At 38.5% G+C, this 144,179-nt stretch overlaps 2 protein-coding genes across 9 annotated transcripts; one reads left to right on the top strand and one right to left on the bottom strand.

Annotated features, from left to right (window-relative positions):
- The first annotated feature begins 37,241 nt into the window (after positions 1 to 37,241).
- Positions 37,242 to 70,950, top strand: TMEM243 (transmembrane protein 243). Of its 2 annotated transcripts, XM_072653242.1 has the most exons (5): positions 37,242 to 37,315; positions 41,939 to 42,000; positions 66,724 to 66,774; positions 68,630 to 68,734; positions 70,301 to 70,950. In XM_072653242.1, exons 2-5 carry the CDS (start codon positions 41,989 to 41,991, stop codon positions 70,421 to 70,423), a joined length of 291 nt encoding a protein of 96 aa, XP_072509343.1. In that variant the 5' UTR covers positions 37,242 to 37,315; positions 41,939 to 41,988; the 3' UTR covers positions 70,424 to 70,950. The 2 variants fall into 2 exon arrangements, with proteins under 2 accessions (XP_072509343.1, XP_072509342.1); XM_072653241.1 differs by lacking the exons at positions 37,242 to 37,315; positions 41,939 to 42,000 and adding an exon at positions 44,740 to 45,899.
- DMTF1 (cyclin D binding myb like transcription factor 1) lies at positions 70,759 to 128,880 on the bottom strand. Of its 7 annotated transcripts, none has more exons than XM_072653233.1 (18): positions 128,766 to 128,880; positions 115,059 to 115,181; positions 110,604 to 110,720; positions 109,612 to 109,734; positions 108,364 to 108,458; positions 104,719 to 104,833; positions 101,171 to 101,247; positions 98,058 to 98,215; positions 96,532 to 96,564; positions 95,068 to 95,177; positions 92,373 to 92,601; positions 90,956 to 91,107; positions 89,118 to 89,378; positions 81,469 to 81,554; positions 79,167 to 79,325; positions 76,680 to 77,063; positions 72,506 to 72,653; positions 70,759 to 72,103 (listed from the first exon to the last, which is right to left on the bottom strand). In XM_072653233.1, the coding sequence occupies exons 3-18, from the start codon at positions 110,710 to 110,712 to the stop codon at positions 71,994 to 71,996; spliced, it is 2,349 nt and encodes a 782-aa protein (XP_072509334.1). In that variant the 5' UTR covers positions 110,713 to 110,720; positions 115,059 to 115,181; positions 128,766 to 128,880; the 3' UTR covers positions 70,759 to 71,993. The 7 variants fall into 7 exon arrangements, with proteins under 7 accessions (XP_072509334.1, XP_072509335.1, XP_072509336.1 ...); XM_072653234.1 differs by having other exon boundaries at positions 79,182 to 79,325; XM_072653235.1 differs by having other exon boundaries at positions 89,118 to 89,327.
- Positions 128,881 to 144,179: the final 15,299 nt, after the last annotated feature.

The raw sequence follows: 144,179 nt of genomic DNA, 5'->3' as shown, positions 1-144,179 counted from the left end.
TAGGATTCAAAAACTACTGACTATAAATCTAGCAATTTTTTCCCATTCATCTGTCTCTCCACTTAGTACCTTTTTCTCCCTCGTCCCCTGTGGTCCTGTTCTCTCATGTTTCTCCTATCTCTCCAAATACTGTTCCATTTCTTTTGATGGCTCCTCATTCTCCTGCTTCTATGTGAGTATTCTCCTAGGTTCTGTTCTAAGCCTTTACTCTTCTCTCTCCGCTCCAGTCTATCCCTTAGCGATATCATCTATTCCCATGGCTTTCATTATCACATGGATGCAGATGACTTGCAAATTAATATCCTTCCTCTCAACTTCTTCTCAGAGCTCTAAGCACATATTTCCAATTATCTGCTACCTATCTTTGTCTAGAACATGAAGGAGTGAGGAAATAGTTTCAAAAAGAGTAAGTGATTCACTTGAAATCTCAATGATAAGAATGAGCAGAGCTGAGTGTGAATCTAGGTTCTCTGACCCCAGATCCTGGTCTCATTCTACCCTACAAGTGAGACATATACTGGTAAGAGATTTTAGAATAAACTTTGTTCTATAGAATCAAATGCTTTTTAAAAATAATTAAAGATGGAAGAATCTTTGAGGATATAGTCTGCTATATAGTCATCTGCAAAAACCTACCTATTTCCTTCTTTTGATTTTCCTTTGATTTTTATCAAAGATATATGTGTAAACTGTTCTTATGTTGTATAAATAAGGAAAGTAGTCATATGGGTCATTACTTGTTGATGCCTTCTTGGTCACTTTTTTGGTAATAATGTCATAAGTTATTTTTTCCCCTCCCTATTTGTTTATTGTCGTTTGCTCTTTGAAATATCTTAAAATCAATCGCTTATTTCCTTCAGTATTATGTGTTTTGTGTGTACTTAGTCTAGTTTAACCAGTATTTCTGACTTCCTCTTCTGGCACCAAGGTACCATTACCATGTCCTAGTCAATGCAACCTGGGCAGCTAGGCTCTTAGAGTGAGGAGGAGGAAGATAGAAACACTTTGGCAGAGTCCAAAGTATTTGATACTAAAAGGGATTCTATCAGCACCTGTGAGTGAATATCAGTATTGTATTTAAAATGTACTTGGAATGGAATAAAGCTTATCTTATTTTGTTTTGAACTTGATATTACAGCAAAGGACTTTGGGGAGGTTATTGCATGCTACCCATGAAGGATTCTGGGAAAATTTCTTTCCCATGGGATACTTTGATATTTGTAGGTAGAATAATGGCAAATACATGCTCAATACAATGAACTACACTAAATTATCCATTAATATTTTAGCCTTCTTAGAATATTAAAAAAAAACTTATTTGGTTGCCAAGGCTCACTAATTCTCCTAGCATTGTATTCCTCAATCAATATACCTCCTTTTCCCACCTAACTTTGCACTATCCTCATTGAATTTTTCTCTATTTTCAAAAGAGTATACATTGTTTATCCTAAGTTTAGAGGAAGACTTTTTCTGTGGTTCTGGACTAATTTTTCAGTTCTCTTTGGCCTTATTTCCTGGAACTACTGATTCTGCTGCTCATGCTTAGGAAACAAGGCCAGAAAGGACAGCTGAGGTTTTGGGTGAATGGCAAAGTGGATTAGCAAAAGTATCCCTTCATTCTTTATCTATGTGTATAACACCATGATCTATGGGTTGTCAATTTTGTATGGACTTGCACCATTGCTTTATATGTTATCAATAAACTTAAAAGTTAGTAATAGAGTTTGCAACCAAGTTTTAGTTCCTTTAGATCTAGAACCAGAATAACTTCCTCATCCATCACATCAAGTGGTAGAGAAAAAACTCTGAGGAAGTGGTAGTTGTATACCCAGGGGGAAGTCCTGAAACTGGCATAAGGTTCTGAATTGCCTCCTAGGATATAAGAAAGCATCAGGACCTTTTCCTGGTGCTAGTAATCAGAAGAGTCAATATGGTTGGAATCTGGCACCAGCATGTTTATGACAAAATATGTTGAAAATAGAGTATAAACTATAAAGAGAACACTGTACAGACAGTCTAGAGTGATTTGTGTTACAAATTAGAGAAGAAAGATTTAAGGTATTAATTGTCTGCAAACTAAGGGGATATATGTCACTATGTGTTCGGAGGTTATATTTATAGAATTTGTGGACTCAGATACAGATCCCTGGGTAATTTATGGTCCCTGGTTGTGTCTTCAAATATGACTCTCCAGAGTTTTCAGGGTATGACCTAAAAGCAAAATTCCACTTAGAGAACTGGGAAAAATTGAGAATTAAAGCAGTAGTAATTATGGGTGCCAGAGCCTATCAAGGACTGACTATATCTGAATGGGGTTGACTGACCCTTTTGTAACTTCATGTCATAAATAGTAGGTTCATATATAAATACCTATGAAAATCTTTTTTTTTAAATAAGGAAACCTTGTGCATACAACTTATTTGGCAACCTCTTTGTAAATTTCATGGCTAAGAACCCTGGTCTTGCTGAATTCATATGGGGGCTTCAATATTTTGTCTTGCCTCTTGATGACATTTCCAGTTTCACTTCCTAATCCTCAGTACACTGATTCTCGATCAGGCTTTGAGCTTGTCATTGTAGTTTTTGTTTGGATTTGTACTTGGAGCCCTTCCTTGACTTCTAGACTAAAAAATCTCTTTCAGCACTATGTTCTTGCTGTCAAACACTTGGGAATACACAGTTTTGAGCCCTAGTCCACCAAAGAAGCATAACTGTAATTCAATTTATATCTTATTTTTGTAACCTTCTAGAATATGCTACTTTAAGACAGGGATTCTTAACCTAGAGGGTCTATGAACATATTTTAAAAATATATTTTGGTAACTATATTCAATGATTGGTTTCCTTTGTAATCCTATGTATTTTATTTTTATGCACCTAAAAACATTATTTTAAGAAAAGGTACAGATAGGTGGAGCCAAGATGGTGGAGTAGAAAGACACACATACGCTAGCTCCGAACCCACAGCCCATAAAATATCTGTAAAAAAGAACTCCCAACAAATTCTGGAGCAGCAGAAGCCACAGAACAACAGAGTGGACAAGATTTCTGTTCCAGAGACCCTGAAAACGTCTTGCAAAAGGTCCATCGCCCTGTGGACCCAGAGCCGAGCCCAGCCCTGCCTTGGCCGCAGCACCGAGAGGAGCAGATCGAGCAGGCTTCAGGGACAGAATCTCCAGCAGCCGCACAGGTCCCTCCACCCACAGGTGACAAGGGTCAGTGAGAGGGTCTCTTTGGTGGGTCGAGAGGGGAGTGGGGTGCCCCTATAACTCAGGCCCCCTCGGGAGGTAGCAGCGGAGGTGGGAGCAGACCTGGGCTCCCCAGGCAGGCAGGAGCCCAGATCTCTTGTTGAAGGTCTCTGCATAAAGCCCCTGAGGGAACTGAGCCCCATGTGTTGGCCCTGCCCCCACTCAGGCAGCTGAACTTAATCTCACACTGAATAGCAGCCCTGCCCCCACCAAAGCCCTGAGGCTGGGGAGCTGCATTTGAATCTCAGACCCCAAGCACTGGCTGGGCAGATCTGGAGGCAAAGTGGGTGTGAAGAGAATACTCAGAAGTCAAGTCACTGGCTGGGAAAATGCCCAGAAAAGGGAAAAAAAATAAGACTATAGAAGGTTACTTTCTTGGTGAACAGGTATTTCCTCCCTTCCTTTCTGATGAGGAAGAACAATGCTTACCATCAGGGAAAGATACGGAAGTCAAGGCTTCTGTATCCCAGCCCACTTAATGGGCTCAGGCCATGGAAGAGCTCAAAAAGGATTTTGAAAATCAAGTTAGAGAGGTGGAGGAAAAACTGGGAAGAGAAATGAGAGAGATGAAAGAAAAGCATGAAAAGCAGATCCACACTCTGCTAAAGGAGACTCAAAAAAATGCTGAAGAAAATAACACCTTGAAAAATAGGCTAACTCAATTGGCAAAAAAGGTTCAAAAAGCCAATGAGGAGAAAAATGCTTTCAAAACCAGAATTAGCCAAATGGAAAAGGAGGTTCAAAAGCTCACTGAAGAAAATAGTTCTTTCAAAATTAGAATGGAACAGATGGAGGCTAATGACTTCATGAGAAACCAAGAAATCACAAAACAAAACCAAAAGAATGAAAAAATGGAAGATAATGTGAAATATCTCATTGGAAAAACAACTGACCTGGGAAATAGATCCAGGAGAGACAATTTAAAAATTATGGGCCTACCTGAAAGCCATGATCAGAAAAAGAGCCTAAACATCATCTTTCATGAAATTATCAAGGAAAACTGCCCTGAGATTCTAGAACCAGAGGGCAAAATAAGTATTCAAGGAATCCACAGAACACCACCTGAAAGAGATCCAAAAAGAGAAACTCTTAGGAACATTGTGGCCAAATTCCAGAGTTCCCAGGTCAAGGAGAAAATATTGCAAGCAGCTAGAAAGAAACAATTCAAGTATTATGGAAATACAATCAGGATAACACAAGATCTAGCAGCTTCTACATTAAGGGATCGAAGGGCATGGAATAGGATATTCCAGAAGTCAAAAGAACTAGGACTAAAACCAAGAATCACCAACCCAGCAAAACTGAGGGGGAAATACTTCAGGGGAAAATTTGGTCTTTCAATGAAATAGAGGACTTTTAAGCATTCTTGATGAAAAGACCAGAGCTGAAAAGAAAATTTGACTTTCAAACACAAGAATGAAGAGAAGCATGAAAAGGTAAACAGTAAAGAGAAGTCATAAGGGACTTATAAAAGTTGAACTGTTTACATTCCTACATGGAAAGACAATATTTGTTAACTCTTAAAACTATTCAGTATCTGGGTACTGGGTGGGATTACACACACACACATGCACACACACGTGCACACACACATAGAGACAGAGTGCACAGAGTGAATTGAAGAGGATGGGATCATATCTTTAAAAAATGAAATCAAGCAGTGAGAGAGAAATATATTGGCAGGAGAAAGGGAGAAATGGAATGGGGCAAATTATCTCTCATAAAAGAGGCAAGCAAAAGACTTATTAGTGGAGGGATAAAGAGGGGAGGTGAGAGAAAAACATGAAGTTTACTCTCATCACATTCCACTAAAGGAAGGAATAAAATGCACACTCATTTTGGTATGAAAACCTATCTTACAATACAGGAAGGAAAGTGGGGGATAAGGGGATAAGCAGGGTGGGGGAGATAATGGAAGGGAGGGCATGGGGAGGAGGGACAGGATCAAAAGACAGAATAGAAGTAATGGGGGGCAGGATAGGATGGAGGGAAATATAGTTAGTCCTATACAACACGACTATTATGGAAGTCATTTGTAAAACTACACAGATTTGGCCTATATTGAATTGCTTGCCTTCCAAAGGGAAGGGGTGGGAAGGGAGGGAGGAAAAGAAGTTGGAACTCAAAGTTTTAGGAACAACTGTCGAGTACTGTTCTTGCCACTAGGAAATAAGAAATACAGGTAAAAGGGTATAGAAAGTTATTTGGCCCTACAGGACAAAAGAGAAGATGGAGACAAGGGCAGAGAGGGATGATAGAAGAGAGGGCAGACTGGTGATAGGGGCAATTAGAATGCTCGGTGTTTTGGGGTGGGCGGAGGGGACAAAAGGGGAGAAAATTTGTAACCCAAAGTTTTGTGAAAATGAATGTCAAAAGTTAAAAAAAAAAAAAAAAAAAGGTCCATAGGTTTACCAGACAGCTCTCTTATAGGTTCATTGTCATAAAAAAAAGGTTAAAAACCTTTAAGTCATCTGAAAAAACAACTCTCTTCTGCAGAAAAGAGTAATTTTTTGGAGAATCTGAAGGACGATGTATTTTGGAAGATACTTAACATTTTCATAATTTTAAAAATTAAGCAACATACAGAGGTGAGCACCCCTAATCTGTGTTCAGTTAGCAATATTAGGATGTCCTGAGTTCTGTGTTGATTACCCATATTGGATGGAGCTGGGAATTTTGAGCCCTGGAAGATATATGATACATTTTTGGCACAATTATGATCCTCCACTAGTTTCCTCAAGGAACCCAGCATGCCTCTGTCTTGGAGAGAACATGAAGAAACTTGGAGCTTGCAAAATGATGTATATCACCAAGTACATTGAATTGAGAGAATGTCAAGTTTTGGATCAGGAAGGTCCAGAGATAGTGGTTCTACTTACCATTGATGAGAAGAATAGATCATTTTGAAATGTTTGTAAATCTGTTGCATTTATTTTGTTGTTGTAGTTTTGTCTCCAAACATTCTTGAGATGATCTAACTTACCTTTCATGCTAAACTTTCTGAAGTTTTATTTTCTTCTAAATTTTTTTCTACCCCATGAGATGATACTATTTATGTTTTCTGCTGTTTATGTTCTGATGTCTTGTGAATGAGCTTGTATTCTAATCCAGTGATGCATGTCTTATTGGTCATAATTATCAATAATATCAAAGAGAAACTGGGATCTCTAGTCCATATACAAGGATCTCAGTGGATGTATGGTAACTTAGAAAACTATGTATTATTGTTGTCTATGTTTTATTGTATTTTTATTTATTTTGTTAGCTATTTCCCAATTAGTGTTATAGCCACAATCTGAGGCATGTTTGATACCTTGTTTTGCATGACAAAGAGTTCACATCTGTTAACTAGGGTGGTCTCTAGGATCTTTTTGTCTCCTTATTGTGACAAATAGCAACTGCTCTCCTACCTATTCAGGGAATGAAGATAACAGTTAACTTCCTGGTACGTGAGATCGTATTTGACAAATTTATTGATAATGCAAAAAAAGAATTCTACAATCAGATGAATGGTTCTCTGATTGGTTCCTCCCACCAGATTTGTGCCATTGTGGTTCTCTGTGATTTGCCAGAACCGAAGAGAATATGCAGAAATTTCTGGCCTGAAGTAAGCACTAGTGCCTCCAGAGGCCCTAATGGAGGGTCTCCAGCTCAGGGACCTGCTCACCAGAATTGCCAGCCTAGAGGTAGAGAACCAGAGCTTTGAAGTGAGATTTAAGATCTTCTATTTACCATCTCCAAGCTATCAACAGCTATACATGCAGAAGAAATGTTCTTCCTCCTACTGGCCTCTGGCTTCTTGTTCTCAGCATGTCTCCCCTATGCAAAAATGGAACTGCTCACTTCATTACCTGCTGTGAAGATGGCCACACCACAAGAAGAAGATGATGATACTGACCTGTTTAAAAATGATAATGAGGAAAAATGTAAGAAAGTGGCAGGGTTTGGGGAATGGTTTTGATGATATGTACAGAAGCCCAAGAACCCAGGGCTTACTGCTAAGTCTTTCACTCTCAAGCATACCAAATCTTGGAATGATGAAACAGAGATGGCAAAAGTGAAGGAATGTTTCCACTCCATCTATCTGGATGCTCTTGTCTGGGGAAACTGGTGCTCATGGGATATGACAGTCAGAAGTTGTATGGTAGAGGATAATAAGATGGGCATAGGTATCCTGAAGTCTACCATATTTGAAGATTCTGTGTAGAGCATTGATTATCACTGATTTCAGCAAGGTTTAAGAGAACACTGAATATGTGTGAATCTATAACAAAAATAAAGGCTGAGTGCTGAAAAAAAATTCTCTGTCCTAAACTCTAGTCACACCTCTCCAACTGACTAATTCAATATTTCAAACTAATGCCTCATAAGCATCTCAAATTCAACATGTCCAAAATGAAACTCACCCTTAACCCACTGGCTTCTGAACTTCCTTTTTTTTCTCTAGAGAGCACAACCATCTTTCAGTTAATCAGGTTACAACCTTGACATTATCCCTGATTCCTCACTCTCTATCAGGCCACATACCTAGTCACTGTCCCCTTCTCTCTTCACGCATTGAATGGGCATTGTCTCAGGCAAACTGAGGCTTGGGAAAGACTTTAATTTAGAAAGGTCAAGTTATCCACTGTACCCTGGACCAAAATCACCAGTTGTCTTGACTTATGTCTTGCCACTGTACTTCAGTGACTGGAGGAGAGAGTGAGGCTGAGGACTTTGCTCCACTCTGCCTTACTTAAATCCAATTCATACCAAGTCAAGACTTCACTCTATAGACTGCACGCCATCTTGGGGAGTCGGGAAAAGAAGGAGGTGGAGAAAATTGAAAAACTTATGGAAGGGAATGTTGAAAACTAAAAATAAATAAATTTGTTTTTTAAAACAAAACTTCACTCTAGTAATGTCATTGGTCCTCGAACATACAACACTATCCCCTAATTCAGAACCTTCTCTCCTCTTGCCTCAGCTATTATAATAACAGTAACTTCCCATTTGCTCTCCCTGCCTCAATTCTCTCCCCTTTCCAATTTGTTCTTCATAGAACTGCTGGTGATTTGACTAAATCACTTATGTGATCACATCACTCCTCTGCTCAACAAACTCCAATGGACCCCTCTTACCTCTAGGATTAAACATTAACTCCCTTTTTCAGTTTTTAAAGTCCTTCACAACTTTGACCCAATGTACCTTTCCAAAATTAACATTCCCATTCCTACACAAGATCAGCCAAACTGCTCTGCTTGCTGTTGATCAGACATTATGCTCCATCTCCTGTCTCAGCACCTTTGCATTGGCTGTAATCTATGCCTAGGATACACTCCTATCTCACCTCTACATTTTAGAATTTCTTTTTTCCTTCAAAACTCTGCTTACCTTCTAGCTGAAGCCTTTCTTAATCCCTGCCCCCTCCACAGCTTCTAATATATTCCTCCCCAAATTTTTACCTTGTATTTACTTCAAATAGACTTTTTACTAATCTATGGATATGTTGTCTCCCCAGTAGAATATGAGATTTTAGAGCAGAGATGATTTTGTTTTTGTCCTGATAGCCCAGATCCTTCCATAATGCCTACCAGTTATTTAATAAATGCTTGCATGACTGATTGTAGTCACTTTCTAGAGTATCTAGCTTTTTGAATGTATATTTTTATGATATATACAGTTATCTACTCCTGTTTTCATTTTTAAGCTGTATACTTATAAATTATATATACATATATAGTGTGTGTATGTATACTCCTGAGCTAATGAATTATATGCATTATAAAACACAAAGTAATTTGTATTTTATTTATTAAGTTCATAAAATGTCTTTTTGCTCTCACTAAACAAGTGTCATCAATAACACTTTAGTGAGAGCAATGCAATGGAATGTTTCATTTAAAAATTTTTAATTCTCAAAATTTTTGGTTATGTTGAAGGTGATAAATATTAACATTGCTATATATAAACAAGAATAAAAAATATTTGAAACCACAAATCTCTATTATATACTTGCTTCCTTTCTAAAATCTTGACTGAACATTTTGTGACAGATTTGAAGGTCTCTTTCTAAGCTGTTTTTCATGTAGATTCTGGATTTTAGTAATAAACATTTATTAAATTCTTACTATGTGCCAGGCACTGTGCTAAGTGCTAGTGATAAAAAAGGGCAAAAGCACAATTCCTGGCATTGAGGAGTTGGGGATAGCGGAATAACATGCAAAACATTATAAGATTATAAAATTATATAATTATAAAAAATATAAGACGTACAAAACATTAAACAGGCTTCAGTCAAGCCTAGGCACTTTGTGTGTGTGTGTGTGTGTGTGTGTGTGTGTGTGTGTGTGTGTGTGTGTGTGTGTATGCATTAGGATGTGGAAGGAATCCTAAGCTTGACTAGGATGCTGAGTACCTGCAAAAGGGGTGGAGTTGGTTCCAAAGCTACTCTGGGGAGAGACACATGTGGTTCCAGAGATTTTATGAATTGTTAGATACCAGCTGTATTTGAACTATATTCTGAAATTTCCAGAGGCAACTGTGGGTGTGTGTTTTCATCCTTCATTGTCAAAGAAGACCATGCCATCAGAGAAATAACAATATGACTTGCACTTAACTTTGTTTTGAGTGAGGGAGGGCTGTGCAGGTCACCAGCTGCACTTCTCCTCCAGAGCCATCTGAATCCAATGACCAGATATTCATCAGGATGACTGGAGATGACCCAGGATGAGGCAATTTGGGGTTGTGACTTGTCACATAGCTAGTGAGTGTCAAGTGTCTGAGGTGAGATTTGAACTCAGGTCCTCCTGACTCCTGCACTGGTGCTCTATCCACTGCACCACCTAGCTGCCCTGGCAACTGTGGGTGGAAGCAATACAAAGAGATAAGATGCTTGGGGTAGACCCCATTATTGGACCAAGTCTATGTAAGCGCAGACTCTGGGTGTTGTGGACCACAGGTTATACATTCAATTGAGTTCAATTCATGATTGATCAAATTCCTTACTAGGTGAAAGACACTGGGCAAAAACAGAATAAACAAAAACAAGAGTCCCTGCCTTCAAGGAAACTTCCAGGCTATTGGGGGCAGAGGGCAGAGTGGTGAAAGGCAGAAGTGTCAATAGGTTGTAATAGCAGAAAACACTGCATATGTGGGGATCTGTTTGTACGAATGAAGAGAAGCAGGAGATGAGCTATTAATTTTGGCAGGAGTTCAGTTTGCTTGAAATGAAGTTAATGAAGGAGAATTGTGTGAAATGAGACTGAAAAGGTAGGTGGGACCCAAATCATGGAGTGTCTTAAATGACAGGCTGAGGAGTTTGTATTTTACAGGAGCCACTGAAGCTTGTTGAGAAAGACATGATCAGACTCACATATTAGGAAGATTATTTTAGCAGTTGTGGTAGGATGTATTGAGGAAGAGAAAGACTGGGGGAAGGAAGACCAGTTGGGAGGTTATTACTGTAGTCTAGGTGAGAAGTGATGAGAATCTGAATTAGAGTGATGTCTGTGTAAGTAGGAAGGAAGGGATGGATAGATAAATGGAAAGATAGGTAGACAGAAGATAGAGAAAGCACATAGCAAACCTTTTTTTCTTTGCCAAGCACTGTGCTAAGTGCTGGAGATACAAATATGTGTAAGCAAAACAACCCCTATCTTCAAGGAGCTTATATTCTAATGAAAGAAGAAAACACATAAAAGGGAACTTGAAGGAGAGTGTGTGCACATATAATCTGTATCAGATTGTTTGACATCTTAGGGGCGGAGAGAAGGGAGGGAGAAAAAAATTGGGACTCAAAATATTTTTAAAATGAATATTGAAAACTATCTTTACATGTAATTAGAAAAATTAAAATAATAAAATAATTTGTTAAAAAATTTCCCTGAGGTACTGAGGCATTAGAATCCAAATGTTCACTGTCATTCCTGATGAAAATAAATAGAGACACATTGGGAAAAAAAAAAGGGAAACAAAGAGTGTATGTATATTTTATGTTTACGGATATATGTCAACTTTAAAAAAAATTAAAATTTAAAAGTTGAAAAAATGGAACATATTTTGTCACATTGCTCTTATTAAATGTAGAGAAATTGCTATAAGGGCTATAGAAACCAGAATCAATAGAAACCAGATACAATAAGGCCAAAGGTGGCCTCTCAGAGTCTGTTGTGCTTCTAGGAGTGAATTACAAGATTCCAGTGGGGGAAAATGGCCAGAGTGGAAACCATATAGTGTAGACCTGACTAGGACATGTTTTGGAGGCCCAAAATCCAAAAACTAACCCATCAGAACCCAGGGTGGTTCAGTAGGGAAGATTTCAAGATTTTGATAGAAAGTAGAGATGATGATTCTGGTGGAGATATGACTATTGTACCTGCAGGGAGTTCACTAGGTGTGAGAGTAGTACTAAGAGAGAAGGAAGAATCTAGCATAACTCTGAGATTTTAAACTTGGGCAACTGGTATTTCCTTCAGTGGAAAAAAGAAAGTTTGGAGGAGAAGCAGGTTTAATGGGGAAGACAATGAATTTCACTTTAGACCTGTTGAGTATGAAATTCATAGAATACATCCAGTAGGAGAGAGACAGTCAGGCAGATGACAGTGAGTTGCTGCAGTTCAGAAGGGTGACTGGGGTTAGACATGTCAGTTTTGGAATCATAAGTAGAAATTATTCTTGAATCTATAAGAAGTGATGGATGAAATACACAAAAGAACTAAGCTAGAGAGTAAAGTGATAGGAGCCTAGGTCAGAGCTCTGGGAGATACCCACTAAAAGGAACCAGAAGGTGGAGGACAATCTAGCCAAGAAAACTAAGGAGTGGTAAAACAGAAGAGAGCAGGGCCATGGAAGCCAAGCGAAAAGAGTATCCAGGAAGACAGGGTGGTCAATAGTGTCCAAAATTTGTATATAAACCAAGGAAGACAAGGACTGAAAAAAAAGGCCATTGAATTTAATAGTTAAGTGATTATTGGTAACCTTGAAGAGGACAGTTGCAATAGAATACAAGACTGGAAGATAAGTTGCAAGAGACTGAGATGTGAGTGAATGGTGAGAAAGTGGAGATACTGAGGGTAGACAATTCAGTATAGGAGTGTGGTAGTAAAAGAAAGGAGATATAAGTGAGGGGATTTTGTTTGTTTTTAAGAGCATATTTGATGGGAAAGAACCAGTACAGAGAAATTGAAGATGAGAGCAAGAAATAATAGAAAATGTTGGAAGGAATGAAGTTTAGGGTACAGGTAGAAGGATTGGTGGTGGTGGGCAGAGGAGCAGCCTATTCCGTAGAGAAAGGAGGAAAGGAGAAGAAAACGAGTGAAAATATAGAAGGGCTTTGAGGTATGGAATCAGTAAGAAGAGGAAGTTAATGGGAGATATACTTTGTTTTTTCAGTGGAGTAGGAGGTGAGAACATCTGCTAAGAAACAGCAGAGAGGAGGAATTATTGGGGGCTTGAGGAAAGAAAATAACTTTGGGACAGCTGCCGAGTGGGAGTGAGAGTCAATTAAGGAAAAATAAGTTTTGCTGTGCAGCAGTGAGGACCCTATTGACTTTATTTAAATTTTTTGATTGATGCCCTTTGTCTTTATAGCACATTCAAATTAAAAAAGACTAACGAAAAAAAAGAAAAATCAACAGTTCAGCAAAAAACAACCAATGTCTCACACCACATATCCAACACTACCAGCAGTATTCTCCACCTGTCTGTCTCTACTTCTTCAATGAAAGAAGGTGTCTTTTCTCAACTCTTCTTTGGTAACCAATAAATTACAGCAAATTTGAATGCATAGTAGAGCCAGTTATATTGGCATTTAGCATCTCAGAAATTCATTTGACATCAGTAATCCAGTTTGAGGACTGGAAGGTCATAAATGGTCTTAGGGCAAGGTAGATAGGAAATCAGGGCAGAAAAATTATGGATAGTCAACCATGGGTCAAGACTGTGAAGAGAAAAGAGAGAGAGGTCAGAGCAAGGGGTAGTAGACTGGAGGAATAGGGAGAGATATAATAACAATGCTGTAGTGAGGATTAAAAAAATTAGGAGGAAGAGAAATAGGACAGATTGTGATCAGATCTGCTTTCAAAAATAATGAAACTGAAACAGCTTTGGGTGAATGTGAAATTTAAGGTATGACACTGGGTACTCATATCTCAGATTGAGCTCCAAAAAGAACAGGTCCTTAAACGTGGCCTAGGTGGAGGGAATTGAAGTAGGAGGCCAAGAAGTTTGAGGAAATATCCACACATATGCTGAAATGTGAAGGGTAAGAGTAAAAGTTGAAGAAGAACAAGGGTTGGATTAGAAAGGGGATTCTGTGACGTGGTTTTTAAAAAAATATTTTTTATATTCAATATATTTTTAGATAACCCCTATCTCAAAGCCCTTGGTATGGGACTGTCCTCATTGAGAATGCTCAATGCTGCCTGAAGGGCAGAGTTGTCCAGATTGAGAGAACTCCAGTCTTTTTCAGTCTTCTATCATCAAATCAGTTTGGGTGTGCTTCAAGGAGGAAGGTAACTACATTTCAGGTTCCTGAAGGAAAAAATTCTAGGAAGACATCAGAGAAGTTGGCAGTTTCCATCATCTCTCTCTCTCTCTCTCTTCCCCTCCCCTCAGTTACCTTGATCCCAATCAGAGATCTCCTTCATTCTGTATTGTCTTGTATATATTCTGCTATGTATACTTCTAATTCTGTTTAGCTATGATTTGAATAAATGAATTTCTTTACTATTCACTCTGTGTATTCATCATGGAACTGGCATTTGGTGAGAAAGGGGTCAAGCCTTGGATATAAAGCCTGAGGTCTATATTTTCCTTAAAGAGAAACAGCAATCAGAAGTTAGATTGAACCTGATCGCATTTCCTCTGGACAAACAATGACTACAGGAGTAGAAAGGTATAATTCTAGCCTGGTACCCCTCCTCTTTATTGAGAGTAGAGCAACCTCTGACCCCAACTTCCAGCTTTCCTTAGTGGAAGGAATGAAAGTCTTCCTTGGAGAAGGTTGGAGGGAGAGGAGACTAGAGATGTTATTCAGTCTCCCTTTGAGTCGCACAATGACAGCCCTTGCTACAAAATGGGCCCCATTACATTTTAACAATTTCCTTTATAATCCTATACATTTTACAAGGAATTTTAAAATATTATACTGAAGAGAGATCCATGGGCTTCACTAGGCTTTCAAAGGAACTCCTAGAGCAGTAAAGAAAGACTATGAACCAAGTACTGTTGTTTTTTTGTCTCTCAAAGAGGACCATGGCATCAGAAAGTCGATGAGAAGACTTGCAAGTGAATTGAATTTAAGTGAAGGGGGGCTTCATCAGCCTCACTTCCTCTTCCAGAACCATCTGGGTCCAGTGGCCAGATATTGAATCGGGATGATTGGAGATGGCTCCGGAACCAAGTACTAAAGTCTTTAAGAAGGGAAGGAGAGTAACATGGAGATGGGTAGGCAGAATTGTTCTAAGAGGGTGGAAGAGCTAGCGCTTTTGCCCAGGTGCTAACTTGGGGTGGGGGGCTCAGCTCTTCATGGAGGGGGAAATCTGCTTCCTCCTCGCTATAGTTGAGAAATCACAGTCCTGTCACCTTGCCTCCTATCAAGTTTCTGCTAGCTTATGCCCCCATGGAGGTTGAAGGGCAAGATGGAGAGTGTTTGGGGGAAGAAAAAGATAAAAGAGGGGGAGGGAAGTGTCTATTTCCTGTCTGACTGCTACTACATTCATTTTTGCCTGCTGAAAGAGTTGTGGCAAACATGAAGAGAGGTTGAGGGAATGAAGTCACTTGGTGACAAAAGTCTGTAGAGGAGACTGAGATGAGAGTACTTCAGAAAACCAAGAGAAGACAGACCTCTGGGAGTGTATAAATGTGGTCTAGAAATAAGTCTATCCCCTTTCCAAAAGAGAAAAGGAAAGGAAATAAGCGTTTATGTAGCACCTGCTATGTGCTGGGGACGGTGTTAAGCATTTTACAAATATTATCTCATTTGATCCTCACAATTCCACAAGGTAGGTGCTGTTATGAATATTCCCTATTTAACAGTTGAGGAAACAAAAGTTAGGTGATGTACCCAGTAATTGTCCAAGGCCAAATTTGAATTGTTAAGTCCGGAAAAAAAATCAAAGCCATCCTCCTCTTCCCTTCTCCCTTTCCAATTTCTTTTTTTGTGTTGTGTTTCTGTATTAGAATGAAAGTGCCTTGGGGGCAGGCAAGACACTGGCTTTCTTTCTGATTGTATTTGTATTGTACTTAGCACAGTGCCTGGCCCAGAGAAAGCATTTAATAAATCCTACTTGACTTGACAATGTCATTACATTTAAAATAAATATGTTGCTTCCAGAGGTGATAATTGTGATGAAATCAGTCATATGGATACATAAATTCTGATAAATTCACATTTTAAAAATCAGTCTGTTAGTTTCTAGGTACATTGAGAACTGGATAAGAAGTAGTTTTCCCACTCTGTACTCCATGGAATGGCACTTTTGCACATTCAGAGTTCTTTTTACAAAAAAAATGCTTTACGACTCATAAATTCCTGTATCATTTCTAACGAAATTAAAATTTTCTCCATAGAAATTATTAAAAGCTATAAAAGTTCATGGTAAAAATCACACATTCAGTTTTTCTGACTTCTATAGCCTGCTCAGAATAATACCATCATCTTATAAATTAGAAGAAATAAAGGTTATGTTCCTGGTAATATGTTCCAGTTTATTTTGAGGGGAAGTAGGAAAATTGGGAATGAGAAGAGAAGGGTGCCAATCACTGGTGTCTGTTGTAAATGAAATTCCCATTCCTGCTGGAATTGAGAGAGTTACTACCTTTAATCCTAAATTCTACAACTGATTTCTATTGTCATTACAGGAACTGTCAAGGAACCCAGCCAAGCAAGCATAATGCCAATATTTTCCACTGGAGAGAGAAGGAAAAAAAAAACCTACCTCTCTAGAAACAAACAAGCAAAAAAAACCATTGAAATCCATTTAGTTGACTTCAGCCAGACAGTGTAAAATGTAAAAAGTTACATAATTCATCTTGGTTTTTATTTCGATTTTTCTTCTCTGTTTGTAGTGCTTTACTTAAAAAAAACTCCCCAAAATGAATTAAAAAAACATTTGACCCAGTTAACTATAAAGGAGAAAATGACTATTTGAAGTTCCAGATTTGACCAAAATAATTATTTAATTTGGGGCAGGAGTTGGAGAGGCAGTATTTTTCTTCAGAACCTAGATTTTTCAATTGTATTACCATACAATCTTCCTTTTTTGTTATTAAAGTGTTTTTAGGCAAAGAAAGGAAGCATGATTACCCTGTAGTTATGCTTATTTAGAGCACAATTGAATGAAATACCACAAGGCTGTGGGCTTTTTCTTTTTCCAGTTGTGAAAGGAGTGAGGAGTATGCTTGAAACACTGGGAAAACAAAATTAAAATTGAACAAGTTCACTTGGTAAAACTGAGCAACATCAAAGAAACCCCAATTTAAAAAAATAATCTACATCATACCAGTATGAGAAGCTATTACAGTATTTTCCTTATTTTATTGTATTCCCCCTTATGTACACTAAGATCTTCCCAAATTGTACTAACTCACAGGCCCTAGAAAGCACATTACTTGCTCATCTTAGAGCTTCAAACTGTTCCCTACATCTAGAACAGCTTCCCCACTTTCTACCTTAGCTCTACTGATGCTTTAAGACTCAGCTCAAGTGTTAATGCTTCCATGAAGTCTTTCTTGAGCTAGAAATGGTTTCTCTTTCATTTCATTTATTTAATCAATGCAGCTACAGTGTAAGGGATAAAGAGCTGGTGTTGGACAGACTTCAGAAAAACCTGGAAAGATTTATATGAACTGATGCTGAGTGAGGTGAGGAGAACCAGGAAAACCTTGTACACAGTAGGAGCCATAGGCTTAGCCCTTCTCAGCAATGCAGGACCTAAAACAGTTCCAGAGGACTCATGATGGAGGGTGCCTTCCATACCCATTGAAAGAAGGATGGAATCAGAATGCAGAACGAAGCAGATTGTGGGAGGCAAGAAAGTTGTTGTCCACGCTCCTGGGTGATGAGGGTGGTGTCCTAGCATGGACAGGTTAGAGTTGGAAACTAATGCACAGGCCCAAGGAGCTGTGTGAGGAAGGGCCTGTCAGAGAGGAGAACATGGAGTCCCATGGGCAGGGGACATGTGGTGGGAGATCCAAAGTTCAGAAAACAGTAGAAGAAGCCCCATCTTTCTGCACGTGTTGTAGTCTTCCTGTAACCTCACTTGGGGAGGCTACCTGTCCACTCAGGGGGAATGGACACAAAGATTAATAAAAACTTTCCTGATTTCACAACAGGTGTTATTCTTTGTTTAAGGTGAGCATGTTTCTCATTGTTGGGGGCCTGCTAGATGGACTCACTTCTAACACAGACTATTTCTTTCTTGTTTTGTTTTGTTTGTCTTTCTCATGGTTTCTCCCATTCATTATAATTCTTCCATGCAACATGACTAATGTGAAAATGTGTTTAACAGGAATGTATGTGTAGAGCCTATATCAGATTGCATGCCATCTTGAAGGGAAAGGGAGGAGGGACAGAAAATTTAAACTTATGGAGGTGAATGTTGAAAACTAAAAATAAATTAAATAATAAAACAAAACAAAGCAAAACAAAAGATTTGGCCTTGGAGATACTTCCTGTCAAGGTGGCTGGCTGAATGAGGACAGACCTCATACCTCCAGGCTACTTCCACTAAAACCTAAAAGTTCGACCTAACAATGATCAAGAAATCCAATGAGAAACCGTAATAAGTGACTTCTTCCACTCTAGAACTGCACAAAAATTCAACCAGAAGCTTATGATAAATTGCAAAGGGGATCTGTAGCAAAACTAATGCCAGAAAGACAAAGTGATAGCCACTTGGCAAGGAGGAGAGATAATTCAGGGACCTTGGTACCTTAAAGCCCCTTGTGTCTAGAGGCATAAAGAGCACAGGATTTTCCTGAGGAAGTCCCAGGTTAATCAGAAATTCATGCCAAGGACTATGGAAGCCTTACAGAGTGGAAACCACCAGTGTGATACGGCAGCAATGAAACTCAGGACCTCCAAGGTCCCCAGGACTTTGTCCTGAGATACCATAAAACAGGAGTTCTTAACCTTTTTTTGTGTCAGTGTACCCTTTCAGAGACTAGTGAAGCCTATGGACTTCTTCTATGAATGTTTTTAAATGCATAATATAAGATGCATAGGATTACAGAGGAAACCAATTACAGTATATTGAAATACAGTTATCAAAATATTTTCTAAAAAAAGTTAATGGCCCCAGGTTATTAACTCCAACACAGAAGCCCTGAAAATCTAAGTGCTCTGAACCTTAAATCCCCTGAGGTACAGTTCAGCACCCAGGGGACTCAGGGCAAGACAAAGAGGGCCAACCACCCTATCAAGAACAGGGCAAGGGGAGGAGCCTGGACCTGGCATAAGACTCCAATTCAGTAACTGAAACTGGAGAGATGAGTACACCAAACCAACAACCAGTATAAAAAATTATTGTAGATCTAGATATCACCAAAAGAAGGAGAGGAGAGGAGAGGAGAGGGAGATGGAGGGGAGAAGAGAAAGGACTTTCCACTGAAAGGTGAAGAAGGAAGAGAGAGAGGGAGAGGGAGATGGAAAGAGAAACGAGAAGAACTGAGAGGAAGGAGAGAGGAGGGAAGGGAAAAGAAGGTTCCTGGGGAGTATGAACTGACAGTGTGAAGTGAACAGAACCAGGAGAATGATTGCTGTAACATTATAAAGGAAAACAACTTTTAAACTTTAAGAAATCCGATCAATGCAATGATCAAATGTCTAGGGGCCCTAGAGGGAAGCTACTCACCTCCAAACAGTCAGACTTAAGGTGCAGAAAGACATGCATGTTTTGATATGGCCAGTGTATGGGTTTGTTTTGTTTGACTATGCTTATTTATTTAAAAGACATTTTTTTCCTTTCTTTTGGTTTTATATAGGAGGAGGGTGGGAGGGAAGAAGAGGTGTTAGCAATAGTGATACACACAAAAAGTCATGGAAACATTTTCTTTTAATTCGCAGAAGAAAAGGACAGACAAGAAGGACAGTTTTGGAAATAGCATGCGAAATTTGTTATGTACTCTTTTTAAAAGAGGTATAAAATGACAATTTTATCTAATTAATCTATTTATTCAATGTCATCCCAATTCAATTACTAAAAAGTTATTTTACTCAGTTAGAAAAATAACAACAAAGGAAAGTTAGAAAAATAATAACAAAGTTCAAATAACAAAGGAACTTCAAAGAAACCAGGAAAAAAGAGGTAAAGGAAGCAGACTGAGCAGTATCAGACTTTAGACTACATTGTAAGGGAGAGGATTGTTGAAGTGTAAAAAGGATAATTTTGATTATTTTAAATTAAAATTTTCTTGTATAAATAAAACCTATGTAACCAAGAATAGGAGGAATGCAGAAAATTGTGGGAAACTTTCATACAGTCCCTTAGATAAGGTGTGATTGGGTTGAAATATTGCTGTGGTGCAGGAAATGATGAGCTAGTTGATTTAGAAAAACATGGAAAGACTTGGACTTGTGAAGGAAGAGGCTATCCACCTTCAGAGAAACAGATGACAGGTGGAAACTTGCATAGTATGTCTTACATCTATGTGTATGAGTGTATATGTGTACATATGTACATGTTTATATAATATACCTGTGTATATTATGTGTATGTAGATATTTTTGTATATATGTGTGTATCATATACATACATACACATCTATCTATCTATCTGTCTATCTATCTATCTATCTGTCTATCTATCTGTCTGTCTATCTATCTATTTATCCATCTGTGCTTAATTGCATCCTTCTTTATGGTGGGGGGAAAGAAAGGGGGAGAAAAAGTAAAAAATACACAGCAGAGAACAAAAGAAAACCAACAAGGAAGCAAAGAAAAGTTGGGTAGCTTTGAAAATGATGTGTAGTATTTATTATATTCTTGAAATGGAAATTTATTGTTTTATATTGAATCTTCTCTTATGGTCTGCTGTGGACATGGCAATTTTTTTCTTTTCCCATTTTGTATGTAAGTTCAAAATTTAAAGAAATTATAAAAAAATAAAAGCAAGAGGTATGAAATGGAGAGTCACAGTTTCATATCCAATCATATTTTTGTATTCTACTTTGTCTTTGGAAATCTTCTTTTGTATATTTAAATCTAGAATAATTTTTATAAGACCAAAACAGAACATACAAATTTTTAAAAGAGAAAAAGTACAATTGTTTTTACCACTCCTCCTCTCCCAAAACAAACAAAAACAAGCCTTAGAACCCTAACGAGTAAAGTTAACATTAAATCCCTCTTCTGACACATAGGCTGTATTGCCCTTGCTTAAGTCACTTCAAACTGCCCCAAACAACTCTCTCTATAAGGCTCAGTTGAAGCAAAGAGGATGACCTCTATTGAAAGGGAGTTCCCTATGTCAGTGAAATTATAGATCCGGTCCTTTATCCATAATGCTTTACCGTTCTTTTCTAATAGTCGAATTTGTACTGAATTTATTATTTGTATGTCTTATCATTCTGGAAACTGCCTTTTAAACAAATTTTCAGCTAGCCCCCTTCTTAGAGAAATGCCTTTTTAAAGATAGATTATAGGGAAAAAGGGTTAATTTCATTCAATCAGCAAGGATTTATTTTTATTTTTTCTTACAGTTGATCTCATTATTTAAAATTTTTAAAAATGATCTTATAATCTTGACAAACATCAATGAATTTGAACATGTTCCTTATGAAAAGAACAGAAAAAGGTGATTTGTATATGACAATATGAAGTCATTACACTCCACTTTTTAAAAAAAATATTAAATTTCTCATGATAGCTCCAGCACTGCCCTCCTTATCTGTGTCCCATTCTGAATTTTCTTCTAGCAAGCATTTATTAAACATCTACCCCGTGCCAGGCACTGTATACTGGGGCCACAAAGACAAACATGAAATAGTTTAATCCCTTGAGGTGCTTACAATCTAGGAAGAGGAGACAACATGTATATGCATAGATATGTGCATTATATATGTGTATGCATATATACATATGTACACACACATATTTTGCAAGGCTACATGCAATGTATATGTATATATCATATACATATACATAAATATGCATATATATGTGTATATGTATACACACAAATTATATATAATATAATTCAGAGGGGGAAAACACTAGCAACTTGAAGGGGAATGAAGAATCAGAAAAGATTTACGTAGAAAGCTTCAGTTTGAGCTGAGCTTTGGAACAAGCTAGGGATTCTCAGTGCTGGAGGTAAGGATGGAGTGCATCATGGAGATAGGAAATTGAGTATCAAATATGAGAAAAAGCAAGAAAGTCAGTTTGGTTAATTAAGTGTTCCAGCTCATTGGTTTCTATTTAACTGAGTCTGATCACAAACATAACCTCTTATCAAAAAGGTAATTAGTACTGAACCCATTTTATAGATGGGAACACCTTGATGATTAGTACTATGGCATGAAAGTACTATGGCATAACAGAGGGGTCAGACACACAACCTACAACATTCTAGAGTGTAGTTGAGCCTGATTAAAATGTAGTTGGGAAATATTTAACAAAATAAATAAAATACAAACAAAATTTAACAAATAAAAAAACCCACAATCTTACATTGTACAACTAAGATCCTTGTGGCTACAAGGATCTTATGTCCATATTTGGGTTTGACATCACTGCTGTATAGCATAATTAATATTAGTTTACTCTCTGATCTTTGCTATCTGAAGAAAATTTTTATCTCATTGAGAATGTTGTAAGAATATATTATTGTTTGTAAAGTATTTTTTACTGTAAAAACAAACTCTGAATGTGCTACTTTTTTCAACGTAAAACACACTCTAGAAATTAGGACCTAAGAACAGCATAGATATTAAAATCTATAGGTAATCCAAAAAACTCAATGGTCTATCAATATCTGTGTCCTTTCAGAACCTTATTATCTTTCCACCAAACCACTGACTGGATCTGATAATTAGAAACAAAAACAATGAACAATAAATTAAATTTAAGAATATCTCACTATTTTCTTCCAGAAGCTTTTAATCACTGTAAGGACTTTCTTAGAGAACTGATATAAAAAGTAAAAATATTATCTGGGGCAGGAAATTTTAACCTGGAATCTATCAATTTGATTTTTAAAATATTTCCATTAATTACTTCAATATAATTGGTTTTCTTTGTAATCCTATGTATTTTGCTTTATTCATTAAAAAAAATTATACTGAGAAGGGGTCCACAGTGATGGGGATAGGATCTGAACCCACCAAAGGAAAAGATCATGTCTTTGGGATCTAGACTCCATAAAGGAAAAACCCCTGGATCTTCCCACATGGCCCAGGTCCCTGGCATTTGCCTGGGGTACCTAGTCCTTCCTGGTCCTTCTCTGTTACCTCCCTGTCACTCTAGTCTGGGGTGACTACTTGGCCACTCCTAGGTCACCCCCAGATCTTCCCAGGCTTCTGTATAAAAGGTCCATCTTGCCTTAGATTCCTTGAGTCTAGCCAATGCTCAGATTCAATTTGGCCCACTTGTCAATACAAACATCACAAAAGCTCAGATTCCTTAAGAATCTGGCCCACTTGCATTATGTTCAAATTCTTAAAATCTGGCCAGTAGGGCAGATTCTTAAAATCTCACCAACCCAGACCACTGTTCTATTAAACTTCATTTTTGGTTGAAAGTCCTGGATTGAATTTATTAGAAGCAGGACCTGCATCATTTGCCCTTGAATTTTGGGGTCCTACCAGCCCAAGTCTTAACACATAGATTTTCCCCAATTGTCAAAGGAGTCTATGACTCAAAAAAACTTAACACACCTTGTTTTAGAAGGAGAGCTTTTCATCTTGAGTATACTAAAGTTGACTTCTTAAGAAGATAGCAAATATTTGTCATTAAATTTTGAAGTTTAGTGTTAAAAGTAAATATGCCATTTGAGACTGACTTGAAAGCTTTCAAACCCTTAATAAGTTAAAAATGACTGTACTACCAAGTGAAATACACGATTAGTTTCATTTCCTCTTAGCTATTTAGCAGTGGTATAGCTTTATGGGGCAGGGGGCAGGGCTCACAATCACTCTGCTTTGCCCCTATTTTTTTTGTGGGTCTGGCATTCCCCAGGATTGCCTCAGTTTTTTACTGTAAGAAGAATTTTGAATCTGCCATTTATTGCAATACAGACCACTCTAAAAATTAATACTAGGAATAGAATACTAAGATACTAGTTGAACACATACCACTTTCCACTTTCCATTTACACCTCTGCTTGATTTCCAGCAGAGATGACCCTTTCTTGGGGTCCTCTGGTGTCCTCCTCTCTTTTCAGCTCCACCCCTTTTACCTGCTACCTGTTTTTGTATTGTCTTTCCCCATTTAATTGTAAACTCTTTGAAGGCAGGGATTGTTTTCCTTATTTGCATCTCAAGTTAGCCAAGTGCCTAGTCTGAAGTAAATGCTTTCACTTTTTCTTGTGTGGATTGTTAGGCAGAACTGTTCTGAGCAGTAGTGGATCTCATTTAAGAATCTCAGGTATTTCAGGGCTTGATGCAATATCCCCTTGGAATCCAAGTACCTAGAGGGTCTCACTCTCCATCTTTCTACTGAAGAGACTCTTTGCTGATCATCCTCCATGCCGATAGCAGAAATCCTGATACCTTCCCCTGTTTTCTACCTTAATTGATGATGAAAATCAGGGATCACTTCCCAAAGTGATATTTATTGGCATGAGATAAACATAATCCTGAGAGATAGGCTCTTAATAATTTGGAGATGAGCCTTTGAGGCTCTATTTATTAAAATATTTTCTTAAAAATTAAATAATCAATAAATAGACAGCATGATATAGTGGATAGAGGTGGTCTCAGAATTAGGAAAAGTCCTGTCCCTGACAAACACTGGCTGTCTGACCCTGGGTAAGTTATTTAACTTCTCAGAGCCACAGTCAACTTTATAGAACTTTCATTTGAAGAGCAGGGGTTGACCTGCATTGGTAGTGGGAGAGTTTGCTCACTCAAAGGAATGGATCCAGTGGAATAAGATCCAAGAAATCAAGGGTATAGTCCAGAAAAAAAAATAATACATGTCCAAACAACAAATTACAAAAACCATGAGTTCTCTCTATACCCTTCAGTTAATTTGTGACTTGGAATATATGGTCTAACAGAGATTATAGTTTGCAAAAGCAGCTTGTTTTCTTTATTGTTATCAACTAGCCTTGGTGTGTGTAAGTTATTCTTATAAAGATTTTAAAGAGATGAGAAAGTAGGCTTATAGACTGGTAATAAATATATTTTCCCATTGAGGGCAGTTAAGTGGCACAGTAGATAGAGTACTGGACCTGGAGTGAGAAGACAGTGAGTTCAAATCTAGTCTCAGATACTTTGTAGCTGTGTGAGGAGAGGATAAAAAAACAAGATAAAAACTGGAACAACTCTGTCTGCATTTTTATAATAATCTCTTCATCAGTGACAGTGGAACTACCACAATTAAGGTTGAAGACAGTCCTCCAAGTGTTAAATGAGGAAGTGGAAATAGCATTAAAAAGAACAAAAACAGGAAAAGCATCTGGACCAGACCAAGCATACACAGAGGAAATGGGTACTTGAGGCCACGAAATTTTAAGATCATTGAGGGACTGGTTTTCATGCTAGTCAAAAGAAGGAACAACTTTTTTTTCCCCGTTTAATTGTGTCCAACTCTTCATGATTCCTTTTGGAGTTTTCTTGCAAAGATACTGGAGTAGTTTGTCATTTCCTTCTCCAGCTCATTTGGATGAGGGAATTGAGCCAAACAGGATTAAGAGACTTGCCCGGGGTCACACAGCTAGTAAGCGTCTGAGGCCTGATTTGAACTCATAAAGATAAGTTTTCCTAACTCTAGGCCTGGCACGCTATCCACTGTTCCACCCAGTTGCCCAGGGAGCCATCGAAGAGGGAATAATTCCTGCTAAATGAAACTTTCCTCTCCCCCCTTTACTGTTACAAATAAATGAATAAATACATGCTGTAGTAAAAAAAAAATTAATTGATTACAATCCTTAAATGTTTATTTGCCTTTCCTCATCCTTCTGATGTTTGGGTCTTTATTTTCTCTCTTAATAATATTCTTTTTAGAAAACATTTATCAGAGAACCTAAATAAATAATAAGCAAGAATAAAAATTGTTTATACAATTGTTTATACAACAAAAAGTGATTACAAATGATTACGTATGAAACTGTAATATGTTTAATTTGTGATCTATATTTTTAATTATGAATGTTAATTTTAAGAAGATAATAAAAATTGACAAGACTTGGCAACTGTTTTGATGTGAAAATGAGGGAGAATGAAGAAGTCAAGAATGAACCGGGATTGTGAACCAAGAACCATAATTATTTTAGCAACCTGAAACAACTGAATTTAGCATCTACTTAATAAAAGTACCACGTCTCTTCAGACCATAATACCCCAGGTGAGTTCTTTCCCTTTCAATTCTCTGTTGCCTATAAACTGGTCTCACTATATTCCAGGGTAGTGCTTCTCTTTCCTCTCAACTGAAAATACCTTAAAAATCTTCATTTGAGTTTTTCATGCTACTTGCCTGGAACTTCTGTGAAGTGGGAAAAAACAAAACAAAACACCTCCCACTTTAGTTATGACTTTGAAGTCATGTTCTCTATCCAAGTAGAGACCAACCTTATTTTAAAAAATGTTCTTTATCTTTCTTCATAAAATTGTAAATTTGACAGGGACTCATGAGTTTAACAGCTAATTTTTAAGTTAAGAATATTAAAGCCCAAAGGGTTGTTCCATTTCTTTTTTTAAAATAGTTTAAAAAATTTTTTTCCAATTACATGTAAAGACAAACTTTAACATTCATGTTTAAAAATTTTTTAAGTTCCAAATTTTCTCCCTTCCTTCCTCACCTCTCGCCTGCCTAAGATAGTAAGCAATTCAATTTGTTATATATGTGCAGTTAAGTAAAACACATTTCCATATTGAGTGTGTTCACCCTTCATTGCCAAAGATGACCATGCCATCAGAGAAATGATGACATGACTTGCACTTGACTTTGTTTTGAGTGAGGGAGGGTTGTGCAGGTCACCAGCCTCACTTCTCCTCCAGAGCCATCTGAATCCACTGACCAGATATTCATCAGGATGACTGGAGATGACCCAGGATGAGACAGTTGGGGTTAAGTGACTTGCCCAAGGTCACATAGCTAGTGAGTATCAAGTGTCTGAGGTGAGATTTGAACTCAGATCTTCCTGACTCCTGCACTAGTGCTCTATCCACTGCACCACCTAGCTACCCCACATTTCCATATTAGTCATGTTGTGAAAGAAGAGGTCGAAAGAAAAAAAAATAGTCAAAACAGTATACTTCAATCTTCACTCAGACTCCATCAGTTCTTTCTCTGGATGTGGATAGCATTTTTTTTATCAGTCTTTTGGAATTGTCTTAGATCATTGCATTCCTGAGAAAAGCCAAGTCATTCATAGTTGATCATCACACAATGTTGCTGTTACTGTGTACAATATTCTCCTGGTTCTGCTCACTTCACTTTGCATCAGTTCATATAAATCTTTCTAGGTTTTTCTGAAACCATCCTGTTCCTCCTTTCTTATAGCATAATAATACTCTACTATATTCTTGTTCAACCTGTACAACTTGTTCAGTCATTTCCCAATTGATGGGCATCTCTTCAGTTTCTAATTATTAGCCATCACAAAAAGAGCTGCTCTAAATATTTTTATAAAAGTAGGTCCTTCCCCTTCTTTTTTTTTTTCTTTATCTCTTTGGGATACAGATCTAGTAGTGGTATGACTGGGTCAAAGGGTATGAACATCTTGATTGCCCTTTGGGCACAGTTCCAAATTGTTCTCCAGGATGGTTGGATCAGTTCGGTTTGTCCATTTCTTTAAAAAAGAAACCAACACAAATAAAAACTAAAAAAAAAAAATCTCACAGTCATGTGATAAAAGCATTTTTCTCACAGCACTAAGATTCCATTATGTGATACTACCCATTTTGTAGTTGAGGAAATCAAGGTGTGCATGATGACTTGCTTAATTGTAGGTGGAAGAAATAGACCCCAGACTTCCCCTTAATTCCCAGTCTAGGGGCACTTTTCTACTCCTTCCACTATACTGTTCCACGTTATCTCTTACGTTTCCTTAAAAAGCATGAGACATTGCTTTGTTCCACATGGAGCTGTGCAATGGAGACAGCTCAGGCTAAAACAGAGATGTGCTTGTCTTACGTTTGTGGTCTCTGAATCTGGATAGCTCAGTTGCTATGGTAATTCCTTATATTTGTGTAGCTTTTTTAAAAAAACTTTTTAAAAACAACAAATGGCAGGTGCGTAGGGTGCCTTCTATATTAGAGTCAATAAATTATGTTTCCTTTGCAAAGAATATTACCGTACCTCTAAAACACAGCACTCAAGATTTACCCCAGGGAAATTCCTATTAAAAAGGCTGCCTTCTTTGTCTGCCTAAATATTGCTTTTGCTAAGTTTATTTACCGTGAGCAGAGCCTAGAACCTATTAGGCCTCAGGGTGCATGAAAACAATTCAGAGAACAGGCAACCCCCACTATCTGCTGCAATGCCTCAATAACAGAAATCATTTTTGTAAAGGTGATTGAAAATTATGTTTCCCTAGAGTAACAATGTCATAATGGGGTTTGGTGTTTCTGATCAAGGACTCAGCACGAAATTAATCACAGAGGAATGTAACTAGCAATGTACCATAAAGGCAAAGATACAACAATAAACCTCTATAATAATTTTAAATGCCCCAAGTCATTTGAAATGGGCATAAAGGTACTATGCTTATTGCTTATACAAGGGACTCAGTATACTTTAAAGGGATTTGAGTATCACAGATACTTGAGTTTCAACAGATACTTCAATACTTATTTCCATGGACTTGTGATCTCTATAATAAAAATAATAATAGCTGATATTTATATGGTCAAAGTTTGCATTTTACATACTTTGTCCCATCTCAACCTCACCTATCATGTAGGTGCTATATGTCTTACTATTCCCATTTTCCAGATGAAGAAACTTAGGCTGAAAGCAAGTACATTCATAATTCATTGATTGCAGGAAACTCAAAGACCATGTAATCCAACCCCTTTGTTTTGCTGATGAGAGACGGCATGCATAGTGGCTAGGACATTGGATGTAGACTTGGAAAGACCTGGGTTCAAATATTGCCTCAGATACTTACTAATTATGTCACTCCCTTAACCTCTTTGTGCCTCAGTTTCCTTATCTATAAAATGAAGCTTTATTCCAATTCTGAATTAGTGATTGTTGAATCCTAACCTGAGACCCAGGGTAGTTAAGTGATTTTTTTTTTTTTAATTGACTTGCCTGTGGCCTCATAAGTGTCAAAGATAGGATTTGAACATGGTTCTTTATGACTCTAAGTCTACCATGCTGCGATAAGCTATGGCAAATTAAGATGCTGACAGTCATTCCAACAAAATAAGAGGCAATCTAAATATTCCTTCTAAAGTTGTACAATTCTTGTCCATGTTGTCCATAAGTCTTCTACCTGGCTTCACCTAACATGCCAGGAACCTTCCCCTAGAGCTCTTGCCATTGTATGGATACTAATGGAGCACAAAGTCTATCCATGGTTACCTCCTACTCTCGCTTCATGACTGACTTACCTTGCACATCTTTCTAATAATGTCCTCCAAGCAACTCTCCATTTCTACTATGTTACAGCCTACTAATGCTCCTTGTGCATTTCTCTTCTACAGTTGGGGTCATGTACAAATTTAATTTTTTGGAGACTGTTCTGTTTAATGACTATTAGTCATATACCATCAAGAAAAGAACATTGAAGTTAGAAGTATGGGCCTTCGTTTCAGGGAGAGAGTAAGGGTTGTTGAAAGCATGGCACTATTTCTTCCCATCCCCCAAAATTTGATAATTTATTTGTTTTCAGTTTTCAACATTCACTTCCAGAAGTTTCAAATTTTTTCCCCCTCCCCAAGATGCAATCTTATATGAGTTCTACACATATATTCCTATTAAAAACATTTTCACACTAGTCATAACGCACAGAAGAATTATAATAAATGGGAGAAACCATAAGAAAAGCAAAATGAAACAAAACATAACAAAAGAGAAAACAGTCTGCTTCATTCTGCTTTCTGACTCCATAGTTCTTTCTCTGGATGTGGATGGTATTTTGCATCTTGAGTCCCTTGGAAATGTTTTAGGTCCTTGCATTGCTGAGAAGGGCTAAATCTATCAAAATCAGTCCTCACACCCTGTGGCTGTTACTGTGTATAACGTTCTCTTGATTCTGGTTCACTTCACTCAGCATCAGTTCATATAAGTCTTTCCAGGTTTTTCTGAAGTCTTCCTGTTCATCATTTCTGATAGTACAATAGTATTCCATTACATTCATATACCACAACTTGTTCAGCCATTCCCCAATAGATGATCCCTTTAATTTCCAGTTCCAGGCCACCACAAAAAGAGCTACTATAAATATTTTTGTACATGTGGGTCCTTTTCCCATTTTTATGATCTCTTTGGGATACAGCCCTAGAAGCTGTATTGATGGGTCAAAGGGTATGCACATTTTTATAGCCCTTTGGGCATAGTTCCAAATTGCTCTCCAGAATGGTTGGATCAGCTCACAGCTCCACCAACAATGAATTAGTCTTCCAACTCCCCCACATCTTCTCCAACATTTATCATCTTCCTGTTCTGTTATGTTAGCCAATCTGATAGGTGTGATATGGTATCAAAGAGTTGTTTTGATTTGCATCTCTCTAATCAATAGCGTTTTAGAGCATTTTTTCATATGACTGTAGATATATTTTTCTTCCTCTGAAAACTGCCTGTTCATATTCTTTGACCATTTATCAACTGGGGAATGACTTGTATTCTTGTAAATTTGACTCAGTTCTCTACCTATTTTAGAAATGAGGCCTTTATCATAGATACTAATTGTAAAAATTCTTTGCCAGTTTTCTGCTTCCTTCCTAATCTTGGTTACATTGGCTTTGTTTGTGCAAAAACCTTTCAATTTAATGTAATCAAAATTATCCATTTTGCACTTCATAATGTCCTCTATCTTGTTTGGTCATAAATTCCTGCATGCTCCATAAATCTGACAAATAAACTATTCCATGCTCCCCTATTTTGTTTATAGTGTCAGCTTTTATACCTAGATCGTGTACCAATTTGGACTTTATTCTGGTATAAGATGTCATATGTTGGAATGAAGAGAACCATGAAAAGGTGAACAGCAAGGAGAAGTCATAAGGGACTTACTAAAGTTGAACTGTTTACATTCCTACATGGAAAGACAATATTTGTAACTCTCGAAACATTTCAGTATCTGGGTACTGGGTGGGATTACACACACACACATGCACACACGCACACATACATAGAGACAGAGTGCAGAGTGAATTGAAGAGGATGGGATCATATCTTAAAAAAAAATGAAATCAAGCAGTGAGATATTGGGAGGAGAAAGGGAGAAATTGAATGGGGCAAATTATCTCTCATAAAAGAGGCAAGCAAAAGACTCATTAGTGGAGGGATAAAGAGGGGAGGTGAGAGAAAAACATGAAGTCTACTCTCATCACATTCCACTAAACGAAAGAATAAAATGCACACTCATTTTGGTATGAAAACCTATCTTACAATACAGGAAAGTGGGGGATAAGGGGATAAGCAGGGTGGGGGGGATGATAGAAGGGAGGGCATGGGGAGGAGAGTGCAATTTGAGGTCGACACTTATGGGGAGGGATAGGATCAAAAGAGAATAGAAGTAATGGGGGACAGGATAGGATGGAGGGAAATATAGTTAGTCCTATACAACACAACTATTATGGAAGTCATTTGCAAAACTACACAGATTTGGCCTATATTGAGTTGTTTGCCTTCCAAAGAGAATGGGTGGGGAGGGAGGGAGAAAGAGAAGTTGGAACTCAAAGTTTTAGGAACAACTGTCGAGTAATGTTCTTGCCACTAGGAAATAAGAAATACAGGTAAAGGGGTATAGAAAGCTATCTGGCCCTACAGGACAAAAGAGAAGATGGAGACAAGGGCAGAGAGGGATGATAGAAGAGAGAGCAGATTGGTCATAGGGGCAATTAGAATGCTTGGTGTTTGGGGGGGGAGGGGATAAAAGGGGAGAAAATTTGTAACCCAAAATTTTGTGAAAATGGATGTTAAAAGTTAAATAAAAAAAAGAAAAGAAATAAGAGGCATCAAAAAACATCAAATTAACTCATTTAAAAAAAAAAAGATGTCATATGTTGGTCTATGCCCAGTTTCCACCACACTATTTTCCAGTTTTCCCAGCAGTTTTTGTCAAACAGTGAATTCTTATTCCAGAAGCTGGGGTCCTTAGGTTTATCAAACAGTAGACTGCTATAATCATTGACAACTGTGTCTTGTGTACTTAACCTAGTCTACTGATCTACCCCTCTATTTCTTAGCCAGTACCAAGTGGTTTTGATGATTGCTGGTTTATAAGATCTGGTATGGCTAGGCCACCTTCCCTAGTATTTTTTTCATTAATTCCTTGATATTCTGGACCTTTTGCTCTTCCAGATGAATTTTGATATTATTTTTTCTAGCTCTAGAAAATAATTTTTGGTAGCTTGATTGGTATGGTACTGAATAAGTAAATTAATTAAGGTAGAATTATCATTTTTATTATATTAGATTGTCTACCCATGAGTAAGTGATGTTTTCCCACTTACTTTGATTTGATTTTATTTGTGTGAAAAGTATTTTGTAATTGTGTTCATATAGTCTCTGGGTTTGTTTTGACAGGTAGACTCCCAAAATATTTTATAGTGTCTACAGTAACTTTAAATGGGATTTCTCTTTTTATCTCTTGCTGTTGGACTTTAAATGTTAGTAATATTTAGAAATGCAGATGATTTATTTTACATCCTGCCACTTTGCTAAAGTTGTTTATTATTAAGTAGTTTTTTTACTTTATTCTCTAAGTATATCATTATATTGTCTGCAGAGTGATAACTTAGTTTCTTCTTTGCCTATTCTAATTCCTTCAATTTATTTTTCTTCTCTTATTGCTGAAGGTAACATTTCTAGTACCATATTGAATAAGTGGAGTGATAAAGGACATCCTTGTTTCACCCCTGGTCTTATTGGAAATGCATCTAGCTTGTCCATAACACCATTTCTTAAAGGCAATCAAGCAAACTCTCCTCTTTCTGCTCAATTCTGGGTCCATGTGTACAGTATTTGTCCAAGATTATGTACTAATGTAGCACTTCTTAAACTGTAGGTTGCAACCCCATATTGGGTCAAGAAAAATGTGGCAACAGTAAAAGGTTTCTGAATGTGCAGCAACCAAAAATTAATTAAAAATCAAACATGTAATGAATCTGAGGTGTTACTGGCAGTGCTTGCCTGTGTTGCCTCAAGCAGTTTCACTGCAGCCTTAATTCTGAACACAAAGCATGCAGGCTTTGTACTGTGCATGCCCTCAAGCCTGGCAATGCTGAAAAATGTTGCAGAAATGTGAAAAAGGATCCTGAGTGGAAAAAGTTTAAGAATTCTGCACTAATGGACTTTGAGTTGTTTGCAAAACTGCAGACTGAAATCTGGGCAATAGGCATTTCTCTTCAATGTGATTTTTTCCAGTGTGATAGTCTCAAATTCTTTTAAGTCATCATGAATTTCATTAAGGAGGCCTAGTGTTCCAACAATGGGAGAATCTGTAGGACTTCACCATCTTAGGGAATCCTTATCCATTTGGACTCTGCACTGTGCATTCTCCAGAAAACCACAGTCATACGTATGACCTAAAACTAACATGTTAGATGTGATATATTTGAATTAAACATATTAATAAAAATTTGCTTGCCTTCTAAAATTCAGATGAACTTCTTTGGTATAATTTGGATGACCAAGAAGTCTTCAAAATGCTATCCAAGGAAGTTTTTTAAATAATATTTTATTTTTCCCCCAATTATGCTGCGGCCAGCGCAGTCAAGCAGGTCCCGGGGCGGTTATGGGGCTCACAGAACAAGGATGAAAAGACAGGCGGGACACAACAGTCTGAACAAGTTGAGTTTATTCAAGACATATTGAGCCAACAAATCAGAGGGGTCGGAGTGCTTATGTAGTGAAAAACCATAGAGGTATCGATCAAGGCATGAGAGTTGAAAAGATCGTGATTAGTAGCAAGGGGGGCCTCAGGGCCTCTTTTCCTGGAATATTATCCTGTATAGCAGGGGCCCTGATTCCTGGAACTTCAACACCCAAATTCAAGGACGTGCACCTGAGAACAACGTCCCACTTCTCAAGTCAGCTATCATTCTCCCTTGGAGGAGGGAATCTCTTAATCAGGGACTCTTTCAAACCCCTCAAGGTTCTCTACACAATTACATGTAAAAACAATTTTCAACATTGATTTTTTAAAGTTTTGAGTTCCAATTTCTATTCCTCCCTCCCTTCTCTCCCCCATCTGTGATGGTAAGCAATCTTATATTGGTGATATACGTGCAATCGTGTAAAACATTTCCATATTAGTCATTTTGTGCAAGTAGACTCAAACAACAAAAATGAAAGAGAAAAATAGCATGCTTTAATCTATATTCAGATATCATTTTTTCCTCTGGATGTGAACAGTTTTTTTCTCATGAGCCCTTTGGAATTGTCTTGGATTATTTTGTTGCTGAGAATAGCTAGGTCATTCATAGTTCTTCATCGTACAATATTGCTGTTACTGTATACAGTGCTCTCCTGGTTCTGCTCACTTCATTTTGCATCAGTTCATGTAAGTCATTACAAGTTTTTCCTCAAGTCACCCTACTTTTCATTTCCTATAGCACAATAATATCCCATTACAACCACACTCCACAACTTATTCAGCCCTTCCCTAGTGGATGAGTATCCCCTCAGTTTCCAATTTTTTGCCACCACAAAAAGGGCTGCTATAAATATTTTTGTACAAATAGGTTTCCCCTTCCCCCCTTTCAATAATCTTTTTGGGATATACACCTAGAAGTTGTCCAAGGAAGTTTAAACTGATGCCTTTTCTTCCTAGCTATGAACATCCCTGGGGCAAGTAGAGGTGATCAAAACCTTCCAATGATCTTAGTTAACTTAAAGTAGTAGTTGTTCAGTATGTGTTTGCTGTTATTTCTTTCCTTTTGGTTCAGGCCTATGATTTTACTAGTGAGAAAACCCTCTCTACCAATGTCGATCCTTACCTGCAACTTAATAGTCCTCCTCCAGTTAGGTCTTCAGGTAGTGACAGGATGACTATTCATCTACTTCAGTGTAAAAGGGATTCATGGTTAGCAATTGGTTTTAAAATACATGACTTCTGAGGTCCCTTTAAAAATTGATCTGTCTGTGTCTTTTCTAGATACCTAAGCCCTCCTAGACATCTGATCCTTCTTTCTCTACCTCCTTCATATGACTCCCTACAAAATAAAGGTAAGTGGTGCAGAGAGTGTGTTCAAGTAAAAAGGTTACTGGACAGGGAATCAGGATAATTGATTCAGTCTTGAGACCCGCCATTCTTTCAGGTGAATGTTGACTCTATTTCATCGGAGACTTTCTAGCCCTCAGTTTCTTTACTTGGAAAATATAGAGATTCGATTTTCTTAAGTTATTAACAAACATCAAATCAAAGGGGCATTTAGAGGGAGAGGATTGTATGTGGTACTGTAGATCTCTTTTATGTACAACTCACTTTCCTTTTAACTATATTATTTAATTTAATTAAATACATGGTTGAATATACTTTGCAAACCTCACCTTTTCCCTGAACTTGCTATATTTCACTGATTTCTAGTAATGTGTCTTTGGCATAATGGAATCACTTCCTCATAAGAATAGACAGGCATACTTTGATACTGTAGACAGCTACTTTACTCAGAACATTGAACTGATAAAATAATATATAATACATTCCTCACCTGAATCTAGAGAGGTGATTGACTCAGAGTGCCAACTATGGCATGTTTCTTTTTTGGATACAGCCAATGTGGGGATTTGTTTTGCTTGACTATACATATTTGTAACAAGTTTCATTTTTTCTTTCTTTCTCAGTGGGGGTGGGGTGGGATTTAGGGAGGACTGAATTTGGATCTGAAAATAAAATTTAAAAGAATTTTCAAGAACAATACATAATAAAACATTCACATGAAACTATATGCTCATGGCTTCTCCCAGACCTAGGCAGTCTCAGAGGCTACCTAGGTCTGGAAGAGGCCATTAGAACATACAAAGACTATTGGAAAATGCACAGGGCATTTGGAACCTAGGTTTCTAAGAACTACACAATTCAGTTTGCTTAGCCCCCATGACTGATTCTTCTATAGTAGGTGAGAGAGTAGGCAACATAACACAATTCACAACTGATGTTGAACTCACACATCCTGAAGGGTCAATCATTAGACAGAGATTCAGAATGCTGGATCTAAAGTCACTTAAATATAGAGAGGGATCTGGTGCAGATTGAAACCATGCTCCCTTCCAATGCTTTTTGTTATGGTTAGCTCACCCTTACGGAGCAGGGGAGGGATGAGGAAGGGATTTGAAAATAGGCCCCAATCAGCAACTTATTGTTATTCTGTCCAGGTATCTTCCTCACTTTTGTCTTTGACACCTCTCGCTGTTTCTACATTAATCACACTTTTACACACTTCACAAATCATAGTATGTTAGAGCTAGATGGGACTCTGGAATTCTATTAGCTCATCTCTCATTTAGCAAAGGAGTGGCCTGAGGCTCCTAGATGGTAACCACAACGCCTAAAGTTGCATTCTCTAGTTCGTTATTGGCAGGGCCAAGATTAGAACCCTCCTGATTCTTAATCTAGTACTCTGTCTGTTATATCACACTGCTTCTCCATCTTTTTCTGAAGGAGCAATCTAATTTTTTTTTTAAAGCAGTCTAGTCTTTACATTTAGTTATAACTATATGGATGAATAAATCAAAGAAGCACTTATTAATGTGCTAAGTTCCTGGGATACATACAGAAAATCAAGAGAGTCTCTGCTCTCCTGTTGCTTAAATTCTGATTGGGAGAGAGAACCCATACATAAGAGTTCAGCTGCAGGGCAGATGTGTATAGCAGCAGAGCTGATGTCAGGTCCAGGAGTCTTTAGGTTTTTTCAGTAGGTCAGATGACAGACCCCAGGAATGTGGAAGGGAAAAATGCCGGTCAGATGGTAAGGCTTGGTGGCCCTCTATCTCACTGGAAGGGAGAGTTGCTCAGTCAATGTACATCTATTAAATGCCTACTTTGTGTCAGTTGCTGTCCTAAGCTCTTGGAATATAAAGATGTAAAAAGACAGTGCCTATTCTTAAGGAGTTAACAATTGAGGAAGATAACATGCAGCAATTATACGCAGGATAATTTGGAAATAATCTATAGAAGGATTAGAATTAAGGAGGACCAGGAATTAGTGATTCCTAGCTCATCCTAGTAGGTGGAGCAGTGTGGGTAGAGCACAGGGTTTGGAATCAAGAAGACTCATCTTCTGAGTTCAAATCTGACCTCAGACACTTACTAGCTGTGTGATCCTTAGCAAGTCACTTAACCCTTTTCCCCTCAGTTCCTCATTAGTAAAATGAGCTGGAGAAGGAAATAACAAACCAGTGCAGTATCTTTGCTAAGAAAACCCCAAAATGGGGTCAAGAAGAGTCTGAAATGACTGAACAACAACAAAATCTCATTCAAGCTGTATGAGTCATCATATAGCCCAGATGGGATCTGGTCAGTTGAGGCTGCCAGAGGGAGCAAAGGGAAACTAAGGGAGTAAGGCATCCTATATGTAATGGGAATGGGAAGCCAGATCACAAATTCTGAAACTGTCAACAGCCAGGGAAGTAGAATTAATGTGAATAGAATGATCAGGAAATTCTGTGGGAGGAGTGAAAATAGTTCTTGAGAGAATTTTGTTGCCTTGGTGACCAAAGGAGGCTAAAGAGTTGTTAAATGAAACAGACAACTCAACGTGGGCAGGCAGCAGTTTTTTGAGAGACTGGCAACACCCCTGAGTATGTAAGTGTAAATGCTATGTTCCCTTGATTAAAGATAGAAAGATGGCATCTATGGCAGTGGAACAGAATAAAGTCAGTTTTTGACTGTTGGCAGTTTCCTAGCAATATCTCAGATACCCATCTCTGTCCCTATATCTAAGTATCCCCTTGTTGGAATGCCCTTCCTTTCCCTTCTTCCCCACCCCAAGAAATATCCAAACTTTATGAACCTTTTTTGAAAAATCACATACTTCTCATAAAATATCCTACACAAATAATTTTCTTGGTCCATACTTTATTCAAATAAAATTAATAATGTATTACAATTTTAAATGCAACTAAATCTTAAAATTCAACAAAGGAATGTAATATGCAATATACACAGATATATTTATTGATTAAATATTTTACAATGCTCAGATTTATACATTATTAAACTAATAACCATGATAATGCTATTGTTAGTTGTTGATAGACTTGTTTGGGGAATAGAGTTTCTTAATATGTAGTATCATTGAAGATATTAAGGCTTATAATTCTTTTACAACCACCACTTAAGACAGGTATTTTGTCTTTATAACAGCCTCAGGAGAAAATGCACACAAATAAGTTCCTCCAAGTAGTAATAAAATTTGTATTCCTTTGTTGATAAACCAGAGATCTCTTAATTAACCTTTAGCCAAAACATATGATTTTTTTGGTTCATAAGCTTGTTTCTACAATCTCTTACAAGATGAAGCTATGAACTCTTCTCATTCAGCTGGTGTAAGATCAAATGTGTCATTTGCCCATGGCAAATAGATTTCATATTTAACCATGATTAAAATAACTAGATCTCTAAAATAAGATGAGAATTGCTTCCTTAAGTAAAATAAGTCCCTTGGGCCAACTGGGTGTATTGTAGCCATCTCAAATTTAACACATTCAAAATAACTAATTATCTTTCACTAGTACCTTTTCTTCTCTTCAATTAGCTTACATATACTTGAAAATGTACATATTGTTTGCCGCTACAGAAAACAAGCTTCCTTGAAGGAAGGGACTTCAATTTTTGTATTTTCATTCTCAGTGCTACCACATAGTAGGCTCTTAATAAATGCTTATTGATTGATTTCAGTAACATATCTTTTGCACCATTCACTTGTCCGAAAACAGGATGGTTTTAGTTTTGAACAGTGTCAGTCCCAGTCCTTGGCACATAGTGCTTAATAAATTAATTGCTGACTAATCATTACTAGTTTCACTAAGAAAAAAGTTCTCCTTTTAGCTCCAATATCCTAAGTACACTGACATAGGAAAACTGGTATGTTTCACAATAATATGGAAGTACCCTATGAGCTGCCCTGAAACTGGTGCACAATTTTATGAACTATTTCTTTTAATGGACTGTTTCTTAAAAGATAAAGTTGATTACTTTGGTAACAACTTAAAAAACTGTTACATGGTTCCTCACTCATATTTCTTCATACCAGTGATTGTGAAGCTTACAATGTGTCCAAATGTTGGAATCGCCACGTCATCAAGGAACATTGTGTGAGTGTGAGAGAGAGACTTTAAGAAAATTAAACTTTAGTTGTTCTAGAGTTATTTCAACTTTAAAGAGTTACAGTTTTTTGTACTTAAGTGATGATAAAAAATGGTTATTATGTTACTTTTAACGTTCACACCAAGGTTATTTAACACCCACTGTATTTCCATAAAAGCTTCATATTCGAATGAAGCAGTATGAAATTCATCTGTGTCATGAGCCCATCCTGACTAATGGTGACACCCTGTCTCAAATATGGTCTCATTTGTAATTTTCTGTTGTTCAGTTATTTCAGTTGTGTCCAACTTGTGACACCATTTGGGGTTTTCTTGGCAAAGATACTAGAATGATTTGCTATTTCCTTCTCCAGTTCATTTTCCAAATGAGAAACTGAGGCAAAGAGGGGTAAGTGACTTGTCCAGGGTCACTCAGCTAATAAGCATCTGAGGTCAGATTTTGAACTCCTGAAGATGAATCTTCCCGATTCCAGGCCCACCACTCCATCCACTGTGTCACTTAGCTGCCTCCATTTGTAATATAGTATTAAATAATTGCGTCATATGCAATGTCTGGAGTTAGTCAGTCAACAAACATCTATTAAGCATCTTCTATGTGCCTGGCACTAAACTTAAGAGCTGGAGATTTAACAAAGAAAGGCAAAAACAGTTTTGGCTCTTGAGGCACTCAACAGTTTAATGAGGGAGACAACATAAAAACAACTACGTACAAACAAGATATTGATAAGATAAATGAAAGGATAACGAACAGAGGGAAGGCACTAGCATTAAGGAGCATTAGAAAAAGTTTCTTGTAGAAGGCCAAGAGACAGAGGTGAAGAGGGAGGACAAGTCAGACATGGAGGATAGCCAGTGAAAATGCCCATAGGTGGGGCATGGAGTGTCTCGTGTGAGGAACTGCAAGGACACCAGCGTCACTGGGTGAAAGACTTTGTGTTGGGGGAGTAAGGTATAAGAAGCTTACAAAGGGGGCCAGGTGATGAAGAACTCTGAATGCCAAACAAAGGACTTTATATTTGATCCTGGACCTCTAGGAAGGAAGCCCCTGGAATTCATTGAGGCAGGATATGTGTGTGTATGCATAATCAAATTTGTGTTTTAGGAAGATTAATTTGCCAGCTCAGTAGAGAACAGACGGATGTGGAGAAAGAGTTGAGGAGAGGTGACCAACCAGCAGGCTGTTGCAATAGTCCATGCTGCAGCAGTCCCATAGACATGTTGGACTGAAGATGTCTTTAGGAGATTCAGTTTGAGAAATCCAGTAAACAGAAATACAAGTCTAGAGGTTAGGGGTGGATAAGTAGATATGAGAATTATCAGCATAGAGATGATCACTAAATCCTTGGGATTCTGGAAGAGATGATGGAAATACCAAGAGACATGATAACACAGAAAGAGAAGAAAGCCCAGTATGAGCTTTGGAGGATGTCCTAATGGGTATGACCTGGGTAAAGGTCCAGAAAAGGAGATAGAAGGTGGGGTCAGACAGGTAGGAAGAAAACCAGTTTCATGAAAACCTAGAGAGAAGAGAGTGAACCATGGAGAAGAGAGTGATAGAGAATATCAAAGGAGAAAAGTCAAGGATGAGGACTGAGAAAAGACTATCAGATTTGTCAACTAAGAGATCATTAGGAATTTTGGAGAAACCAGTTTCAGATTGAAAATCAGATTGTAGCTAACATAACAAAACAGGAAGATGATAAATGTTGGAGAAGATATGGGAGAGTTGGAACACTAATTTATTGTTGGTAGAGTTGTGAGCTGATCCAACCATTCTGGAGAGTAATTTAGAACTATGCCAAAAGGGCTACAAAAATGTTCATACCCTTTGACCCAGCAATATCATTCCTAGGACTGTATCCCCAAGAGATCATAAAAATGGGAAATGGTCCCACATGTACAAAATATTTATAGCAACTCTCTTTGTGGTAGCCAAGAACTGGAAATTGAGGGGATGCCCATTAATTGGGGAATGGTTGAACAAGTTGTGGTATATGAATGTAATGGAATACTATTGTGCTGTAAGAAATGGTGAACAGGAAGACTTCAGAGAGGCCTGGAAAGACTTATATGATCTGATGCTGAATGAAAGGAGCAGAACCAGGAGAACTTTGTACACAGCAACAACCACAGTGTGCAAGGAATTTTTCTGGTAGACTTTGTCCTTCACAGCAATGCAAAGATCTAAAAAATTCCCAATGGAGTCTAGAGACAAAATGCCTTTCACATCCAGAGAAAGAACTATGGAACTGGATCATAGAATGAAGCAGACCATTTTCTCTTGTGTTATGTTTTGTTTTGATGGTTTCTCCCATTCATTTTAATTCTTCCATGCAACATGACTGAGGTGAAAATGTATTTAATAAGAATATATGTGTAGAACCTATATAACAATGCACTTTGTCTCAGGGAAGGAGGGGAGAGGGAGAGGGAAGAATCTAAGATATATGGAAGAGATTGTAGAAAACTGAGAACAAATAAACTAATAAAAAAAAGAAAATCAGACTGTAGGGAGTTAAAAAGGGAACAAGAGGAAAAGAAGGAGAGGCACTCATGGCAGAGAGCTTTCCTCAAGGCCGTTAACCGTAGAAAGGAAGAGAAATAAATGAAGATAGCTATCAGTAATGGATGGGTCATATGAGGGTTTTCTAGAAGGTATGGGAGACATAGGTGTGGTTTGTAGGCAGAGGGAAGTAGCCTGTAAGACAGTAAGTGATTAAATTGAATCTCACGTTTGTTCATTTTTTGAACTTTGTTTTCATTTTTAAAAATGGATACATATGGGAATTCTCCTAAAAAAAAAACCACACCAATAATTTTCGCCACTGTTTCATGGCCCACCAAGAGAGGACAGAGAGCAGTTTCCTCCTATCTGCAAACTCCTTCCCGGAAACTGGTCAAAGACTAGTTGAAATATGTAAACTCCACCCTTTTCCTTAACTCCCATCCCCTAGGCTCAGGTCTTGGACATGATATTAAGTTAATTTATTATTTTAGCCTTATTGGAGGTGGAAGAAGAGGGAATGCAGTTCAAATTCCACCCCCTGATCTGGACACCTAGCCCATGTTTATTTCGCCTTCACTTTTTATTTTTTGTTAGCCTCGTTCTGACAAGACTAAGTTCCCTGCCAAAGAGAAGTTCTGAAGTTCATGAAAATGAAGGTAATTCTTTTCTTTTGATGAGAACAGAACTTTACTGTGTTGGACCAAAGGCAAAATGTAAAACTTACAGAACAGTGAACAGGTACAAGATGGTCTTGAAAACAAGCTATAAAAACAAGAACAGAACAAGAAGTACATTTTCGTGCATGGCAATATGTATTATTTTAGTCATGAGATAAGTAGATCATCTTATTGATTTGAACTCTGTTTTTCTCTTTGATTTTGTGTAGCAGTGTAGGGATTTTAACTAGATGTTTACACCTTTTTAAAAGGTGGTTGATATTTCTCAGTAGTCTACTCAAAGAACCCTTTCCTACAACAAAGTAATTAAGTAATAAACTGACACATTGATCCTGCTTGAGAGACATAATCTTTATCCTCTACCTGTGAAATTTTAACCTTTGTAGCTTGGGGTTTGAGATAACCTGTGACTTCATTGGCAGAGAGAACTCCTGAGTGAGGAAAATCCTTTTACCTATAATATAAATTAGCCCCTCTTCTGGAGCTTGAAGTGTTAAGAGCATTTCCTAGAATACAGAGAAGTGAGTGACCTGTCCGGCTTCATAAAGCCATATGCCAGAGGTTTTTATGGCTAAGAGGCCAGTTCTCTATTCTCTAGGTCACACTGTTTACATTTTCACAATACTGATTATAATTTTGAAATCTGGAAGGCATATCATATGCTCATCTCATGTTGTAACTTTAAGATTTTGGGACAGTTTTTCGTGTAGAAAATCTTACAACATATTTGACAGCTTAGAAACTTAACATGAAAAGCACCAAGATATGAAAGTACAATAACTAACTGTGGGGCAGGTCCCTAAAATGATCCGATCCTTTCCTTCAGTGAGACTGCTTTCTGCTCTGCAGAGGTTTGTAGTTGTGAAAAGCAGAGAGCAGCTTGGTCTGAATTTTAGCAAGACTTGTTAGTCAACTAACACTGAAGAACCAGTGTAGATACTCCTTAGAGATGCCCACAGGGAGAGATTGTGTTGCAATGCAGCAAAAGAGCTTCAGGGGTCATCTTATCCAACTCCCTTGCTTTATATCTGGGGAGGGGAGGGAGAGAGAGAGAGCGAGAGGAGAGAGGAGAGAGAGAGAGCGAGAGGAGAGAGGAGAGAGCGAGAGAGCGAGAGAGCGAGAGAGCGAGAGAGGGGGAGGGAGGGAGGGAGGGAGGGAGGGAGGGAGGGAGAGAGAGAGAGAGAGAGAGAGAGAGAGAGAGAGAGAGAGAGAGAGAGAGAGAGAGAGAGAGAGAGAGAGAGAGAGAGAGAGAGAGAGAGAAAAGGGGGAGGTGGGGAAAGAGGCAGAGAGAAGCGGGGGGAGGAAAGAGGGGAGGAGGGGAACAAAGGAAAGGAGAAAAGGGGAAGGGGAAGAGGGGAGGAGAGTGATTTGCTCAGGTCTCAGACTCTAAATCCATTTTGCAAGAGTACTCTGACACAGCACAACTAACCAATCTTCTAGGTAAGCTTAGTTAATTGCACAAGGCACCAGGGAATAGGGGTTAGGCAAAGAGAAATGCGCATGACACAGTGATCTGCAAATTATACTCATCCAATGAATCAACTTATTAAGCACCAGGCACTAGAATGCAGTATCTATCCCCGCTAACTTTGGTCTTTGTGCTCTAAAGCGCATTCCATCTACTGTGTGATCATTCATTCAGTTATTTATTGATCTTCTACATCGTGATGGCTACAAAGATGACCTAAGACGGGCCCTTTTTTTGGAGGTGCTTACAGTCTAATGGGAGATAAGGAATGCAGATAAATAAGGAATGCAGATAAATAAGACAGGCACGTGGTACTGCGTCCCGTTAAAGTATGAGCTAGGGACTGGTTGGTTGGTTCGTGTGGGGGCTGGGAAGGAGGCGGAGAACTTACCTTGGCCTACGGGGATCAGAAGACGAGGTTGCCAGCACCTGTTGGTCTTTTACACGTTTCAGTTTCCAGCTGCGCCCACCCCTCTGAAACCCGGGCCACACTCCTCCCCACGCCCACTCCGCAGAAAAGGAATTGCAGTAAAAATGGTTTTTCTGGCTCTGCCAAGCCTGGTCGGTCAGAATTCAAAAACTGACCGGGTCCGAGAAGTCCCTTTGCATAGCACCCCTCCAGGGAGCGGCCTCCCGGAAACTAGTACAAATGTGCAAACTTTTCTGCCCTCCTCCTCCCCTTCTCCCCTCCGCCTTGCCCTCTCCCCGCTCGGTTTCAGGCCCTCCGATCTGCGTGTTAACGTTAAGGCGTTACTTCAGCCCCAGTGGTGGTGGGGAAAGGGGAAAGACCGTGTTCGCAGTCTCAGCGGGTCTCAGGGTCCCGGGCTGCGGGGCTTTCGCGTTAGACACTCGCCGACCCTTTGGGAATAAAGCCGCAGTTCCAGAGCGAAGCTGTGCCCCCGCGCTCCTCCTCCGGCCGGCCACATTGGTGCGCCCGGGCCGTGACGCGCTGGCAGGCTGGAAGCCGCGGAGAGGGGAGGGCTGGTTTGCGACAGTGCTTGTGGGCTAGCCAGGAAAGCGCGGGGCCGGGGGCAGGGAGCTTGGCTCGCCGTGCCGCTGTCCTCCGAACGCGGGCTGGGCAGCCGAGAACCCCGCGGCGCCGATGGAATGCTAGCACCGCTGGAGCTCTGTCTGCGAACGTTTGCTGGCCTTTTCCTTGCGGACGCGGCGCACCGAGCAGACGGGGATCCGGCCACCCCGGGACTCTGCCTGGGGCGCTGGGGCTGGCGCGGGGGGAGGGGGCGCCTTCCTTCCCATCGTCCCTACTCTACTCTGTCAGGATGCTCCCCCAGAGGATTACCCTGGCCGCCGAGTGGAAGACCGTGATCAGCTCCGGGCTCTGGACTCCCGGGGCCGAGTCGTGTAGTAGCCCGGTCGTGTGCATAGCCCCTTAAAAGACAGATCAGTCTCCGCAGGGCTTAAGAAGGATCTGCCCCTCTCCCTTCCCCAGGCCGCTGGTCCCGCTGCAGACCGGGGTCTAAGAAGACCTGCTTCTGGCTCGGAAACACCCCCCTGGCTGAAGAAGCTGGGGGAGGGACGCCACCATGGAGGGAAGAAGGAAAGTTTACGGGGCGCGGCTACCGCTTTGATTTAGATTGGCCCCGGTGGAAAGCCCCGCAGACCTGGGGCTCCTGGGCTTGGTGGACGCCTGCTTTACTCCCGCACCGGTTTGGCAATAGAGTGGGGGGTGGGGGGTGGGGAGAAGGGCACCCTTTCGTAGTAATGCGGCCCAACTTGGCTCGTTTGTAGAAAGGGCCCCGGCACTGCTGCTTAGAAAGGCTCTAAGCGACGGGGTCCCTCTTTCTGCACCCCTTCATCCTTTTCGTCTGTCTCGACTCCTGAGCCTCAGAGACCTTTCCTGTGGGACTCTGGGGCAGCAGGAGAAAGTGGACTCGATAACTTATTGTTGGGGTTCCAGAAAGAAGCCCTTTTGAAGGGAGGGGAGCTACTTACTCCTTCCCACCGTGTAGGGGGTAGGGTTTGCGGCCGGAGGGCGGGGCAGGGTGATTGAAAAGGTGGTGCCTTTCAGTACAACTTTCTCCGGAGGACCTGTTGGCCGCCTGCTTGTGATCCCTTCCCACCCCCCTGCGGCAGCATCTCGCCTGAAGGACTCTGAAGTTGGAGGAAATGATCTCCGACCCCGGCATTGAGCGCCCACCTTAATAGCCATTCTCGTTTCCAATCGATAGTTTGCCCTCAATGAATACAATACCTTAAATAGCAGCACCCTGGATCGTGGGACTAAGGCCACTGGAGACGGAGATGACTTTGTTGTGAGAGCCTATCGGAGTGAACAAACAGCTGCTTTTTAAAGGGACAGAAAAGGGGGAATATGGAGGACTTTACCACTAGGACCTATGGCACCAGTGGCCTGGACAACAGACCTCTGTTCGGAGAAACTTCGGCAAGGGTGAGCCCCGGGTTTAGTTTTTCGTGTATTTGTATACCTTCGCTGACTGCCCTCACATCCATTTCTGCGGCCTGACTTGGTGCCAGTCGGTATGTGGGGCTGGAAGGAGTTTCCTCACCTGGGAGTTCCCCAAAGCAATGATATGCCAGGGCTACAGCATTTTTTCCTAGTGTGTGGCTAGAGGGCTTTGGGCTTCCAAAAAGAGTGCCCTATCATTATTCTGGAGAGTTTCATGTCCACTTCAGGTGTCTGCAAAGAGAACTACTTAGAGGAAACGGTTGGCCAAGATCTTTGAAGATGGGGGTGTAGTGGAGGTGGGGAGGAGTAGAGAAAGTTCTGTTCTCACCTGCACTTGAAAGGAGAGCAAGTCCATTTAGGGAGGCTGGGTAGATAGTTTTCACTTCCTCCTCTACTGCGCGTTTGGGTGAGGGTGGGGGGCATGGAGAGAATGGGGAGTAGGCAGGGGGCCCTTCCTTTCCGGAAAGTACATCAAGAGTTTCTAAACCCAGCTCTTCACCTGGTGTACTTTACACCGGGTGTGGGGGAGGGGGAAAGAAAGCCCCCAAGGAGATTTGTTCTTTGTTTCTGGTTCCTCTTTAGTTTGGAGGGTACTTTTGGTGGCCTCGGATCTTTTAAAGTATCCCCACTTGCCTAAGCCACCCCCTCCTCAAGTGTCCTTGGTAATCCACTACTTCTGGATGAAGTAATGGGGTGAAGTAGTTAGTAAAGGAGTATTTCCTTAATTTGAGGGTCAACATTGTGGGAGTAAAAGGAAAGCAGAATTTTGAGGTGACTCAGTTGAGGGAGCGATTAGAGAAAGAGGTCCCAGAAATAACGTATTGTAGTGGAAAGAGCTCCTTAGCAGACATATATTCTCTTGGGTGTCTTGGGGAGGCCATTCCTTCACCTGTGAAATGGCTATAATAGTCATCACTTACTTGAGAATGTTAGTTGTAAAGCAATTGCTTTATCAAATCTAAATAAATACATGGGCACAAGGGCAGATCATATGTGTATGTATGTATGTGTATATGTGTGTATGTATGCATTAATTTGATGGAATGATCTAACAACTTGAGGGAGAGAGGTGCTTCTTGCTACCTTCACTACTGAATTGCTGAGTAATGATGGGCCAGTTAACTGGCCTGTTTCATTTATATGCCTGTTTATCTATAAAGGGGCAAGGATAATCCTTGCCACTAGCAATTGGTTCTAAGGGCCTTGGCATTTTGCAGAAGGTAGGGGTTATATACGATTTATCACTAGTAAGTTATCTTTTTTTAATCTAAATCCTTCACTATCTTTAGGCTTTCAAGATACAACTGCATCATGATAAGTAAAATCTAGTCTTCTGACCTACTTTTTGTTTTATGCTTAAGTCACAAAATATATGTAGGAACATAGAGAGCTATCAGAAGCAGAACACTTTTGAAAACACTCAGTTGTCCTTACCCTTTCTCCTTGCCTTCCCCTTCCCCCCCATGTTGGATGGCTTGGAAATGGTCTTGGTGATTTTGGGTTAAACTTCTGGGGAAATTGATTATATTCTTAAATGCAAATCAGTTAGTGAACATAGAATGAGTACCTACTGTGGGCCAGGCGCTGTGCTAAGAACTGAGGGTACAAAGAAAGGTAAAAAAAAAAATCACTGCTCTCAAAGGCACTCCCAGTCTAGTGGGAGATCCAGCATACAAACAACTGTGTACAAACAAGATATATACAAGATAAACTGGATAATCAAAAGGAGGAAAGCACTAGCTAGCACTAAGGGGGATCAGGAAAGGCTTCTTGTGGAAAGTGGGATTGTAGCTGGGACTTGAAGGAAAACAGGGAGGCCAGGATCAGGAGGGGGGGAGAACATTCCTAGCTTTTAGGTTCAGTTGGTGAAAATGCTTGGAGGTGGGAGGTGGAATTTCTTTTGTTTTTTACTTCAGGTTTAAAAAAAATGTTGCCATTAATATGCCCTATTATTTTCCTAATATTGAATAAATCCTAAATTCCTGTTATAGATACGATGCAGTTGTTGTGTATAAGAGTTTGAAGATGTTATGTCCTATTTGCTTATATTTTATTTAATAGGAGATGGAATTTCTTGTTCAAGGTACAGCAAGGAGGCCAGTGTCAATGGATTTTGGAGTGTGGGAGGGAAAGGTAAGAAGACTGGAAAGGTAGGAGATAGGGGTGAGGGGTAATCAGGTTAGGAAGGACTTTGAGCAAGGAACTTTGGTCCTGGAGCTGGTTGGGATGCACTGGAGTTTATTGAGTGGGGGTGCTGGTGGTGAAATGGTCAGACATTCGATTTAAGATCACTTTGATAGCTCAGTGGAGGATGGACCAGAGTGGGGAAAAAGTTGTTGACAGATTGGATAGAGTATCTGTGAGAGAGTGAGTGTCAAGCAAGATGCCTAGGTTATGAGCCTGGGTGCTTGGGAGGTTTGTGGTGTCTGACAGTGACAGAAAAGTTCAAAGGAAATAAAGTTTGGAGCAGAGATGTTGAGTTCACTTTTGGACATGTTATGTTTAAGATATCCATAGGACTTTTAGTTCATGGTGTCCAGTAGGCAGTTGGAGATGTAAATCTGGAGCTTAGGAAGAAGTTAGGGCTGGATAAGAAGAACTGAGGATTGTCAGCATAGAGATAATTGAATCCATGGCAGCTGATGAGATCATTAAGTAAAATAGTATAGAAGGAGAAGAGAAAAGCGCCCAGGACATAATCTTGGGGAGACACCCATGGTTAGTGGGTATGACTTGGATGAGTATGACTTGGATGAAGATCTCAGCAAAGGAGTCTTCGATATTGCTCAGGCAGGTAGGAGGGCAAGCAAGAGACAGTAATGTCATAGAAACCTAGAGAAAGGAGAATATTAAGGAGAAGAGGATGCTTGAAGATGCTACAGAGAGGTGAAGGAGAATGAGGCTTGAGAAAAGGCCCTTTGAGTTTGTATTTAGGACATCATTTGTACCTTTGAAGAGAATGATTTCAGTTGAATGACAGGGGGACAGGAAGTTGAGGCTTAAGAAGAGAATGAGAGGAAAGAAAGTGGAGGCAACTAATGTAAGACAGCCTTCTCAAGGCATTTAGTCACAAAAGGGAGGAGAGTTATGGAATGATAGCTAATGAGGATGGGCGATCAAATTAGGGTTTTTTGAGAACAGGGAAGGTAAGAGCATGTTGTAAGTAGTAGGGAAGCAGTCAGCAGACAGAGATCTAAGGTAAGTAAGAGTGGGAATGAGAAGGGGCCATCTGCTGGAGGAGATGAGATGATAAGGGATGGGATCAGATAGCTTGCTCTGGTGGCAAGAGGTTTGTTTGCCTTGTCAAGGAGAAGGGCTACTTTCCCTTGTGAGACAGGAGTGAAGGAGGAGATATTGGGGAAAGTGATGTGAGATGAGGAGTGGGGGAAGGGGAAGATGCTTGGCAAATGGCTTGAAATTTCAGTGAAGTAGGAGACAAAGTTCTCACCTGAGAGGGTGGGACAGTGACTCAGGGAGGTGTAAAAGTATTGCCTTACCAAGGTAAGGGCCCATTTGAGATTACGTAACATATATTTGCAGTGGTTTTGTGATTTCCCTCAGCTTCATTCAGCAGCAGGTGGGAGTTAATCTTTGAAGAATGAGATCAAAGTTTGTTATCGACATCTCTAAGGGTGTTGCCATAGGTGGAGTCTTCTCAGGGCCTTAAGCAGTTCAGGTGAGAGGTCAAAGTGAGGAACTGAAGAGATGGTGTTTTTCCCCTTCCAGGAAGGCAGAAGACCTGATGGAATACCACCTATTTTCTTATGCCAAGGGCTAGAGATCGGTGTGAAATAGGATAAGCTTTCTCTACTTTCCAAGGAAGGCAGGCAGCATATCTTTAGGTGATGAAACAATACAGAAAATTCTAAAGGATTTGCCTTCACTGTTTCCAAAGCAATTGAACCCCAAGTTTATGGAAGGCAGCATAAACAGTACTGTGAGTCCTAATGGAATGGAAAGAGCACTGGCTTGGAGTTAGAAGAGCCAGGTACAGATCTTTTCTCTGATACTTGCCTTTATGACCTTGGACAAATAATTTTACTTCCCTGGATCTCTGTTTGTTTATAAAATGAAGAAGTTGGACTAAATAGCTTCTAATGTCTCTTTCTTAGGATCTAATTCCAAGGGCAAGAATCTCAGTGGCCCATGTCACTGCCACCCTCATCCCCAGCATGGAGGTAGAAGCAGAGAAAGGAATGAAGGGCAGGAGAATAAAGTACTGGGATAGATTTTAAAAGGCACATCCTGGCATGATGGAGAAAGGGCCGACTGCCTCTGATAGCACTTGGTATAGTGAGTCCTCAGGCAAGCTCAACCTCTTATGCCCCAGGCAACTCTTTCATGATTGTAAGTTACAGAAGAGTAGTAAATCCCAGTGATAGGAAAGTTTCACAGCACAAGATCTCTACCTGAATAATTTCACAGGTTTACAGCTCCATACCCATCCTCCCTCCCCAGAAACGTAGGCCAAGTGTCAATGGAGTGATCATTTTATTTGTCTTTCCATTCTAGGCAGAGAAATGAAAGCACAGGCATTTAAAAGACAGAGTTTCATCACCTAAAGATATGTTTTGTTATGACATATACATTGGGGTTCACTGGAGGAAGTGATCACTAAACACTGAAAATGAAGTTGGGATGGATGGGGAAGGCCTCCAGAGGATCTGACCTTTCTGTAGTCCTACCTACCTCACCTTTTCCAATCCTTGTTTCCAATGCTAAGAAATCATGCACACTGATCACTTTTCAGGTTGTCTGATCCTTGGCTAGCCACCTCAGAGGCGGAAGTGTAGGTAATAGAGGCACACAAACATACATGCATTTTCTTAATGCTCACAAAAGGAAGACTGCTGGTACGGAAGCTTTGGAACTCTCTTGGTCATCATTCTAAGTAGCTTCCCCAGCAGCCCTTTTATGAAGTGGGGAGGTAGTCAGTCAGTAAACATTTATTAAGCATTTATTACGTACCAGGCACTATGGTCAGTGCTGAGATAAAAAGAAAGGCAAAAATTACCCTTTGCTTTTAAAAGAGCTCTTATACTAATGGAAGGGATCACATGTAAACAATTGGGTACAAGGAAGATAGATACAGGATGATTTGGAGGTAGTATCTAGATAGGCTAAAAAGGGGCTCCTTCTCCCGAGAAGCTCTTTTAAAAAAATTAAAATTTGTTTATGTCTTTTGCTTTTCAGCATAGCAATTTCCACATGCTACCCTTATACCCCATGAGTCTTTCCTTGTAACAAAAACAAGGAAAACCAAACAACACGAGGATTCCATCTGACTTGTAGGCTCTATTCTCCATTCCTTTTCTGCCATCTCCAGAAAGGAAGGATTGCTTCCTCATCTGTTCTACAGGGCCATGACTTCACATAGCATTTTGCTTCATTTTAGTATTTTTTTTCATTTCATGATTATAGTCCTTTTACATATTGTTTCCTGATTCTGCTTCCTTTGATGTAACATGTTTTCTTATGTTTCTCTGAATTTTTCATTTGTTGCTTCTTGATGTTTTTGTAGTGCAATGATATTTCTTTACATTCATAAACCATAATTTATTTAGCCATTTCCAAAATGGACACCCATGTAATTTCTTTCTTTTTTGTAACAATAAGAAAAAATGCTTGGAGCTATTTATCTGTTAATAATGGAGCTATTTATCTGTTAATAATCAAGCTCATCAATCAACTTAATCCTTTGGAAGGATTATTTTTATTTTTTGCCTTGGGGGTACCCAAAACTTCTTTAATTGATTGCAAAATGCCCAAATCCCCATCATCCATAACATTTAGAATGGGCATCCTTCTATATTATTTTTTTAAGGGGAATGTAGGGTGTGGTGCCACCTGCTTTTTATTTGTAAAAATGTTTTATCTATGCTCCTTTTTGAAAATATCAGCGTCATTTCTTTTAGCTCCTTCCCTCTTTCCTACCAGCCCCTGTCCCCCAATATAGAATCCAGGACAACAAATCAACACGTACTCCATAACTGAAAATGTATGTCTCATTGTGAACCTTTTATCCACCAATTCTGGGAGGTGGAAGGCTTCCTTCATCAGTCTTCTGAAGCCGTGATTGGTCTCTGAATTGATTATAGTTGGAAAGTCTTTAAATGTTTTCCTTTACTTTTTTGTGATCATCATGTAAATTCTTCTCCTGATCTTGCATATTTTGTTCTGTATCAGTTTATCCTATTTCTCCCAAGTTGCTCTGAATTATTATTGGTTATTTTTTACATTGTCACAATCCATTGCATTCATGTACCAGCTTGTTAAAATAATAAACACATCCATTTTGTTTCCTGTTCTTTGCTAAGAAAAGTTCTTCCCCCAGTGTTTTTTCATATGAGCCTTCTATTTTTGACTTCCTCACCAGTTTATTGGTGAAAGTAGCAGTTGTTATTTAGTTGTTTTCCATTGTGTCTGATGTTTTATGTGGTCCCGTTTGGGATTTCCTTGGCAAAGATGCTGGAGTGATTTGTCAGTTCCCTTTTCCAGACCATTTTGCAGATGAGAAAATTAAGGCAAATAGGGTGAAGTGACTTGCCCAGGGTCACACAGCTAGTAGGTGTCTGAGGCCAAATTTGAACTCATACTCATGAGTCTTTCTGACTCTGCAGAAGCTCAGCACTCTATCCACTGAGCCACCTAGCTGCCCGGAGAAGGTAGTACAATCTATCAAAAGAACAGTGGAACTGGAGTTGGAAAATGCTGGATTTGAGGGAGTCCTGGATCTACCATTTACTAGCTGTGTGACTTTTGTCTTATCCCTTAATCCATCTGAGCCTCAGTTTTCCCAAATGTAAAATGGTCATAATACTTTTACTACATCTCTAGGTGACTAAGCTGAAATGTAAAATGCTTTATGTGGGTAAAGCTATTATTTTAATGTTATGTGAGACATTTATGTTAGATAACTTAAGACGGAAAACACTTGTAACTTCTCTAGTTCCTGATTAGAATCATTAGCCAAATTAGAATCATTAGCTAAAATAAAACTCCTCCTTTACTCATACTGATATCTTAATATAAATATTGTCTCATTTGATACAACTCTAGGAGGTAGGTGCTATTATTATCTCCATTTGACAGGTGGGGAAATTGGCATCCCTGGGGTCATATAGCTAGTAAGTATTCTAGACTGGACTTGAACTCGGCTCTTCCTGATTCTTAGTGTTCATTGTGCCACCTACTGTTTTTAGATGTATTTCTGTTTTAGCCAACAGAAGCTTTCTGAAATTTCAACCAAAGTATCTGAAGCTTTGCAAGCCATTTTTACTGTCCTCTCTATCCCTAAGTCTGACCTCTGAGATAGCTCTTGTTGTGCTTATAAATCTACCTCTTCCATAGAAAGCCTTTTTTCTTCTTCAGAAAAATGAGACAAAAAATAACCTTAGAAGTATTTCAGATTGTAGAATGAAAGATACCGTCAGTCTCTACCTTCTCCTTTCTTCTGATCTTGTGAATTTTGACTTGTAGGGTAATGCTCAGTTTCTCTGACTAAATGTGGGTTGTGTTGAACCTAATAATAGGGACTTCAGTGGGGGAGAAGTTAATGAATTTACCATGTAGAGTATATGGGGGAAGAATATGCATTCAGTGAGTGAGACGGTATTTGAGAGTCATGTTTTCCACTGTTTGGAGCATCTTGGGAATCCCTTTTCCAGGGTCTTCTCCAAAAAAAAAGAGGTTGGTGCTCCTTTCTTTCAAAAGGGGGAAAAGACATTTTGAGAATTGATCCTGAACTCTTCTCCCCTCCTGTTTTCATAGGTACTGTGGTGAGATTTTTTTTTTTTTTTGGTGGCTCATTGCCTAGTTCTTTCCCATTAATTTTCACTTGCACCATTTGGCAAATGATAGTGTACAGATAACAGTTTTATAATTAATGCTTAGGGTGTGTGTGTGTGTGTGTGTCTGTGTGTGTGTGTGTGTGTCTGTGTGTGTTAATCTCATGGTTTACTTGATGACACAGCTGTATTTAAGATGCTCTGCCTTTGGCAGGCCTTTCCCCTGCCTGCTTATAGAGACAGAATATTGTTCTTGGCAGGCCATTGTCTTCCCAGCTTCTCTTCAAACTAGACTTCCATCCAGGGCCTTCCATGTGAATGAGATTCCCTGATGCTGCACGAAGAGGGCAAGGACACATGGCAGGCATTCATAACATTTTTTTTTTGTGAAGCAGTCAGGGTCATGTGACTTTCTTGGGGTCACACAGCTTGCATCTGAGGCAGAATTTGAACTGAGCATGGCAATCAGGCCCTGTTTACAGCCATTTTCCCATTTATGTAGTCCACTTATATCCTGTGCTCATCCTAAGCAGAAGTATAATATGGTAGCCTAGGAGTCAAGTTCCAGATGTGCCTTTGTCATTGACTGCCTGTGTAGCCTTGGGAAAATTGTTTAATCTTTCTGGGCCTCAGTTACCTCATCATTAAATTGAGAAAATCTAACTAAAGGAGTTCTTCTTGGCTCCAAAATTCTGTGATACATGTATGTTTTGTTTTGTTGTTTCCCTGTCCCATTGTGGTGTTCTGACACAAGAAGGATCTTCTCAATTTTTTGACTTCCTAACTCTCTCTTCTCCCTACCCCTCTTAACTTTCTTATTAAGCCTATTAATTAATAATTAATTTATTAATGACATTAATATAATATGTAATTATGTAATTTAATACAATTCATATATTATAGAATAATAGTATAATATAATTAATTATCAATTAAGCCTAAATGCAACTATTCTAAACTGGGTTGGAGTAGGGCTGCCTTGTTACTTTCCTACTTCCAGGGTTTCCCAACAACATTAGGAAGGTGTTTACTGAATGCTAGATAAGTGACTGGGTCTTTTGAACTTCCTTTTATATGTTTCAGAGATGACATGGTCATGAGATCATTCAAACTCAAGCCTGGTATTTGAGGTGCTACAGCCTCTTTTCCCCTCTTTTAATTTCAACTGCTTTCCCTAATGGGACCCAACCAACCAAACTGGTCTACTCAAGGCACTAGAATGCCCTGTCCTCTGTCACTGATCAGCTGAATCTGAACTAGCTGAAGTCCTACTGGTAGGAAGCCTTATCCATCACCCTAGGCCATGGGGAGGTTTTCCTTCCCTGAAATCATGTAACACTTAATGTGTCTCTCATTCAGATGGTCCTTGTAACTTACATACACAACTGTTTTGCCAACTGTGTGTGTGTGTGTGTGTGTGTGTGTGTGTGTGTGTGTGTGTGTGTGTGAAGGCTTGTAAGGTACTTGAGGGCAAGGACATGGCAGGCATTCATAACATTTTTTCTTTTGTGAAGCAGTCAGGGTTTAGTGACTTTCTCGGGGTCACACAGCTTGTGTCTGAGGCAGGATATGAACTGAGGTCCTCCTGACTCTAGGTCTGGTGCTCTATCCACTGCACCACCTAACCCCATAACTGTTTCTTGATCAAATTTATCATGCCTTGCTACTTGATTTGTAATTCAACTGTGCAATCTCATGCTTGTGACTGTACAGACACACTTTTAGTTTCTAGTACTTAGTTTTTCAGTTTGCATCTTCAGAGCACAGCATGGCACTTGGTATATAATAAGCACTTAATAAATGCTTTTGAATTAATTTCCAGAACTGGATCTAGACAATATGCATTAGATGTTCTAGATCTTTACACAGTATTCTAATGATTTCTAAAGAGGAAACTGTGGATGGTGGTCCAAAAAATTGCTGTCAGGGGAATGTCCAGAGCAGACCTGTAACTATTATGAGCTGACTGAGGTTTTTCTTCAAGGTGCGGGTGTATGGATTTGCTTTCTTGTAGCAGACTTTTGGTTTGCCTTCTCTTGAGCCTGCTTTCTCCCACCACCATACCCTCTGGCTTTGGCTTCCCCTGTCTCTTGGAATTTTGGGGTAGACCTTCATTTCTCCTGGCACAAGTGTATCTGTCCCAGGTCCTGTTCCCACTGGATTGGGGAAACTCATGCCATGCATTTCACAAGGGATGCCCAGGATTAAGGTGATACCACAGCACACTGACCAGCGTGGATCCCATGGCATCTGGTGGTGCAACGGATAGAGTGCCAGACCTGGAAAGACTTGAGTTTGAGTTCACCCTCAGATACTTACTACCTGTGAAAACCTGGACAAATCACTTCATCTCCATCAAGTAGCCTCTCTTTGTTCAACTGTACACAACTTGAATACAATAATGCCTACCTCCCAAGGTTGTGAGGATCAACAGAATTCCTAAAAGTGTTTAGCATAGTGCCTAGCACATAGTAGGTGCTATATAAATCCTTATTCTCTTTCTTCCTTCCCATGGCCTTCCTGCATACCCGGTGAGCTCCTTTCCTCTTCAAACAATGGAATTTGACACAGTCACCAGAATTCTAAGTTATGGATTTGGACTTGGACTCGGTTACAAAGTGTTGAAAAAGGATTATAAAAGTCCATTTGCCTTTTTTAACAGAAGTCCCAGGTGATCTTATGGGGAGATGTTATTATGTAACATCAGGACCTCTTGGGAAGATGATAGTTTATTTCTGATACTCTGATATTAATTTCCACTTGTTTTGATGTGCTAGGGGGGATAGAGGAGACCTCTGTTTTGGCTGAATGAAAATGCTCCATTCCAGCAATGCTAGCTTAGATCTAGGAGTTAGTCTTCCCCACCCTACCCCCTTCTTTTCTCCCAAATCAAGGCTTTAGCATAGAGTTGTGTAATGGACAATCAATCAGTGAACATTCATTAAGCACCTACTGTGTGCCAGGTGCTGCCACCCATTGAGGATACAAAAAGAGACAAAAGACAGTCCCCGTTCTTAAAGAGCTTGTAATCTAACAGAGACAACATGCAAGCAAATATATACAGGATTACTGTGTTAGTGTAGGTGATTCCCCCTTGGAATAAAATGAGATATTGATAGGTATTAGCAAAAGGAGGTTTACTTAGTCACAGTATAGAAGGAACATTCAACAGGAACACTGCAACCACTTAGAGTAGAAGGGCTCTTCTTTCTTTTCTCTGTCTGGTTATCTGGGGAAGCTGTAGGGATGGAGTGGACCTTTTTATGCTCTTAGGGGACAGGAAGCCAGTTAGTTTGGCTAGAAGCCACCAAAGGAGATATCATTTGTAAAAAAAAAAAAAAAATGTGCCTAGCACATAGTAAGTGCTATATAAATGCTTATTCCTCCCTTTCCTTTCAATATTTATTTTGCCTTCTGGTTCTAGAATATCAGGGCAGTTTTCCTTGACAATTTCATGAAAGATGATGTCTAAGCTCTTTTTTTGATCATGTCTTTCAGATAGTTCTACAATTTTTAAATTGTCTCTCCTAGATCTATTTTCCAGGTCAGCTGTTTTTCCAATGAGATATTTCACATTATCTTCTATGTTTACATTCTTTTGGTTTTGTTTGGTAACTTCTTGGTTTCTCATAAAGTCATTAGCTTCCATCTGCTCCATTCTAATTTTTAAAGAACTCTTTTCTTCAGTGAGCTTTTGAACCTCCTTTTCCATCTGGCTAATTCTTCTTTTTAAAGCATTCTTCTCCTCATTGGCATTTTGGACCTCTTTTGCCAATTGAGTTAGCCTATTTTTCAAGGTGCTATTTTCTTCAGCATTTTTTTGGATCTCCTTTAGCAAGCTGTTGATTCACTTTTCATGATTTTCTTGCATCGCTGTCATTTCTCTTCCCAATTTTTCCTCCACCTCTCTTACTTCATTCCCAAAATCCTTTTTGAGCTCTTCCATGGCCTGAGACCATTTCATATTTATTTTGGAGGCCTCTGATGGTATGCATTGTTCTTCCTCATCTGAAAGGATGGAAGAAAATACCTGTTTGCCAAGAAAGTAACCTCCTATAGTCTTATTTTTTTCCCCCTTTTTTGGGGAAAATTTTCCCAGCCAGTTACTTGACTTTTGAGTCCTTTGTTAAGAGGATGGTATATTCTGGGGATCTGTAAGTTCTCAGTTCTTCCAAGGTGGCACAGTCAAGGGAGAGGAGTTTACTCCTCTCTTGGTCTGCTCACTTGTCTGGCAGCAACCAAAAACATTTCTGCCCAGAATTTTCGAGTAGAATTCCCTCACCACAATGGCCTCCAGTTCCACCAGGGCCAGGCTCAGGGCTGAGATTCAGATCAGATGCTTAATTTCCCCAGGGGCAGCTGGCAGTCCAGATCAACCTCCCCTCTCCTGGGTGAAGGAGCCCTCCCACTGACCTTTGAAGCTATCTGTGGCATTTGTGGATTGAGCAACCTGGGAACTGCTGCTGGTGGCTCCCCGAAGCCTGTTCCAAGTCCTGTCCCTGCAGCACCGTGTGGTCCATGCTAGACTGTTTTCCCCTCCGTGCCCAGTGTGATAGACCCCTCCTGTCGGCCTTCCAGGCTGTTCTGGGCTGGAAATCTCTCTCACTTTGTCGTTTTGTGGCTTCTGCTGCTCTAAAATTTGTCCAGAGTCATTTTTTCCAAGTATTTTATGGGCTATGTGGGGGAGCTTCTACAGGTCTGTCTTTCTACTCCACCATCTTGGCTTCCCCCCCTCCCCCCTTCCTCCTTTTCCTCAAGAAGCTACATCAACGGAGGTGTAGCAACTTGAGCCTTAGCCCATTCAAGCCTTGGTACTTCCTGGTCAGTTTCAGTAAAACAAACACTAGCCTGATCAAATGGCACAGGAATGGTTAATGGTCCTGTCAAAAGTGGAAATCAAAATATTCCATCACTCAATCCTATGCCCTTTGGGACAAGCCTGCCCTGGGATCTTAGGTTTAGTTTGGAAGGTGTATAAACCCAGTGGAAGCAAGGACTTGTAGGTCCTCCCTGTGGACTTCATCTTGGGAATCCTGAGATGTGGACGTGTTAAGCCTGGAGAAGACTTTGGGGAAACATGATAGCTGGTCTCAGATATTCAAATGGCCAGTTTAACATGAAGGAGGAACAAAGAGGAAAAGTTGCTCAGAGCAGAATTTAGACTTGGTGTCAGGAATAATTTCCTTAAAATTAGAACTGTCCAAAGGTAAAATAAATGACTTGCCTTGAGAGGTAGTGAGTTCCTCTCCTTTGAAGTCTTCAAGAAAATGATGGATGGTCACCACTTGTTTGTGTCGGAGCAAGGATTCTTTTCATATATTGATTGGGCTGGAAGGCTGCTAACATCCCTTCCTCCTCCAGTTTCTTTCCTCCTCTTCCTAAATAGGAGCTGTTCCAGGGCTGTTGGCTAGCTGAATGACGTGGGGTGAGGGAGGGATGTGACAAAGCTAGAGAGGCCCATTGTTGCAGGTGGTAGTTGTTGCCATGGACTGGAGGAGGGTTGCACGGCTACCCTGGCTTCCTTCACATCCCAAGTAAAATCTCATTTTCGACAGGAAGCCTTTCTCCACCCCTTGTAATTCTAGTGCCTTCCCTCCCTTATTTATGATTTATCCTTTAGATAATTTGTGCACATTTATTTTCTTGTTGTGTCTCCCATACTCAAGCTCCTTGTGGGCAGACTGTCTTTTGCTTCTTTTGTATCTTAAGCACTTAGCACAGTTCCTGGCACATGGTAGATATTTAATGTTTACTGACTGACTGACTTCAGGGACAATGAGGTGTTACATCTAAGGCTCTTTTAGGTGACCACTTCATCTTGTTTGGAGATGTTAGTGTTTATCAAGGACTGATTTTTCCAAAGAGACTTTGTACTTGGAAAGGAGATAGGAAAGGGCTGGCAGAAGAGATGAAGCAATGCCGGCTGGTGCTGGTATTTTCCTTGCAGCTCTGCTACTTGAGCAGACTCCTAGAGAGGTAATTCTAGGAGAAAATTTAGACTGTATGTACACATTGATGTCTTCATCCTGAATGTGACATTTCTGCCAGGAGAGAGCATATTTATAGAATCCAAAAAATTCTGCAGCTTCATACACATAGATTTAAAAATGTAAATCTTTTGGTGATGCATAATTTATTCAGATGCATCTTTTCCACTTGCCCCTCTCAATATGTACATGCATTCTAAATCTCTTATGAGAGGGTTATTTTTTAGGAGGGAGGGGGAAGGGGTGGGTGCATAACAGCCTTTTAAAAAACCTCAGATAACAAGGCAGGAAATAATTAAGTGTACTTAAATTGCCTTTCTAACCACAGAGTTGACTGGATTCTCAAAGGTTATGCCAATTAAATAACAGCTCCGGAGTATCCAAGCTGGAATGGCTTCAGGCCTGGGCCAGCTATGGACTAAAGCATGTGTCTGTCATCTGAGGATCAGCCCCAGCTCAGCTTGGACTGGCCGTTCTCAGAAACCAGATGATTTTTTTGTAAAATGTGATGGTAGGAAAAAAGAGAAAGTATATGAAGTGTGCTAACCATACAGTTTGTATCAACAGAGGGGGTTGCTCAGGGATGAAATCATAATTTTTTCTAGAGGGGGTGGGGAGAGCAGGGGCAGGAATAGGAAACCCCCAGTGAGGAAACACTGTCTACCAATCTTAGAGAGGCAGAGTCTTAGAGAGTCACCCAAGGGGACTGAGAAGGTAAGTGATAAGAGTTAATGTGTATATACAGCACTTCAAAGTTTACAGAATGCTTTGCATACATTATTTGACCCTCAAGGAGAGACTAGTTTCTTGTTAGTGTAGGTGGTTCCCCATTGGAATGAAATGAGATACTTATAGGTATTAGCAAAAGCAGGTTTCCTTAGCTTTAGTATAGAAGGAACATTCAAAACAATCCTGTGGTGGTAGGTGCTATTATTATCCCCATTTTACAGATGAGGAAACTGAAGCTGAGAAAGGTAAAGTGACCTGCCCAAATGCATCGAGGTAGTCAGGATCACAGGCAAGGTTCCCACTTTGGTGTTGTTGACTCTACTGGGCCTCTCAGCTGCCTACAGATGAAGTGTGGGTCATGTGGCCAGTATGTGTCAGTGGTGGGATTTGGATCTGGTCCTTTCTCATTCCAAGGCCATCTTTCTATCCGCTAATCCACACTATCTCTAGACATCACAGGTCTTTTACTGTAAGAAAGAGGCACTTTAAATACTTCCCTCAGTTTGGTATGATGTTCAGTTCAATTCAGTAAGCATTTATTATATAATGCCTACTATGTGCCAGGCACCGTGCTAAGCCCTGGGGACACACGAAGAGGCAAAAGGCAATCCCTGCCCCGAAGGAGCTCACAATCTGATGAGGGAAACCTCCGCTGCCCTGGAAGAGTAACCTTGTTACAGAGCAAACAAGTCCCTCAAGGCTTGGTGGAGGCTGAATTGACTATATGAGGGGCCTCTCCACTCCAGTGTGGCTCAGCTCATTGCTGGAGAAACCTAGGTCTCGGGAAACATAGAAAACTTTGCATTTAAGTTATTAGCTTCTAAAAAATGGGATTTAGTCTATGTAACGTGTTTTTCGGAGAGCGCATGGCATAAATATAAGTAGCTGGGTTCAGATCCTGCTTCTGAAAAATACTAGATCGGCCCTTGATCTCTCAGTACCCCAGGCAATACCGTGAAGACTAGATCGGCCCTTGATCTCTCAGTACCCCAGGCAATACCGTGAAGACTAGAAATTGGTGAGAAGGGGCTCGTCTGCCTTGGAAGAGGAAGTTCCTCACCCTTAGGACACTGGTGACATCATGGGTCCAGGCAAGAAAAAAAAGGCCCTCCACTCCCAGAAAAGCCCTCCCCTCCCTTTTTTATACTGTCAAAGCATAGATCAAGTTTCCACAGTGTTTGTAACTGGTCTTTCTGTAGAGACTTGGAGGGAAGAGAGGTAGGTGGGAACAGACTTTTCCTGGAGAGGTGAAGTACCTGCTTTTTCCAAATATGAAATGCACCGACTGAACAGCGGCATTTTCTCTCAGCACAACTCTTCATCCTTTGCTTTTCCTGATCTCTTTAGGACACTTGAAGGATCCTGGTTTCCTTATCTTTATTCTAATCAATCCTCATTTCTGATAAGAGGCATAGAGAAGATAAAGCTGGGAATGGGATTATTTGTCTTTTGGTTTCTCTTTCTCCTAACCTTAAGCCCCTTTCCCGTTGTGGAAGGGGATTTCTTTAGCCGGCGGACTCTGACCAGAGTGGGCTCTGACCGGGGTGGACTCTGGCCAGGGTGAACTCTGGCCAGGGTGGACTCTATCCAGGACTGCATTTCTGCTGCAAAGGAAGCTTTCTACTTGGCTTCTCCCTGCGGTTGCTGAGTTGCAGCATTGAAAGAAGGATTTCCTCATCTGGGATTGTTGCAGTCATTCACTCATAAAACTAGCTGTTGTCTCTCCTGAAACAGATCTCTGAAGTCTGGAGATTTTATAGGGGCTCCTAGTTGTGGACAGACCAATTGAATTCCAAGCCGCCAGGTCCCGCCCTCCCCAGTACTGCTGGTATTGCTTTAAAAGCAGCAGAACCTAAAAAATCCAGTGTCATCTGGCCAGAAGCTGGAGACGCCCCTTGTCAGCCTACAGGGCTGAGCTGGCCTGGGTGCTGTTAGGATAATGCAGCAATGTGCTGGACAGGGCTCTGATAGACTGGTTGTTCTGGGAAATTGAGATTCCTAGAGTTTCAGCTTCTGGGTTGAGTGCAGGAAAAAAAATCTAAAATCTAATTGTGAAAGGAAAACTGAGGAGAATTCTGCCAGATACAACCGTTGTCTAGACTGTCTTTCAGGGTAAATATTGGAGATTACATCCTCAGTCCTTCCCCTAAACCAGGGTGGGGAACCTATGACCTTGAGTCTGCATGTGACCTTCTAGGGCCTTGGGGTCCAAGTTTTACGGAACACATCCTTTTATTAATGGGATTTATGAAGTTTGGATTCAGTCAAAGGGCTGCACTTGAGGACCTAGAGGGACATGTAATAACATCCCTTAATGAGCATCCCTTAATGCTCTGATAATGACTTTTAAAAATGAAGAACATGAACATTTTGTTCAATAAGTATTTAAAAATCTCATTAGGAAAAATCTAGTATTAAAAATGATTTCTCCTTGTTTCTCCTGATCACCATCTATAATCCTAGGTTCCCTCTCTCTGTTCTTGGGAACAGGAAAATGCCCAACTCAAAGCACTAGACATGAGATACTGAAGGAGATGGGATGGGATGTTCTACTTGAGTTCTTATTAGTCTGTATATCACTTTATAATCTGCATAATATTCTCCAAATATTAAATAGCCCAATGAAAATTATCTTGCTTGTTCACAGGATGCTAGACTGATAGCTAGAAGAAATCTTCGAGGCCATCTGGTCCAACACTACCCTCATTTTATAAATGAGGAAACAGACCCAGTGTCTTGCCCAAGAACTTCACAGGTAGTGAGTGGCATGGCCTAGATTCAAATCCAGATCCTCTGACCCTGAAGCCAGGACCTTTTCATTTGTTAATGAAATCATGCATTTTAGAAGTTCTGGGAAAAGTTAGGAGGAGGGATCCAGCCTTGGATCAATGACTGTAATCTTGGAGATTTTTCTCTGACCCTTCTGTTGTATTTTTTTTCTCTCCCTAAAAAAAAGTTTTGATGCATTTTTAAATTTTGGTCATTTGCATATATACCCATTCTTCCTTCTCTAACAGAAGAAAAGTTAAGGAAAATCAACTCATATGTGGCATTGGAAGCAACATTCCATACCCATGCTCCCCTACCCTCCAATTCTGCTGTTTTGCTAGACTTGTACAGAAGCTAGGGAATTTCAGGGCTATGGGGCCTATCTTCTGTTGTTGCTAAATGTCTCAGTTGATCTCCTGCCCAACATAGATCTGGCATGGTGTATTGTGTTGATTAAATGAGATCATACACAAGAGAAAGGAATTTTGGAAAATGGGTTATTCCATCTTACCCTTGGCATAGTTCTCCTTCCTTTTCCCATCCCCCATGAAATTCTAAGTGCCAGTCTCATGAGTTAGTTCTGTGTTCTGGAGGCAAGATGATTTCAGGGAACCCAAGGACAAGAAGCTTTTTAGAATTCCATTCCTGGATGTTTCCAGGTCCTTTGGGATGCTCTGTTGAGCCTGTACAATTAGGCTTATGGCACTCTTTCAAACCACATTCTACAGCCAGAAACTGGAACTCAGCAAGCTTGGAGGGCTTCCTGCTTAGGACCCATGAAAGGAAAGCTCTCTGAAATAGCTGCACAACCCTGCCTAAAGACAGGGAGAGATTAGATGGCAGAATCGGAATTCAGAAGAGTCAGATTCCCTCCTTGGAAAGATGAGGAGGAAAGCAAGGCCCAAGGTCTCATCTAACTAGCACCAGAACTCTGATGGTCAGTCTAGGGGTCTTCCCACGCCTGGTTCCTCTAATTTAAGGCTCTTACATTATCATGGAGCTCTGTGGAGTAGTGGAAATGCACATTTTCATTAAGAAGCTTTGAGTTTGAGTCTGCAGCTCCTGGAATGTGGAGCAGTCAAGTGGATTAACCTTTGAGTTGGCATTTTTCTTATCTGTAAAATGGGAGTAGTAATACTTGTGCCATGGACTTTCCAGAAAGGTGGAACAAAGTACTTTGTCAACCTTCTAGCATATAAATAGGAGTAAAGATTGTTGTAGTACCACTGTTGTTAATACATTTAGGCTCAGGCACCTATGGGTTGAATGTTTATTTCTGTATAGGCTGCTCCAGAGTATACACAAGGGACTTTGGTATCCCCTTGACTTTGCTTCTTGCAGGGATTCAAACAGAGTATGATTAACTATCATGGTCCTTGGGAGTAAAAATGAGTTACAGTGTTTCCAGAAGGGAGAGTAAGTAGTAATATAGGCCAGGATTCTGATGGAATTTCAAGTAAGAGGATGCTGGTTCAAGTAATTTTACTTTTCAAGGCCTCAGTTTCCTTAAAGGGCATTCAGAACAGATGTCCTCCAAGTTCCCTTTGATGCTGTGATTCTTACCTTTGTGTAAAAGTTTGATATATGGGAGGAGGGACTTAACTTAGGGTAGACTGGTGGGACAGGGGAAAAGGGGAAGAAAGGAATAGTTTCTTGGAGGATTAGACTATGTTTTTGGAGAAGATTAGCAGGATTTAATATGGTATGATGGAAGATGCATTGGATTTGGAGCTAGGATTCAAGTCCATATCCTCTTACTTGACCATTTTCTTTTTGTGCAATCCTGGTTAACATCTCCTGGCCTCAGTTTCCTCATCTGTAAAATGAAGAGTTTGGACTAAACGATTCATAAGGTCCTCTCTGACTCTTAAATCTGTGATTTATTATTGAAAAAAGAACACCCTTCCCCCCTTTTTAGGACAGCTGTTGGGGGCAGGGTGTGGGGGGGAAGAGGAAGGAAAAAAACCTAACAAGGAAGGTCCATATGGAAATAGATAACATTTTAGCTTAATGTGGTTTTAATTTAAAAATAAAACAAAGCAATCTAAGTGCTGCTCTGTTATAGTAGACAGGATTTGAAGTTCTAACACCTGGTATTTAATTTCTGCTTCTGTTTACTCCCTGTGACCTGGGGCAAATATTTAACTTCTCTGGATCTATTTTTTTAATCTGCAAAATAATAGTTAAATTCACATATATACATGTATGTATATACATATATGTGTATGCATGTATCTGTATCATTTGATCCTCACAACCCTGTTAAGTTCTATTATTATTATTGAGGAAACAGAAGCTCAGAGGTTAAGTGATTTGACCAGGGACATACTTAGCTAACAAGTATCTGAGGCAGGATTGGAGCCTGCATTTTCCATATTCTAAGACCAGCATTATATTCATGAGTCCTTTTTATCCCTTAATGCTCTGATAATGACTTTTAAAAATGAAGAACATGAACATTTTGTTCAATAAGTATTTAAAAATCTCATTAGGAAAAATCTAGTATTAAAAATGATTTCTCCTTGTTTCTCCTGATCACCATCTATAATCCTAGGTTCCCTCTCTCTGTTTTTGGGAACAGGAAAATGCCCAACTCAAAGCACTAGACATGAGATACTGAAGGAGATGGGATGGGATGTTCTACTTGAGTTCTTATTAGTCTGTATATCACTTTATAATCTGCATAATGCCTTCCAGTATTCATTTTCTTCTCACAACATCCCTGGGAAGTAGGTATTAGTCTACTCAGTTTGCAAAAGAGAAAACTGAAGGTGAGAGTGAAGTAACTTGCCTAGATTACCTATCCGAAGCCTGACTCCAGGTCCAGCACTCTATCTATTGTTGCCACCAAGCTGTAAGACCTTAAGCAATTTAGAATATTTTTCTGGGTCAGCTTCCTCATCTGTCAAACGAACTGTCTGGATTATAAGATTTCTTAAGGTCTTGTCCATGTCCAAAAAAATGCTCCACTACCAAATATTTGGTGAAAGAATGAGGCAATAAGCTAAGAGTTAGCTTAAACGCCTGAAACTTGTACCGGGATAGGGCATTTCCCTTTGAGTCTGGTAATCTTATGAACTCTAAATCTTCTGGGCAGGAGATAGGTGAGGAAGGAGAATTTAAACCAGGCCTGCACAACCTGTGGCCTGAGGGTCATAGTTTATGGCATGCCAAAGCATTTCGGGCAGGCATTGAAAAATGTAGAGGAGCAGCTGGAGCTACTGGTTGCACCGGCCAGTTTTAAACATTTTGTTTACATTACAAAAGGCCAGGATTCCTACAAGGGGTGTGCTGGGCCTCCTAAATCTGGCTTTCAAAGTCCCCTATAACCTGTCTGAACCCACTTCTTTACTCTCCCCCCATTCCCCAATTCTCCAAGTTTCCCTCACCTCACACTGGCATACCTGCGTCCTTCCATCTTCTCAAAGCTGTTATCCTTCCATATATCTCACAGATCCACGTTTTAGGCTGTTCCTCTGGGACTAGCCTGGATAAAATTAAGGTGTCTCAAACATCTCCTTCCTCTTTTTCCAGGATCGTGTCATTAACTTAGTTGTTGGCAGCTTGACATTCCTGCTGCTTCTGGTAAGTGTGGGTTTTTTTGTTTTTTAAATTAAGATGTAGACCCGAGTGTCCCACTCATAGTTCTGGACTCGCCAGAATGCTGAATGAATCAACTTCCTCCTTACAGACATTGCTACTGGGATCTAGACCACAGTTAGCTGAGCTAATCCTTTTTATCCAGCCTCTTCTTAATTTATCTGATAGTAGCTAAGCTGGGGTACTCTTGATTTCCATTTCCTTTTCCTGGAGACCACAAATGGAAAGTGAAATAGCCCAAAGGAGGAGCCAAGGACTTGAGGCATCCCACAAAAGGAATCATTTGTCCTTGGACAGTGAGGGGTAGGGTTGTGAGGAAAGGGTCTGCTTTCCATGTTCCTCTAGTTAATTTACAAAAGGAATATTTTCCTTCTTTTCTCTGTATCCCAGGTTATACAACTTTTGAAGGTGTCTTTATATTAGCAAACATGTAGATCAGAGGTTCCCATATCTGGCATTATTGCCCCCTTTTCAAAAAAGAAAAATTACTTAGCGCCTCCCTAGAAATCTGCTTCCTTTAACCCTTTAATTTTTTGGGGGGAAAATTTGCATCATTTAAAAAGTATATGCATTTTTAAAAAATGACGCATCTTAAATTTAATAATTTATTGTAAATTTGTGGGTTTTTTCCAGCACTGAAATTTTGATTACACAATATTACTTCATGTAACCATAGTATTGTATTGTAAACAAGTCATTACATGCACATATTCCTGCATGCTGGACTTCCTGACAATGTGCAACATGCTCACCTGCCAACACCTGTATGTTAAGACCTGTCAGATGACTTGACCACTGATTGGTTATAACTTGCATTTTGTGTTTATTTGGAAAATAATGTAATCACTATGACTTTTAACTGTTACACAACAGATGAAACATGTACAAATTATTTTTCAAAATTTATTTTCTTTTCCATATGCTTCTGCTGCCCCCTTATTTTTATTCACTGCCCCACAATTGCACCCAAGGCTACTACCCCTCTGGATCAGTCCGGCACCCCCCAGGGGGCGGTATCACCCACTTTGGGAACCTCTGATTGCACACTGTGTCAGGGAGGGTGGGCTAGGATAGGACATACCCTTTATAAACATATGGTCTCTTAAAACCATAAAAGGGAAAAAGGTTACCCCATGTTCTAGAGCCAAAGGAAGCACCACTTGAGCCTAGCCAAAGGAAATTAAAAGCTGTGGTTGACCCCAGTCCTTAGCTTTAGGCCCTTTCAGCCTTATTTATTGGGATGATCTCTGGTCAGTTTATGCCTGACTTTCCTATTGAGTGTGGTATGGCAAGGGGTCATCACCTTCATTTGGCACATGGGCTCTTTGTTCTTCCTACAAAGGCAAAGTTGAATCAAAATAGGTGTTAATGATGAAATCAAAATGAATTCAGCTTTTTTCTGTCACTTGGCTTTTTTGAGGGTGAGGGTGGAGCTGGAAAGGGGATTTAAGTATAGAAGATTCATTATACTAGGATTGTGGGCTGATTCTTTTTCAGGATGTTCCAGAAGTGTTTAGCAAATATATATAAAAGTGACTTATAGAAAACCCTTGTCTCTGTTTATTTTCCTTGATAGAAGCATTCAGAATAAATAGAATTTCAAGTTTCTTTGAATCCAATGCCACTAAGACAAAGGAAGGGGAGAGGATATATGTGGATTTCTTTCTTTTTTTTTTTTTTTCCAAAACTGCTATAAGCCCTTAACACTTAGTTCCCAATCTCTGTTGGTTAAAGATACTAAGGATTGGAATGGTTATGGCTTCCATTTTTATTTCCTGAATTCTAATGTAACCATATCTTTGAGTTATTTTTCAAAGTATTATTCATTTTTTTCATATAGGTAACTCTGATCAGTGCTTTTGTGTTCCCTCAACTACCTCCAAAACCACTGAATATATTTTTTGCTGTTTGCATCTCCTTGACTTGCATTACTGCCTGCATACTTGTAAGTATGATTTGAAATTTTAAACAAAGCTTCTTTGACAAGTCCTGTTCAGTTTTAGTGTTTTGGGTGCTGTAAAGACACAGGGCAGTGGTTTCCTGATTCTGGTTTGGTAACTGGAGAATAATACATCATGTAGTTCCATTAGTATTCCATTTCCATAAACAATATGTCACAATTCACAAAATAAATGTTAGTTTAAAAAAAAAAAATCTACCTTTCCAGGGGCAAAGGAGGAGCTCGCACAGTATCTGAATTGAATCATTGCTTTAGTGCTATAGTATTACTGCCTAGGAGTTTAAGGCAGTAACATCCCAAGTGGATCCCCGTGTACAGGGTTGATTATCTAGCCAGTAAATTAGAACATAATCCCCTTTACCATGCCTGTATTCTGAATTGAGTGAAATCCAAATGAATGGGTTGTAATGCCCTTTTAAGGAAGGATGATGCATTATGGGTAGTATGAGCTTTATCTTTGTTTTAAAGGGCTTTTTGCCTTTCTTCTTCCCAGTCTGACATTTCAAACACCATTGTTTTTTACAAGAGCAGTGAACAAATAGATCTTCCAAAAAGGCACTGCTAATGTTTAATATTTCCGGCCAGTTTTACCTGCCAACGGTACCCTTATTGGCAGATTTAACAATAAAAACTTTTCCCAATAAGACACATACATACCTCCTGGTGGTAAATATTCCTTCAAGAAAGGTAATATCAAATGATTCTATTACTTGCCACTTATGCTGCTTACATAGAGTTAAAAACATTGAGATATAAAGATCATCATTTGGATAAAAAAAAAACTAGGTGTCATCTACTCAAGCAGTCATCACACGGCTTCTAGAACTTGGGATAAATAAGGCATAGTTTTTGGGAAGACATTATGCCTTATCCTTGCCCTCTCCAACTTTAAAAACCTCTGGAATGTGACACATAGCTGGGAAAAAATGGAGTCATTAGTAATAAAGTAAGATAGTGTAAATGTATGCCCAGTGGACACTTTTTTTTTTGTTGTGGCTTAGTATCCCAGACTAATCAAATGATTTTAAAAATGGGGCCCATTTTCTGAGACTTGATTTTTGCTTTCACCCAGGGTCTCCCAAAGTGGAACGGTGCTTTAGCCTAATATTTTGAATGATTCTAGGAAATATGAATTGTTATTTTTTAGAATACTCCCTTAGTGAGCTCTGAGAAATAATATTCTTTGTTTCAGCTTTAAACTCTGGAAAATAAGTGTAGATGTAAGTAGGTGCAAGCATTATCTTGAAAGCATGTGAATTAAGCCTTCATACTTATATGTATACAAAAATATACAAATATATTTGAGTTGAGAAGGACATTGGCTATAGAACCACAAGGTTAAAACACTTTTGTGACCGTAAGGTAGAGAGAATAAGATAGTAGAGTCAAAAATCCTATGCTGTTAGCTCAGAACAAAACAAGATACTTTTCCTTACCCCTGTGGGTCAAAGTGGGGAAGAAGAATTAATTGCATTATGAATTGCAGTACTAAAAATATTTAAATGCTGGTTCTTTACCTAATTTAATTTCTTCCCATTCCCTTTTCTTTAGATCTATTGGTATCGACAAGGAGATTTGGAACCGAAATTTAGAAATCTAATTTACTATATCTTGTTTTCTATCATTATGTTATGTATATGTGCCAACCTGTACTTTCACGATGTGGGAAAGTGATGCTGCCAATGAATAAAATTAAGACTGTTCTCAGCTACAAATTAGGACTCTGAACAGAAATTCTGGGTAAAATGAACTGAAGATGAAGCAAGATTGTGCAGGAATTCAATACATGATTTTCATGTTAACTGCAAATCTAAATTCCCTCTTGTTTGGGAGCTAAGACTGACATTGTGTTTTCCTTTTTAAAGAGCTGATGTTGCACTTATGAACATTCCACACATATGGATTCAGAATGGCACAAGTTATTTTCACTTTTGAAATCTTACTTTTTTTTTTTTTTTTACAATCTACTATAGCACTGGGAGGGGGTTATATAACAAACATCTTAGAGCTCTAAGACAAATACTCTTTTATTTCTGTTAAACTGAATATACAATTATTTTGTTCCCTATGCAACCAACCATTGCTTGTAACTACAATTTAATTTCACATTAACAAAAAAAAAAGCACATTAGATGGTAAAAAGACAAAACTCTGATTGTGAAAATCTAATTACAATAATAAATAAAATAATTTATACAAGGGTTTTTTTTTTGACTCTTCTATAGGGATCATATTCATCAAAGCCTTATCAGTCAGTCATGTCTTGGCTAAAATGCTTCTAAAGTAGGAATGACTTCTTGATTTGTTTCCTTCTTCCATTCCACAAGCTAATTTAAAAACAAACCCCTGAGCATGAGTATAGTGTAGACCTCCATTTGACCACCTGTCTCCCATATACCAGCAGTGGTTCCATGTTGCCTTTAGTGTAACAAATCAGCCTGGGAAGGCAACATAGTTACCCCTTCTGAGAGGTTGAAGAGGCCACTTTAATTTAGTCACGGCAGTGGCTTCTGAATGGTTGGAGTGTGAAAAACTAGTCTCATCCGTGTTTTTTTTTTCCCTTTTAAAAAACAAGTGTACTGGAGATGAGTTTTCTTGAGTATCTATTAATGCTTTTATGACCAAACCCAGCTCTCATCACTAGTAGGGGGCCACTAGAAGCAGCCTTCATGAGAGGATGCAATCAGCTTGTTTTAAATTTTTTATACAAGAGATGTCCCAACTAGGTGTAAAACACTAGTACAATACGTAGAATTAATTAATGCTTCTGTATGAGGCCATTAGTACCCTTTAAACCACACAAGTAAGCAAACTTTTCTCTGAAACTTAACCAGATACAAACTTGGAAGGTGGAAAGTCGGCCTCCTCTGACGGGTCTCATAGTTAAGCACCTTTGCTCACTTAAAGCAGAACGGTTAGGTTTTGGTGGTTCTAATTCCTTTCTTAGGACCTGAAGTGAGCAAAACCCCTTGCTGGTGGCTTTACTGGCAACACTAAATGTAATGGATCTCCACAACCAAGAACCCCCACACTGTATGTTAAAGTGGGCCTCAGGCAATTGTGTACTCATAAATGAGGTAAAGTCTCAACAGCAACAACAGCGTGCATAGCCTAAGCACTGTAGCTATTTTAAAACTAGAAGAATGTTCCATTATGCCTGGATATGTAAGGTTCTCTTTTCTCTGGAAGTAGTACCAGCAGAGGGGTCTGAGAGCAGCTTCCTTGTTTAAACTGCTGCGTGTACTTAATGGCAGCTGACCAAGTCTTCAACATCCTTAGAGTCTTCTGAAATAGGACTATCCAAAGATGATCCAATAATATGTGATTCTTCTTGGTGATGATGCAGTATGGGATCTGTAATGAACTATATGTTAAGAGTCTACAAAAGGACACCTGTGCTGTCTACAAATCCTGAACCTATTCAATGGTCATTAAAGCCTCGAGGAAAAAGCACATTTTTTCTACCAAAATGTTGGTAACTGTCTTTGAATCATCATGAATTAAAAATGTATTCCTGCCATAGCCCACTTATTAATATTTATAGTTTTGGAAGGTTTAAAAAAAATTAATCATAAACTAGGAAAGCATATACATAATGAGAACTCTAGATGCTGTGTTAAACAGTCTGGGGAAGAAAATGCCCACAAGCCCAATATCTCTTAAAGAGATAAGGAGACTGCAGGCTTTTGGTATTAGTAAGTTACTGAGGCCTGACTCGTTAAACGTTAATCATATAAAGGGGTCATGCCATGTTACCTGTTAGTGTTGTCAGAGGCAAGACAGATTCACTATCTATATCATCTGATGTCTGGATAAAGCCACGTGGTGAAGGGACGATAAGTATTGTTTCATCATCAATTGTGGACTGATCCACTTGTTCCTCTATGGTAGGAGATTCCAGGTCCTATACAATTTAAATGACAAGACAAAAAGTGACCACAAGAATTGGCTTCCAACTACTTAGAGCATCACTTCTTTCCTACCACCTTACCCCCCCCTCAAATTGAGTTTTAGGCAACTATTTCTAGCCTCAGTTCAATTTTTTTAGCTCCCAGCTACTATATTTCTATTCTCACTTATTCCTCTAAAGACTGTCTCTACTTGTGTTTTATTGGATTCATATTTTTTTATAGAAATGATAATTAAGCTCAACAAGTTCTTTTAATTAAACTGAATAAAGAGCTAATTTCATGTGTTTGATTGTAAGAACAGTATATTTCTAAAGAATCTTGTTAATGATTAACTGCAATGGAACACAGAATTGGAACTATCTTAGATGAAATATTAAATATGATGGCCTTTTTTGAGTAGATATTGGATAAAATTTATATTTTAAAGCTTAAAAACAACCTGGTAAATTAGTGGCTTTAGTGACACAAAACAACATTTTGTGGGGAAAAGATGGTGTTTTAATAACTTAGCATTAATGTGATCCCTGGAGGAACTACTTGACTAAATAAAGAATTCATGAATGTAAATTAAATCTTGATAACACATTGAAATAAATACTATCAGCACTTTGCAACCCACTAAATTTAATTTAAAGTGGGGGAACTATCTCCCATGTGAATGAATTAAAGGTGGTTCTCAACTTTAAAAATGTTGTATTTTCAGTTATAGAAGTATGTAGTTTTAACCTTGTAAGATACTCTTCCATAGAAACAAGTTATACCCCCAAAGTCTATTTAACCCAATAACCAATAACTACCATGGAATCTAATCTAGTCACCTTGTATTGTAAACATTTTTTTTTTGAGGGAAATGTATTCTGAGTTTCCACCTGGGATATGCCTCCACCAAGCTGGGTGGAGTGGGTGAACAAAGCAGTCACTATTTTATCTGTATCTCCAGTTCCTCCCCAAAAATCTGATACCAGAGTACTCTGATGTCTCATATGGAGATTATGCTAGTGGGGCACAAGTGGTGGAAGGCTCTAGGAGGCTAAAGGCTTTGAGTACAGGTCTGGTGCAGTTAGAGGAATACCATGGCCAATTCAAAGATGAGCATAATTAATAGGCTGACCAGCTGGTCAATAATTCCTTGGCCATGGCAAATCGTAAAACAAAAATACAAAGTAGCCCTCGGTTCTCCGTGTATCCCTGCTAGCTTTGGCACTGAAGTTGCAGAGTGATGGAAAAGTAGACAAAAGATGCTAAAAATAAGTTGACACCTTTTATGAAGATTAGCTACTCTAAAATCTATATTAACAATCAACAAGCTGACCACTGCTGAAGAAAGTGAACCATGGTAATGCTGACCTCCTTGCTATAAATAGATCAGAATACAGTTGTGGGCAAATGGAAGGGTGGTGCATGATTTCTCCTTGGAAAGACAAAGGAATTGACAGAGCGGCTTTCAATCGCATACCCAAATGGAACAGCAAACATCATTTCACAGGACATTCTGGTCATCCTATTCTGTAGGGCTCATTACTGGCTTAAGAATAAAAAGTGCCACTTTAAGGTTACCTGGTTTATGCACTAACTTAGGTTTGTGCAAACTATCAATATTTAATCAGGGGCTAGATCCTTTGGGAAGCATTTCTGAGAAGGTAGCAATGAGGACTGCACAGGATGAAAAGACAAGAATGGGTTTCTGATCTGCATGGCCAGAGGGATCCCAGCTCCCATCAAGGATGTAAGTGCAAGGTACTTGATAAATGTTGAATCCAAAGAACAGGATTCAAACTACAGGGGTGGGAGGAGGAAGGTCTGGGTAAATGAAGAGAGCAAAGGGAATCATGAGGACTAAAATGGCCACAAGATCAAATTTATCTTCCTCTTCTCTCTCATTCTGCTAGTAAGACCAACAATGGTGTTAATTCAAGAAACTGCACTTAGAGTAGTCAAAAAGATGGAGATAAATCATGTCAACAAGGGAGGGTGAAAGAGGCTCTTCCTTACCTTCTTGCCCCTCTGTGACTAGCACTGGAGGACTGCCTCTTGTGTGAGACGGGGCTGAGGACATGAGGTGTTGGCAACAGCTTAAGTGGAGTGTGGATGCCCGTACTCCCAGAAACGAGCCATCATAAGAAAATAAAGCTCCATTCATTTACCTATTCAGTAAAACTTTCATTGACTAAACATTCAGTCAAGTGTACAATTAAGGAATTCTGAAGAATCATGAGCAACAGCCTGCTAATTTTATTTTCATATGACAGTAGGTAGTACTTATGTAGCATCTACTGTATACCAAGCACTTAGAAATATTAGCAGTTGCTCCATTTTGCAGTTGAGAAAACTGAGGCAAAAAGAGGCTAAGTGATTTGCTCAGGATCACACTGTTAAGTTAATGTCTGAGATTGGACTGAACTTGGGTCTTCCTTATTCTAGGCTCAGCCTAGCTACTGTGCCACCAGCTGCCTAGGGACAAGGGCTTATACAACCCCAGCCCTTTCCTGCCAACACACAGAGCCAGAACTGAATTATAGTAATGCTAAACAGATACAGAACACCTCTACTTAGCCTAAAGATAACCAACTAAAATAGTTTGTGAAATGGTTATTGGGAGAGGTTGAGCTTGTGATGGCTGTTATCCAACAATGTTCAAGCTATAAGGAAAAAAGGCAGCCCAGGACATGCTTTCCCATCCCTGTAAAAAGGAAGAGATGCCATTTTATGGTGCCTATGTCCATTCAATCTGGTTTCTGGCAGCCCAGACATAAATTCACCTCAAGGTTTTCCTTACAGAATTAAGAGTTTGCAAGTTAGATCACTGTGTACCCCACTAAGCCATGACTTCTAAAAGCTGGAAGGCTCCAGGGTTATTTCAGAAGAGAAGGAAAGACATCTTTTAAAAAGCAAGGTGCTACTGTTTAATAAGACAGCTGACTTTTTAAATGCCCCCTGTTTAATAGTTTCATATGAGAGCAGATTTTTTTCTTTTTAGCAAATATAAGAAACAAAGGCTTGCTTTCAAGCCATTCAGACTAAATCCTACTCTCCTAAGGTTATTTATGTCACATTACCACCAGCTGAAGAAAACCTGTAGTAGCTGTAACATCTGTGTGCTCATCCTTTGTTGCCGAAGAAGACCATGCCATGAGAGAAATAATGACATGACTTGCACTTGTTTTTGTTTTGAGTGAGGGAGGGCTGTGCAGGTCACCAGCCTCACTTCCCCTCCAGAACCATCTGAATCCAGTGACCAGATATTCATCAGGATGACTGGAGATGACCCAGGATGAGGCAATTGGAGTTAAGTGACTTGTCCAAGGTCACACAGCTAGTGAGTGTCAAGTGTCTGAGGTGACATTTGAACTCAGGTCCTCCTGACTCCTGCACTGGTGCTCTATCCACTGCACCAACCTGGCTGCCCCTTAGGGGCAGCTATAACATATAACAGAAACACAACTACCTTAAAGACCTATGATAGTCTCATGCTTAGGTAACCAGATGGTGAAGTGGATATAGTGCTGGGACGGGAGTCAGAAAGACCTGAGTTCAAATCCAGCCATAGACACTAGCTGTATGACCTTGGGAAAGTTGCTTAACCTGTTTGCCTCAGTTTCTTCATCTCTAAAATGAGGATCACAATAGCATCTACCCCAGGGTTGTTGTAAGGATCAAGTGGAGTAATATCTGTAAAGTGCTTAGCACAATGCCTGGCACACAGAAGGCATTATATAAATACCAGCTATTGTTATCAGCAATTTAGGGAGAAAAGGTTCAAATCATATTCTACTTGTCACTAATCTGAAACTAGAAAGGATTAGGATAGACACATAGGGTTAAGAAAATAATAGTTTAAAAATAAAACATACCAGCAATATCCTAGGTTGGGAAATTTTAATATTGTGATGAAGAAAGTGATTTAACAAATGCTTTTAGGGTAGCAATTCCTTCTATTTGTCTCTACCCAAGAGCATGCCACTCTGCGGTATCAAACAAGGACTGACTGTAAGTACTTTTACTCATAAGAGCTTTCTCACCTCAGTAACATAAGGACTGGCTAAAACAGATGGAGAATCCTCTTCTTGCTTGAGGTCTGTGACAGAGATTTCTTCTTCTGTTCTGACCATCATACTATGGATTAGTTCGGCGCTATTCTGGTCACTAAACTTGGAGTCACAAGCGTCACTGAATGATGAGCTTTCGTTGGTCAGTTTAGGCTGATGGATTTCATCTGAAAAAGTATCTGCTGCTAGGGTATCTGGAGGGCCAGTCAAATCAGCTGACTGAATGTCAGTATCTACTGTTAGTTCTGCCTCGGATATAGAAGAAGTGATGTCCTCAGTGGCAACAGTCCGGATGATGACACTTGGTGTGTGGCACTGTACAGTGACATTGTCATTTGTGTTCAGCAAATGTTCTGGCTTTAAAAAAAAGCAAAAAAAAATGTCAGGAACAAAATGTGAATAATCACTAAACTCTATGCTAAAGTTAACTAACATCATTTATAGGTAGTCCTTTACTTAAATGAATGCTTGATATTATCAATGATCCCTACCTGATGCACCACAGATACTTGGGCCCTCTGGTCTTCTTCCCTCGGCCATCCCCAACACCATCCCTCCACCCCCTACCCCAGTCTGAGTCCTAATCATTAATGTGGGGCTCCTAAGTGCCCAATGAAGGGAGGTACTTCTCATTAAATGACTATGGGATGTGTTCCCAGTGCCTCTACCTGCTCTTCTCATACCCTTTCTCCAGCTCTCATATATTCTTAGAGATTCAACTTGGACAAAGATGACTCTCAGATCTGTATGTAAATCCCTTATGTTCCTTAGGAGTACCAATACTATACATCCAACTAGTTGCTCACCATTTCCACCTGAAATATCCTACAACTAACTCAAACTCAAATGATCTAAAATTGAACTCATAATCTTCCCTCCAAAACTGGCTTCTCTCTTCTCTGTTTTGGCCAGTGGCACTACCAGTCTCCCAATGCCAAAACCTTGGAATCACCTTTTACTCTACCCCATCATCTCCAAATGGTCATCAGGTCCTATAGTTTCTTCCATCTCAGGCCTTTTCCCATGTTCCCTCCTCTTTTCTTCCCACAACCACAGTCCTGGCTCAAGCTTTTTCCACATCACACTATACTTTTTCCTGGCTTCAATTCTCTTCTTCCATTCTGCACACCAATACCCTATTAATCTTCCTAAAAAAATCATTTTATGTCTGAACAAAACAAAAAACAAACTAAAAACCCCTTTCAATGGCTCACATTTTAATAAATCCAAACTTTCTAGATCTGATTTTCAAGGTCTTTTACAATTTGATAATACCCCCACTTTAAAAAAAAATATTACTTTCCATTACTTGCTTAAAAGGACTCTCTGGTCCAGCCATATTTGATTTATTCACTGTTCAGAAATTTACTTTACACTGTTGTATATGAAACACTTCCTGTTCTTCACCCTTCCAAATACTATCCAAGCTTAAAGAGCTAACTCAAGTTCTTCTTCCATAAATCTGCCCAGATCACTAATACTCAGTAACTTCCTCCTCTGAATTCTAACAGTACTTAGTTTTGGAAAGCTATTTGGCAATTAAATGTGTAAAGTCTGATAATATATTATCTATTATTTAGATCCTTTATTGTTATTTCACTTTTCACAAGTTTAGCATTTAGCTGCCTTATACTTAGACATATGGGGTTTAATTTGTTGAAATGAATGCATTTGCCCACAAAATAATGTTATTAAAGGTGACTGTATAAAGAAGGCAGACTACCTAAGATGAGTATACACCACTCTAGCTGTAAAAGATGTCTAATCAAGGACAAGTATGTTTAGTGGAAGTAAGGTATAAGGTAACTCAAATGTGGTACTAATATAAAATATTCAAAGATTTAGGGCAAGGTCTTTAGGACACTGGGTAGATCTTGTATGGAGGATTTATATAAAGACATGGGCAAGAACTGTGTAGGATTTGATCTGCACCAGTGGTAAAAGTACTCATACTGTTACGTTCTGGAATTTATTAAAGTACGTTCTATAACAGAGGTGTCAAACTCAAGGCTTGTGGGCCACACGTGGCCCTCAATACCCCACAGTGTAGCAGAAACTAGACTAACTTATAATCAGGAAATATTTAATAAAATAAATAAAAATACAATAAAACACAGATAATGTTAATTTGTGGTTTTCTAAGTTAAATGTGGCCTGCAGGAATCCACTTCTATTTTGAGTTTGACATTACCCTGTTCTTTGGTACTATTAATATTTTAGTTGAACCCAATTATGGGTTAAATAGACTTTTGGTAATTTAGACACCATGAATAAGTATTTTTCAATAGGAAAATTGATCTTGAATTCCAAATACCTTATTTTGGAGCAAGATTTTGGAACACAACCTGTTTACAAGACGTAAACTACCTGTGCTGACCTCTCAGTGAGTTCCATTCTTTCTAAACAAATTTGAAAACTCAAGGTGTCTGCCTTCTTGAGAGTTTTATGAGCACTACATACAGATAAGGCATGTACAATGATCTGCTCTGGTGAAGCAGGTGCACCAGTGGTTGTCAAAGTCACAGTGGGACTGGCAGTCAGTGTTAAAGGAAGGCCTTGGCTTGAGCTCGTCTGAAGCAAGTAGGTGCCTGGAGTTCCAGTGGGTTGTAAATGGAAAGACTAAAGAGAGAAGAAAAATAGAAATAAGCACTGAATTGTCCAATTATGATTAACTCAGCCTTGAAAATCAAGAAGGACTGAAAAAAAAAGTAATTTACCAAGAATGCAGTCAGTAGGCATATCAGTAGTAAAGATGAACGGTACCAGTATTCTTACTTAAAATGACAAACGGCATTATTCATATTGGCATAATAGTTTAGCTACCTTCCTATATCTGTCTCTTAGGTACAGTATACTTTCATTTCCTTGGACTCAGTCTAGGTGATTAACAGTTTTCTTCCATTGCTACTGGGACACAGTAATATTGGTGTTGTGCTATTAATACTGAGTCAATGAAATCTGCATATCTTCAATCATCTCATAATGACATGACCTGTATTACACAAAAAAATTCTGTTCCTTGGTTTAGCAGCATAAAGGCCTAGGTCAAACCTATTTTTTTTAGTATAAGCATTTCAAAATGAGGGGGCATATCACCTTAAGAACATTAATTTCTCTTAGCAGAAAGCTCACCATTTCTACTGGTGAGAAAAATGTGGTATATAAGGTAAGCAAATCCACACAGATAGTTGCTTTGTCCAAGGAATTGTACTGCCTCCCTTCTCAAACAACAAGGTCCTATTTTGACCTCACAACAAAGGGGTTAAAAAAATTACTTTTGTGCACCTAAAAATTTCCCTTCCTTACATTTGTATATAGGGTTTTCTATAGTAGCTTCAGTATAGAGGCTAAAAAAGTTTTGAAGTTCTACTTTTAAGATCAAATTGAATGATTTCCTCTGAATTTTTATGCTTGACATAGAGATGAGAGACAGCACTGTTAACTATTAACATAAATTACTATTTTCTTTCAAACATAAAGTATAAGACAGACAAAGCAGTACCTTATTAAATAAAATGTTATCTTCCTATCAGTTCCCTACTCTTTTATCCATAAATGGGACAACAGCTAGACAATGAAAAAAGGAAAATTGTGTGGAATCACCTTCTGGGAGGTGATATTCATAACTTGATAGTGCTTGTCCTAGATAATTCTCATCACAACTAATAAATTTTCAAATAATAAAAACCAAAGTATATATATTTTTTGGCATATTTTTAACTTAAAGAAACAAATGAATAAATCAGTGATGAATTCCTACCTGAATATTTTGTATTAAGCCACAACCATATATTGAGATGAAAAGTTAGTTACTCCCTGGCTCATCTATTAAAAAATAAATTTAGGCAAGACCACAGATATGCTATCATAACGTGGCCTATGTTCTCTTATGCTGCCACACTTGATCCCAGCTTTTTAAAGACAAGTTATTTATTTGCTCATGTGAGGCAAGGAAATGGACTGGTGCTTTGTAAAGAAAAGTGGACAAACAGCTGGCAGAATGAAAGACAATGTTTTAAAAAACTGTAATTTCTGACAGGGCAACAAATAAAGGAAGGCACATTTCCAAGCACTCTACATAAATGTAGCGACAGTTCCAGAGAGGTTACATCTTCTGCCCAAGTTCACATAGTTAATTATAATAACAGAACTGGGACTGGAATCCAGGTCTCCTAAACCCATGCTTTCTATAACATCATACTCAATTATTTTTTAGAGAACACACGTGCAATGCAACATAATGAAATAATTATTTATCCAAGGGGACATGACTAAAAGAAGTATCCTTGAGGGAGAAAACCAACACGAAACACATGAGAGAATACAGCCCCTGCTGTCCTTACCTTTAAAGGTTTCTCTTAGAGCAGGCAAGGTAGTTTGCACATACCCCTGAAAGCACATTAATGTTCTAGTTGTACTAACTTTTCTTACTTCCCGTCCTGTACCAGATGGTAGAGAAGACTGGGTCTGGGGCCTCTACCCTGCCCTCAGTAACTACCTATGACTCTGAGTTCTTAGCTTCCTTTTCCGTAAAATGAAGGCATTCAACTCTATGAGCACTTCCAGTTCTAAAACACTCTGATTCTAGTATTCTCCTTTAGTGCCAAGAAGCAAAGAGAAGTATTTTATTTGTTACCACTTTATTATTCTTATTAGTTAATGCTTTGGATTTCCCAATGATGAGTGATTTAATGAGTCACAGTAAATTTTATTTTTAATAGGGAGTTATCAAAACAAGGACTAATGCACAGATACTACTTACTGGAAGAATCTCAAACGTCTGTAGTGTACCACTGTTTAGTGTTATGGTCTCAGAATCGACGGTAGTAGTAGGGGAATCTGTTGAAGCTGTAGTAAAAGCAAAAAGAGGGGGAAAACTCACATGTAGGTAGCTAAATACTAAGATTATTCAAAGAAGAGGTACACAGGGTAAAATACCATTGACTGTAATCGAGATAAGAGAAAGCTAATAGAGGGATTTTACAGAATCTCATTATTGGAAAAAACCTCAGAAGTAAACTAGTTCAACTTGCATCTGAATGAGAATTTCCTCTAAAACATACTAAATACAAATGGTCACCAAGCATAAAGACCTCCACTGGGGGAAGGAGGGATGAGGTCAGGGATGTGAGAGAGACAACCCATTGTTTCCTAAGGCAAATTAGTCCATGTTTGGAAAGCTCTGTTTTGAAGTGTATCCTTATAATTTTAACAATGATAAACACACATTTATATCACATTTTAAGGTTTGTAAAGTGCTTTACATCATTTAACAAGCATTTAGCAAGTGCTTATCTTGTCTGGGCTTCACAGCAATCTTGTGAAGTAGCTTGAACTACCACCCCATTTTTCAGATGATGAAACCATGGCTAAGAAAGATTTAGTGACTCATCACAGTAAATGACTGGGACAGGATTCAGAGCTCAAGTTTTCTTGACTGAAAGTTCAGATCTCTATCCTTTGTGCCACTCATCAAGGCTAAATTTGGCCCTCTGTGATTTCCATCTCTTGGTCTTCATTTTGCCTTCTGGAGAAAAGCAGAAAAAATCTAATCTGTTCTTTACTTGAGAGTCTTTCATGTACTTAAGATAGCTATCAGATTCTGGCCACCCTGTTCTGCCCCAGGATCATTCTTTCCCTTTCTAAGTTAAACATCCCTAGTTCTTTCAACTGAGACAACTAGCTGGTACAGGGTTCCAGTATTTCTTAAGATAAAGGTAAACAGGTAGCTGGGGAAGAACATTAAGGCTATTGTAAAAGTGAGAATGATTCCATTCTCTCTTGATTAAGAATGATTCTATAATCAATTAATTTCATTATCCTAGGCACTGTAAAACCCACAAAAGATATGGCCTAATTCAGAAGGGGGCTACACGTAGTCCAGATTCAGATGCAATAGAAACTGGTTTGAAGTGGACTTTTTCTATGTATTGTTTCCTGTCAGTTTAAGTCTACTATATTTTATCATTAGTAGAACTATGGGTCAGGTCATAGGGCCCTGCAAGGAATAGGATCGATCGATCGATCTATCTATCTTATCCATTTTTTATATAAATTATATAAATCATTTAACCTAAGTATATTTCTGTTATTTTATATATGTATGCACATATATAATTCAAAAGAAAAAATTTATATGTGTATGTATGTATGATGCATACATATATACAAGAGAAAAATACTTAGGTTAAATGATTTATGTAGTCTTAAACCTTAGGCAAACAATCTCAAGGTATAGTTAAATGAAAGTTTTTAGTCAGTCAACACACATTTATCTTAGTACCTAACATGTCAGACACTGTGCCAAAGGTTGAGGATACAAAGAAAGGCTAAAAGACAGCTCCAGTTCCCAAGGAGTTAAGTCAAATGGGAAAACATGCAAGCCACTAGGCATAAACAAGATATATTCAGTATGAATAGGGGATAATAGAGGGAAGGTATAAGCAATAAGAGGAATCAGGAAAAGCTGAAATCTTGAAGGATATCAATTATTTCCAGCAGCTCTATTCAACATAATGGAGATGGAGGGCTTCAGGCAAGGACTTGCTATCTATGTTTGCCATCTTAAATGTTCCTCTTGTCAAGCTAAGATATTGATTGTATCTCTGACTCCTCTTGAGAAGAACAACATATAAACATTTTGAGTAGTACAAGAAAATGTAAAAGAAGATACAATTCTTATTCAGAGAAGACATTATTAGCTTTTCAAACTTTTACAAAGGTTACAAAATATTTAGGATGCTGTTTTACAACCAAAGAACTCTGCTACGGAGACACATGGTATTTGGGTAGGATTTCCATAAATCCATGATGTCTTCTTCAATGTCATTCAATTCAAAACTACCTTGGGATTGACAGCAGGACCTGTGAATTCAATAGCACAGGGAACTTTTGGGTGAAGAAATCCTGTCTACCCAAGCAGGCTGGCATCTTTTCTCTACCTTGTAGTCTCAGAGTTGGCCTGGAGCATCACTAGCAGAAGTGACTTGTCTACAGTTAGACAGCCAGGATACTGGAGGTAGCACTTGAACTCAGGTCTTCCTGGCTCCAAGGCTGGCTCTCTTTCCATCATGCCATGGTCTCTCTTTAGATTAACACGTATAAGGCTAAAGACCTCTAATGTATTCTTTTGGATACGTTTGCGCCTCCCACCCCCTTAATGATACCAACAGGTTCAACTTTATAAGGATATGATGTGATTAGAATATTCTCATTTTAAGATGCTGCTCAAACATTACCTCCTATATAAGCTGCTTCCTGATCTCCTCAGCTGCCAATTCTTCACCCACCAAATTACTTTGAATTTATTTTGTATGGACACTTTGTATATATTATATTCATATTGTCTGCTCTAAGAGAATGTAAGCTCCTTGTAGGCAGGAGTTATTTCTTCTTGATCACTGTAGCCCCAGTGCCTGGCATATGGTAAGTATTTATGCACATGGAAAGCTGGAGTCCCCAGCAGAAGCCATGACCCTGGTTGCCATAATTATCAGCCCACTGGCTGAAGACAAGACTCCTGACTCCTCTGTGCTTCAGGCTCTCCTTTGTCAAAAAGGATGAATACCAACTGCTTCACCTACCTCATGGTTCTATTCTGATGATAAGAGATGCGAAAGTGCTTTGTAAAAATAAAACAACTCTGCAAATAAGTCATTGTTATTTACTTTATTACTACATAAAAAAGCAGACAGAAAAATATCAATAACTACTCAACCCATAAGCCAACGTCCTCATTCTTTATTTCTGATTTGTACATTTAACTAAGAAAGGAACAGTAAGGCTTCTGCAAACAATTTTCTACATCAGATCACAACTTAATAGACAAAAAGTTGATGTAAAGAAGCACAAGAATGTGCTGTGCCCACTGTATGTTGATTACAAGAGAACATTCAATGCTGCCACCTCACCTCTGATACTTAGAAATCCCTAGTTTCCTTTTACAGCTTAGCTGAAACGCCACCCCTGAGGAATGCTGAGTCCTTGCTACTGTGAATGTTTTTATTTTGTGCATGTATATTTTACGTATACTTGTTATGTGTTGTCTCCTTGTTCTGTTTGTGGCATTGAACCCTCAATGGGTAGCATAGTGCTGGGTATATATAGTTGGTACTTAATAAATGCTCGTTGAGTGACCAACAGAGGAAAAGACAACTTTAAAAGCCCCCTCCTCTATCAAGCAGCTTCTTCTGTATATATTGAGATCATACAGTATTTTGATGAAAACAATTGCAGGGGTGACTGTTTAAGGCCCTCTGATTCTTAATGACAAATGAAGCATAACAAGGGGAGATATAATAACTACACCAAAGGTATTTTCCAGTGGCACAGGATCCAAATGGAAGAGTGATTCCCTGGAGATGGTGAGATCCTTTGGATTATATTGTGTTTCAAAACTATTCAGAACCTCAAAAGAAGCCAACCTGACAGTTCATATGAGAAAAATCAGATGGATAAAAAAATATCTATTGCCCAATCTAAGACAAGCAGTTGGATGGGCAGCCCATTACATTAGTCCATAAAAACATAGTAACAATAATAGCAACTATCATTATCACTTAGTAGGTGCCAAGCACTGTGCTAAGTGCTTTACAATTATTATTTCATTTGATCCCCCAACAACCTTGTGAGGCTGGTGCTATTATGATACCCATTTTACAGATGAGGAAATCAAGGCAAACAGGTTAAGTGACTTGCCCAGGGTTTATAGCTAGTTAAATTTCTGATTTGAACTCACATTCCTGCCTCCAGACTCAGTGTTTACCACTATACCATCTAATTGTCCTAATCCAACATCCATTTATCTTGGATAATTATATCTGACTTATAATGAACAGGCCCCAGAATTGAAGGCCAGGAAAAAGAGTGTATTAGATCTCATTTCCCTGCACAGAAACTGTACAGCACTTTTGATAATCACAAACCACTCTCATCTTTTTAATGTCAATATTCTCTCATCATGCTATGATGTTAAAAATCTTAGAATGCAACTAATGTCAAAGAATCAAAGTCTGAAGTTACTTACCCAAAGGGCAACAAAGAGATACATAATGGGTATAAATAAGATGAAGCACATTACTAATGATGACCTGCCTATATGTAAGAGGCATAAGGGATAGCATATCTAGGAAACGCATAATTGGAAAAGCATGTAAAATAGTCATGGTATCAAAGTAGGAAATAGCCCAAATCCAATTCAGAGAAAGTTGACAGGTCTAGAAGAAGGCCTCCAGCACTTTGAGTAGATCCTTGGAAAGGATTTGTGGGGGAACATGGGAAAAAACCATACAGGATGAGAAGACCTGGGCAGGTTATGATCCATACTGATGGAGATAATATCTATTCAATGAGATTAAATCTAATATATATTATTTTATTCCCAGAAAACAGTTTATTAGTTCAGCATTAATTCCATCTCCACTTATACAGATCACAACTCCTACATATATTAGAAGATGACTCAATGAGTTGCTATAGATAAAAACAATTATCACCTCTTGGCCAACCTCCTGTGGTACTTAGTGAGGCTGGTTCTCTGTGAGGCCAGTACTTGTTTGGGTCCTGCTGAAGTATGTGCTTCATTGACATAGACTTTGAGAAACCTTTTTTGCAAACCAGAAGCTTAATAACTGTTCAAAGCCCATGGAATCTGCTTCTAGACTATAGAATTTATTTTTACCCCAATACTCTCATGCTATTTCCTCCACCTGTCAAAATCCTACCTATCCTGAAGATATTTATTCCACAGATCAGCTCCTTTTCCTTGTTTACCCTAATTGATGTGCTTTTTCTGTCCTTTGAACCTTTATAAACACTTTCTGGGCACCTTTTTTGGCCTTGTTGCATTCTGCTTTGTACCATGATGACTTATCTTATTCTTATAAACTGCAAGGTCCGTGAGGGCAGGGAACTTGGTCTTAAATGTTTTTTGATTCCATGCAGTGGAACTGTATGGTGCCTTGTATGGTGTTTGTGTAGAACTGTGATCAACAAATATTTGGTGAATAGTACTAAAGAAATTCTTCGGTTTCCAACTATACCAAGTTACAAGTGAGTCGAGGGGATACTACCAAGGACACAGATGACTCCAGTATCTACTATTCTGCATCTGTACAAACGTTTTCCCAAGTACTTTCAAACATCAAATTTCATTTTATCTTTACTGATCTATGAGGTAGGTAAGGCAGATAGTATTATTCCCACTGAATAGATACGGAAATTGAAGTACAGAAAAATTACATGACTTGTCTGATGGTTACAACTAATTAGTGGCAGAACAAGAAAGAGAACCCAAATCTCCTAAGTTAGAACTTAGCATACTGCTATTTAATATCTAAAAAACCCCAGTGACACATAAGCAAAGGTAAATTTCAGGATCCCATTTTCTTCTTAAAAAAAAAAAATATATATATATATATATATATATATGTATTTCCTGATGACAGAAAGTAACTAGGATGTGAAAAGCCAGCATATCTTAGATCTTGACAATCTGTACCCCATCTGTACAAATATTACTCATTTCCCATAAATTTTAAAGAATCAGAGTATGAAGGGACCTTAGAGACCACCTAATTCCTGAAAAGGAATTCCTTCTACAACATTCTTGTGAAAAGACTTAACCTGAAGACCTCTCGGGGAGGGAGAATCTAGCTCTCTCCCTAAGAAGCCCATTCCTCTTTTGGACTCATTAAATACAGTCTATAAAAGAGGCTAAGGACCACACAGAAACATGAATATATAAAAGCTTAAAAACTGGCTCCTTGGCTTAAAAGAATGCTCCAAAGTTCTCTCTGAAGGAAAATGTTTACTCCCCTCTTCTAATCTACCATGCAAGCTCATTCTCAATTTGTGATTCTTTGTTGAACTTCTGCCCAAAGGAATAGTAACATTAACTGTACTTCCTTGCCAGATTTGATATGCAGAGTCATTAATTAATTAAACTAAGTCTGGAGTTACATACAATGAATATCTAGGCTTTAGCAAAGTGTCTATTATGAGGGCAAGTGGTATGAGACCTTGCCTCAGGCTTCACTGAAAGAAGAGGCTGTGCATGGGGTTCCTGTCCTCCCCAGTTTCACACTCCATATCATCTTAGTGTTACCTGCCTTGGCCCTTGTCCTTTACCCCCTTTTCAGGGGATAAAATGGCCCTTCTTGTCAATGACACCTCTCCTTGTACCATTAGCTACAATCCTTCCCATCTCCCCCAGAAGCTTGCAATTACTGTCTCTCTCCCCCCAGCTTTCAATCTCTCTTTACCTGCAGGCTCCTTCCCTGCTGCCTACAAACATGGCCAAGCCTCCCCTATCCTTAAAAATGAATTCATGACATGACCCTATCATACCCTACGTTTACAGATTTCTTATTTTTGCTTATATATTTCTTTTCCTTTTCAAACTCCTAGAAAAACTAATCTATACTTGCTGTCTCCATTTTCTTACATCCTGTTTCTCAAACTCTTGCAAACTAGTTTACATTCCCTTGAAATTGCTCTCTCCAAAGTCACCAATGATGTCTTGACTGATAAATTCCACCTCCTTTCCTTAGTCCCCATCCATCCTAATCTAACCCCTTCTTCTCTCCAGGTTTTCATGACGAGGCTCTGTCTGCACATCTCCGTGCTCTCTCTTGGGTCCTTCCTTCTCCCCCCATGCTCACTCTTGGTGATCACCTCAGCTCCCGTACATCATTTTTATGCAAACACTTCCCAAGTCTATGCCACTAGCTCTCATTTTTCTCCTGAGCTTCAGTCCTGCATCTTCAGCTTCCAGTATGACATCATCTTGGGGACATCCCATTGACATTATAATGCAATATGTCCAGAAGAAAATTCATTATTTTCCTTCCTAAACTGTCCCCATTTGTATCACCAGGATCTACACAGTGTCTAACATACAGCAGACATGTAATAAATGCTCATTGGCCGAGTGCTATTAAATTCCTAATTTCCTGTCATAAGAAAACTTTCCTAGTGTTTAGATCATTTTGAGCATTTACATACTAAATAACTAACTTAGAAAAAAAAACCCCTAATGCTTTTAAATGATGGGATTTCTGACAATGACTCTCTGAGTTTCCCAAAGTACTCAGAGTCTATTCTTAACTCATTTGGATTTTGATAACACAACAGGTAGAGAGTGCTGGAGCTAGCCAGAGTTTGAAGAAAAACAGGCCTGAATCCTGCCCCCAACACTTTCCAGTTGTGGGACCATACGGAACTCACTTCTCTAAGGCCCAGTTTTCTCATCTGTAAAATGGGGACGTAAATATCTACCACCAGTACATATCTCTCAGAACCGATGTGAAGATCAAATGGGATAATGCATATAAAGGTCTTTACAGACCTCATAGCACTATGTCAGCTATTATTATTAACAGTACTAGTAAGTCACAAAGTACAGGCACTTACAAACATGGGTGATCTGGACAGGAATCTGCAAAGCTGTCATGGGGCTTGGAGAGATGCCCGTATTCTCCTCCAAGCGGGCAACTCGGATCTGAACATGCTGAACACTTGAATTGGTATTAGTGTTTGGAACTCCGGGGCCTGATTTGTTCTCCGAAAGTGTTGGGCTGTTTTTTTGGTTCTCGTGCAACTGTTTAAGACCTTTTATCAAGACTGAAGGGAGATGGGTAGACAAAAAGAACATTGATTCGCCGACATCACCATCTAAGTAGCAAGGGAGGTGGGAGGAAGGGATGAGGTGAGGAGGGAAAGTATTTGGAATAAATAGTTTGTTCACTGGATGTCAAATATTATATATACAATAATGAAACATTTGAAAAACTACATTTGTTGAAATGTTTTTTAACTAAGCAAATTTTTATTAGTGAAATACCCATGTTGCCTTTATCATTTAATATTTAAAACACTGAAAATAGATACTGTGAAATATATGAACCAAATATTTAACAATATTTTTATTATGAAATTAATAAACTAAGTATGTTTATGTAAAAAGACTTTGGGCTATCTGACTATTGAGGAGCAACACCAGGAGTCAGTTTTTGGCTTACCATATCCCCTCCTCATGGTAGCTGGTAACATCAGTGCTAGAGGAGGGAGATGGCAAATTCTTTCCATTCACTAATCACAGCACTGCGGTTACTAAGGCTTGCACAAAAGTCTGCCTGTATAGACTCTGTCTCTTCTACTATTTATGACAAGCTAGCTTGATTCCCTTCCCTCTCTTCTGCTAATGGTACATATTTTGCTTAGTTTAATGTTACATAATAGTCATTCACCATTTTGCATTAACTCCTAGTTTTAAAAAAAAGTTAAATCTTTACAGCGAACCATTTATCCTTTCTTTTCTTTGTTTGGTTTTAGTTTGGAAAATGCAAGATGTTGAAAAGGGGACAATAACTTAAATCAGCTTTCAAAATGAACAGAAATTCAATTTACTAAAGAAAATCTAACAGATTTTAGTCTAACAGGTCAGTTTGTGAATGGGGAAAAAAAGGATGTTGTCATGGGGGGAGGAGGGATGGTATAGGAAGTTGAACATATTGGTACACCTGACTTTAATCATAATTCCATATGAAAACCTGGGATTTACACATGACAAATTAAGGTGTGAAAATTCTTTTAAAAACATTCTAAAAATTAACTTAGTTTCTATTAAAAAGAGTAAAATTAAGACTCCTTTAAATAGCAAGTTTCCTCAGGTTATTTGAAATGATACTGCTGACTAAAAACTGATCTACATCTTTTCAGAAAAAAAAATCCTTTGCACAAACATTGCCTTTTAAATATGTAAAATTTAATTCAACTTGACTATTTATTTACATATACCATGAACTTCTGATTTTAGAAGCTTTATGCATTTCAAAGATGTATTACCCTTTTTTGAAGAAAATGTAAAGTATTATTTATTGGGACTGAAAGTCCCAATACTAACACAAGATGAATGACTGTAGTTCCTTCATACTTCTAGGGACATCAAGCATTCCTGAGTGCATGACTAACTAGGCACATGAAAGAATCACTGTTATCATTATATTTCAGGAAAAAGTGGTAAAATAAATCTTGTAGCATAACCAGATCAACTCAGGATTTAAAGTTATGCTTCTTTAAAATGAGATGCCCTCCCATTCAGCAACAGAAAGTTAGAACAAACTTTCAGTCATAGTGATCAGCATTTTGTGGGTAGTATTGAACATTATGATCATACTAGATCCTTTTTTACACCAATAAATGAACACTCTGACAACAAAATGAACCACTAGGCACTATTAATACATTACCAGGGAATGAAACATCCTTGTGGTTTGCTATCTGCCTTTTGATGGTCCACCATTTACTTCGGAGCCACTGTGGTGATCGAACACTGCTCCATCCCTCGGCTAGTAGATCCCAGTTTATATCATTTTCATCAGCCACATCAAGCTCTGCTATCCTGATGGGTTACAAAAATTGGTGTCTATTAGGTGCTGCCCTTTGGAACTAATGGAAACCCTACCCGTATTTGTTTTTTTCTATGACTGCCCAAAAGTAGTATGGCACTGGAGACCATGGGAGAGGTACTGCCAAATTGTTGGAGAAAGTATCCTAGAGGCAGGCCAGATGTTCCAGAGCTACAGTTAATTATTTTAACCGTGAATAGTTAGAAGGTTGCCTGTGTCCAAATGTATCATTGTGCAAGTAAGGAGATGTTATTTAGAGTTTAGAGCATTACCACAGCTAAATTTTAATTGTGCTCTAAACCTGGTTCACAGTATGACTTTGAGCAAGTAACTGTTTTTCTGGGTCTTAGTCTTTCCAATTGAAAAACAGACGGTGGTTTATACTAGAGAAACATTGTAAAATTAGTTCTTTTTAAAAAAAAACACACACAACTCAAGGTAAAAAGCATTCCTTAAAATGGTATGAAAATATTTGGAGGCTAGGATGAGGTATCTTTTGTCATGAAATAGCATACTCAGACTGAATTTCAATACTGAAAACTTATCTAATAGCATAGTACTGAGTTCTTCAATGTCTTGTTCTTGCCTACAAGATTCATTGCTCATTCAAGTCATTCAGTTTTAAGGTTAAGCTAGGTAATTAAAAACCTCTAAATTAAGAAAAACACTTTAGTATCTACAGGACTAGTCTCATAATCAAAAGTTTTTCCCCTACAGTTATCCAGTTCACATATAGGCCAAGGTGGATGAATCGATTAAATGAGGTTACTCTATATTTTAAAGCTATATGTAGCTTATATGAAATGGAGGCATTTCTTCCAGTCTAGTTTTTAAGACTGGATAAACTCCAAACTAGGACCCCCTTTTTGGCAGCCTCAGCAGAGCAGCCAAGGATTGAAGGGCGTGGAGACTGAACAACCCTCTTCCCCCTAACCATGGTCCCTCCAGGCCAGGGCTGAGGCACAATAATGGGACAGTGGAAAAGCTTGCACTGCCGCTGTCTGTGCCGTACCTGTTCTGTGGATAGAGAGAGGACTTCAGTCTCCAGGCCTTCAATCTGGTACCTTGCCCGGGCACTAAATTCACTAAAAAGGAACAGAACAAAAAACAAAAAAGAGCTCAATATGAAGTACTTAGGAACTCGAATGAATCAGGTCACTATGAGAAGGATGATTTTCTGACTTTACACATTTAAGGAAACACAAAAAAGATGGCTAATCAGAACTGTATGACTCGCAGTAATTAGTAGGGCACAAACCTCAAGATGAGATTGATTTCATCCTCTTTGGTCCACTCTGTCCCCCCACTCTGTTTCCAGTTCAGGTAATTGAGCCATTTTGAGCGACACTGCTTTTCTGAGCGGGTCCCAACTCGTTCAGCAACAGCTGCCCAGGACACCCCCTGGGTGACAATGTCACCCGGCTCGGTACTTGTCAGTTCATGAACCACTTCGGCCAGCCTTTTCTCCTCCTCTTCTGTCCATTTCCCTGAAAAGAAGAAATCATCTAGGCTACCACCACTACCTGTCACCTGGTTTGTCTTTTCGCAAAGCAGAGACAGATTCATCAATACACATGCGATGATTGAAAGAAGCACATTACTTCTTCCAGCAGCTTAATTTCTGGACAATCCATTTAGGGGTTGCCAAATACACCTACATTTGCCCCAATGTGTTAAGTATACCAAGAAGCATTAACATTTCGAGGCAGAGCAACCAAAATTAGTTTAACAAAATTTAAAGAGAGACAAGCTGACAAAATGTACCATTAGTTTTTTGTTGTGCACTTTCCATGAAATTCTATGTAGCTCCTATACCAAAACCTACTCAGAAACTTCCATCAATTGAAAATCATATATTGTAGGTTTTACAGGGGTGGGAAACCTGCAGCCTTGAGGCCACATGTGGCCTTCTAGGTCCTTGGGTGCGACCTTTTGACTGAGACCAAGTTTTACAGAACAAATCTTTTTATTAAGGGGATGTGTTCTGTGAAGTTTGGATTCAGTCAAAGGGTTGAGGACCTATAGGACCACATATGGTCGTGAGGCCACATGGTCTCCACCCCTGTGTAGAATGTAATGAACATAGGAGGGTTAAGAAAGGAAAGGAAAATTTTAATACTGGCTATAGATAAGACTTTCTCTACAACTCTGGTCAAAGTTAATGATTTCCAGAAAGTCAAATTGGAATAGGATGACTAGAAATTGAGATTCTAACAGTTCAGTAATTAGGTTTGTCATTATACTATTTATGACAGTCTTCACTTGTAAGTACCTTAGAGCTACTCTGTGCCTCATGTTATACTATCACTAGGATACTTTATATTCCATAGGAGATCAAGAAAATTCTGCCTATATATGTTTCCTGCTTAAAATTATGACACTAAGGCTGGACAGCTTTTTTTGGCCTAAGCTAGTTAACAGAAGAGATCAGAAGCACAGAATTTCAGAACTATAAGGGATCTTTGAGATCATCTTGTCTGACCCAGATCCCTCATCCCCAGGCTGCTGGTGCCTTTTGATTCCACTTGTGTCACTTCTCTCACCATTTGGCCTTTGCTGTCAATTCTCATTTTCACCACTCTTACTACTTTACATTCCCTTTCATCACCTAATCATTCTTCCCATTCCATACTCGTTTCTCCTTCTACTTCCTTCCTTTATATCCTGCCACACTAATCTTTCCTATACACAGAGCTGGTGATGCCACTCAATATCCTTCCACGGCACCCTCATGTTTTCCAGTAAAGTTTAAACTAGTTTGCCTGAGATTCAAAGTCCATCATAATTTGAACCTATGGTACCCTTCTAGCCTTATTCTCATATATTGTCCTGTTCAGACTAATATCCATTATTCATAATTGAGTCTGCACAGTTACAGTACAACTGCACTTCAGGATCTCCTGCTTTTCCCCTGTCCATACTTGCATAATTTTGTTCACTTGTTTCTGTTACCTAAAATTTCCTATTCGTTTTCTACTTGGCAAATTCCTCTGATTCTTAAAAATGCAACTCAAAATGCCATATACTCCAGAAGGATTTTCTTTATCTCTCTTAATTGATAATGAGTACTCCCTTTTTAATAAATATTTGCTCATACCTGTCCTATACCCTTATTATCTTGTACCATTGTTATCCACGTATATGTCATGTTTTCCTACTAAAAAAAAAGTAAGCCCCATAAAAGCAGGTAGTATATCTTATCTAATCTGTGTAAAAAACCCAAAACAGTGGTCTGCACATGAAGTCTATTAAGTGGTTGGTGAATCAAATATAGGGGAATGGCATTCCTGAGGTAGAGATATTTTCATTTATATGTTTCAAATTGGGAGGGAAAGGCAAAATACAGCTTGTGGCTGGAGTTGTCTATTGGTAGTTCAGAAAATATATAAAACTGATAGAAGGAAGACTGAAGTAAGAATGAAGGACAAGGGAAAAAAAGAAAAAAAAAGAAAGAGGACAAGGATAAGCAAAGCGGAGAGACTGACGACTAATAAATGTATTGTCCTCCATTCCCATCCCAGTTTGGAAAGGGATAATGACCTATTTGAAACAAAAATCAAGTATGGATTTGGTAGAACCACTTATTAGACAAGTTTCCCAACAGGAAATACATCAAAGCTATCTCAAATGCAAAATGGGATTCCCTGCCTCATGGAAACACTGGTCCAAGTCCTTTTGAAAAGGAGGAAACTCTACACTGTTCTAAATGACTTATACAGAAAGAAAACACAACACTATATAAAGTGATGAACAAGAAAAAGTCTGTTTGACTTACTCCTAACCAAACCAAAAATACATTGGGTGTAGGGGAGAGACTAGCTTCTGAGCTTGACACTGAAGGTGGATGGAGAAACTTCTCTGCCGAATGGATCTGTGAATTATTTCTACACAGAGGATCACACAGGGTTTAAAATTCACACCCTGCAAGCAGTGCTGGCACACTGAAACAGTACCTGTATTGCAGGTATCCTTCATCAGCCGGCATCGATCTTTGACGGAGGATGCGCTTCTTCCAAGTGCCGCCCCTATTGTTGCCCAGTCATTGCCATGCTTTATCCGGAGCCTAAAACAAGAGTCTGCCAATCAGCATTTGGTTCAATTTGTTTTCTCCCTTTTTATTTCATCATTTATTCTTCATTCTTCTTCTTCCCATATGACTGGTTTGGAAGTTGTGGACAGCAATACTTTGAGAGTCAAAGTTTGAAAGTGTGGCCTTTTTGGGGGGGTCCACAGTTGTCTGTGGGTGAAAAAAACAGGCAGCAATTGCCTTTTTTCCTGGGTCAGAGAAGAAATAAGTAACTTGGATATGTCTTCGAAAAAGACCAAAATTTCCCCTCAGCCCACAACTGCTATATTGATACGGTCTCCCAGGTAGCTACAGATAATTTTCTTATTTCAGTAGTCTTCATTTGATCTTTTTCCACTTGTACTCTGATTTCTTATCTTTCTGTCCCACTATTTTATAACAGAATTTGTTCTCAAATATTTTTATTTCTTTTAATGTCATACCGCTGCTCCACCAAGGCACTTTAGTGGAACGGGAACTGGAGAGCAAGTCAGAACCTCTGGGTAGATAAGGATCTTGGCCCTACTCTTCACCAGTGGAGTGAAACTAAAGAAGCAAGCCACTACCTCTCTGGGCCTCAGTCAAGAAGGAGGAAGACCAGGTGACTCATCTCCAAGGTCTCTTCCTGCTAAATCTATAAGATACTGCCCAAACACATGAGCTTAAACTCTGCTTTGGGTGACTTGAGAGTAACCAAATGGTTTTTTGCTAGGAAATAGCACACACATCAGCAACATTTGCTAAACCATCATTATACATTAAATCACGAGGCATAAACTTGGCTTTCATCTCAATACTGAAGTCTCCAAAAGTCATGCTGGTGACTGGTTCTTTATATGTATATCTACTTTTAGGGCAGTAGAGTGGTGTAAACACTGGCATCAAAGGTTGATCTACTACTAAAAAAAGCCAAAAAATGAGTTTAGGGAAGAAAATGATTAGGAGTGAAGAGACCTGAATTCTATCTAGTCCTGCCTCTGTCATTGTCAGCCAAGGACAAATCACTTGACTTCCTTAAATTTTAGTTTTTCTATCTGTAAAATGGGAGTCAGAACACCTACTTTAACAACCTTAGTAGGCTGCTTCGAGGACCAAATGAGAATGGTATTGTAAGTGTTTTGAAAGCTACAAAATACTTTAGAGCAATTTAATATCATTTTCAGTCACTGCAATGACAGGTTAGCAAAATATGATGTTCAATTCTTAAACTCCCTGCCTGGACCACTAAATTAGCAATCACAGTACTCCAAAAATCTTTTAAAGTGTTCAAAGCAAATGCTTTTCAAAACAGAAGATATAAAAAGTATATCAGATCTTATTTACTGAAAAAACAGAAAACAAAAAAACTTACTCCTTAAGTTTTTCAATTTCTTCAGGAGTATACCTGGAGAATGCCGAGGGAGAAATTCAGAGAATCAGTTAGCGTGGAATAATATGAAGCTAAAAACCTTAACAAAAATCAATCTCATGTAAGAAAACAACTTGCAAACACTAAAAATGTTCAGAATAAAAACAGAGTTATAATTAAGACACAAATCTACTTTTGTTAACATAATCATAAATTTTAAAGGAGTTAGCGAGTAGGAAAACTAAAAAATGAATTTAAATGTTACTTTTCCTTTTCCTTTTTTTTTTTTAAAAACTCTATAAGAAAATATTTGCTTTAACTGAACATGGTCAGGGAATAAACAGGTCTCATTTTTTAAAAGTGCCAGTAAAAATACAATACTTCCTTATTTTAAGTCACAAACTTTCAGGTTTGGCATAGCATACTGTGTGTTTGATATTCTTCACGAAATTCTGTGTCTAAAATGCTTTTCTAAACTTTAAAACAAGGCTTTAACCCAATGTTTCCTCACCTCAATTTTGAAGAAAATTTAGACTTTCTGAAACCATGACCATTTCCTAAAGTGAGAAGGGTGACTGGAAATCTTGAGTACCAAATTCTATCGCCCCCAAAAAGAAAAATTTCAGCCAACTTCTTTACATTTGGACATTTGATATGCTTCGGCTCTAATCTGAAGGTCGTCTCTTAGTAACTAGTTATGAAACAACTTAGGACTGCAATGTGGGGGTTGGATTCAAAATGCTTATTTGCCAATAAGTTGCTCATTTTGAAAATATCAAGTCAATCAAGCTGCACACCATTCTTTAGTCTTCTTTCTCACTGCCATGGAAAGAGAATTTCTTTCCCTGCATATACATTTCGTTTTAAAATGTGCTGACTTCATGGAGTTGAGTATCAGAGAAAAAGTAACATAAGCCAGACTGGCAAAGGTGCCTAGAGGTCAAGACCTGAACAACGCTCATGCAAATAACTTCTAAAATTTCTATGTAGCAAGTAGGAATATTTTAACAAGCATCTATCTCTTGTACTTTTTCTGGACAATCTGTTACTATAAACAATGTATATTTTCAAATTCTATGCCTTCTTTTGTTTACAAAGTTATTTTTTTCCATTTGAATGTTGTATAAAATCTCTGACTTCAAAATGCTCATCTATGGAAAAGAGAGTATAGAAAATTTTGGTTCCAGAATTATGAAGAATTATTCTCATATTTTACAAACTACAGCACTTAGAAGCTTATTACCTTTAGCAACAGAGCAAAGTTCAACATGAGACAGGTTAAGATTTGGACCTTGGCCAGGGGGATTTTGTTACTAAACTAACCAAAGGGGCGTGTCTAAAGGTAGTTTCTGCTCACAACAAATGCAGTGATTCATTATAGGTAAGGCTCTAGTATAAATTCAGTTTGGTCTCTTATCTGGACCTTGGTAATACCTCTTACCACCATTTATAAGAAACCACATTTCCAAATGTATTTGTTTCTAGTCACTAGTCACAACATGTAGTATTAAAGGTTTCCATTTTCATACTTTCCCACATGGTTCCTGTCATCGTACATGCGAAGGACTCTTCTATATACTGCAAACAAAGGCCGGTTCAGACCCCACGCTATAGTCCTGTAGAAATCTTTTCTTTCATCTTTTGACATCTCAAAGATGATTTCTGTGGCATCTTTTATTCCACGTGCCTAAATGGGTTACATTTGTTTGATTTAGGGATTTTGGATACAAATGCATGCAACCATACTAAATTTCCTAAGTTTGCCATTTTTAATCTCAATTTTGCCACTTAGAAAAACAATGTGTATATATATATATACACACACACACACACACCATATTATCAGAAAAGCCACCGACAAACTTAAAAATGATGCAAAAAATGAAGTTTAAAAATATGAAAAATGATAGCAACTTCATTTTACAAATGAAAGGTGTCAAAGTGCTTTTAAAATTATGAATAATTTAAAATATTTTCTAAACAGATGATCTTCTATAAAGTTGTATTTGCCTCTTAATTCAATGAACATTTATTAAACTTTTGTTTTCTATCTCTGCAGACAGAAATGAGATGTAAAATGAATATCAAGAATCTATTTCTCCTAAGGAATCTGCTCTTGGCTTATGGTAGTTATTTTTACACCTTTCACTTTACTCATTATATGAGACAGAGTAGAGGTAAATGATTTAGTTATAAGGGATCTCAGAGGTACAACTACCTCATTTTATAAAGAAACTGAAACCCAGAGAGGCTAAGTGATTTGCCCATGGTCATAACAAGCTGATACCGGCACTCAGGTGTGGAGCTCTTTCCTACTATGCCAGGTACCAGGTGCTGACTGAACTAACAGGACTCTCCTGGGAAATAAATCACCGGAAAGCAGTCCAGAAAAAGCATCATGTATGTAGTAACAAGTATTTAAAAACTAAGTTCACTGTTTTCCCGCAAACCAACTCCAGTTCTACAGTGTTATTTCATCAATCTTTTTTTTTCCAGGAACCCAGGCTGGAAAACTTGGGAGTCATTCATGGCTACTCTCTCTATATCCAGGTAAATTACTCCTCAATCCTTTCCCAATGCTTCTCTTCCATTTTCACAGGTACCATGTTGGTCCAAATCCTTATTATTTCCAGGCTGGATAATTGCAGTGGTCTCTTAGCTGGTTCATCTCTCTGCATTATCTTTCCCTCAGTCAAGGAGCTGAGAATGATCATTTTAGGTGAGAATATTGGAGTCTAAGGAGTTTAAATGATTTGACTGAGGTCCAGAAGTTGAGTCTAGACAATAGATTTTTCTTAGCGGAAATGCACAGCTCCCTTTTAAATACCATTACTATTATTATTCATGGGGAAGTTGCCAGTGGTCATTTGGTAACACTTTAGTACTCTTCATTCTATAACAACTTTTTTTTCCTCTGCAGTTTTGGATAAATGTAGTTTCTATGTTTGTCTTTGTTAACTACTGCTCACTTAAAATTTAAGCTCCTACCCTGAGAGGAGACATTCTTTATATTAATTTCTGCAGATCATAAAGTAGTGAAGTTTGACATGAGTTTCATCTTATTAAGAGATTATGCTGGAGTACAAGTGCTCCCTTTTATACATAGAAAGAGCAAAAACTATAAAGCAGTTTTCCAAGTTTGCAGTGATACTGAGAATCTGCTGGAAGAGTAGGAAAAACTCGGGACATCACTGTCTCCCTCTTCAGAGCTCCTAAAGCACTTGTGATCTGGTTCACTCGTTTGGCATTCATTGTTATAAACTTAGTTATAATGTATATATGTCCACTAAAGCTTTACTCTGATGGATTTTTGAATGCTACGATGGCTGACTGACAGTTTTGGCAGGTCCTTCCATGCTAGAAAAGCTTCAAGTATAGGCCCAATGATGACGTCTGTTGTCCAAGGACCAATATAACTAAGTTTGTAGAAGCTCATTACCAAGTTGCCTGTAGGGTGACGAATTTTTTGTCCAAAGGAGCTCTGGAAGACCATTAGTATACCGTGCAGTTGTTATCTGCATGGGTGTAGGAATATCCACGATGACAAAAATCACAGATCATTGAAGTTGAAGTATACATCTTATCTCTTCAGTTAGATCATAAGATACTTGAGAACAGGGAACATATCTTATATTTTCTGTATCCCCTAAAGCATCTATGCAGTACCTTGCACATGGCTGTTACTCAATTAATATCTGTTGAGTGATTAAGCTAGAGGATAATGGCTAGAATTATACTCTCTACAATTCCATGGTAGCTCCCTTCTCTTCTCTCCAACTCCAAACATCTTGTCAGCAAACTCCCTGGATTTTGGACCTAATAGTTAATAATGGTCAACCATTATTTCTGAGGCAGTCCAGTAGCTGATAGCTCTGCCTTCACAGGAGAAGCAATCACATTCTAAGTAAGTCAGACCTTTAAGGTCAAAGAAAGAAATTAAATTCTTGGCCTTAAGACCACATAAACTGAATTGATTCTACAAAATATAGGTTTCTTACACAATTTTTAAAGTACAACATGTACTTTAAAGTCCCAAGACACTAAGGATTTACAAGCCTACTCTTAAGAGCTATAGCATAGGTACTTTAGAAAGGCAAGCTCAGACTTGAAATCTTGAAATTTTAGGTAGTTCAGAGTCATGGTCATGTACATTAGAACTATTAAGACATATTATGATGGTAAATTCTAATACTGCAAATAATTATAAATTCCTAGGGATACCTGTGTTAAAATTATGCTTTAATTTTTTTTTTACAAACAGAAATCTGATTAATGAAAGTAATTAAAAACCCAATGAAATGTTATATCAAGAAAGTAAGATTTAAAGAAAAGTAGGAAGATTTATATAAAACGATATAGTTGAGAAAATAGAATCAAAACAAAAAAAATCACTGACAATGTCTTATAAAATAAAACACAATAATAACAGCAACAAAATCTGGGAAAATGTACAAAAGAAAAAGGAATGAAAAGGGGACATGAAAGCAAACAGAATGTTTTTAATTATTATTTTGTTAAAGTTAATACAAACAAATGATAATTGATTTAGAGTTTATAGTTTTATGCTTAATCATTTTTATTTTATCTGAATGTTCTTGTTGGATTAAATGAATTAAACATAAAAATACATTATAATAGATACCTTTAGATAACGTTCAATATTACTCATTAAAATGTCAATTTCTTCCTTTGACCACATTCCCTGCTTCCATTTATGCCCTAAAAAAAACAATAAGCAATGTCATGGAAACTGTTATTGCTTGCTATCAAGAGTAACAAAGTTACTGATTAAATTTGTAAAGTAGACAAATAAACATCTGAAAAAACTCCAACTTTCTAAGTTGCTTTCACATTACCTGGTTTTATATTATTTACTCTTAAAATTTTTCTCTATGAAAATTTTGTGAAGAAGAGAGAATGAGAAAGAGAGGGAGAAAAAAATAGATATTAACTATACCAATTTGTATGGTTAGTTTGGATTCCAAAATCCTCATCCTATAAAGAGAACACACACACACACACACACACACACACACACACACACATCTTAAGACAGGCAAAAGGAAACATTTAAACATAATTTAATGGGATTTATTATTCATTTTCATTCAATACTTTCCTTATCCTTCTGATTTAATACTCCAGTTTTCAAATAGATCTGTGATCTCATCAATTTGGGTATTCCTTCCAATAAATGATGCAGATGACAACCCATTCATGTTTGCCCATCCTACAGGACTATTGTTTATGTCTTCCCATAAGTTGTCAGAGGGGTTCTGTTCAAAGTGCTGAGCTTTCTTTAGATTGCATTAACATCATGAATTGCACCAATGAAGCACACTGACGATCTCTCTTCTTTCTCAATCACACATCTGAAATCATTTATAGTGCTTCTTCTGCATAATTCTGCATTTGCAGTATGTTGCTTCCTGCTCATCCCCACCATTCACCTCTCCATTGTTCTTTGGGTGATTCACAATTTCAGTTCTTGTGTCGCAGACTAGTCTCAGACTAGTGTTCTGGGACTTAGTCACACAATACTATCAGAAGAATTTTTGTTGCTGTAGTTCTAAACATGGAATTTCATCAGTGTGAGGAACTCTCAACATGGAAACTCTCTCCATTGAAGCAGATATCATTTCCCCATTTCATCTAGTTATATCCTTAATAATTAGGATATAATGATTACAATGGTTTTACTTAGCTGAATCTTTCTTACAATCTTAACAATCTTTCTTCCAAACTACTTTTTCCTTTCACTGCTTCTTGCCGTTTTGAGGTGATGTTCCTCATAATTTAGCATCATCTTTTTCATATTTTATAAATAATTCATATTGTAAACTATTATTGCCTTTGGCTGACATATCCCACTAGTTAGCAAGAAGATCATAAAAGCCAAAGTGGCCATATAAATTGGTGTAGTTGATATCAATTTTTTCTCTCACTCACTGTATTTTGATTTGACGACTAATTTTTTTTTTTTGTTTTAGTCAGTTTTAGTCTCCTTGTAATGGCAATCAACTCATCTTGGTTACACTTTTCTATAAAATTGTTATAATGTTAGTGTCTTTTCCTTCATCCATTTCCCAATATTTAGCATCAATTATTAATTTAAATAGGTCAGGTTAAAGTTTTAAAAGTTACATATATCAGAACTTCTGTCATTTTTATTCTTCTACTTTTGCATAGATTTTGATCTTTGTTCTAACAAACTGGTGATGCATTTATAAATACAAAGATTAAAGAATGAATTTCACATCAATAATTAGCTATTTCCTAGCTATTAAAATATAATCAGTTTTATTTTTTGTGATGTTATTTTATGTTCACCATATCCTGTATTTCCCTGTACTTTTCTCAAATAAAGGATTGATTTATGGGCATGAGACTTTTATATATTTAATTTCTAAGTTTTTTGGCTTCTCTCATCCCTTACTTCCTAATTATATTTTTTGCCATTCTTATCTATGCCTACCCTTGCATTGAAATCACTGAGCTTCAAAGTATATCCTAACTTAATTTAAAAGATCTTGTAAGTTTTCTTCAATAAATCTCTCTTCATTCTCTGTAGCAGATATTAGTGTATAAGCTGCAGTTGTTTCCATCATGGTCATTTTCAAATAAGAAAAACAGCTAACATTTATAGAGTGTTTTAAGATTTGCAAAGTACTTCACAATATAGTATCATAATATGAGTAGCTAATAAGAGAATCTACAAAACATTCTTCCATTCCTTCTTTTGATTTTGTATATAGTAAGGAAAACAAGACTGATATGGCTTAGTTTTTTCAGTATATTATCTTCTTGTTGGTAACTGGACATGTACCTTACAATTAGAGTATCAAAAGCTCAGTAAACATCTATAGCTAGTCTACCCTCTGTTACATTCTAATTGAAGAAATGGGAAAAGGCCATCCAGGACTGAGAGCACCTGGTATTCTTTTTTGTTTTATGCAAAACAATGTCCTGGAAATACCAACAGAAGAGCAAGTTCTTGCTTTCAAGCTTATATACCAAATACAGGAAGGAACACATTAGGAGACTTCAGTGCAAAAGAAGGGCATGATCCTTAAGGTTCAGCAACAAAGCAGATGATGCTGCATCTTTTTTAGGGTCATTTCCATCAAGAACGTCACACTCATTTCTGACATTGAGCCACCTGATGGTACCAAGAACTCTGGTGGTGAGAATTTTTCATTCTGGGTCTTTAGCAGCGTTAGTAGAGGCAGTTGCCAGGTTTCATCTCCACAAGGATTGTTTTTGTGCATGATGGCTGTGGGGGCTGGGCTGGAAGTAGGTAGTCATGGGTGGACATGCCTAAAGAAATCAGAGTGACCAGGTGGTGAGCTTTTGCTCACTTAGCCAGTCTGGTCCTTGGAAAGCAGCAGACACAGCCTGTTACCAGAGCTCTACTTCAAACCTTTACAGTGTGGCAGAATCTGTCACAGCTTGTGCTCCATTGGCACAGCCTTCAAGAAACTAGTCATCTGTATACCACAATGACAGACTAGGGGAAGGGGGGGACAGGTCTTCCTGGAGGTCTAGTTCTATATTTTGCTAAAATGAGGCCCATGAACTTGTAGGAAGATCCTTCTAGGCGGTTTGTTTGATACTTACTAATGTTCAAATTTAATTTAATTTTTAAAAATAATTATTAAGAACAAGCATATCCCAAAGAGGTTATATAGCATGTTATCTGCTAAAGTCTCCTGTAGTTAGTTATCTTTCTTTCAACATAATATGCAGCTAGTTCCTATCTAAAGATGGATATGGCATACATACATTCATGTGTTATTAAGTACACAGAAAGCCCTGAACATCCTGGCAGCACAATGGTCAATAATGGCTCTAAAATCACTGACACTTAATGTTTTATTAATTTTCTCTGTTTCCTTTCCACACTGATTATCTTAGCATCACTTAGCAGTTTCTAGATCTCCCCTCATCACCAAGCTGGTAGTGAAAACAGTACACACGAAGAATAACTAGATGATTATTAGGTCAAAGTAGCACTGAAGCAAGGTTAAGTACTCGTGAAACAATAACTTGACCTTAATTCATGTCTCCATAGTAGCAAACTAGCAACTACATTGTTGTAAGAGAATCCTAGACTTCATTCACTCCACACATGATGAGAGCCATACTTCCATTTCCCCCAGGTAGTAGGACCAAAGTCACTGAGTATTGTACCTTTGTTAGTCAGTGAATCCTTATCCTCTTTAGTAGTAAACCAAGCCTGGCTAACAGCTGAAACCTCTTCATTGCCTAAGGGAGACACATCATCCAACTGTTCATTCTGTAGGATCTTTAAAGGAAAATATGAAGAAAAGATCATTAACTCAACGAATGTTTTATGATTCTTCTGTGTTCTGTAATTCCAGATATACACAGAATTTTTGATTAAAACAATGAGAAATACGGAAATTAAGAATAAGATGGTTATGAAGGATAGTAAAAATCATTTGCTCGAAAGAAGTAATAAAAATATTACCTAATATTTCTGTGGTGCTTTACAATCGCAAATATAATTAATTGCACTTAATATATATTATTTCATTTTATCTTATAATAACCCAAGATGATAGACCCTTAAAGAAACTGAGGCTCAGCGTGATTTAAGTCACACAATTAGGAAGTAGCTGATGCAAGATCCGAACCAAGTCTTTCTTGATTCCATGTGCAACACTGTAGCCACTATGCCACTGTTTCCTAATTAGCTATAGTTGATTCAGTGAAGCAAACGTTTCCTTGTGTTTTTATTTAGTGTGAAGTTAAAATCTTTTGTATAAACAAAATATTTTCCTTTCTGTCATTTTATTGTATACAATGGTTCATTTTTACAAGTTAACAGGAACTTTTTGAGCTACAAATCCTAGGTATAAACCTTGGCTATTCTACTTATGACCTCCATGACCGTAGGCAAGTCATTAAAACTCCATGGGCCTTTGGTTCCCTTTCTATAAACTTAGGGTGTGGGCTAGGTGATCTAGCTCTAAGTCTGTGATCATAAGTCATAAATCAGAAATGTCAGATTTCATATAGTAGACTTTAAAGAAGAACTGAGTAATAAATTCAGCCTGTATCTGAATCTGAATTAGTTAGACCAAACCTGTCTGGGTATTGTTAGGGTGTCCCCAGCACAGTGCCTAGCATATAGAAGACACTTAAAAATATTTGCTGATTAACCAATGCAAGAATGGTCTGTACTACAATCTTGTATTTGGTATGACATATCAGAAATTCTAGATTGACAGGTGAGAGATAAGATACTTTCACCACTATATTCTCTAAGTAATTTGTATGGTGTCATGGTGGCCTTGGTTAACCTTTTGCAACTAATGTTTACTAAATTTCTAAAATCAGCAGGACTCACATGCTGAGAGTACTAACACTTCCAGGTCTACTGATGGGATTCATGGGATACCATTGTTGGAACAGCAAAGCACGTTAAAGATCATCTAGTTCAAACCCCCTTCATTTTATGGAAAAGGTTATGAAGGACTCTGAATGCCAGACTGAGGATTTTATGCAGCTATGTGGCACACTGGATTTGGAGTCAGGAAGACCTGAGTTCAAATTTGGTGGAAAACCAACAGAATATAGTCAGATAAAAAGATTTTGGAATTCCTGAACATGGAATTGTTACATCTGTGGGTGATGGTGAAATCAAGAGGATGACCCTCTTTGTGTGTGGCTGAGGAAGTGTAGAGGAATAGCTCATGAGAGGTAAGTTTGTTGAGGAATTGTGTGGTTATGGTGTTTGAGGGAGAATCAATATGTATGTTGAAGTTCCCTAGTATGAGGGCAGGAATCAGGGAGGAGAGAAAATGTATCCTTGGGTAAGTGGTGCCAGGTCTGAGAAAGGCGGGGATAACTCTGAAAGTAGACAGAGAAAGCAGCTGAACCTCACCACAGCACCCAATGGAAACAGAGAATGCATCTTGAAACACAATTCTATGCCTACTAGTTATGCCTATTAGTTCTGCCTTTATCAAAAAAGGTTTTTTACCAATGGAATGTGTAGCTGGAACTTAATCTCTATGTTAAAATATTATTGTAATACCAACTGAAGGCTAAAGAAATTATGGCACATGATTGTAATGGTATATTTATTGTATCATGTGAAATGACAATTATGAAGAATTCAAACAAGCATGGCAAGACTTTATATATGAAATGTTGTAGAGGAAAGTAAGTGGAACTGAGGGAAGAATGATATACATAACTATAATAATGTAAATGAAAGAATAGAAGAACTGAATTCTAGGTATTATAATGATCCATACTGGAGCCTAAAGAAAGGTTGAGAATGTGTACCTCTCTTCCTCTTTTTGCAAAGGTTGGGGACTACGTATACAGAATGTGGACTGTACACTCTGACATGACTTATGTGTTCTATGGCTCTGTTGAACTGCTTGCTTGTTTGTTTTTTTAACTTTGTTATAAGGGATGGTTGCTGGGTAGAGAAGTGGGGAGGGATATATTCAGAAATGAAGATGAAGTGAAAACAAAAACTATGAATGAAAACAAAAATTTAAAAGAATAGCACGGAAAAAATCAGGTTAGAAACATCATTTCTCTCATACTCCCCTTAAATACTACATTCATGTACAATATCTATTTCCACTTTGAGTCTTTCCAGACTCAAAGTCCCCTCAAGTAAAACACTAAGAAGGTTGGAATCACATGCTATAGAGTTATACAGTTTTGCTAATACTACAAAGATGAATACAGAAAATTAACAGCAATCTTTACCTCTCTACACCCCCCAGTCATGTCTGGTATTAAAAAAACCCAACAACTCTATTAATTCAAATTCACCAGTTACAATCCACTGTAATTACCATCTGCATTACATTCCTATCACACCTTAAAAACAGCAAAAAGTTCCAAACTTTATTCTTTCTCAAGACTCTTGGTCAGCTGGTCTCCTCTCTTACCTTACGGAGAAGATTAAAGTCATCCGTTGTGAATTACTGCATCTTTCCTCTTTCACTTTTCAAATCTTGTTTCTTCAAATAACCCCTAATCTTACCTTTGGGTCTCAGAGAAGAAGTGACCTTCTAAGGTCACCTTGGTAACCCTTCCATTGTGCCCAAAATCCTGCCCCCTCTGGGGCCTTGCTCCATTAATCATACCTATATTCATTCATCTTAGACAATGGATCTACAATTAAAGGATAAATGTTTGAATTCTGGAATGGGTAAGTCATGTAAATCTGAGCCTCAATTTCCTTATCTGTAAAATGAGAGAATTGGATTTTTGAGGTACCTTCCAAATCCATATTCTAAGATCTTTAATCTATGTTTAACTCAAATGTGCACAAGTTGTCTCTATCCTAAAAAACTTTCCCTTGACTCTGTCACCCTCTCAAATGACTAATCACTTTCTTTCTCCTCTTTTTCCACTATCCAATTTACAGAAGGAAGTCTATGCCAGCTTTCTTAATTTCTTTACTTTTCACTCCTCAGCCCCTTGTGCCAATTTGCTTGTTTCCATTACTAAACTTAAATTACTATCTCCAAGGTGACCATGGACTTCTTAAGTGTCAATACAATGACTTTTTCTCAATCTTTATCCTCTGATCCTTTTACACAGTTTGACTACATCTCCTTCCTGATACCTTCTCTTTCCTTATTAGCTTCAGTGACACTGTTCTTACCTGGTTCTCCTTTCAAGTCTCTTCACCTGGTTTCTTTTTCTCTTTCTACCCCACTTATCTCACTCCAGTGGCTAAGATCAAAATATTGCAAGTTTCTCTTCAAATCGATCAGCACTGCCAAAAGTCAGTGTTGGCCAATCCCATTCTGAGTCAAGTTGGAAGGTTTACTGTACCTGGATCTGTGTCACTGTTCCTTCAGTAATCTCATCATCTGCCACCTCTGTGGTAGCAGTCATAGTCACCTCAAAGCTTTGATCATTTTCTGAAACTTCAAGAGACGTAAAGTTAGAAGAATAACTAATCTCCAGAACATAGGCCATCCATAACAAGAATGGCTAATTCTAGCTACAATGAAAGCGATAATGAAAAGGTATTTGAACATTTATTTTCTATCACAAAGTTATTATACTCTTGGGCAATACTCTTCTGTGTGGTTGAAAGGACTTACTCATATCTATAACACTGTGCTAATGTGGCAGTTTTTAAAAGCATATTACATAATTCCAAATGATTATAAATCTACTTCTTTCACATCAGAATATATGAAAGTAACACTTTTTGTATTTTAATATATTCAGTGTTACTGTGGTACTTTTGTCCCTAGATGTGCTTCATGTCACTTTTTCAGAGGTGGGGATAGATTTGCTATGATTCATCCTTATCATCTCAGCTATTCTCATTGGTGAGGAAAAACATACATGATCAGAATTAGAGTTTTGTTAATGACCATGAAATTAAGCAAAACATGTAATTTGTATTAATCCTAGCCTTGGTAGCAGTTTCTGCTGGCCAAATTACTTCATAAGAAACTATTTGTACCATGCTGGATCACTCTAATATGTTAAAAATTTCATAAAATTTCAACTTAGATTTCCTACCCATGGCTCTATTTGTGCAGTGAACCAAGTCAATTCTTAAATCATCTGACAACAAATGATTATTAAAAGAAGTAAAACATCATTAGGAGGAAAGAACACTCACTCCCCAAATCTCTTTTATTGCCTTTCTATAAAGTCCCATGATAAAAGCTAAAAACCTTATTTCTTATTGAATCTAATAAGTAAATAAATCTGTATGCAAAATAAATCTATACATAGGTACTCATCTTCAAGCTGAAAAACTGTACTTAAAAGATTGACACTTTTCTCTGAGTCAGAGACATTTTGACCTAAATGATCTCAAAATATGTCCATGGTGAGAACTTTTAACTTCTTTAACATTAACTAAATTGAAACTACTATTTAATTGCCTTGTAACTGAAAACTCATGTAAATTAGTTTAATAACCTTGTTAGAATAAGTAAAAGTAAACAAGGCTTAGACTTTACCTAGAAATGCTGGCTCTCGTGTACACATGAATTCTTAAAGTTTATGTTTTTAGTAAATTAAAGAATGTAGTGCCCTTAACATGAAGGGACTTACGTGGAAGTGCAACAACTGATATGCAGGGTGTAGAATCCTCAATACTCTGGTCATCCTCAGACGACAAACACAGTCTCTTGTTTGGAGGTTCAGTACTATCTTCTGAATCTATTTCATCAGTCTCTAATAACAAAAAAAGATCCAGTGCTCTATTAACAAGCAAAAAGCTCAGAAAAAAACTAAAATCAAGGATCAAAATTGAAAACTAAGATTCAAGTCAAAGAAGATTAGATTGCATCTTCCCTAGCCATGTGCCTAAGCTCCCCAAATCCAGAGTGAAAGAAGAGGACATTAGCCAGGGGGCATCTTGTCTATGCCATCAGTGTCAGTCTGCTAACCAAAGGAAACATATTTACAAAAGTGCTACTTCAAAGGACCCCCAGTTTGGGGTAGTCTAGTAAATGCTTTACTTCATCTACAAAGACAACAGTGGAAATGTATTTATCTAGTTAAAAAGTTGGAGTACCTCAATGTATTATATAAATAAGCAGATTAAATGTTACTATCATTCTGAAATTCCTTCAAAGGTTTAAAAAGGAAGTCTATTTAAGCTGTAATTTAGAAACTGGGGAGAATATCGCTTTCCCTCTCTAATTTCCAACACAGGGTGTTTCTTCCAAAAGTCTTAGCACAGTTTTTAGCTTTATGAGTGCACTAAGACTTTTGGGACATCCTATACACATATTACACTATTAGCATTGAAGTGCATGACAGCAAAAGGTGTAAATATTTGTATAATCATTATGACTAAATGACCAACTTCTGAGAACAATAAGTTAAAGTGGCAGGGTAAAAGTCATAAATAAAATGCAAAGAAACATAAAGTCAAGCTTAATCATGTGAAGACCTTTGTTCCTATTGAATTAACTTTAAATTTCCGCCTGGATACCAAGTGTGACCAAGTACCAAGTACCAGTACCAAGGTAACATGGACCTCACAAATTTAGAGATTAATTATTTAGAGATACTAAGTATCAGTGAATTCTCCATACCATTCTGAGGGCAATGAAGAATAAGGTTCCCTTCTGTGTCCTGGGTCAAAGTCACAGAGTTCACAGTTTCTACTGTCACTGTGTCAGACTCCTCTTCAACTGTGCTCATACTCAAATCTGCACAAGAATAGGTACCAGATTAAAACTTTTTAGGGCAAGCTCTAGATCAGAGGTTCCCAAACTTATTTGGCCTACAGCACCCTTTAAAATAATTACTTCAGTGCCCCCCTGGAAATCTACTTTCTTTAACCCTTTAATGGTTTTGTTTTTGATTGCATATTTAAAAAAATAAAATATTAAAAAAATTCCATGCAACATAAATTTAACAATTTATTGTAAATTTGTGGGTTTTTTCTTGTATTGAAATTCTGATGACACAATACTGCATCATGTAACCATATAGTATATTGTAAACAAGCCATTACACTCACAACATTCCTGCCAATGCATGCTGGACTTCCCAACAATGTGAAATACACTTACCTGCCAACATTTGCTTGTTAAGACCTACTGACAGATCTGACCACTGATGGGTTATAACTTGCAGTTTGTGTTTATTTGGAAAATAATGTAATCACTATGACTTTAACTCTGTTACACAACAGATGAAACATGTACAAACAGTTTTTGACTTCTCTTCTTTATGCTTCCCTCGCCCCCTTATTTTTATTCAAAGCCCCCCAATTGCACCCAAAGCTACTACTGCCTGCCTGGATCATTCCAACCCCTCCCAGTAGGTGGTACTGACCACTTTGGGAAACTATACTCTAGATAAATACATGACAAAACAAAAATTTGTCTTATATTTGAGATTTTGTTAACTGTCTATGTCTGTTATGAAAAATTACAACTGTATGTCAGGTTTCAGAAAAGAAAGTTTTGTGCCTGGTAGGGATTTAGTCACCTGGGTATGAAATCAGGGACTGCTATCAGTACCTACCTGGCCAGGGCTAAACTTAGGAGACTTTCCTTCATAAAAGGGAAAGCCCCTTGCATTTTACAAGTACTTTGTAGTCATCTGTTATTTCATATATAACCCTTGCAGTTATGGCAGCATTTCTGCAGACTTTAGGAGTCAGAAGTTTTCTTTTCTTTAGGCTAAATAGCCTAGATTCCCCAAATAATCCTTGAATAGCAAGTTACTAGTTTTCTCATCAACCAGGCCATTCTTTTCTGGATATAGTCCAGTGTGTCAACATCCTTGTGAAACCCTTACCTGAAGACAAAAATCTCAAGGGGATTGATCTAGGGCAGAATACAGCAGGATTATATAGAACACCATGTTTCTATTAATTTATTCTAAGGTTAAATAACAGATAACAGTAGCTGGTATCAGTAATAAAGACCTGGCTTCAAATACTGCCTGGCTATGTACATACTGGTACATACTACGTACATACTAGCTATGTGAACATGGGCAAATCACTTGATTTGTTGGTGTTCTAGATCAGTGATGTCAAATTCAAAAAGAAATGGAGGCCACAAATTCATAGTAAGGATCCCTGAAGACTTATTTTTAAAAAGTCATATTATCCATTTTTAATTGTATTTTAATTTATTTTTAAAAACTATTTCCTAATTACATTTTATTCTGCTTAGGAACAGACTTGGGAGTGTTGAGGTGGAGCCTGTAGGCCTGCCATTCATGTGTCTAAACTTGTGTTCTAGGCAACTCTCTAAAACTGTAAATTCCAGAACAGTTGCCAATCTGTATTGTACAGGGAGTTTCCTCACTGGAAGTACCCAATACAGAAAAAATCACAGGTCTGGGCAAAAGAAAAAAAAAGACGTTTTAGGTGTTTTGTCACATTTGTTGACCTACTTGATCTTTTATTCTACTTTAATTCCTAAAGAAGCATACTTGCAAAATACCAATATTTAGTGTCAGGTAGAAGGCAGAGGTTGGGTTGGAATTTGTCCTAGAAAGCCTACTGGATAACCTTATCATGTAAATACTAAAACTTATAGCAATCAAATAAACATAAACCTCTTTTAGTCCTATCTAATATGATATATATATATATCATATTAGGTCTATTTCTACATAAATATAATCAGAACAATTTATTATGAAAGATGTTTCTCTCTGTCAAATATTATCAGATCAAGAAATGTTATTTAACACCTCCTATGTATAAGATAGTGCGGCCCAGTGGAGAAAGAACTAACTTTGGAGCCATGAAAGCCTTAAGTTCAAGTCTTGCCTCTGTTACATCCTAGCCATGTGACTGGGTAAATCACTTCACCTTTCAGTGGGACAGGCCACTCTTTAAGACTGCAAGTTGCAGAGAAGGATGCTACCTGTAGTGGTAGAAGAAGTTTCCCATACCAACAAAACCACAAGTTTAGTCTCCAGCTTTAGTCATAGGTGGAATGTACTTCCTAATTCTCAAGTTAACTATTTAGGATAATGCCTTTTTCCCAAGAGGCAAAATGCATTCCTTTAAATCTGCCATGGCAGAGATAAAACTAATGATTTTGTCTGGTAGAAAGGTACGAAGTCTTAATTGATTGCTAGTCATTGTTGCTTTTCTAAATTACCTATGGATAATCTATGCTATCTTTGGATCCTATTACTAAACCTGAGAGTTGGTATTAATTATACTATGAAACATTTGTTTATTTTTCTATGGAACTACCAAGGTTATTTTCATTGGTAAAACAGGAACAATACTGATTACTCCTACGACAAGGGATTATATTTGTGATTAACCTCAAGGTTCTTAGAAAAATTAAATGTATATATGATAAAGCCAGAATTAATCAAAACTAGCTAGAATATTTCATTAATTTGACCCCTCCCCCAACCTACTCTCCAAAAAGAAACCAATCATCAGAAGCTAAGGAGATATTGGAAATGAGTCTAAATTTAATTTTTTAGGCTATCTCTTAGAGTCATCAGTCAGTGTACATAACAAAGAATAACCACAGAAAGGAATGAAGAGTTTCAAACAGAAGAGAAAAAGCTGTTTGAAGTTTTGACTGGATTTTTGCGGGGAGGAGGAGAGAAGACAGGTTCATAAAAAATTAAGCTCACTTGGTTTTTAAACTAGGGATAGAAAGCAAAACTTAACTGATACTTTATTAATTCAAGGATCTGGGATTTCATCACAGAGAGTATTTCCCCCAAAACACAGATAATACTTCTATAGACCTCAACAGCCAGTCTTTTTCAGGTGGCTGAAAAATTTGACCATCTGATGATTAGCACTCTGGTAAATATGCCTTTCCAAACTTAGCTAGGTTAGCCCTTAAACCACAATCTGCTGTCTCATAAATGAAGACTTTCCCATCTTAAAAGGTCTTACTTAAGTCTAGAATTCACTAGCAACAACATTTGAGAATCCATAGCTACCTCTATATGATCAGATATCACAGTTGCATTTCAATAAATACAAGAAATATTTTAAAAATCTTTTTCATAGCCATTTATATCCAGCTAGACGGAAGTAGTAAGAACAACAACAATAAAAACCCAAGAAGAAGAAATGGAGCGGCAGTAGATATAGTGGAAAGAAACCTGAATGTGAAGTCAGCAGACCTGGATTCATATCCCAGCACTGCCATTTAGGAGATGAATGATCTCTGAGAGGTCATTTCATCTATCTCCATCTTCAGCTTCCTCATCATTAAAAGATGAAGATGATAGACTAAATAATGATATTTATATATTACATAATATATAAAAATCATCATATATACCTTCCAGTTCTTCTCCAATTACCCTCTGAGGGAGGAAGAGAGAAAGTGACCAAGAAGGAAAAAGAATGACAAAGAAAATGAAACCATTTCTAAGGATTAGCATATTACTTTTATGGAATTTGAACTTTCTTTTGCTATATTATCTGGTTAATCTGTCTTTAGATTAACCAATTCTTTAGATCTCAAACACTAAGAGACTGCTTTGAAAGAGTTACACCTAACAATTTACTGTGAGTTATTTATAGTCACCAGAGAGATATTTACTCTTTGGATCACAGGTTGCCCACCCTTTCCTCAGACCTCTACATCTGCAGCATTTTACATGAAGATTTGTGTTCCAAATGATTTTTAATCAACAAAGAAATATTCAGTTGTGTTTATTACGTTATACTAAGGTCAGAAAGTGCAACACATTTAAAAAGACCAAATAGGAGGTGCTGAAAGCAGAAAAGGTATGAAATATAATCTTCAAATATTCAGATAATTAGAGTCATCATAATAAATGTTCTAATGTCTTGGTTAATGTTTTGCTGTAAAAATTACAATTGTACAAAGGAATAGTTCCTTACTTAGCATGGGTACAATATACACTTGGTTCTTAATACATGCCTGTGGAATATTGAATGTGTTGAATATAGTAAATCTATAAATCCCATATTAAAAGTAGATGACATGATTGGTTCTAGCGTGACTAAAACTATAGAAGACATAGGAGTAGGGGAGGGTCTTGTCATATTCTTACACCAACCTTACCTAGTCAAAAGGTGAAGCAGTTATTGCCCTTGCCACGGATTCAAGGTACTTTCCCCTTGTCAGTAGTATTACCTTCATGTTAACCAGATTGAGTGTCCTCCATGTTTCTAATTCTGGATCATTCTAGAAGTAACAAGATCACACAGTCAGGCTCAATTATGTTCAGGTTTAGTAATTTATCAGATTCAATGAGAAAGACACACAGATCTGAGTATTAGTTAGCAGACGATATTCCAGCATGAACTATCTGACATCCTCTGGGTGCCTCTTCAATATGTTAATAGGAATGCTAAAGGTATCCAAATGGAATTTATTAAAACTAGCTATTCAAATTAATCTCTAATAGAGAAAGAACAGAAATTACAAGTTCTACAGATGTTAGATAGGAGGTTTCCTGTCCCAATTCGTCTATCATTAGGAAACTAAGCATTCCAATAGTGAAAGTATTCTTAGAAGGAAAAAAGTTTTTAAAAAATTAGAAGGCAACACATACTGTATTTGTCCTCATTTTTTTTATGCCCTCCTACTCCCTACCCCCACCTTTATTGGCAACACTCTTATGTTTATGTCTAACCATAATATTCAGTCAATCAACCTTATTTGTTAAGTGCCTACTATGTGCCAGGTACTCTGTTAAACACTAGAGATACTAATTTAGGCAAAAGACAGTTCCTGCCCTCAAGAAGCTCCAATTGAAGGGAGAAGATAATAAACAAATAAATATGTACAAAAGTGTACATATTCCACTGCCCATCTATGTTATTTGTAATTTTAATTTTTCTGAAATCATGGTGTTCCCCAAGATGGATAGGTAGGGACTGGACCTGTGGTTTAATCGGTGCATGGAATTCCTGGACGATGAAATGCCTACTAACTCTACCAGCAGAGGTAAGTACCTTCTGTGTAGTTTGTTATCTCTTTAATAATCAGCCATATAACATCACAGGAGACTCACTGAAAACACACCCACTTAAAAACTTCATGACTACTTTGTTGTAAGATGACAGAATAAACCAAAAAAAGTTTAGTTTCATGAAGGCAGAAATGCCATCTATGATTTTTCTCTTACAGCATAATGTCCTTCCATGTGGTAAATGCTTAAAATGAAAAATCATAGATATCAATAAATTAAAAATCATAATCCCCAATAATTTAGTTTAGAAATATAACAGGAGAAAAACACAAATGTGACATACTGAGTTGTCCAAATGAGAGACTTGATTTTATATGATAAAGTATATTTAAAACTACAGATAGAAGACCTGTTAGACAAGATACAACAATACATATACAGGCAAGTACAAAGGAATTTTAGGAAGAACAGACCATGAACTGGGAGTAGGAAAGGCTCTATAGAGGTTCCTAAGCATGGTCCTGAAGAAAGCTAGAGGCAGGGGTGAAAAGAAGGAGTGAGTTTCTAGAGAGAGGATTAGCCTATGTTGAAAGAAAAGAGACTGGAATGAAATGATAAGTTTAGCAAACAGGTAGCTGGTCAGGTTGGTTGGAACAGATTATAAGTAGATGGCATTAAGTGCCAGGCTGAGAAGATAATATTTGATCCTAGAAGCAACTGGAAACAATCGATTTTTTAATGAGGGGGGAGAAGATCAGACTGGTGACTTAATAAGGCTATTTTGGCAGCTGTATAGATAAGAGAAGGGAGAGACTAAAGGTGTGTCAATTAGGAGGTTATTGAAATAGGCTCTAAACTATCATAGAATAGTTTCCCTGTGAGGACAAAGAACCTGAGAGCAGTAAGAATGCAAGTTCAATCACTTTAACAGTCTTTTTCTGGGTTGATTGCTCATTTTTTGGAGTTCATAAAACACTTATTATCAACAACTTATTTTGGCATTTATTATGTATTGCTCCATAAAACTACTCAGTTCTCTCATACTTCCTCATCTGTTAAGAGGCCCTCTACTTCAAATCCTTTAAGCTGACTGTTCCCATCTCTTAGATTTCTCGAAATTTCTTATTAAAAACATTCTGTCCCTCTGTTCTCATATGGCAAGTAGTAAGTTAAGTCAATAAGGTACACCCCTTCAGAGAGCAGAGCCACAATGTTCAGAGAAATATAAAACAGTAAAGTTAAAATTTGAGCTGGAGGAAAAGTTGGGTAAGGGGGACAAAAATAAGCCCATCATTAACAGCACTAGGTAGAAGAATCACTAATCCATCATGGGGTTGAAAGGATACTACAAAAGGAAAGGGAAGGAAACAAGCATGTACCAGGTACCATGCTAGTACCTACTATGTACCAGGTACCATGCTAAGTGCTTTACAAATAAGATCTCATTTTATCCTCATAACAACCCTGCAAAGTAGATGCTGTTATCTCCATTTTACAGTTACAGAAATTGAGGTACATAGAAATTAAGTGACTTGGCCAAGGTCACTTGTCTGAGGTCAAATTTAAACTCGGGTCTTCCTTGACTTTTGGTCAAGTACTTTAGCCAACAATAAAAGGCAGAGCATTTGTGGGAAGAGTAGTAATAAGGACAAGACTTGTGATCTCATTTCAACTAGCTGTTTACAGCTAAACTTAGCATTTCAGCTCCAGTCTCTGTGCTTTAAACATAGGCTAGCCCTCTCACTAGTGATTTCATTAGGGAACTCTGGGTGAGGAAAGTAACTACAAAAGTAGGTCTCTATCTTCTCTCCAACTCTGGTCACAGAAACTCTGGCTGAGAGCAGAGGTGTCAAACTCCAAGTGCAACAAACCAGATAAAAGCATATCTGGAAAAGCTTAGTAAAATAAAAATACAACAGGATAATGCTAATTTATGATTTTTTAAGTCAACATGTGGTCCCAAGGTATCTTTTTCTAACTCAAACACCACTGGTTTATAGCACAGAGAAGATAACTAATTTGCCCCAGGTCACAGAACCAGTAATTTTAAAGTGGGACTTAAACCCTTGGTCTTCCTGGCTTTCAGGCTGCTCATATCTATTTTGGATTCAGACCCTGAAACTCATTAGTTATATGATTCAGAGTAAATTAAGTTACCCTCTATCTCAGTTTAGCCAATAAAACTGGGATAAACATAGCACCTATATGTGGTGCCTGTGGTGACTCTCTTTTCTTATTAAAAAATATGCAAAGAACTTTGCAAGCCTTAAAGCATTGTTAGCTATCTACGTGTGAGAAAAGTGAAAGGTCTGGGAAATCTAAAGGGCTAGCCCGTGGATCGAGGGCAAAAATGTTAATAAGGTATCATATTTTAACAGTTTATCTAACAAAAGGACTAGGCAGCTAGGTTCACATCCTACCTCAGACACTCGCTATGTGACCCTGTGCAAGTCATTTAATTATGTTTGCGTTATTTGTAAAATAAACTGGAGAAGGAAATGGTAAACATCCAAATGAGGTCTCTAAGAGTCAGACTTAACAACTAGCAATGGGAAAAATGGGTGGAGGGAACTCATCACAATCAACACTTTATTACTATATGTAGGGGTTTTGTATAACTTCAAACTGAAAACAAAGAAGTAAAAGAACTGGTCATTTTGGCAATGCAACGTTAACTGACTCGATTATACACATGAAGTCATTTGTAAGCATTTGTAAATATTAGTAAGACTTGGGGATGTTTGGGGGGAAATTGTGAACAATTACTGATTAAACTGAGTGTTTCAAACAAGTAGGAGTGGAACACTTCATAACAGATTAATTACTAAAATGTCAACATAAAATCAATCATATGTGTGTTTTTGCTGATTTTTTTCCATGGGACTTCATGTTTTTAGCCCATGAGATTACTTCTCTGTAAAATGAAGGGGTTAAATTTCTAGTTCCATCATTCTATAAGATTCTAGCACACTGGTATCACCCAATTTGATATTGAATATAAAATCAACCCAAAAGCAATTAAAAAAGTATTTGTGACTGACATATTTTGCTTCAGATTTAAGACATAATTTTATTATAGATATGTTTACAGTAACTAAATGTATATAGCAAGTGGGTACTCTGGGAAGCAAGATATACTAATACTCAATATTTCATAACTGTAAATGTTTATTATGAGTTTTTAAAATTGTAAGCACAGAGAAAAAGAGTGATGAAATTTTAAAGCCAAATACAGCATGCATGGAAGACATTTAAAAAGCTTTTAAAATTGTGAAATAATGACACTTTAATAGTTTACAATGAAGCATATAGGTCTGAACATAAAGCAGTCTTTTGGGGAGGGGATCCAAACTAGATTCAATAACTTAAATGCATAACATAGCTTTAGTCACATTTTATTGGTCTGCATTATTTACTTGAAGACTGAGCCAGTTTATAAGGTTCAAGTTATCATACATTGCCTATAAAAGCTAAAAAGTTCAATCTGCACTCATGTAATGATCTTCAAGTGTACATGACACTGCTGAATTGCATGTTCTTTGCCCCAGAATAAATTTATTCTTCCAGCTGGCTCACTTTATATACCAAAGACAGTGCTACTGTCCTACAAGACCATATTCTCACTAGGGGGAGCTAACACGCAAATTAATATTGCCTTGCATTGTTACTCAGAAGCAAAAGAGAATGGTAGACTCAATCAGTAGTCAACAAGCATTTATTATCTACTCTGTACCAGGTACTGTGTTGAGTGCTAGTGATATAAAGATCAAGCTGAAAATTCCTGCCCTCAAGGTACTTATCTCCTGGAGGAGCCAACACACAAAAACACATAGTGATTTTATTTTTGGGGAGGATCATTAGAATCTGGGAAGGGTGAATCAGAAAAGACCTCCTGAGGAAAAAAGCACCTGATCTGACCTTTGAAATAAAAGGGAAGTTCTAAGAGGTAGAAGCAGAGTTGCAGAGTGAGGAGGAATTGCACGGATGGTACAGGGAACACTGTGTGTAAGGAACAGAAAGGTGATCAGTGTGGGCAGAGGGATAGGGGAGAGGTGTCTGGGAAAAGTTTACAAAGGGGATGAAATCCATATGAAAGGGGATAAATCCATAATAAGGCAGAAGTAATGGATCTATTGAAGTTTACTGAACAGGAGAGTAACATTTGTAGCCCTGTGTCTCAGGAAAGTTATTTTTAGCAGTTGTGTGCAGGGTGAGACTTGAGGTCAAGAGGCTATTCTAATAGTCCAGGAAAGAGGGGAACAGTAAAAGAACTTCTGAGAATGAGTAGATTTTAAAAGTGGGTTGAGTCTGGAAAGGTGTCTTAAAGAAAGAGGGGTTTTGAAGGATATGGAGAACTTGAAGGGATAGGGAAAAGTATTCCAGGCAGATAGAACAGAAAAGCTCAGAATCTAGAATTCACTCAACATTTATTGAACTAGATAGAAAGTTGAGTACTTGTTAGAAATCTAAAGATGATTACAACATAATCACTGCCTTCAAGAAGCTTATGGATTTACAAAACATTGCATATTTAAAGGCAATGAGATGCCTGGCATAGCTGGAATAGTCTGCACTGGATAGCTGTGGGAGGTAAGGATAGGGAGGGTGGGGGGCAAGACTTTGAGAAGCTTGAATTCCACACTGAAGAATGAGGGCTATAAGTAATATGGAGCCAACTGAAGGTTTTGGAGTTGAACCATAGCAAGCAACCATCAAGTTCGGCCCCTACTTGATCAAGAATTTCCCCAACAATATTGCCAACCTTCTAGACTCTGCTTAGAGACTTAAAATAGGGAGGGAGTAAAGCCACTACCTCAGAGGCAGTTAATTTCACTTTTGAATAGCTTTAATGACTGAAGGGAAAGCTTCTTAGAGTCTATGTCAGTCTCTCTGCAAGTGAGAGGTGGGGAACCTGCAGCCTTGAGGCCACTTGTGGCTTTATAGATCCTTAAGTGTGGCCTTTTGACTAAATATGAGTTTGTTCTGTAAAATTTGGATTCAGTCAAAAGGCCATACTTAAGGATCTAGAAGGCCATATGTGGCCCCAAGGCCGCACGTTCCCCACCCATCTTATTCTATCTGACCAAATAAAACAAATCTAACTGCTATTGTATATGAAAACCCTTCTAATCATTTGAAGAGTGATACTATATATCTGTGAATTCTTCTCTTACTTGGAATAAATATCCTCAGGTATTTTATTAGATCTTCCCGTAGTGTATGGAGATCTTGGTCATCTCATGATCCTGGTCCCCACTCTCCTCCCCTTTTGAAAGCACTCTAGCTTGTGGCTATCTTGAACAAATCCCCTTAATAAAATTATTTGTTCTCTAAAACTTGGACTCAGTCAAAAGATCGCACCCAAGGACCTAGAAGGCCTAAAATGTAGCACCCAGAACTGCAGAAGTACAGACTGATGGCAGAGTGAGTGGAGGAGAGGGAGCAGGGTTGGAATAGTAGGCTTATAGGCAAAGTGAAATTCAGTAAAAGAATTTTTGTGTTACTTGATCTTGCCATTTGCTGTATCTTTCCATACAAGCAATCTTATTACAGTAGTGTAGGTTCACTGTTACTGTAAATAGTTACTGATCAATGAATGACAACTCTAGGCAAATTAACTAAACTTATAGTTTCTACTTTTTTTTCTGGACCCTCCTGGCTTCAGAGTGATTATCAATAGCAACTGTTGCTCTTTCCCTCCCAGCCTGATTTACTTATTTTTTTCTTTTGCTCATTAAAGGTGCCATTCCCTGATTATTTCTTAGAGAGGCTTATTCACTGAATGGCCTCACCTCACTCTGAGTACCTGAATAGGTCAAGGTCTCCCACTACATCCTGGGCCTTCTCCAGTCATCCTGATGAATATCTGGTCACTGTATCCAGATGGCTCAGGAGGGGAAAGTGAGGTTGGTGACCCTGCACAGCGCTCCCTCACTCAAAACAAAGTCAAGTGCAAATCATGTCATCATTTCTCTGATGTTATGGTCTTCTTCAAAAAGGAAGGACGAACACAGACTTTTACAACTATTCCACATAAAAAAGTTACTAGTCACATTGAGATGTCAATGTTGCTGACTCTTGGTACAATAATTTGCCATATAAATTAGCATAAGGTCCAATAAACCAAAGTATATTGCTTATAAAGACAAAGTTGGTCTGCCTTGGATGCTATCCAAGTATCTGATGAACCATTATCTAATATCAAAGCAAAAGTATAGAGCTGGAAGGGACTGTAGAGAGGCATCTTAAGACGGTCAATCCCCTCAGTGTACAGATGAGGAAACTGAGTGAGAGGGCTGATATCTCAACTAAGTTCTCTGACTACAAGACCTTTGTAATACCCTCCTATTTCACCTATAAAAATCTCTAAGAAAAAACACTAAGGATGGTTTTCAGAATATTCATTTTTAGACATTAAGTCCAAGCAGCCCATCAGCAATACAATCTAATCCTTTTACTTCAGGACTTTGCGTAATGTAATACTATGTTACTTAGGTGCTTACAAACAGGTGAAACAAGATGCCATCTATTATTTAAAAGTTAAGCTAGCCTTCAATCTAACCAAGATTTTGCTAGACTCATTATGCTGTTTTTGTAAGACTTGGCAATTCTAAGACTACTACCATAAATCTAGGGCTTAGAGATCTCAAGTTCCAGGTTATCATCCAAACTGCTAATTGAATGTAGGATGCAAAGCATCTTTAGTTCAATTTTACTGTAAATTGTAGCAATCAAGATGCATCTATTTTATAACCTATGTATATCTTCATTTTACTGTACATCAGTAAGACTTGAGTTCCAGTTTCAGTTTTGCCATACTAGCTGTGAAACCCTGGAGAAATCACTTACCCTCTCTGAATCTGTTTCATCTGTAAAATGAGAGGATTGGACATAGTGGCTCAAAATCTATGATCCTATATACTTTTCTGTGCAGTCTTCTTCAAGTTAAACTCCAATTTTCTCTATCTTTTTATACCGGGAGTTCTCTACACTGATGCAACCACAGGTACTGACTAAAAAGAAAACCTTTAAAAAATCATAGGGCAGCACCCAGGGAACTCTTCCAGTTTCAGCTGCCTTGTCTTCTTTGCAGACAGAAAGCAGTAGCTTGGACAGATGTGCTCGATTCCTGCCCTGAAGTCACTCCAGAGCCTTAAGTAACCATGCAGCAGACTGTCAAATTCTGATTCATCATCCTTTTCAGAAATGCTTTTCTTTCCCAACTCTGGCTGAACAATTTTGATCATGTTATTATATAAGGCAAAATAGTCAATATCCAAAAGATCAACTTTATAAGAAATCATCAATAATTAGATGTCAGAAACGATAAATAAGTTTTACTCCAAAAAGAAACCTTACATGAACATATTCCTAAGAAGGCTACTCCATCTGTGAATAAAACAAGACACGTTAAAATCCAAATTCTTTGTCAGATCTTTTGGAAGTCTCTCTGTAATTGTTCTAGAGAAGAAATTAACAGGCATTCCTGTAATAATTTCACTAACTGGAGGAACCAAATTTTCAAACTCTGTCAAACTGGTAATTCAATTGGCCAACAAATTTATTTTTAAAAATTTCTCCACTATTCTTGAAGTTTTAAATCCAGTACCAGCCTGATTCAAGTACCTCTAAATGGATATAATGGTAGATTTTATTTAAAATGTCATTCATTCAAACACTTGAGTGCCTATTTTTAAAACACTATTCCAGGCATCTAAAGAGCACCTTCAAAAAAAAAAAAATGTACCACTACAATCTTCTACTAAGGTCAGGAAACTGAATTTCTTTTATAAGTATACTTCTTAGGCAAAGAAAGTGTTTTATCACCCTCAAGCAGATACAAAGACTTGGAGATGGATAGAATGGGAACCATTAAAATTTCTTTCTACCACTTAATGTCCACTAAGATTAGATAAGGCTGTAAGTTTCACAAAGAGGTAGTGTATCTACCCACAATGACATCAAAAAAGAAATGTTATTCTAGGATGTTAAACAACGAATTTAGTAAAGGAGTAATTTTAGTTTGGTCAGATTTTGATGTTTCATTCAACTGTAGTACATCACCTTTCCAAAGTTGAAAAAAGAAAAAGCAACAATATAGTAGATATTCCCTTTTATTAACTGTTTAAAAATTAATTTATCTTACAAAAAAAAAAGAACCCAAACCAAACTAAAACAAAAAACCCCAAACCAACCCAAAACAAAACTTTTCAGTTCCCATTCTTCCAATCCAAAGCAATTAGGGGGTGATTAAGTATCTAATTTATCTTCAAGACCCTCTGGAATTTTCTCCATTAAAAGATTTTTCTAGAGGTCTACTGAATATATCTTTGGTTTAAAAAAAAGTGTAGAAATAGTTTAACACAATTTCCTGTCAAACTCCTTTTAGAGCACAAATTCACTGGATTACAAGAAGAGACCTAGGTCCTAGTCCCAGACATATCACTTAGCCAGATGACTGCGGGCAAATCACTTAATTTCACTAAAATTCAGTTTCTTATTTGCAAATTGGAGACAGTCCCTGCACTTGCCCAATTCACAAGATAGTTTTGAAGGTAGAGATCAAGTTCTCAAAAGTGCTTGGGAAAACAAAGTGCTATACAAATGTAAGGTAGTAGAGTCTATTCTCTCCATAAGATACTATTAGCTGACAGTTATAAAAGACTTTTTTAACTTTACAGTTATCTGATCCTCACAATAATGCTTTGAGATGTTGAGTACTTTCATTGGTGTCCTACTCTCCACAATCTCAGTTTATCATTTCCTTCTCCAGCTCATTTTATAGATGAGGGACTGAGGCAAACAGGGTTAAATGACTTGCCCATGGTCACACAGCTAAGAAGTATCTGAGGTGGAATTTGGACTCAGGTCCTCCTGATTCTGGGGGTGGCACTCTACCCATTCTGCAACCTACCTAATCTCTTCAGATACTATCTTCATTTTATAGATGAGAAAACTGAGGATCAGAGAAGTGACTTGATAATGGTCACAAAGATGAGAAAGAAACTGAGGTATTCCTGTGACCAGTTCCTCACTCTATATACCATGCCCACCTATTTTCTTAGAAGGATTGTACGTCAAAGATAAAACTTCCACCCTAAAAGACCCTGCAGCAGGTGGGCTGGACACTGCCGTATCTTTGCCAAGAAAACAGCAAATGGGATCACAGAGAATCAGACATGACTTAAAAAATGACTGGCCAACAAAAAAGCACCCAGAAAAATCATGTTTAATCATAGAGTTATGATTACATTTCCAATTACAATTCCTAAAGGCAGGATTCCATCTCCTTTTCAATTGTATAGTACTTAACACATTTTCAGTGGTTATTGAATAGAATCATTTCTCACAAATGTTTATATTAGGAATCTAGACCATCTTAACCATGTAAATAGTCACAAACAAAAGTACAATCCTCAGAATTTTCAGACCTGTATTCTAAAACAGTAAACATTTCTGTTTTTATATATTTCTGGCTCACTGTAGCTAGATTAAAACCCCCAAAAGATGAAATACAATGTTATATACCCAATGTAATATTTTTGGAGACTAAGATTTTTTTCTCTGGAACATAGAAAAAAACCTAATTTTTACCTATGTTTTTCAACCAAATCTTGTTAAAACTTTTAGTACTGAAAGGCCAGAAGTCTACAAATTTTAAACTTATAATGGAGTGCTTTTGTGACCTGCCATATCGAAATAGTCTTACAGTTTTAATGACCATTAGAATTTTGAACTGTCAAAAGTCTGAAAATCACCTGAGGAATATTTTGGAGTATGATTCTGATTTCCCACTTTTTTGCCAAAAAGCAGTACTCAGCCATTTTAAGAACTAGGTTGTTTGTATTGTTTGAAAAATACAACCTTAAATTATTTATGTGAAAATTCAGAATTAGTACATAGAAAAGGAACCTTCTAATTTTAGATGTTTTTTAAATTTAAAAATGTACTGACTTCATCACCTTTTGGATAAACCCAGAAACCTTGAATTGCTATAACTTAATAGGAGAGACAGAACTGAAAAAAAAAAATTTTTTTTTTTAATGTGAGGTCCAAGCCCCATCATGGGAAGTGGTGTTAGGAAGGGATGGGCTCGAATCCTACCTTTGATACTTATATTACAGTTGTCACACTTTGAGCAAGTCACCTCCTATTTCTGAGCTTTGTAAAATGTGGTTAACAACAGTAGTACTAACATTAAGGAAAGGTGACATTCAAATACCATCTACTTTAATTATATAAATGTCATTCCTTTTGAGGGGTAGGAGAGCAAATTAGGGAAGGCTTCACAGAGGAAGAGTCTGATGTGTAGCAGGAGAATAAGAGTCCAACAAAGAAGACAACAAAAGGTCTAACAGCACAGTCAGGCTGAGAGGCAGTACAGAGCATCTTGGGGGACAGATGGAGAAGAATGAGTAGGGCAATCCAGTTTAGCTGGGGCCCTGGGCAGAATATATGGAAAGTAACATGAAATAAACAGCAAGGTTGTACCAGATTATAGAGGGCTTCAAAAGTCAGGAAAAGTTAAAGAGTCTGAACTTTAGTTGGAGGGCAATAGGGAGTCAGTGAAGATCTTTGAACAGTGAAATGATAGGAAATTAACAAAACTCTGAATTTAAAGTTTGCCAAACTAGCCCTGGGCTAGGTGGTACGGTGGATAGAACCTGACGCCTAGAGTCTGCAAGTCCAGAGCTCAAATCCTGCCTCACACAAATTACTAGCTGTGTAAGTGGGCAAGTCACTTAACCCTGTTTGCCTTAGTTTCCTCAACTGTAAAATGAGCTAGAGATGGAAATGGTAAACCACTCCAGTATCTCTGACAAGAAAACCCCAAAATGGAGTCATGAAACGTCAGACACAACTCAAGAACCAAACAAAAAACTAGCTCAACTGTAAAGATATATATATGTGTGTGTGTGTATATATATGTACATATATACACACACACATATATACGCATATATACACACACACATATATGTATATATATGCATATACACACACATATATCTTCTTTCAACAAACTGTGTTGGTATCTCTAAAGATAGTAAAAGTTAAAATACTGGCACCTGAGTTATTCTGTGCAAAGTATTGACTTAGGTTTGTTAATTTACAAAACATAAATACCATCATTAAAATTAAAAAACAAACAAACCCCAAACTCTGGGTGGTAATTAATTTTAAATACCTTCAACTTGCCAACATTTTTAATTGGTAAAAACTGCCCATTCTACATTGAGTAGGATAGAATCTGAGATGAAATAAAAACCAAATCAATTTCGCCATTACCTGACTTTACCATTTCAAAGGTGTTTTATACTAGTTAAGCATTTAAACACAACACCACCTTTTACTGAATGTGCAGATGCTCTGGATAAGTGCCTCAGATTACAGATTTGGAGCTGGAAGAGCTTTACAGGTCATTTGGTCCAACTCCTCTTTACAAGGAGAGAGAGAGAACACTGAGGCCCCAAAGGCTAGGAATGGTGAGGACTATCTTGGGTCTAACAAGCACTGGAGTCAAGGATCCAAATCCAAACCAGATTTTCCGATTCCAGACCCATCCAGGGTTCTTTCCACCTAACTAAGGTCTGCCACCCCCAGAAAGAAGCAACCCTAATAGACTTGTATTTGCCCTCAGATGAAAACAACAAAGACATTCCATGCTACCAATAAATCGTTTCCTCATGAAAGAATGTATTTTTATTTTAACGGACTATGAATAGCTCCATGAAAGAAGGTATTCGGATTTTTAATGAACTGTACATAAGAAGTACCAACAAGTGGCATCTTCAATTCTCAGAATTGAAGTTTAAAGAAAAGTCAGGAAAGAGAACAGCTCATTCATTTTTCAACACAATAGGAGCCTGGAGTTTACATCCTTCCCTGCCTTCTCCCATAACCTAAGCAGCAAAGTTGGGGGCGGGGGACGGGGAGGGCACAGCAGCTGAGGCTTGGGGGTGACCAGAGCGGGGAGGGGACGTTTCTACCCTCGTTTCCCATTACACGGGGACCAAACGTGCCGATTCTCCCGAGGCGCTTCGCTCCAAGAAGGCGGGGGCGCGCACTTCAGACAACAGCTGGGGCCCCGAGGGGGGCCAGGGGCCGGGGACCCCAAACACTCGGTTACCATGTACATGATAGCGAGGGCCTGGCCTCCTCCGCTCGGAGTGTTCCCGGCTCTGCAGCCGGAGGCCCCGGCGGACAGCTCCGCGTCCAGCCGAGGCCGAGTCCGCCCCGGAGAGGGGGGGCACGCAGTTAAACGGACACTAGCGGCCTCGAGGCCTCCCTCCGATGGGAAAAGCGGGCGGGGGGGAGAGCAAGACGAAGACGGGAGGGAGAGACTCAGGCCCCCCGGCCCCCAACTCACCCTCTTTTACAAAGCGCACCGCTAAAGCAAACCTAGAGAACGCGATCCCCCCAGACCCTCCCCAGCGCCCCCCCCAGGGGTCCCGGCGCCATTTGGACTCCATCGAAGCGAGCCGCCGCCATTTTCCGCCTCCGTCAGTAACGCAGGGCTTCTCCGCCTCTGCGGCCGCCCGCTTCCCATCCCCGCAGCCCCAGCCCGGGGAGGGAGGAACTGGCCCTGGCCGGCAAGGAGAGGGGAGGGGTGTGGAGGGGAGGGGAGGAGCGGCACGGGTGGAGGGGAGCCTCCTCCAGCCGGCCCGGCTCGGCCTGCCCCCGCCCTCGCCCTCGGCACCCCCCTCTCAGCCCTCCCCCAGGCCGCAGGGCCAAGGGCCCAGGAGGGCTGAGGGCAGGGGAAGGGGGCCGGGCGGACCGAGCTGCGGCGCAGCGCGGGGCGGAGCGGAGAGGCCCCGGCGGCGGTTGGGACCTGAAGGTTCCATCGCACTTACTTCCTGTTTTGGGTCCGGGCACTTTGGAAGAACCAGGATGGAGGCTCCGAAAAATACCAGGATGGAGGAAGCGGCTGTGGGCTAGAGCAGCCGCGGCCGGAGAGAGAGAGCGCGACAGCCCGCCGGAAACCGGGCCACCGCTCCGCCCCGCCCCCAGACGCTCCCCCTCCTTCCCCTCCCGCCCTGCTCCCCTGTTGCAGCAGCCACCCTTCCCTTCCCCCTCTCCGGCTGTCGTCATTTCCGTCCGGCCAGAACGCGGAGAAGGGGCCTCGGCTTCGGGTCCCCTGGGTCGGAGGGGCTTGGGGGGTGCGGGCGGATGGCTCTCTGCCCCATAGGTAGAGGTCGAGCTTCCTTCATGCTGGTGGCGGGCAGATGGGACAGGCTGGCACGGCTTCGGCGGCCCTGGTCTCCAGCGTGCGGGGCTGGAGCGGGGCAGGAAGGGAGAGGAGAGCCTGGACTGCTTGGCGTCGGAGGTGGAACGGCATGAAAGATGACCAGGGCCCCCAGGAGTAGCCTGGTGAACTCCATGGACCCGTCCTCGGAATAAAGCTTTTAAATGCATAAGCAGGATCACAGGGTTACAAAGGGAACCACTTACGTGAATGTAAAAGTGTAATTTCATTTCACCCGTCTGAATTCCCGGGCCCCTCCCCCCCCAGTTCTGTTGAACGGGATCCCCTCCCTGGGGGGGTTCTCCTTGTCCCGCCCTGTTATTTACATTTCGTCTCGACCAGAGCTCTTTGACACAAAAGAGTTTTTAAAAACCGTGATGGTGCCAAGAGATGAGCCGCTGGGTGGCTCCTGGCAAAGGCGGCCCTGGTGTGGGCAAGGGTTGGTCAGCTACGAAGTGGAAGACTGAGAACTGTCGTCTGCTGCCTCTCATATGTCTGTTTGGGGCACTAAGAGGTCAAAGTAACCATAATGTAGCTCCATTTTCTTTGAGATAAGTGCAGATTTGGACTTCATAAGAACTGGTTTTGAATTCTGTTTCCCCCAATCATTTAATCTTTTAACGTGTCAATTATTCTGTCTTTACGCTGAGTTGTGAAAAATAGTTTGTGAACCTTTGTAAACTCAATATAAATGTGAATGATCCTTCAAACTGTAGTTATATTAAATGTGCTTTGTATGGAATATTTTGAAAATGGCCCTCTTATCTATAAAGTGTAATAGAAGTGGACTTGTTAATCTATAAATCATTTATAAGTTCTGAATTAAGATATCATGAGATTTAAAGAAAAACTGATTTCCATTTTAATAGCAATACTTTCATTATAATGAGAGTCAAATTTACTCGATCCGGTATATAGGAGCCGAATGTGCTAACCTGGTTAAAAATTTTAGCTTGTGGTAACTGTATTTTGTGGAACTCAGTTTTCATCACAATGTCTGATTAACCCTCCACAGGGTCTAACTCTTGATTCCTTATGGTGCCCTGGGTTATCTAGTGGAACTTCAGTTCTGACAGCTACTGTCATGCTGGAAAGACTCCTAGAATGAGATCTGCAAGTGAGAGTTTGCTGTTCATTCCAAACACACAGAGTAACGACTAGTATGTTGACCATCACATGGAAAATATGGCTTAGGTTTGAGAAATAAAAGAAGTCATGGGCATGGAGACTACTCAAGAGTTTCATGCATAGATATTATGAAGGTTTTCTTCCAGAACTGAGTTGGGAATCACTGTAGACACAGCACTAAAGGATATCACAAAAAGTGAAAGTGACTTATCTCAGCTATTGGAAAAATTGTTAGTTACCTTAGATGTGTATCACTTATGAAACAGCTGTATACCATCAGATGAATCATTAGAACCAAGGTCAAGATCAAATTAGAAAAAAGATCAAGAGATACCATATACAAATTATAATAAACTCTTCAGATGAGTCATTTGAAAAAATGGGAACTGGAGGATGACAATGGCACTAATTTTGATTATCACTACTTTCTGTAAAGCTCTGAACAATATGCATAATGAAAAAGCCACAGGAGTCCAGAAATCACCTTAACCAGCCAGTCAACACATTTATTAAACCTTTCCATGTACACTGTGAGAAGTACTAGGGAAACAAACACACAAAAAAGGCAAAAACTTGGTCCCCACACTCAAGGAGCTTGAATTCTAATGGGAGTAGAAAACATACAAAAAGTTAAACATGAGATTTATGCAATGTAAATGAAAGTAATCACATAGAAAAGGTACTACCCTGTTGGTGATAGGGGCCAGGAAAGGTCTCTTTGAAGAAGAAATTTGAGCTGAACTTTCAGGGAAGCTAGGAGGTAGAGGTGAGGAGGAAAAATATTTTCAGCATGGGGAAAAGCCAGTGAAAAGGTATGGAGTAAGGAGATGGAGTGCTGTGTGTAATGAGTAATAATAATAAATTACAGTAATAGTTAACATTTATATACTACACGCTAAGAACTGTGCTAAGAGCTTTATAATTATTCCATTTGATCTCTACAATAATCCTGAAAGGGTGACGCTGTTATTTTCCCTGTTTTACCAATGAAGGAATTGCAAGGTCAATATAGCTGGATTATAGAGTATGTGGAGGGCAATAAAGAGTAAGAAGATTAGAAAGGTAGGAAGAGGACAGAATGTGAAGAATTTTAAAAATCAAACAAGATTTTTATATGGAGTTAATAGGGAGCCACTGGAGTTCATGGAATAGGCTGTGTGTGTGTGTGTGTGTGTGTGTGAGTGTGTGTGTGAGATGTGGTCAGACCTTCCTGTTATCTATTATATCTATTAAATATCCTAGTGTCTTCCACTAGATTGAGATGGAAGACAGGTTCCTTTTATATGATGATGTTCTTTAGTTGCTCCCATTGTGGATACTATTTTTTATCTTTTAAAAAATTTATTTTTAGTTTCCAACATTCACTTTTATTAGATTTTGAGTTCTAAATTTTCCCCTTTCCCTCCTCCACCCCTCTCCAACTGGCATGTAATCTGATATAGGCTTTCCATGTACAATTGTGTTAAATATATTTCCACATTAGTCATGTTGTGAAAGAAGAATCAGAACAAAAGTGGAAAAACTGTGAAAAAAAAACCAACAAAAAGAGAGAAAGTGGTATGCTTCAATCTGCATTCAGACTCCATAGTTCTCTCTCTAGGTGTGGATAGCATTTTCCATCATGAATCTGTAGGAATTGTCTTAGATCATTGCATTGCTGAGAAGAGCTAAGTCTATCAGTCAATCCTTGCACAATGTTGCTCTTACTGTGCACAGTGTTCTCCTGGTCTGCTTACTTCAGTCAGCATCAGTTTATACAAGTCTTTCCAGGTCCTTCTGAAATCCATCTGCTCATCATTTCTTATGGAACAATAGTATTCCATTACATTCATATATCACAACTTGTTCAACCATTCCCCAATTGATGGGTATCCTCACCATTTCCAGTTCTTTGCCACCACAAAAAGAACTGCTGTAAATATTTTTGTACATGTGGGTGGGTTCTTTTCTCTTTTTTGTGACCTAGATGTGGTATTGCTGAATCAAAGAGTATGCATAGTTTTATAGCCCCTTATGCATAATTCCAAATTGCTCTCCAGAAGGGTTGGGTCAGTTCACAACTCTACCAACAATGCATTAGTGTTCCAGTTTTCTCACATCTCCAACCCTTAGATGATATTTTATTGATTGCATCAAGCCTCAGAACATTACAAAATCTTACTGAGATCTATGACAATTGAAAAACAATTAATATTCTATTCTGGGGAAATCAGAGGAAAACATTTCTACATCTAATCATTACCTGTGTTTGGAAGGCCAGTCCATTGAATGATTACATCAGGAATTTGAGATAGGTACTGCAGATTGATAGATTAGGCCAAGAATTGAATAGAAGGAAGAGAAAAGTCTTAATTGTACTTTTAACAATTATAAGCTGCCTCCAGAAACAAGAACCTAGTTAAATATGAGTATGCTCCTCTTGATGCTGTATGATTCTGAATACTGGAACACAACATTTTCTGAAGAATCTGAGTGGCAAATGACCCAAAGGATGACAGAGAAATGCAAGTAGGTTGCACTGTTTTTATTCCTTCTTTCCCTCCCTCCCTCCCTCCCTCCCTTTCTCCCTTCTTCCCTTTCATTTTTCTAATGATGACCTAAGGGTATGAAGTGGTAAAAAGGGATAGTACAACTACTCCCTTTCCTTTACTCTTTCATCAACTCTTTCATCTCCACCTCTTAGTTTCCTTAACATCCTTCATTCATTTCAAAACTACTTCTGGAGAACTTTCACAGTCCTCCCATTTGCTAATGCACTTTTCCCCCTCAAAGTCCTTTCTCTCTATTCTGTAAAAACTTGTGTCTATCTCATTGTTTAAATATTGTCTCCTCATTTAGGATGTAAACTCCTTAAGTTTGAGGATTCTGTTTTCACTCTCCTTTGAATCCTCAGTCTGTAGCACAGTATCTGGTATATAGTAAGTGCTTAAATGTTTGTTGACTGACTAATGAGGTGAAGCATTCTAATGGCAGGAGATAGATAATAGATACACAGATTCAAGGCAGTACTGGTACTAACAATGCAAAAAGATCCCGGTGGAAAACTAACTCATTAGGTTTCTGTTTGCTATGTTTAGGAGACAATGGATGAGCATCCCACAAGGTGTGGATGGTATGTGGCTTACATCTATGGAGTGAATTCTCATATTTTTGAGATCTCAATCCATTGAAATATTTCTGATTCCTAATATTGGTTTTCTCTCAAGACAAATGTTTAAATGGAAGAATCAAAGGGACATGCTTCTAATTTGATGAAAATGACCACTAGTCATTCACAGCTTTATATCTTTGTTTATACTTTTCCCAAAGTGTAGAATTTCATGCCCCTACCTTTTGAATTTTTATCTACCTTTAAAGCCCAATTCAAATATCACATTTTTTTTCACCCAGAAAGCTGTTTTGACACCCCACCCAATCTGTCAGCCAGTTATCACCTCCTTTCTTTTTCCCTCTTCTCATACTTGACATAGCAGTTTGTTTCTAGATCTCTGTGCTCTTTTTATGTATTGATTTTATTACAGTTGTTTGAAGATATAATAAATCCATCCTAACTTGTAAGTTCAACGAGGCAAGAAACATGTTTTACAAACTCTTTATCTAATGGCAGTGAACTTAACTACTTGAGAAAGTAAAGGACATTTTTTTCAATCTACTTAAGAGGGTTTCCTACCTCAATTTAGGTAAAACAGAGTAAGAGGCAAGAGAGACAGAGAGAGAAAAAGAGAGAGAGAGAGAAAGAGAGAGAGAGAGACAGACAGACAGACAGACAGAGACAGAGAGAGAGACAGAGACAGAGAGAGACAGAGAGAACACTGGGAGAAAGATGTGAACTAATGTTGATATTTTGTTGAGACTCTACTAGGGGAACAATCCTTCCTATGTTTGTGGACAGATTTCAAGGGAATTTATGAAACTGGATTGGCAAATTGCATTTTTATTCAATATAATTGGTTTCTTTTGTAATTCTACATATTTTATTCATTTAAGAAACATCCTGAGAAGGGTCCTTAGGCTTCATTAGACTTATGACACATGCACAAAAGTTAAGATTTAAAGGGACAAAATAGGCTTTCTTCTAATACTAAATGGATAATTACTTTTAGTCATAAATAGGTACTCTGATATAAAGACCTGGACTTTTTGAGGGAGTGCTGGACACAGAAATGAAGAAGGTCAAACCTATATCTTCATTTGTTCTGAGATGACATGAAGGAGAAATACTGGATGCATGCTGTAGTTTTTGCACTCATCAGCACAGCTGACTGGCTACATCTGTCAGTGAGTCAGCTGCCTATTCTCAACTCCCTAAAGAGCTGAGAGAGAGAAGATAGTAGAAATGGAAAGCTGAACTTTGGGAACTGGAGTGATATCAAATGGAAGTTGTAGGCTGTGATACGCAGTTACTAATCTGATCTGATATTAGTGTGGTTGTACTTTCTTTTAATACTCAAAGTAAACAATCTCGAAAGCATGGGTTCTCCATCTTTTTTGTGTGTGTATGAGTGGATCTCTGATGGTATGGTAAAGCCTCTGGATCGCTCAGAATGATATTTTTAAATAAATGAAATAAAACAGATTGGATTAAAAAAGAAACTTAGCACAGTGGATACAGTGCCAGGCCTTGAGTTAGGAAGACTCATCTTCCTGAGTTCAAATTTGGCCTCAGACACTTACTAGACATTTGACCCTGGACAAGTCACTTAGCCCTGTTTGCCTCAGTTTCCTCATCTGTAAAATGGGCTGGAAAAGAAAATGGCAAACCACTTCAGTATTTTTTGCCAAGAAAACTCCAAATGGGGTCACAAAAAGTCAGGCACTATGACTGAACAACAACAATATGTATTTGTTCATATATTGTCTCTCCCATTAGATTATAAGTTCCTCAAGGGCAGGGACTGTCTTTTTGGAAAAAGAAATGACAAACAACCTCATATCTCAGCCAAGAAAATCCCAAATGGGGTCATGAATAGTCAGATAGGACTGAAAAATGTTTGAACAACAACATATTGAAATAAAGATTTGATTTTTGTTCCTCATCTAAGTCTACTGAAGAGTTCCTTTTCTTAAGTTGTGAACATGATAGAAATAATTTGATGAAGCATCTAGGATAATGAGAAAGGGCTATGGCTTTAGGTTTGGAGACAAGCCAAGGCATTTGATTCATAGCTACAAACACAGATCTCTAGACAAGTGGAAAAAAGAAACAGATAATATGACTGTGGAAATAGCAGTTACAGGATTTGGCAACTGATTGGATATGTGAAGTGAGGGAGAATGAGAAGTTGAAGATGTCATTAAAGTTATGAACCTTGATGACTGGGTGGATATGCTAGAGTTGGTGAGGGGGGAAAGGAGGGAGAATTTTTCGAAAGGGAACTAACACAGCTGCTGCTGTGGGTTCTAGGGTAGTGGTTAGGTTATAATGGTCCTTAGAGGCCCACATCTGGCTTAAAAGAGATGGGGGATACTGAGACTTTCAATAGTAAAGGTGGGAGCAGAGTTGGGGAGAGTTCCAAGATAAGGGTAGATGTGATTATTTTGGAGACAAGTTTCATGATTGGCTTTTGTGGAAAGAGTGGGTATTGTACTTATCTCAACCACACACTCTTTGGGGACAGGCCATTCCTCCCCCAACACCATGGATCCAGATCCTACTTTAGAAACCAATATATCAAAATCCAGGTAACTTGATATAGAGGGTGAACACTAGCTGTCTTTAGTCCTGATTGAGAACAGATAAATTGGCTAATACTTACAGTTGGATATCTGGTGGGTTCATGGGAAGGTTTTTCCCCCGCTCTGGTTGGTGCTTCCAAAGGTGCAGGCCAGGGATTAGACATCAGTTTTGCCTTTCCCATTTCCCTTAGCTGCTCAGGTATGTGCATCAATATAATTCTGCCCCTTTCATACTGTTTAGTTTCCCCAAAGGGAAAAAGTACCACGAGGCTGTTAAAGTTTCAGTAAATCTAAGCAGCTGGAAGGAAACAAATGGGAGATGGTTCAGTCTCAAATGCCATGCTCCCTTTTTTCATTCACTTCTCTTCCTTCCGCTTCTCTTTCCCTCTCCATCTAAGTCCAAGCCAAGTATTTACTTAATCAGCCCCCGCTGATTTTTCTAGCTAAAATTCCATTGATTATCTCTGCCACTTACTTTGCACTTTTATGTTACTTGCTCTTTATCTTTTTATGTCTATGCTTTGTCTACCTACCTATAATTTAAGATCCTAAAGGCTGGAGACCATGTCTTGTATTTTTATGTATATCCCAATTCCCTATTTTTATCCTTTTTGATGTAATGTTTCAGAGATAGAAACTTTTCATTACAGCCAGTAGATGTCTTTATTATTTAGGAATATCTCTTTTTTTTCCCCTTTCTTAGATTGGTAGTTACAACATACTCAAACATTCAAAGGGATCTGTGCTTTCATCATTTTGGGAGTTCCCTCCAAACAGTCCATCTTCGCCTGCTCATCCTGTGTGACTCATGTCCATATTCCAAAAGTTCTATCAATGTGCTAGAAGGCTTTTTAAAATTTCTCCCAATGTAGAGGGGGTACAGTGAAGCTCTTTGGGTGTCTGCTTCTTATTCCTCCCTCTTGCCATCTTCTTTTTCTTTCATACAGGTTATTTTTTTATGACATCCTTTACTTCTGTTCTTAGGGGTTCCTTGGGTATACGTTACAACACACTTACACCTTCTATTGTCCTTCCTGTAATCCTTTGTGCAGTATTTTCATCATCAGTTTTTTGGAGGTCATGGTATTCAAGGTCTTGCAGCTATACTGTAACACTGGTAAAAATTATTATTTGGTCATTTAGCTGTGTTTGACTCTTTGTAATCCCATTTGTGGTTTTCTTAACAAAGACATTAGAGTGGTTTGCCATTTCCTTCTCCAGCTCATTTTGCAAATGAGGAAATTGAGGCAAAAAAAACTGAGGGTTAAGTGGCTTGCTCAGGGTCACATAGTTACTAAGTGTCTGAGGCTGAATTTGAATTTGGGTCTTCCTGACTCCAGGGTCAGCTCTCTATCCACTGTGCAGCTTCCCTTTCACTGGTAAAAATGTGTATATGAAAAAAAAAAAATAGGCCTGTGCTATTTGGGGAAATTAGGGGTCAGTAAAATTGCTTTGCAATTTCCCAAAAGCAATCTAGTTTGCTCTCTTTCTTTTCCATTCTGGGTCTGGTTCATTGTCCATCTGTATTATCTTTCCCAGATATACATATCTATCTATCTACCTATCTATCTATCTATCTATCTATCTATCTATCTATCTATCTATCTATCTATATATCTATCTACCTATCTACCTATCTACCTATCTGCCTATCTATCCTGTTAGACAAATTCTATATGGAGTCCATGTTGAAATTTGATCAATAGACATTTTTCATCCACTTGGTCCTTCCTATGTGGATGGACAGGTCAGATTCTCTTGAGTGATTATGGATCCCTTCTGGAAGGTTCTGTAATATCTGGAGGCCTGATCAATCAATGTCAGTAAAAGGCAAGAACATTTGTAGGACTTCACCCTGGAGAATCTCTCCTCTGCTTGGAATCTGTACTGGATTTCCTCTATCTCAGTATCAAATACTTTTGGCAAGCATTCTTTTCTTGTTTTATACCTCACATGATGTTTATTATCAGGTCATTGAATAAGGTTATCTCTGTCTTCCAGGGAATATTGAATGAGACTGATAAATGGACAGGAGATATCTTGTAAAATGACCTCTAAAGCTGTGTATTATCTTATTGAGCTGAATGTTTTTTCATAATCAGCAAACACAATGGGATATTCTATTCTCTATGTCTTTTAGGCAGCTGTGATAGGGTAAAGATGGTCCATTATTGAGTGTGGTTTGTGAAAGCCTGTTTGTTTCTTAATCATACCTTCACTAAGAATAATTTTGGTTTGTGTATAGATGACTCATAAAACTTCATCCAGTAGTAACAATAACTGATGCAAAATAGCTAGTCTTGAATTTGCCAATAATATAATATAGCTGGATTTATGACACGTTACAATAATAATTCCTTCTATTTAACAGCACCAACAAAGAGATTAAGTGCTTTGAAAACAATGAGTAAAAGGTTCTATAAGCTTTCAAAGTCCTGGCATGAATTCATTCCCCTTTTCCTTCTCTTATCCTTTATACTAATGATGTCCAAAGCTGGGATCTGACCCCAAGAGGTATGATTATTAAATGAGATAGAGGGAAGATGGGTTATACCTCATGTTTTCCTCAATAGCCAATCATGAGGCTTGTCTCCAACACTACACTTATACTTTTTTATCAGCACCCTCAGCTCTAGTCTCTCCTACCATTGTACAAGCCTCCAGCTTCCTGGCTTCTGAGATAAGAGTCAGGCTCTCAGGGTAATTATGACCTAACTGATATAAGGTACTCACAGCAGCAACTATGCAGGCGCCATTGGGAAAATTCCTTTTCCTTTTGCTGCCTCTCTAGCATTCCATGCTCTCTCACCTGGATAGCTTCATCTTAGTAACATGTAGCCAATGAAGGCTCTGCCCTCCCCCCCTCTACTGATCAGTGATAAGAACTCTGTCCCCCCTCTACTCCTATTGGATGGGGCATGAAGATGAGGTTGAGTAGGCATGAATGGGTTGTGATGTGCATTGCTGATCTACTTACATTTTCTTTTTCTTTTTCATAAACATCCCTCTCCCAGATTTCTTTATTCCTGTAGAGGGCACCAAGATCCTTCTGGTAACCCAAGTCAGCACACAACTTCAGTGTTGTCTTCAACTGCTTACTCTCTCTCATCCCACATATGCAAACACCTGCCAAATCTTACCTCCACAAGATCTCTCATCTCTGTCCCCTCCTGTCTAATCACACAAACACTCTCCTACTTCAGGTTCTCATCACTTCTCACCATCACTGTTATGATAGCTCCCTAATGGTTCTCCCATCCTTAAGTTTCTTCCCTCACCATTCCATCTTGCACACAGTTTCCAGATGATTTAGTTCTTAAGTGAACACACAAATAGAAAGGGTTACTCCATACCAACTTTAATACAGAATTTCTTTTACTTAGGAAGGAAAACTCTCCCAAACAATAACAGCCAGATTAGATAGTGCTCATTTCATTTGGTCCTCATGATAAGCACTTGGAGGTAACAGATAAGGAAATCATGGCCCAGAATCATACAAAGTAGTATCTGAGTCAGAATTTGAACTCATTTTTCTGACTCTAAGTCACTATCCCCAGCTAGCTATCTAATGGGGATTATACCCCATTATAGGTTTTAGTATACATTAAATAATAAATATATCTAATCCCACATTGGATCTTGACTTATCACTTGGACTTATTTCTATTGTCAGAAATTCATACAACAATGGCATCTCAAATTGTGAGGTAGGTTACAACAGTGACAAAAATTGCTGGTTAAGACAAAGCCTATCCATAACATGATGAATTAAATGGCTCTTGTCCTAGGACAAGACTAGCTATGTTGGGAGAGGTTTATCATCAGGTTAACTTAGAGTGATGAAATTTTTGGTTGAAGCAAATCTTGAAGACCATCTACTAAGTAATAGGGGAGTTATAAATTGTTTCAGTAGAGGGAGTATCAGACTTTGAGGTTTCTGGGAAAGAAGGAACAGTGGTACACTTGAAGTTATAGGGGTGTTCAACTGTCGTTAATTCCCAGGCCTATTTAAGATCATTAAAAGTAGCCTCAGGATTATTGGATAGGGATTGGTAGGAAACTGGTCTAATTGGAGGAAGATAGGAATTTGAACAAGGAACTATTGCTTGTATGAGTCATTGGGAGTTCATAAATCCTTGTGGCTTAAAAATGGTAGCATATGAAGAGAGGTTTGATCAAGAGTTTGGAAAAAATAGAGAGAGATGATGGGGAAGAAGAGAGGGGTAGATTCATCAAGAGTGTACAGGAAAGAGAGAAATTGAAAGGCTTGGCCAAATGTGGATTCTGTATGTCCCAGCTGAGCATTGATCCTAATAAGAGGACCATGTGCAGGAGTATGGGTGTAAGTGTCCTCTCTACACTGTATAAATCCAGTCTCCTGCAAACCTTGGTCTTGCTTTGGCTTATCTATCTTAGTTCTCTAAGAAAGATCTTTCTCTGTTGAGACTGGTTCTGAACTATCTCTCATGGACTTCCAGAATTAATTGGCAAATAGTAGCTGGCTGGTGACATCTTGTTCAGTCTTAAACTTGTTCTCTGAAGGAGGTTGCACTGCCATATTCCAGTGACAGGCAGAAACCTCTGCACTGCTGGGTCTTCTGTCTACCTCCCTTTGGTAACACATTGCTGCTATGCCAGATGCAGGTGAAGCAGATTTAGCTGGGCAGGCCAGTCTGTGGTGTTAGATGGTACAGCTGATGGAGGGAAATGAGTTCCTCTGGAAGTAGACTCAAGTTCCTATTCTTGGCTAATCTGTTAAGCCCACCTGAGCGATGTCTAGGAAGACCCCAAGAGCTGAAGGGATACCAGTATACTTAAGACTATAGTTGCAGAACTTTACCTGAGATCAGAATAGAAGGGTATTAGTGATTTCTAGTCTAGCTGAGTCAGCAGCTTGCCTATACCATTATTGACCACAGGTTGTCCACTCCTGGACAACTTTGAATATTCCTAGGGGAACTCTAAAGAACATTTGGACATCTTCACTGGACAATGAAATGGCAAGGTTCGAATCTATTTTCCTGTTTGGATTCCTATTTTAACTTATCTACTTCTTTGCTGATGGGAATTTCCTTTGCCTGTCTTGACTTTTAGTCTGAATTATCTTTTATGGAGTTTGATAATTAAGTCAATAAATGGATGGAAACACAAACATGGTCGGAGTCATGGGCCTTCTTACCTTGACCTTGCTACAAAATGTTTCAACCACTCTCCTCAAATCTATCAGTTTCTTTTAGGCATGAACATATACAAATCAGTAGTAAATATGAATTAGGTATCCAATTAGGTGGCAAATATCCATAATCCCAGCTGTGGAGAGGCTGAGGTTGGCAGATCTCTTAAACTCTAGAGTTCTAAGCTTCAATTAGGCTATACCAATTAAGTATCTGCATTAAGTTCAGCATTAATATAGTGAGCCTCTGGAATTAGGGGGCCACCATGTTGTCTAAGGAGGAGTAAAAAGGCTCAGGTTGGAAGGAGAGTAGATCAAAGTTCCCATGTTGATCATTAATGAGATTGGATGAATGAGTAACCCTGTACTTTCTGCCTGGGCAAGATGACGAGACCTAATCTTTAAAAAACACAATGTACTAAGTTTGAGTAGAATCTAAAAAGGGCAAGCAGTAGATCTAAAACATGGTCTGCATAATGAGGAGGCAAAATAAAAGACTCTTTTTAAGATAGCATTTTGTTCTTGGAATCAATAAACCTGATGAGTTAGGATTAGGTTTAGGAACAGAAATGAATTTAGGTTTAGAAATGAATTTAGGGCTGGGAAGGTAGAACTGACAAGATTTGACAACTGTTTTGATACAGAGAAGTGAAGGAGCATGAAGAGGGGGACTTGAGATTGTGAATCTGGGTGACTGGGAAGATGATAGTGTCTTCAAGTGAAATAAAGAAGTTTGTAGGAGAGATGAATTTAGGAAGAAAGAGGAATTCTGTTTTGGACAAGTTGAGTTTGAGATGCCTATTGGTCATGAAGTCTGCAACATCCAATAGTCAGTAGGTGATATGGGACTGGAGTTTAAAACAGACTAAGGCTGGATATATAGATCTGGAAGCCTCAAATAGAAATGATAATTGAACACATGGGAGCTAAGGAGATTACTCAGAGAAGGAGAATGTAGAGAGAGAGAGAAAAAACCCCCCACAGAATAGATTCTTGTTTCTACCACTTTTACATCCACAGTTAGTGGGACAGGACATGACAAAGGACACTCAGGAGCAACCAGACAGGTAGGAGGAGAACCATCGTTCCCTGTATTTAAAAATCCAGACAGGAGAGAGTATCCAGGATGAAAGTGTGGTAAACAACGTTAAATACTTCAGAGAAGTCAAGAAATAAAGAGAACTGAAATAAATCCATGAGATTTATCACTGAAGTTCAAGTTTTGAACTTTACCCGTAATTGTGGGTAATCATTATTAGTCATAAAATAACATTTTTCTTATCTTCTTTGGCTTATGTGAGCCTGGGGGTGGGGGGTGGAGGGTGGAGGGTGGGGTGGGAGAGAGTGCTTGATGCTACTATTCCAAAAAAGTGAGAGCAGAAGTTTTGTTAGACTCCTATTTAACGAACGTGATAAGGACATCAAAAATGCTTCATTGTTATTAGAGAAAGGGACTGGACATAGTAATATTTAGATTCCATCTAAAAGAAAAACTTGTGTTATAGTATACTAGGCTTACCTGCTTGTCTTTTTAAAAAAATTATTTCCACTGATCCTCATCTCAGGATCTGATTTCATTTACAACTCTTTTTCCAATTGGCTAACCATTTGACTGTCCACCCAGCCATTTGCTGTGCCCTGATTTATGCCCTAACTCAAGTTACTCCATTTTCAATTCTTTTCCCTAGAATTTTAGCCTTTGAATCCTTAAGAGAAAAAGTACTTTGTCAAATTTCCCTTTTCTTACCTGAAGCTCCCCAAACACCAATACAATCTTTGTGAAATATAAGAATATATAAGGATTAAGTATATTTCAATATAGTTTTAACAAGTTAAATAGTCCAAATGATGATATTATTATCATAGAGATTGTGTCTTATGTGGACAGGGATTAATGAAGACCGAGAGAAATTTTTGGTTTAACACAATATGTATTAACCAGATCAATAAAACGCTGCCCCATGGGCCATTTCCTGGGACGTGGGAAGAGCTTCATTATACACAATCACATTTTATGATTATTTTTATCAAAATAGCATTATCTCTTGTCCTCACTGGTCCTAGGGTCAGGAAGGTTTGGTATGCCAATGTCATGATAATAATACTAATTTTTGGGGTGCCTGATTGTGTTTCTACTGAACATTCATCACCTTGCTAAATGTATCCTGTTCTGGTTTCATCTTATAGATGAGCCGGTCAGTTTCTTAAATCAAGCTAAATCTCATTTTCATTATAATCAGATAAGTTGAACATGAGTTTGCCTTTACACAGCAGTTCAATCCTTTGTCAAGAAGTTATCTGACAGAGAATTGTCTCTCTCCCCCTGCCCCCTTCCAATTCACCACCAACTCTCTGGTGATGAATCTCTCTGCGTCCAGATTGGTTTTTGTATGGCATAAGATAGTTGATTGTCTTGCTTGCACTCAGGTACTTGATTACTTGTGCTTGTGCTTTTCTTGCATGGTCTTCAGGAATGCAGGGCTACTTCAAGTCATGATGAAGCATCAGGGTACAACTTTGGTGGAGGAATTCTCTCTGTCTGTCTCTCTGTCTCTCTGTCTCTGTCTCTCTCTGTCTCTGCCTCTGTCTCTAGTATGTGAGGAAATACCAGTGTTATTTTAAAATGCCACTAAATGATAGTATTTTATCTTTATAAATAAACTACATCCCATGTTTGCTAAGGGAAAAGCACAATTCAAGCCTTTTATTTATGGATTTTTCCTTCTCCTGACTTCTTTATAATATGGTAGGGTGAGTTAAAAGGATAAAAATGAGATGAACTCAGAACAGACAACAACAGCTGTTGGTAGGTAGGATACAAGTATTGTGGGGTTATCGGATGCATTCCAGGACTTTGATATTTTCTCTACGTTCACTTTGAGAGTGTGTTCTGATCTCTGTAAAGAAAGGAAAATAAGAAAAAAAGTTTGATTTTGCAACTTTTTTTTAGATACAGGGAAAAGTCTAGTAAAATATTAATGTTAAAAAAATGGACTTTTGAGAAGAAGACTGAAGTATTGAAAGTGGAGATTCTTCCTGGGATGC

The sequence above is a fragment of the Notamacropus eugenii genome, chromosome 3 (genome assembly GCF_028372415.1).
Source record: "Notamacropus eugenii isolate mMacEug1 chromosome 3, mMacEug1.pri_v2, whole genome shotgun sequence".
Classification (NCBI taxonomy): Eukaryota; Metazoa; Chordata; class Mammalia; order Diprotodontia; family Macropodidae; genus Notamacropus; species Notamacropus eugenii.
The sequence above is the reverse complement of the archived record's forward strand: the minus strand, read 5'-3'. Positions and strand labels throughout refer to the sequence as shown.

Excerpts from the sequence above, each read along its gene's own strand:
- TMEM243 (XM_072653241.1), top strand. The coding sequence starts at position 45,822 with ATGGAGGACTTTACCACTAGGACCTATGGCACCAGTGGCCTGGACAAC. Across the intron at positions 45,900-66,723 it reads TCGGAGAAACTTCGGCAAGG|GATCGTGTCATTAACTTAGT; the intron begins GTGAGCCCCGGG and ends CTCTTTTTCCAG. Across the intron at positions 68,735-70,300 it reads GCATTACTGCCTGCATACTT|ATCTATTGGTATCGACAAGG; the intron begins GTAAGTATGATT and ends CCTTTTCTTTAG.
- DMTF1 (XM_072653233.1), bottom strand. The coding sequence starts at position 110,712 with ATGAGCACAGTTGAAGAGGAGTCTGACACAGTGACAGTAGAAACTGTG. Across the intron at positions 95,178-96,531 it reads GAAATTGAAAAACTTAAGGA|GCTCCGGATAAAGCATGGCA; the intron begins GTAAGTTTTTTT and ends CTCTTGTTTTAG. Across the intron at positions 72,104-72,505 it reads GCCTCTGACAACACTAACAG|ATCCCATACTGCATCATCAC; the intron begins GTAACATGGCAT and ends AGTTCATTACAG.